Genomic DNA, 123,046 nt, shown 5'->3' with positions numbered 1-123,046 from the left:
GGGGATCAGCAGAGTGAACCCCAAACACGCTCAGGGATCCAAACTCCCTCAGCTCTGATCTCTAAACCCTCGGATTTATCCTAAACTGCAGGACCTTGGGACTTTTCCTCTGGAAATCTTTCTCCACGCACCTTTCCCCATTTCCTTTCAGCTCTAGAGCTCGACGGCTCTGCTGTGCTTTCATCCCTGAATCACCCAGAGCTTCGAATCGTCTCTGGGATGCAGGATGATCAGCTCTCGGGCGCGTTAATCCTCATTCAAACCGAGATGAAATCAGGCAGAGGGATGCCTCCTCCCGTTATGAAATCTGAAAAACAGATTGAGTTCGGAGCGGGGAGAGGGGGGTGATGGGGGAAACCACCAAACCCCGAAAAAATCGGGGTTTGGGGACTCAGCGAAAGGTTTGATTGAATGGTGGAGGTGAGGGGGAGATGAGGAGGAGAGGTTTGGGGAAGGGATTGGGGTTTGCACTCGGGGCAGGGATTGGGATTTGCATTCGGGGCAGGGATTGGGATTTGCACTCGGGGCAGGGATTGGGGTTTGCATTCGGGGCAGGGATTGGGATTTGCACTCGGGGCAGGGATTGGGATTTGCATTCGGGGCAGGGATTGGGATTTGCATTCGGGGCAGGGATTGGGATTTGCACTCGGGGCAGGGATTGGGATTTGCATTCGGGGCAGGGATTGGGATTTGCATTCGGGGCAGGGATTGGGATTTGCATGTGCCTACGTGAGGCGCGGCGATGATCCGGATGATCGCACGTGCTGGGGCAGGAGGAACACCGGGAATTTGGGGAATTTTTGGGAATACAGGGAAAGGTGAGCGGCGGGGCAGGTGGGACAGAAATCGCTGCCATCCCCATCATCCCTGACCTCACCAAGCCACCCCAACCCCGGATGGGAACAGCTTTTCCTGCCGGGCAGGTGGTTTTCTTTTGGGGTGGGGGAGCTTTTAGGACTGCGCTGTCATTTCCTCGAGCTCCATGACCCTTTTCCCCTCCCTCCCCTCCCTCCCCTCCCTTTCCCAGCGCTCCTGCGAAGATGAACTTTTCGCTCAATTGTTGTTTGGCAGGTACTTCTAATGGGCTTGGAAAAAAAAAAAACAAAAAATATTCTTCCTGTGAAGTTGCAGTTTCGTGGGGCTTGAATGAGTCCAGTCCTCCCCCTGGCTCTGCCCAGCGCCGCCGATTGGCTCCGCAGCCCGGGGGGGACCGATAAGGGCGGCTATAAAACGCTCGCTGCTCTCGGTCCCCCAGCGAGAAGGAGCCAGAGGGGCATCCGGATCCTGCCGACCATCCCCGAGCTCTCCAGGATCCTCCTCGTTATCCAGCTCCACATCTTCGCTCGAACCGGAGAGGCTCACACATCCCAAAAAAAAAAAAAAAAAAAAAAAAAAATTTCAAGCCGTTCCCCAAAAAAAAAAAAAAAAAAAAAAGCCAACCCCACACGCTTACTTAGCGGAAACTTGTCAGAGAATGCTGCTCAAGGCTGCCTTGCTGCTGCTGCTGCTGCTCAGTGCATCCGCATGCTACGAGGCGGAGCAGAATGACTCGGTGAGCCCCAGGAAAGCGCGGGTGGCAGCGCAGAACTCAGGTAACTCAGCCCCGACGCCTTCCAACTCTCTCTCCCACCTCTCTGCTGCTGATTTTTCTTCTTCTTTTTCATTTTTTTCCTTTTTTTTTTTTTTTTTTCCTTCTGAACATGACGCCCGGCAGGCGCGAATCTTCCTTGCAGGGGTTGCTGGAGCAGGAATCTCCCGGAGGAGCAGGAATCTCGATCCAGCCTCTCTCCCCTCCTCCTCACCGAGTTCCGCGGACTTTTGATCATTCGGATTTTCCTGCTCGCATGTCTCCCCCTCCCTTCCCCGAGCCGGTGTTCAACCCCTTTGCTTTTTAGGAAGTTGCACCATTGTTCTGCCGAACATCTGTCTGTTCAAAGCGGGGCCGAGGGAGCCGCGACTTTGAAGAATGCAGTAACCTAGAAACTGTCCCCAGCTCGCTTTTATTGTCACAAACCGATGGCTATCGCTCAGCCGGGACTAGGGGGGAAAAAAAAATACATTTGTGACATTTAACAAACTTGCTTTCACAATAGGAAAAAAAAAATAATCCGAGTCAGCTCTCGGATTTCTCGACTTTGCAGCTTAGTGAGGAACAATGGGGATTAAAAAATCTGCTTTTTTCTGTGCTGCGGAGATACTGAGGGCTCGAATTCGGGGCTCATTAGCCACTGCCCGATTTTAGATCGCCGAGGCTCTGCGTTCGCTCGGTTCGCTTTTGTGTTGGGTTGCCATAGGAACGTGGGGTCTCCGTCTAAAAAACAATAAAAGCTCCGAGCACCCCGAGCGAAGTTCTCATCAGAACCTGTGGAAAGCTAATTACGGGGCTGGCTGGTGCTGCGGGGAGCTTGTGAAGCTGGGCAGAGGATGAATTAGCGAATATTCCTCCCTTCAGGCACGTCAGCAAGAGAGGGGAGCGAGGAGGGGCTCACTAGGGGGGGGTTTAAAAAATATTATTTCTCCTTTTTTTCATGGGAAAAATCCCAGTTGGGAAGAATCATCTGTAGGGTACAACTCGGCTGGTGTAAGTTGTGTTTTATCCCGGTAAAAACTCCTTTTTCCCACACTTCAGGAGACCCTGGGTTTGCATTTCTTCCCCAGGAATGTCTGGAAACATGAGCTGCCAAAGTCACGAACGCGCCCTGCCCAGACACGGGAGGGGACAGATGTTGGGCTCAGCCCCGAGGTTAATCCCGGCTAATTTCGGGGCAATCATGTGGCAATTCTGCTGATTCATTGCTCGAACGCGTTGGATCTGCTCGGGAAAGCTGGGATGACATGGATAGCCTCGTGCTCAGACCGACCGCTGCCTGCAGGGTTTTCATCATCCCCCGGCAGCTCCATTACCTGAATTTCTCTGCCCAAATCTCCTTTCCCCTCCCGGATCTTCGGCAAAAATCACCCTTTTTTGGCTACAAACCATCAGGGCGGTTTTAGCACTAAACTGTTGGATGGAGTCCTTTTGAGTGCTGAGAATTGACTCTCAAGGTAAAACCTTATTCCCAGCTACTTCAGGGTTGTTAGAAAAGCTCAGACATCTCCAATGTCTGCCAAATTTCCTGCCAGCTTGTTGGCATTTTCCATCCTTTCAGCCTTGTTTGTGGATGAGGTTTGTGAGCCAAATGCTGCCAGGCTGCTCCTGGTGGAAAAAGAGCATGGAGGAGACCAGAGCTTTCCATCCTCATCTTCTCCTTCTTTAGAGCTTTCCATCCTCATCTTCTCTTTCTTTAGACCTTTCCACCCTCATCACTTCTCCTTCTTTAGAGCTTTCCACCCTCATCTTCTTTAGAGCTTTCCATCCTCATCTTCTTTAGAGGTTTCCATCCTCGTCTTCTCTTTCTTTAGAGCTTTCCATCCTCATCTTCTTCTTTAGAGCTTTCCACCCTCATCTTCTTTAGAGGTTTCCATCCTCATCACTTCTCCTTCTTTAGACCTTTCCATCCTCATCTTCTCCTTCTTTAGAGCTTTACATCCTCATCTTCTCCTTATTTAGAGATTTCCATCCTCATCTTCTCCTCCTTTAGAGATTTCCGCCCTCATCTTCTCCTTCTTTAGAGCTTTCCATCCTCATCTTCTCCTTCTTTGGGATAAAGATGTCACTGCCTGGAATTGGAATTGGGTTGGGATGGATATTTGGGTCTCCATCCCACCAAGGACTGCGAGGTGTTGCCTCTTTTAATCCCTGTGTGACCCTCGGGGGTGTTGGAGTTTCTGTTCCTTGAAATGCTGGTCATGGCTTCAGAGAATCCTGGAACTGTAGAATCCTGGAATTCTAGAATCAGAGAATTGTAGAATCATAGAATTATAGAATCTTGGAATTCTAGAATCCTGGAATTGTAGAATCCTGGAATTCTAGAATCAGAGAATTATAGAGTCATAGAATTACAGGATCCTGGAATGGTTTGGGTTGGAAGGGACCTTAAATCCCATCCCATCCCATCCCATCCCATCCCATCCCAGGTTGCTCCAACCTGCCCTTGGACACTTCCAGGGATGAGGAAACCACAACCTCTCTGGACAACAAGTTCCAGGGCCTCACTGCCCTCCAAGTGAAGAATTTCTCCCTAATATTTAACCTAAATCTCTTCTCTTTTAGCCTAAAACCATCCCCACTTTTTCTATCACTGTGTATACAAAAATTCGCTCTCCCACTTTTATATAATCCACTTTCAGGCACCAGGAGGGTCTCTTTGGAGCTTTCTCTTCTCCAGGTGAGCCCCTCCAGCTCTCCCAGCCTGGCTCCACGGCAGATTTCAGATCTTCTTCCCCCTCAGCCTCACCCTCCTGCAGCCCCTGCCGGAGGATTTGGCCTCGGGATGGGATGACATCCAATCTCTGACATTCCTTGCTCTCTCCCCGCAGCAGAGGTGGTTCGCTGCCTCAACAGCGCCCTGCAGGTGGGCTGCGGCGCCTTCGCCTGCCTGGAGAACTCCACGTGCGACACGGACGGCATGTACGACATCTGCAAGTCCTTCCTCTACAGCGCCGCCAAGTTCGACACTCAGGTACTGTGGCTAGCACAGCTCTTTCCCATGAGAATTCTCTCCTGTGTTTGATAAACAAAGATCAAGTTTGGATGTTATTAAAAACAGTGTCTCGAGATTTGGACAGTTCAGGCCTGGCCAGTCAGGCCTAGGGGGAGGTTTCTGGCTGACCAATCTGGGTGACCTCTGAAAAGTCTATATAAGCTGAAATCAAAATAATAAACGTCTCTTTTCTTGTCACACTGAGAACCCGGGTCCTTTTCTCTGCTAGCGGCTCAACAGCGACAAGGTACGGCCAGGGCAGAAAGGGAGGAGAATAAAACCCAGCCAGGGGAGAAATCCTGGCCGAGAATAAATCCAAGCTGCCTTTTCATGCCTTTTCAAGTCCTGCGGGTTCTAAAGCTCTGCTCAGTGCAGAATTTAATCTGCGATTTGGGGAGGATTAACCCTTCCCTCCCTGCAGCCTTTCCTGCTGCTCCTCCCAGCGCTGGGTTTTGGCTCCAAACTCATCCTTCAGGGCTCTCTCTCCTCTCCCCGCTCCGTGTGAGCACTTGGCACGGAGGGCTCGGCGGGGCGGAGAGCGAGGTTTCCTCTCCAGGAGGAAACAGAAATGTTCTTCTGACAAAATAAACCTCCTGGCTGTGTGAGCTGGCGTGGGGCTGGGCTGTCGGTTGGAAGTGTTTGGGTCTGGGAAACGCAGCCAGATCAGCCTCTGCATTTGGAGTAAATGGGATAATATCAGAGGGCTGTGGCTCTGCTGAAGTCCCTTTTCCTCTGTGTTTTCCTCCCAAAATTCACACAGGCCTTGCTCCCTGTTCTCCTGCTCCCGAGGAGAAATTTAAAAGCTCTTAAAGGCTCTTGAGGTTTGAAGCAAAAAGTGTTAAATCTCTGGCATTAAATGGCTCTTGAAGTTTAAAATATGTGTTAAATCGATCAGTGGGGCAGAACTGCTCCATCCCTGGCACTGCCAGGGTAGAGATTTCCATTCCTAAATATTTTGGGATTAGGAGCTCTGGGCTGTGGGCATCCCAGCTGCTGTGAGAGACAGCTCTGCCATAATTAGAATTGAAATCAGAATTAAAATTAGAATAAAAATTAGAATTAAAATTAGAATTAGAATTGAAATTAGAATAAAATTACAATTAAAAGGGCAGCCCCATTCCCTGAGAAGGAGCTGCCTGTAATTGCAGGGAGGGTAATTAAAACAAGCATGATGGAGAATCCACAACCCTGGACACTCTGGGATTGGATTCCCTGGAAACCCGGCACAGTTTAAGATGTTTCTGCTCCCGTCCGCAGGGAAAAGCGTTCGTGAAGGAAAGCCTGAAGTGCATCGCCAACGGCGTGACCTCCAAGGTGTTCCTGGCCATCCGCAGGTGCTCCACCTTCCAGAGGATGATCTCCGAGGTGCAGGAGGAGTGCTACAGCAAGCTGGACATGTGTGGCATCGCCAGGCGCAACCCCGAGGCCATCACCGAGGTGGTGCAGCTCCCCGGCCAGTTCTCCAACCGGTACGAGGGGGTTTTCCAGGTGGGATGGAGGAGATGGGAATTCCGGAGGTGGGGATGAGAGGGGCTGAGCTGATTTGGTGTGTGCAAGTCCTGGAACTGCTTGGCCCGGTGAGGTTCTCTGCCTCTTCAAAGCCCTGCTCAGTTTTAGCAGCATTCTCTTTTGGGGAAATAGATTTATTTATCTTATTGGGAAATACACTTCTTTGTCTTTTGAGGAAATGCACTTATTTCTCCTTTTGGGAAATACACTTCCTTCTCTTTTTGGGAAATACATTTAAAAGCATCTCTGGAGGAGAATGGTTAAATGAACCAGACGTCCCTCACTCCAAAGCCTGGAGTTTGTTTAGATGTTGAATTTTTTTTTGTTTGAGTGCAGTATGATGATCAAATCAGGTTGGTTAATTGGCACATGGAGCACTTCAGAGCTGCTCATAGAATAGGATCATGGAATCATGGAAGGGTTTGGATGGGAAAGGACCTTAAATCTCATCCCATATCGCATTATCCCATCCCATTATCCCATCCCATTATCCCATCCCATTATCCCATCCCATCCCACCCCTGCCACGGGCAGTGACACTCTCCTGTCCCAGGGTGCTCACAGCTCCATCCAGCCTGACCTTCATCCATCCATTTCAACCTCATTCCCTTCTCCAGAGTGCATCCATCCCTCCCTGGGGTTTCTGTGGCACCTGGAAAATGAGTCCTTGCCTTCAGAGTGACCACAAAAAACCAGGAAAAACTAAAGGAACCAGCAGACATGGTCCTGTGTGACACCACTGTGCTGTGATTCCATGTTTCCCATTTCTAGGGATGGTCTGGGGCTGCTCCTGACCCGGTTTGGGGTTGTCTCCTGTTCCTCCTGCCTGCAGGGACAGGAATGTCACAAGGCCAGCCCTGTCCCCATCCTCCAAGGACAAGGGACACGGAGGCTCCAGGGAGCTGCCGCAGTCTGCAGGGCAGTCACGCTGCAGGGACAGGGACTTCTTCCTCCAAATCCTGGAACAATCAGTGCTGAGCCTTGTGATTGGGATAAAAGGGACCTTTTGGAGCAGTTGGAGTAAATCTGCTCCAGGATTGGAGTGCAAACGGCACTGGGTGAAGCCTCAGCTCCTCTGGGGTGGCTTTTGGCTCGATCCAGGTGCTCCTCAAGCCTCCAGAGCTGTGCTAGGACAGGTGTGCAGGTGATAAATGTGTTTTATGTTCCATCAAGCAGCAAAAATTCCTTCAGAGAATCCCAGAACATCCAGAGTTGGAAGGAACCCACGAGGATCATTGAAATCCCTGTCCTATTACAGAAAAGTGTTGCAGACAGAGAAATTTTTTCTCGTATATCCAGCGAATCACACTTGAGGGAAGGCAAAATTACACTGGGGGGAAAATAAAAATGAAACTTGAGTGTCTTTCCCCCTCTTCTCCCCAGCAAATATGGAACGTTTGTGAGAGGATTGAGAGAAGAGCAGAGAGGTCTGTGATATTCCCAGTTTAAAGGGATGGATTGTGGGGTTCAGTTAGGACTGTGGGGACAGTTAGGACTGTGCAGGGGACATGGGGACACTCGGGAAGATCCTCTGAGAGGACCAAGCCCTGCCGAGGCCCAGGGAAATCCTCCCCCCAGGCCGAGCCAGAGGATATTGTGACACTCTGAGGAACAAAAGCGGCAGAAATTCCCAGCTCCGAGCCGACACCGAGAGCTCCCGGAGCATCCTGCTTTCCCAGCGCCTGGCTCTGCACAGCCAGGGAAGCAGAATGTGCCACTTGGCCCGCGGCGCCCGGGGGAAGTCGTTAAAGGTCATTGCATCTTCCTGCGATTTAATCTCGGCGCAGGAAAACCTCTGCTCACAGCCCAGCTCCTGGAGAAGAAATATCCCAGCTCCTGGAGAATCATCCCAGTGCGGCTCCAGCCTGGAATTGTGGGGCAGGATGGGATCTGGCTCTGGGCTGAGCTGGGTGAGGCTCAGATTTGCCATCACCACCTCTGATTTTGCTGCCAGCCCTGCCGAGCCAGGCTCACCCTCAGCCAAATCCCAGTCCTTCTGTCCAGCCCAAACTCTGACCTCACCTGACCTCCCCTGGCTGCTCCAAAGGCCAGAGCTGAGTTGGGAAAGGACTTGCAATGGGAACTCTCATTTCCCTCTTCCTTCCCCTCCTCCACCTGCAGGTTATTCTCCTCTCTGCTCCCATAGAAAAATGTCACCGTGACCTTAAAGTGCTTAAAATAAGTTCCCCGGCGTCCTACAGGGTAGAAATCCTGGCAAATGTGGGACTGCTCCTCTTTTTCCCGAGTTTCTCTCCCTGGGAAGATGTTCCCTGGTGCAGTGAGGTTTAGCAGACAGTAAAAGACACATTTTAACCCATTTCCACATCTCTTAGCTCCTCATTTTTCCCTCAATCCTTCCCAATCCACCGGGACTCTTCCTCAACTCGTTGGAGAGCTGATAAAGGAGGGATCTCTTTTTCTTTTGGAAACCTAAAGCAATAGAACATTTTTTTTGTGTGTGTTTTTTGGAAAACCACAAAGCCTTTAAACCAGAACTTGCTGCTAAAACATCAAAACCATCAAAACGAACTGTGCTCATTCCCTCACCTCCCAGAGCTGGGGCAGCTCCTCACTTAGGGCAATTAAATCAGAATTTTGGTGACTTTATTCCTTCCCCATGCCAGGGGCACAGCACCTCCAAGCCCTGGCTGTTTGGATGCAGTGACAACTGCAGGGGAAGACTTTAAAGGTCATTGCATCTTCCTGTAATTTAACTTTGGGGCAGGAAAACCTCTGCTCACAGCCCAGCTCCTGCAGGGCTCTGGAGAAACATCCCAGTGCAGCTCCAGCCTGGAATTGTGGGGCTGGATGGGATCTTGGCCTTGAAGACCTTTCCCAACCTTAATAACTCGGTGACAACACCACCAGCAATCAATTCCTGGATGAGTTAAAAACGTGCATTCCCCCAGTTTTGTCCCCCAGCTGGGGACACTCTGGGCTAACGGGGCGTCCCTCTGCCGCAGGTATTACAACAAGCTGGTGCGCAGCTTGCTGGAGTGCGACGAGGAGACGGTGAGCACCATCAAGGACAGCCTGATGGAGAAGATCGGCCCCAACATGGCCAGCCTCTTCCAGCTGCTGCAGAGCGACCACTGCGCCCAGGGCCACCCGCGCGCCGAGCTGCTGCGCCGCAGGATGTCGGAGCCGCAGAAGCTGACGCTGCTGCTCAGGAAGCTCCGAGGTGAGGGCTCCGCGCCAGCCCACGCCAAGCGCGGCTCCGCCTGACGGCACCCGCGGCGGCCGAGCACCACCAAAGCCGAGGGCTGTGCTCCGGGAGAGCGCTGCCCCCAAAGCCAGGGCACTGTGGGGAGCTGGAACCCCCCAGGAGCTGGGCTCGGTTCCTTAGGGCTCCTTGCGTTCCTCCGTCTTTTCTGTTCCTCTCCGACAAAACTCCTGCATTGGGTCCGTGTTTGGTGGCGCGGCCTTCCTGCTGCCTTTTTGTGGCCTTCCTGAGGCCTTCCAGCCTTCCCAAGGCCTTCCTGAGGCCTTCCCACCTTCCCAAGGCCTTCCCATCTTCCCAAGGCCTTCCTGAGGTCTTCCCACCTTCCCGAGGCCTTCCTGCCTTCCCGCCTTCCAAGGCCTTTCTAAGGCTTTCCCAAGGCCTTCCCAAGGCCTTTCTGAGGCCTTCCTGCCTTCCCGAGGCCTTCCCACCTTCCTGCAGCCTTCCTGAGGCCTTCCTGCCTTCCTGAGGCCTTCCCAAGGTCTTCCCACCTTCCCGAGGCCTTCCCAAGGCCTTTCTGAGGCCTTCCAGACTTCCTGCCACTTCCCGGCTCCGTCTCATCTCTTCCCCCCAAAAAACACCAAGTTATCCCAAAAGATCTCAGTCTTAAATAGATCCCCACAGCGGTTAGGCCTTCAGACAGCAAACTCCCCATGCCTGGAGGTCAAATTTCATCCAAAAGCGTTGTGCTGACACCAGCCAGGCCTGGAGGTTGGGCAGCGAGGGGAGGAGCTGCTCCTCTCCGGCGGGTGATGCACTAAAAACCCTTGCACATCCTAAAAAACCCCCGTGGGATTCACGTCATGAATCTGTGCTGGCTGCGGACGAACGTGAATGTCACCTTCCTCCGGTCCTTCCGTGTCACCCTTAGTCCTGATCCTCCCAGCAGAGCTCTGGGGTTTGGATTTCCCAACCTCACCGGATGGTTTTTAGTCACCACAAACCCCAAAAAGCATGAAAGGGATGTTTTCCACCCTTTCCAAGAGGTGCCAGGGTGGTGTGTTGTGTTTCCAAGCTCACATCTCTGTATTTAACTTCATTTAACTGCCTAAAGCTTTAAACAAAGCCTAACAAACAAAGTCTGTCTTAAGATTAGAGTATTAAACGCCTTGCTCTAAGTGTGGTATAAATAGTGCTAAACTCTGTCTGTGCTCGGCAGGAATTCCACCAGAGTCTGTTTCAAAGGAGCAGAATAGAACGATTTTATTGCCTGAAGTGAGTTTTGTAAGTCAGCTCTTTATCCTTTGTTTGGTTTTTCCTGGAAAAACAGTCGAGAGTTTCCCATTCAACTCTGTGGCCTTTTTAGGGAGGAAGAGGGGAAATGGTCAGGACAGGAATTGCAGGGCCAGGAAGAGCCTTTCAGAGCTAAAATTGAGGAAAAATCCCTAAAAAAGCCAAGTTCAGGCCGGGCAGTCCTGTCTGACTGTGAGATGCACTTAGACCCAAGGCAGAGCTGCTGGGAATTTGGGGAATTATCAGATGCTTTGGGAACCTCACAGGGCGAAACTGCCGTTAGGATTGCTGGGGAAAGGCAGGAAAAATCCCTCAATTCTCTCACACTCCAGCAGCAAAGCTGAGCAGAGAGGAATGAACGATCTGAGAGTTGCCTTTCCTCCATCCTCCTCCTCCTCAGCGGGATCTGGGAAGAGGAGCAGAGCTGGGAAACCCCAAAGTAGCTCTGGTGAGCCAAAAAATCCTTTTTGTGGTGTGGGATCCACCAGGCCAATCCCAAATCCATCCCCCTTGACTCTGCAGAGTGGAAAACTCTTCCCCAACTCCTTGGAGAGCTGATAAAGGAGGAATCTCTTTTTTTTTTTTTTTTTGAAACCTAAAGCAATATAACTTTATTTTATAAATTTTTTTTTGTGCTGTTTGGAAAACCACAAAGCCTTTAAACCAGAACTTGCTGCTAAAACATCGAAACCAGATGCCGTTGGCAGCGTTTCAGATGTCGCTGCCTCCGAGGAATGTAGCCCAAAAAACGCTGGCAGAAAATTGGAAGCAGCGAAAAAATGTTGCTGACATCGGTGGAGGGTTGGAATCCCTGATTTTTTTTTGGGATCCAGGGCGAGGAGGATGCAAAGTTGCTCCTTCCTAAACCAGGCAGGGATTGAGAGGTCGACACAAAAAAGTTCTGAGAGGTGAAACCCAAAATTTCCTGGAATATCCTGAGCCTCAAATGGGGTTTTTATTCAGGAATCGATCCCAGGGGGTGCAGCTGGGACTTTTCACCCCATGGCTGTTAGGAATTTTTCTGGGGTTTGTGCATCCAGGCCTGACTGCTGTTTGGGAATTTGTCACAAAAACCAAATTATTTGGGTATTGGGGTTTGGGGTTTTGGCCAAACCCCACCTGGGAGGCTCTGCTGGTGCAGAACTCCCACTTTGGGAATTCCCAAAGCTCCCAAGAGCTCTCCTGGGGAAAGATATTCCTCCCAGAAAGTGGCTTCTGCATCCTGCATTCCTCTGGAACCCCAGAGAAGGTGCCTAAGGCAGATTTGGGGTCAGGGAGGAGCCTTGGGCTCCCCAAACCCATCTTTTCTGGGGTGCCATATTTGTATTTTCCTTTCTGGTAGTAATTTAAATTTGTCTCCTGAATATGGCTGGGAAGAGGAGTGGGAAAATAATTCCCCCTGGTGGGATTTGCTGTGGAGCCACAGGGGAACATTCCCAGGTACCATAGGGATTTTTCCTGGGATTCCATAGGGATTTCTCCCTGGTTCCTTTGGGATTTCCCTGCTGGTTCCATAGGGATTTCTCCCCTGGTTCCATAGGGATTTCCCTGCTGGTTCCATAGGGATTTCTCCCCTGGTTCTATAGGGATTTCTTCCTGGTTCCATTGGGATTTTCTACCTGGTTCCACAGGGATTTCCCTGCTGGTTCCATAGGGATTTCTCCCTGGTTCCATAGGGATTTCCCTGCTGGTTCCATAGGGATTTCTCCCTGGTTCCATTGGGATTTCCCTGCTGGTTCCATAGAGATTTCCTCCCTGGTTCCATTGGGATTTTCTACCTGGTTCCACAGGGATTTCTTCCCTGGTTCCATAGGGATTTCTTTCCTGGTTCCATTGGGATTTCCCTGCTGGTTCCATAGGGATTTCTCCCTGGTTCCATAGAGATTTCCTCCCTGATTCCATAAGGATTTCCCCCCTGGTTCTATAGGGATTTTTCCCCTGGTTCCATTGGGATTTTTTTCCCTGATTCCCCAGGGATTCCCCCCTGGTTTCATGGGGAAACATTCCCTGATTCCACAGGAATTTCTCCCCCTGGTTCCTTAGGGATTTCTTCCCCGGTTCCGTAAGGATTTCTCCCCTGGTTCCACAGGGATTTCTCCCCTGGTTCCACAGGGATTTCTCCCCTGGTTCCACAGGGATTTCTCCCCTGGTTCCATAGGGATTTCCCTCCTGGTTCCACAGGAATTTCTCCCCTGGTTCCACAGGGATTTCCCTCCTGGTTCCATAGGGATTTTTTTCCCTGATTCCCCAGGGATTCCTCCCTGCTTCCATGGGGAAACATTCCCTGGTTCCACAGGGAATTCCCCCTCTGCCAACCAAGTCTCTGCCACGTCCCAAAGACCCCAATTCCCTATTTCTGAGCTGCTCTGAGGCCACTTGTGTGGAATTTGGGAACTCTCATCCCTCCTGGGCACTCCCAGCTCTCTGACCAGGACAGGGAATTTGGGAAAAGCCTTTCCCATCCCTCAGAATCCCTGGAAAAATTTAAATTGAGATCCCACGGGATGGGCAATGATCCTCCAGGTCGAGTCCAGCGATTTCACCTCGGAGTTCATCTCTGACGCTTTATAATTTTTTTTTTTTATTCTCGCAAAAAAAAAGGATTTTTTTCTCTCGGGGGTTTTTCTCTAGGAAGGTTTGCATGAGTCTCGTCGTGGTCCGTTTGCACTTTAGATGTTTTTTGTGCCATTATAAATCTGCATTATTTGTATTTATAATTTAAAGAGACCTAGGAAAGGGAGAGAGAGTTTGGGATTTTTTTTTTTTTTTTTTTAGGGGTGGTTTGAGGGTTTTTTTGGGTTTTTTTTGGGTTTTTTTTTTTTGCTGAGTACTGGAATAAACAGTGAGCATATCTGGTATATGTCCTTATTTATTGTCGAAATGACATTTGTAAAGCTCAGTGTGTTCATAAAAAAAAAAAAAAAAGGTTATTTGAAACATATCATAGCGAGGAGAAAGAGGCAAGTTATTTTCTCTGCTTATTTTTATAATTAAAGATGCCTAACGTAACGAGGCCTACGTTGGATTTTTCTTCTGCAATGAAATAAAAAGTCAAATTTCAGGAGTTTTTGGTGTCTGAGTCTTTATTGGGTCCAACTGGGGCTGTTGGTTGTGATGCCAATAAAATAAAATAAAAATAAAATAAAAATAGAATAAAAATGTTGGATTTTCCTTGGGCTGAACATCCAGCTCCTCTGGGTGTTTAATAAATCCTCTGGCAGTGATTTAGCTTTTTAATTGCATTTTATTTACCTCACTAATTAAGGCAGAACCGCTTTTTAATGAAAGCTGCTGCAGGGAAATAAAACACCTGGATTTTTGATTTCCATGCCCATTGAAATCAGTCAGGAAATCTCAGATTTCCAGGGGAACATCAGAATAAAATTTCACAATCAGCAGAGATAAAATGGGAGTTTAATTCCCACTTTGTGCTCCCAAAGTCGCTGCAAGATTTAAAAAATTATTTTCCTCATCATGTGAGATTAATTAGGAACTCGAGTGGATTAATAAAATATCTCTTCTTATAAAATCAGGGAATGGTTTGGGTTGGATTGACCTTAAAACTCATCTCATTGCACCCCTTGCATTATTAGTGCTGCAGTGTTAATTAATATTATTAATATTATTATTATTAATATATTAATATTATTAATATTATTATCATCATTATCGTTGCTGCAGCGTCATTCATATTAATTTTAATGTTAATGCTGCTGTTAATGTAAATATTGATATTAATATAAATATTGATATTGATATTAATATTATTATACTGATTGACATTATTATAATTATTGGCATTATTATAACACTATTGGAAATTCCACCTGCAGTCCCCAGCCATGAAAATATTCCCAAATATTATTATTATTATTATTATTATTCTCATCATCATCATCATTATCAAATATTATTATTATTATTATTATTCTCATTATGATTATTATTCTCATCATCATCATCATCATTATCATTGTTGCTGCAGCATCGTTAATAGTAATATTAATATTAAATTAATATTGATGTTAATGTAAATATTTATAATAATATTGTTATACTTACTGGCATTATAATAATTATTGGCATTATTCCCACTATTGGAAATTCCACCTGCAGTCCCCAGCCACGAAAATATTCCCAAATCCAACAACTTCTTAAAACCTGGGGATAAAATGCACTTTTTTGGGTCAATGCTAAACCTGGGGGGTGAAATTCCCAAAAAAAAAAAAAGGAGCAGCAGTGGGAATTGATCAAAGCAGGATGGAAAAAACTGGGAAGAAAATCATCCTGGGAAAGGAAATCTGGCCTTGATGACGAAGGAAAAGCTCCTGGAAAAAGGAAATTTTGGCTCAGTGACGAAGAAAATGATCCTGGAAAAGGAAATTTAGGCTCAGTGACGAAGAAAATGATCCTGGAAAAAGGAAATTTAGGCTTAGTGACGAAGAAAATGATCCTGGAAAAGGAAATTTCGGCTCAGTGACGAAGAAAATGATCCTGGAAAAGGAAATTTCGGCTCAGGGACAAAGAAAAGAGTCCTGGAGAAGGAAATGTGGGCTGGATGGTGACGAAAATCTTGGGAAGGATTCCAATCCTGGCTGCTCTTCCCCTGGAACCAACGGCAGGAGTGGATCTGATTTGGCTCAGAGCCAAAGGATTGAATGGATGTTCTTGTTGAGGTTTTTTTTATTTATTTCATGGCGAAACAAGAGGAAAATAATTTCAAATTTTCTTGATTCTAACCCTTCCTGCCTGCTTTGAGTAAAGGAGGGAAGAAAAAAGGGAGAGGAAGGAAATTTGGGATCAGAATTCCCTTCCTGCCTCCCAGGAATGGAGAAAAATAAAAATCAAGGGGGGAAAAACCAAAAACTTCCCCGGAAATAAAGGATATTGTCTTTGCTGCTGTGATTCAGCTGTGCTGAGTGAGAATAGGAAAGGAGTTTAAAAAAAAAATAACAGTGGAGTTGTTAAAAATAGAAATCACAGTGGGAATCACTGGCTGGTGATTCTCATCAGCAGGGGAAATCCAGGTGGGGAATCAGAGAATTCTCAGGACCTCGAGATTTGGGTGGATTTTTATGGATTTTCTGGATTTTCCAGGCATCAAGCAGTGGCTAAAAGTGAATCTGAGGGGAGAGCAGGGCTGGGAATGCCTGGAAACCATGGAATGGGTTGGGGTGGAAAACACAAAAATCCTCCAGTTGGGGCAAAAAAGGATAAAAATCCTCCAGTTGGAGTGAAAAAGGATAAAATCCTCCAGTTGGGATGGAAAAGATAAAAATCCTCCAGTTGGGGTGGAAAAGATAAAAATCCTCCAGTTGGGGCAAAAAGGACAAAAATCCTCCAGTTGGGGCAAAAAAGGACAAAAATCCTCCAGTTGGGGCAAAAAAGGACAAAAATCCTCCAGTTGGGGCAAAAAAGGATAAAAATCCTCCAGTTGGGGCAAAAAGGATAAAAATCCTCCAGTTGGGGTGAAAAGGATAAAAATCCTCCAGTTGGGGCAAAAAGGATAAAAATCCTCCAGTTGGGGCAAAAAGGATAAAAATCCTCCAGTTGGGGTGAAAAAGGACAAAAATCCTCCAGTTGGGGCAAAAAAGGGCAAAAATCCTCCAGTTGGGGCAAAAAGGATAAAATCCTCCAGTTGGGGCAAAAAAGGATAAAAATCCTCCAGTTGGGGTGGAAAGGATAAAAATCCTCCAGTTGGGGAAAAAAAAGGATAAAAATCCTCCAGTTGGGGCAAAAAAATGACAAAAATCCTCCAGTTGGGGCAAAAAGGACAAAAATCCTCCAGTTGGGGCAAAAAGGATAAAAATCCTCCAGTTGGGGCAAAAAAATGACAAAAATCCTCCAGTTGGGGCAAAAAGGACAAAAATCCTCCAGTTGGGGCAAAAAGGACAAAAATCCTCCAGTTGGGGCAAAAAAATGACAAAAATCCTCCAGTTGGGGCAAAAAGGACAAAAATCCTCCAGTTGGGGTGAAAAAGGATAAAAATCCTCCAGTTGGGGTGGAAAGGATAAAAATCCTCCAGTTGGGGCAAAAGAGGACAAAAATCCTCCAGTTAGGAAAGGATAAAAATCCTCCAGTTGGGGTAAAAAGACTAAAAATCCTCCAGCTGAGATGAAAAAGATAAAAATCCTCCAGTTGGGGCAAAAAGGATAGAAATCCTCCAGCTGGGGCAAAAAGGGCAAAAATCCTCCAGTTGGGGCAAAAAATGACAAAAATCCTGCAGTTCAACCCCTGGGAGGATCAGAGGGGAAATTCTCTGCTCAGAAACTCACAAAAAACCCACTTTTTCCCCCAAGAAATCCACCTTTCCTGAGGAGCCAAAACCGGATTTTCCGAGGTGAATTCCTCCCCGAAAAGCCGCAGCAGGTGTTGGGAAGAACTTCAGAGAGGTTTTGGTGGAATTTTGGGATGGAGAGTTTGGAGAAGCTCCGGGAAAAATCCCTGCGAGAGGCTGGGCGGTTTGGTTCCAGCTGGAAAAACCAGTAAAACCAGTTTGGGCTGGAGAGGGGGATGGATTGATTTCCACACTGAAAGGATTTTTTTTTTTTTCTCTTTGTTTTGCCTCCTTGGTTTTGATTTTTGAGTTGAACTCCAGGATAATCAGGATTTTAGGTCCAAAGGGTGATTCCTGTTTTTTGTGCTTCCCCTGTTTGCCTCTCCAGCCTTTCCTCTGGTCCAGATGGAGATTCCAACAAAACCAGTATTATTGTTATTTTCATCATTATCGTCATTATCATTTTATCATTTTTATAATTTTTTATAATTTTTATAATTTTTATAATTTTATAATTTTTATCATTTTATAATTATTATCATTATTATCATTATTATAATTCTTATCACCATTATAATTTTATCACTTTTATAATTTTTATAATTTTATAAATATTACCATTATTATCACTATTATCATTATTATCATTATCACTATTATCACTATTATCACTATTATCATTATTACAATCACTGCAGCACCTTTATCATTAATATTACATCATTACACTTCTCAACATTATTATAATTATTGGCATTATTCCCACTATTGGAAATCCCTTCGGCAACCAAGGGTTGGTTTCTCCAAATCCACTCAAAACTTCCCCAGAAAGGATTTGGGATTGCCCCAGAATGGATTTCACCCCAAACTGAGCCAGGAAACTCCTCAGGATCCTCATCCCCATCCCAGATGGGAGTTCATCCCAATTCCAGCTGGGAACAGAGCCCTCTGCTCCCCAATTCCCAAAAAATCACTCTTTGGGGTCACCAAAACCCACATTTCAGAGCAAACAGGCAAGGAAAGGCTGATTTCTGAAAATCCACTCAAAACTTCCCCAAAAAGGATTTGATTCACACCAAACTGAACCAGGAAACTCCTCAGGATCCTCATCCCAATCCCAGCTGGGAACACAGCTCTCTGCTCCCCAATTCCCAAAAAACCTTTTTCTGGCATCACCAAAACCCACATTTCAGAGCAAACAGGCAACCAAGGCTTGGTGTCTTCAAATCCACTCAAAATTTCCCCAAAATGGGTTTCACCCCAAACTGAGCCAGAAAACTCCAAGGATCCATATCCCCCATCCCAGATGAGAGTTCATCCCAATCCCAGCCGGGATACCTGTGCTCCCCAATTCCCAAAAAATCACTCTCTGGGGTCACCAAACCCAACATTTCAGAGCAAACGGGTGAGGAAAGGCTGATTTCTCAAAATCCACTCAAAACTTCCCCAAAAAGGATTTGGGATTTCCCCAAACTGGGCCAGAAAACTCCTCAAGGATCCTCATACCCATCCCAGATGAGAGTTCATCCCAATCCCAGCTGGATGCCCTGTGCTCCCCAATTCCCAAAAAATCACTCTCTGGGGTCACCAAACCCAACATTTCAGAGCAAAGGGGCGAGGAAATGCCGATTTCTCCAAACCAACCACAAAACTTCCCCAAAAAGGATTTGGGATTTCCCCAAACTGCGCCAGAAAACTCCTCAAGGATCCTCATACCCATCCTAGCCAGGAGTTCATCCCAATCCCAGCCGGGATACCTGTGCTCCCCAATTCCCAAAAAATCACTCTCTGGGGTCACCAAACCCCACATTTCAGAGCAAACAGGCAAGGAAAGGTTGGTTTCTCAAAATCCACTCAAAACTTCCCCAAAAAGGATTTGGGATTTCCCCAAACTGGGCCAGAAAACTCCTTAGGATCCTCATCCCCATCCCAGCTGGATGCCCTGTGCTCCCCAATTCCCAAAAATTCACTCTCTGGGATCACCAAACCCCACATTTCAGAGCAAACGGGCAATCAAGCAAGCAGTTCAGGCAAAAGGACCCTCTCCGGTCAGCACAGGGTGATAAATTCCATTTTTTTCCCCATTTTCCCCAGCAGCTCAGGCAAAAGGATCCTCTCCGGTCAGCACAGGATGATAAATTCCATTTTTTTCCCATTTATTTCCCAGCAGCTCAGGCACGGCTCTTGTGCCACCTGCTGACCGAAGGCTCGCTGTCCCCAGCCGCTCCCGCGGCTCCCTGATTCCCTCCTTCCCTCACCCTGCTCCTCCTGCCCCAAAAATCCTCCGTGGGATTTGCGAGAAATCCCAGAAAACCCCAAAAATGAGGAAAATCTCTGCTCCTCCTGCCCCAAAAATCCTCCGTGGGATTTGCGAGAAATCCCAGAAAACCCCAAAAATGAGGAAAATCTCTGCTCCTCCTGCCCCAAAAATCCTCCGTGGGATTTGCGAGAAATCCCAGAAAACCCAAAAAATGAGGAAAATCTCTGCTCCTCCTGCCCCAAAATCCTCCGTGGGATTTGCGAGAAATCCCAGAAAACCCCAAAAATGAGGAAAATCTCTGCTCCTCCTGCCCCAAAAATCCTCCGTGCGATTTGCGAGAAATCCCAGAAAACCCCAAAAATGAGGAAAATCTGCTCCTGGTTTTCCCTGTAGATCCCCACGGGCAGAGGAGATGAGGTGAGGATACACCTGGCAGCTTCCAGACCTGTTTTGGTGTCTTTTTGGGGGGAAAAGAGGATAAAAAGGGGAAAATGCAATGATTTATATTGTAATAAGAATGCAAATAAAATAATATGAAATAATGGGAATTATAATAATATGAAATAATGGGAATATAATAAAATATATTCCAATCCGGGTAGAATATCCGGATCTGGGATGATCACAGATTGCAGATTGGGAAAAAACATCAAATTAAATTAAATAAATCAAATACAGGCAGAAATCTCCTGCTGGCGCTGCAGTGATCCCAGTCCAGCCCAGTTCAGACCAGTAACTCCCAGTTCAGACCAGTAACACCCAGTACAGCCCAGTACAGCCCAGTTCAGCCCAATACAGCCCAGTAACGCCCAGCCCAGTTCAGCCCAATACAGCCCAGTGCAGCCCAGTTCAGACCAGTAAAGCCCAGTAACGTGCAGTTCAGCCCAGTACAGCCCAGTAACGCCCAGTAAATCCCAGTTCAGCCCAGTTCAGCCCAGTTCAGCCCAGTTCAGCCCAGTTCAGTCCAGTAACGCCCAGTAACGCCCAGTACAGCCCAGTGCAGCTCCTCCTCTGCCATCACTCCCATTTTCTCCATTTTTTGTTTCATTCCGCTGATGGAAAAGGACAGAAAGTAGCTGGGAAGAAGCAGAAAACTCTTTTAAATTTCATTTCAGCTGCACCGAAGCATCCCCAGTACATCCCAGTAACTCCCAGTAAATCCCAGTAAATCCCAGTACAACCCATCCCAGGGGAAAAAGCAGTGATGCTCCCTCCTGCTGCCTCCTCAGGAAAAGCGACAGCCAAACCCAAAAACCTCAATTTTCCCAGTTCAAATCTCCCTCTCCCAGATCTGGGGGAAGCCGAAATATTCCTTATTATTACAATTATCATTTCACCGAAATAATCCAGGTTAGAAATATCTCCTCTGCCAGCTCGGAGCACATTTTGGTTTTTGAGCAAAGAACTAAAAATCAGCAATTCCCTCTCGCAGCTCGCACTGCCCCTCTGCTCTCGAACCCAAAAAAAAAGGGATTTTCCCACAGAGGGGATTTTCCCACTTTTCCAAGCCTCACTTTTGGGATTTGGGGGAGGCAAGCTGCAGGTCCCGGCTGGCCAAGCAGAGGGCACTGCTGGCTCGTGATTCCAGCTCTGCTCATCCCAAAATCCTGGAAAAGGAAAGTTCTCCAGGCAGCAGAAATCGCTGGAGCAGCAGCTGAGAAACCCTGGCTGGAATTCACTGCCATGATTCAAACAGCGCCCAAAAATCCGGGATAACGGGCTGGAAAATGGGGATAACGGGCTGGAAAATGGGGATAACAGGCTTAAAAAAGGGGATAAAGGGTTGGAAAATGAGGATAAAGGGTTGGAAAATGGGGATAACAGGTTAAATAATGGGGATAAAGGGTTAAAAATGGGGATAACGGGTTGGAAAATGGGGATAACAGGTTAGAAAATTGGGATAAAAGGTTGGAAAATGGGGTTAAAAAATGGGGATAATGGGATAAAAAATGGGGATAACAGGTTAAAAAATGGGGATAACTGGTTAAGAAATGGGGATAAAAGGCTAAAAAATGGGAATCATGGGTTAAAAAATGGGGATAACTGGTTGGAAAATGGGTATAAAAGGTTGGAAAATGGGGATAGCAGGTTAAATAATGGGGATAACAGGTTTAAAAATGGGGATAACAGGTTGGAAAATGAGGATAACGGGTTAAAAAAATGGGGATAACTGGTTAAGAAATGGGGATAAAAGGCTAAAAAATGGGAATCATGGGTTAAAAAATGGGGATAACAGGTTGGAAAATGAGGATAACGGGTTAAAAAAATGGGGATAACTGGTTAAGAAATGGGGATAAAAGGCTAAAAAATGGGAATCATGGGTTAAAAAATGGGGATAACAGGTTGGAAAATTGGGATAACCGGTTAAATAATGGGGATAACGGGTTAAAAATGGGGATAACAGGTTGGAAAATGGGGATAACAGGTTGGAAAATGGGGATAACAGGTTAGAAAATTGGGATAAAAGGTTGGAAAATGGGGATAATGGGTTAAAAATGGGGATAATGGGATAAAAAATGGGGATAAAAGGTTAAAAATGGGGATAAAAGGCTAAAAAATGGGAATCACGGGTTAAAAAATGGGGATAACAGGTTGGAAAATGAGGATAATGTGTTAAAAATGGGGATAGCAGGTTAAAAATGGGGATAACGGGTTAAAAATGGGGATAACGGGTTAAAAATGGGGATAGCAGGTTAAAAATGGGGATAACGGGTTAAAAATGGGGATAAAACCCAATGAAATGGAGCAGCACTGGGGAAGTGCTGGTTTGGCCCAAAATGGAGAAATTTGGGGGGGAAAAGGAGATTAAATGGAGCACAGGAGATGAAAACCTGAGAGGTTTGGGTCCTTCCCCCCTGCTGACACCCAGGGATGTGGCTCCACCCCATTCTCCATTAAAAAACATGAAAATTCCGTATTTTTATCCCACGGATTGCGAAACAAACCCCATTTTCCTGCTTTTCCCCCTCCTGATGTTCATTAGAAATCCCTGGGGAGGAAATCTTCCCTCCTCCCTCTGCAGCTCCTGCTCTGCCATCGCCCCCATTTCCCACTTTTTGTTTCATTCCGCTGATGGAAAAGCACAGAAAATCGCTGGGAAGGAGCAGAGGATGCAGAAAACTCTTTGAAATTCCATTTCAGCTGCACCGAACATCCCCCAACCCCTCCGAGGTGTTTTTACAAAGTTCTGCAACCGCTGGGTTTCCACCTCCCTCGTCACTGCCTGAATTCCCATCCCATTCCTGCTGCTGTGTTCCCGTTATTAATAGAGTACATAGCATCATATTCCCATTATTATTATTATTATTATTATTATTATTATTATTATTATTATTGTATTCCCATTATTGTTATTATATATCATCATATTCCCATTATTATTATTATTATTATTATTATTATTATTGTATTCCCATCATTATTATTATATATCATCATATTCCCATTATTATTATTATTATTATTGTATTCCCATTATTATTATTATATATCACCATATTCCCATTATTATTATTATTATTGTATTCCCATTATTGTTATTATATATCATCATATTCCCATTATTATTATTATTATTATTATTGTATTCCCATTATTATTATTATATATCACCATATTCCCATTATTATTATTATTGCATTCACATTATTATTATAATATATATATTTCCATTGTTATTATTACATATTATTGTATTCCCATTATTGTTATTATATATCATCATATTCCCATTATTATTATTATTATTGTATTCCCATTATTATTATTATATATATATTTCCATTGTTATTATTACATATTATTGTATTCCCATTATTATTATAAAAGATATCATCATATTCCTATTATTATTGTAATTTATGTTATCGTATTCCATTATTATTATAATATATGTTTTCTTATTTTCATTATTATTATAATATATGTTATTGTATTCCCATTATTATTATAATATATATTATCTTATTCCCATTATTATTATAATATATGTTATTTTATTCCCATTATTATTATTATATGTCTTATAATCTTTCCATTATTATAATATATATTATCGCATTTCCGTTATTATTATAATATATATTATTGTATTCCCTTTATTATTATAATATATGTTATTGTATTTCCATTATGATTATAATATATTATTGTATTGCCATTATTATTATAATATATATTTTCGTATTTCCATTATTACTATATGTTATTGTTTTCCCATAATTATTATAATATATATTATCAACTTTCCATTACTATTACATTACATATTATTGTATTCCCATTATTATTATAATATACATTATCTTATTCCCATTATTATTATAATATATATTTTCGTATTTCCATTGTTATTATATGTTATTGTAGTCCCATAATTATTATAATATATATTATCATCATCTTTCCATTATTATCATTTTATATGTTATTGTATTCCCATTATTTTTATAATATGTATTACCATATTTCCATTATTGTAATTTTATACGTTATTGCATTCCCATTATTATAATAAATATAATATTTCCATTGTTATTATATTATTCTATTCCCATTATTATTATCATGAATATCATATTCCCATTATTATTATAATAAATATAATATTTCCATTGTTATTATATTTTTGTATTCCCATTATTATTACAATGCATATCATCATATTCCCATTATTATTGTAATACATATTATCATATCCCCATTATTTGATATTATCATAATCGCATTATTATTTCAATACATATCATTATATTCCCATTATTTCATATTATTATATTCGCAATATTATCACAATATACATCATTATATCCCCATTATTTGATATTATCATATTCGCATTATTATTTCAATATATATCATTATATTCCCATTATTTCATATTATTATACTCGCATTATTATCACAATACATATCATTCTATTCCCAGTATTTTATATTATTATATTCGCACTATTATCACAATATATATCATTCTAGTCCCATTGTTTTATATTATTATATTCGCATTATTATCACAATACATATCATTATATTCCCAGTATTTTATATTATCATATTCGGATTATTATTACAATATACATCATTCTATTCCCATTATTTTATATTATTATACTCGCATTATTATCACAATACATATCATTCTATTCCCATTATTTTATATTATTATATTCGCACTATTATCACAATATACATCATTCTATTCCCAGTATTTTATATTATCATATTCGCATTATTATTACAATATACATCATTATATTCCCATTATTTTCTATTATTATATCCCCATTATTATTACAATATACATCACTCTATTCCCATTATTTTATATTATTATATCCCCATTATTATCACAATACATATCATTATATTCCCAGTATTTTATATTATCATATTCGCATTATTATCACAATATATATCATTATATTCCCATTATTTCATATTATTATATTCCCATTATTATCACAATACATATCATTATATTCCCATTATTTTATATCATTACATTCCCATTACTATTACAATATATATAATTATATTCCCAATATTTTATATTAATATATCCCATTATCACAATACATATCATTATATTCCCATTATTTTATATCATTACATTCCCATTATTATTACAATATACATAATTATATTCCCACTATTTCATATTATTTTATTCGCATTACTATTACAATATACACCATTCTATTCCCATTTTTCCCTCACTCCTGACCACTTCAACCCGCACACCCTGCAGCACTGACCCCCCAGGTTTGCCCCACCATTTTCCCAGCGGGAGGAATCAAATTTCCAGCATTTCGGATGTTCCTCCGACATCTCCGCGATCTCCAGCCGTAACTCCCGAAACCGGATCCTGCGGAGCTGCGATTCTCCGCGCTGCCATGGCAATCCTCCCGCCGGCACCGGAGGAGTTTCCTAATTGTTTTTAACCTGGTTAAAAACAGGAATAATGGCTCTGGGGAGATTAACGGGATTAGCTCCGGGAGTGAGTGATTGATTGATGGAGGTTTGGGATGGATCCTGCCCGGGAATTCCCCGGGAGAGCTCCGTGCCCAGCTGGGCTTGCCCGGAGCTTTGGGGAGGGTTTGGTAATGCTCCGAGCTCTTGGGAAGGGGCTGGATCCCCTGGAAAAGCTCCTGGATCCCCCCGGAAAAGCCCTTGGATCCCTCTGGAAAAGCGACTGAACCCCCCCTGGATCCCCCGTGGAAAAGCCCCTGGGAAAGCCCCTGGATCCCCCTGGAACAGCCCCTGGATCCCCTTGGATCCCCCTGGGAAAGCCCCTGAATCCTCCCTGGAAAAACCCCCGGATCCCCTCTGCAAAAGCATCTGAATCCTCCCTGGAAAAGCCCCTGAATCCCCCCTGGAAAAAACCCTGGGAAAGCCCCTCGATCCCCCTGTAAAAGCCCCTGGATCTCCTCTGGAAAAGCTCCCTGGATCCCCCTGGAAAAGCTCCCTGGATCCCCCTGGAAAAACCCATGGATCTCACCTGGAAAAGTCCCTGAATCCCCCTTGGAAAAACCCCTGGATCCCCCTGAAAAAACCCCTGGAATAAACCCTGAGTCCCCACTGGAAAAGCCCCTGGATCCCCCTGGAAAAGCCCCTAAAATTCTCCGGCAAGGCTCAGCAGCAGATTTTGATAGCAGGGAAGATTTAGGATTCTCATCCAAACCCCTCGATGTTCCTGCCAGCCGGGGCTGGATGGGATCAGTGGGATCTGGATGGGATCAGTGGGATCTGGATGGGACCTGTGGGATCTGGATGGGACCTGTGGGATCTGGATGGGATCAGTGGGATCTGGATGGGATCTGTGGGATCTGGATGGGACCTGTGGGATCTGGATGGGATCAGTGGGATCAGTGGGATCTGGATGGGATCAGTGGGATCTGGATGGGATCTGTGGGATCTGGATGGGATCTGTGGGATCACACGGACAGCGATGGGGACAGCCCCGCCACCCCAAAGCCATCCCATCCTGGGAAAATCCATTTCCCATCACTCATCCCACGCCGTTCCTCCTCTCTGTCCCTTAATCCCGGAGTCATTAGGGGCGGCTAAAGCCACTTCCCCCAATTCCTCCCTGCCAGTCTGATCGCAGCCAAGCATTTCCCCTCGGCGCCAGCGGCGACACGAGGTGTACAGTTACCGCCCAGCCCCGAGTCACCCGGCCAGAGGTGCCCTGAACCCCGGAAAGGGCTGGGGGGCAATGGGATGTGAGCCTGGATTTGGGGTTTCGAGTGGGGGAACTGCGGGAAGGCTTGGCACGGGTGGGAGGATCACCCAGAGGAGCCTGGGCTGGGTGGAGGGTTGGGAATTTTGGGGTGTGGCAGCAAGCGCGATAACCCGAAAATTTATTCCCGAAAAACGGGAATAAAGGGCAAAAAAAGGCACAAAAAAAGGCACAAAAAAGAGCACAGTGGAGGAGGAATAAAACCCCTGAGCAGGGTCTGGGTTTCCCCCGCAGAAGGGATTCAGGGGATGCTGAGCTCTGTTCTCCACCCCACAGCCAAACCTTCCCACGGTGGGATAAGGTCAGTGATTCCCACGGTGTGTCCAGTCACAATTCCCACTTTCCACTGGAGAACAGGAATCATGGAACCACAGATTCCCTTCAATCAGGGCTGTCCCGGGCTGTGACAACACCCGGAGCGTGACAACCCCATGGAGCAGAGGGGCTGGAGTGACAACATCCGGAGCTAACCCCATGGAGCAGAGCGGCTGGAATGACAACACCCGGAGCTAACCCCACGAAACAGAGCGGCTGGAATGACAACACCCGGAGCTAACCCCATGGAGCAGAGGGGCTGGAGTGACAACACCCGGAGCTAACCCCACGGAGCAGAGCGGCTGGAAGGACAACACCCGGAGCTAACCCCACGGAGCAGAGCGGCTGGAGTGACAACACCCGGAGCTAACCCCATGGAGCAGCGGGGTTGGAATGACAACACCCGGAGCGTGACAACCCCACGGAGCAGCGGGGCTGGAATGACAACACCCGGAGCTAACCCCATGGCTGGAATGCCCGCGGGTGTTCCCCAGCAATCAGGACAGCCCCGCGCGGAGCTCCGAGCCCTTTTCTCCCCCAGCCACTGTATTTATTTTCCCTCCCCTGACTTCCTCGCCTGCTCGGGGGCAGTTTATTTGTTCAGCCTCCCCTCCCGGGCCGCTCCGGCTGTCCCGGTGGGAAGCAGAGCTCCGGCTCTGCCCAGGCGCGCTGGAGCTCCGCTCTGTCAGGGCTGTCAGCAAACACCAGCCCCTCAGGCCGGCCAGGAATTTTAATTGCCATCGCCGCTCGCCGCGCTCAGATAAGGCTCAGCATCACCCCCCAGCCCGAGGGGCTCCCCGGGACCCCCAGGCTGCCCCCAGGATGCTCCCCAAATTCATGCAGGGGTGCTCTGCCTCCTTTCCTGGCTCTGCCCGCTCAGCGCCCGCCTGCCCGGGCAGCACTGGGCCAAACTGGGAGGAACTGGAGCCCCGAGCTGTCCCCACGTCGCGCTGGCTCTCCGGCGTCCCCTCCCCTCCCGCAGGAGCTTGGTGGTCCGCACTCCTTATCAGCGCTTATCTGGCCGAGCCGCTGGCTAATGTGACCTTAATGGAGCTCCAACCGACTCAAAGATTTGTTTTATTGCGGCTTTCCCAAAGCCCCGCGCCCCCTCCTTCCCTCCCCGAGCCCCCTTGTTTTGGAAACACGCAGGGAAGGCGCCGCTCCTTCCTCCCAGCCCAGGGGCAGCGCATGGGGAGGCAGGGAGAGCCCTCCCGGGGACTGTCCCTGCTTGTCCTGCTGTCCCCGGGGGTCCTCGGTGGCCCTGGGAGGCTCGGTGGCGGCGGACGATGCTGCCCACGCCCTTCTCGGTGAAGGACATCCTCAAGCTGCAGCGGCCGGAGGTTCCCGGGGAGCCCCGAGCAGCCCGCAGCGCCCGCGGGGAGGACGAGCCGCGTAAGGGTCCGCGGGGCCGTGCGGAGGGGAGGCCGAGGGGAGAGGGGAGAGCCTGCGGAGGGGAGCGGGGAGAGCCCGCGGAGGGGAGCGGGGAGAGCCTGCGGAGGGGAGCGGGGAGAGCCCGCGGAGGGGAGCGGGGAGAGCCTGCGGAGGGGAGCGGGGAGAGCTCGCCGAGCAGCTTCGGTTCCCTGGAGGAGAAATCCCAGGGCAGCGCTGCATCCTCGCACCCGGTGGTCCCCGCGGCAGGGCAAGGACAGTTTCCTCCTTTCCCCCTTTTTCCTCCTTTTTCCTCCTTTTCCCTCCTTTTTCCTCCTTCTTTTCCCCCTTTTTCCTCCTTTTTCCTCCTTTTCCCTCCTTTTTCCTCCTTCTTTTCCCCCTTTTTCCTCCTTTCCCCCTTTTCCTCTTTTCCCCCCTTTTTCCTCCTTTCCCCCCCTATTTCCGCCTTTTTCCCCATTTTTCCTCCTTTTCCTCCATTTTCCCCCTTTTTTCCTCCTTTCCTCCTCCTTTTTCCTCCTTTTTCCCCATTTTTCCCCCTGAGATTTGGTATTTCTATAGTCATTTGGGATATTTTTCGGCCATCCCAGTATTTCCCCTCTCCGCCGAGCATCCCCGCAGCTCGGGGAAACGGGCCGGTCAGGGCTGTGGGTACAGCTTGGGGTGGACATGGGATATCCCAAAGTCACCCATCGCCACCGTTTCCCATGTCACAACCCCGCGGCGAGTCCCCTAAACTGTCCCCGCTGGGGACACCGAGGCACGGCTGGCCCGGGGGAGGCGCGGGGATGCTCCGGAGAGCTCCCCGAGGGGGGATCGGAGCCTTCCCCGCTTCTCCCCGCAGCTAAAATCCCAAAAAAGTTTCCTTCGCTCGTGTTTCCCCTAACGCAGAGCGGGGAAACGGGGAAACCAGTAAGAGCAGAGCGCTGGGAGCACTGGGAGCACTGGGAGCACTGGGAGCACTGGGGGCGCTGGGAGCACTGGGAGCACTGGGAGCACTGGGATGAGGAGAGAGAGAGGGACAGGGGAGGATTCTGTTCCGTTCCCTCCTGCACCCAGAGCTCTCCATTCCCCCCTGCAACCCCTCGATTCCCGAATTCTCGAATTCCCGAATTCCCGAATAATTCCCTGCCCTGCCTGCCGGGATATCCGAGAGCATCCCAACCTGATCCCGGCGGCTCTTCTGCCACCCCAAAATCCCAGCAAACTCCAAATCTCCCAAACTATCGACTCCTTTGCAGCTCCTCGCAGATTTAACATTTTTTTCCTCCATTCCCAGCCCTTTTGGGGTTTTTGATTAGCCGGAATTCGGAGAAATGTGGGATTCACTTTTCCTGGAGCAGGAGGTGGATCGTGCTCGAGCTGTTACTCCATCCCTGCGGAGCGGGAGGGTGGGAAGGCGATTTGGGGTTTGGAATTCTCCAACCTGCTGTGCGCTCCCTTTGGGGCAACCCCAAAACATCAGAGGGGTCAGTATGAGGGGGGAAAGAAAGGGGGTTTTGTCCAGAATTCAGCCGAAACATATATATATAACAGCCAAAAAAATAATAACGAATATATTTTTTTAAAAGAAAAAGAAAAAAATAGAATTTGCTTGAATTCTCAATAAATATCACAGGAAAAATTCATATTAGATTTAATATCACAGGAAAATTCCCATTAAATTTATCACCTCGCAGCCTTGACTTTATCAACCGCAAGCCCTTCTCCCTTTTATTCCCGAGGGCTACCATTCCCAATTTGTCCTCTCGTCTGGAAACACCTCCTGATCTGGAAAAAAATTTTATTTTTCTCCTCCCTGCAGGAAAATCATTTCTCTTTGAGGCCGAGGAGCAGCAGCGGGAGCAGCAGAGGGATCAGCAGTGGGATCAGCAGAAGGAGCAGCAGCGGGAGCGGCAGAGGGTTCAGCAGAGGGATCAGCAGCAGAGGGATCAGCAGAGGGAGCAGCAGCGGGAGCAGCCCCGCCATCCCCCGGAGCAGCAGCGGGATCAGCCCCGCCAACCCGCGGAGCAGCAGAAGGAGCAGCATCGGGATCAGCCCCGCCATCCCCCGGAGCAGCCCCGCCATCCCCCGGCGCAGCGGCAGCGGGATCAGCAGCGGGATCAGCAGCGGGATCAGTCCCGCCATCCCCCGGAGCATCCCTGCCATCCCCCGGAGCATCCCTGCCATCCCCCGGATCATCCCCGCCATCCCCCGGATCAGCCCCGCCATCCCCCGGAGCAGCGGCAGCGGGATCAGCAGCGGGATCAGCCCCGCCATCCCCTGGAGCAGCAGAAGGAGCAGCAGAGGGATCAGCAGAGGGATCAGCGGAGGGATCAGCCCCGCCATCCCCCGGATCAGCCCCGCCACCCCCCGGCGCAGCGGCAGCGGCGCAAAGCTCGCGTCCTGTTCTCGCAGGCTCAGGTGCTGGAGCTGGAGCGGCGATTCCAGCGGCAGAAATACCTGTCGGGCCCGGAGCGAGAACACCTGGCGGAGCTGCTGCAGCTCAGCCCCACGCAGGTGAAGATCTGGTTCCAGAACAGGAGGTACAAGAGCAAGAGGCAGCGGCAGGACCGGAGCTTGCAGCTGGCCGTGCCCGCGCTGTCGCTGTCGCTGTCGCTGTCGCCGCGCAGGGTGGCAGTGCCGGTGCTGGTGAGGGATGGCAAACCCTGCCTGGGGAGCTCCAGGCTCGATCCTTATGGCATGGCTTGTTCCTGCGGCTCTTTCGGGGCGGGGTTCGGCGGGGGACACCCCGGGATGTCCCCAAGTGCCACTTGCGGGGGTGGGCAGGGTCGCTGCCCGGCTGTGCCCGCGGGGATCAGCGCGGGGAGCTGGAGGTGAGAGGGGAGGAGGCGCCGGGAAAGCTCCCAGAGCACGGGAGATTTGTCCCTGATGGGGACAGGAGGTGAGTCCTTTCTGCCAGCCCGGACTGTGGGACAATTCCAGCACATCCATCCTGCGGTCACATCTCCCTTGGAAACACCGCAGCACCCAACAACTATCAATTATTTATTATTAAACACAATAATTTGGAGTCTGGTGCTTCCCACCCCCGAGGGGTTTGCTCCTCCTGATGCCACCGGGACGTTGGGAATTCTGGTTTTCTTCCTGAGGATAACTGGAAAACAGGGTCTGTGACCTCCCTGGGCTTTTGGATGGACAGCATTTAATGCTTTGAGTTCTGATCATTTTTTAAATGTATTTCTGATTTGTATTTCTTACTATCTCCCAGCACAGATATTAATTTCTGCCTTTATGATTAATATTATTATTGCTATTATTATTATTATTTGCAAATAAAAAGGAAATGGATGAAGTTGTGTTTTCACTCTGTTATTTCTCACTTTGTATTTTGAATTTTCCCATCTGCAATTTCCCCCACAGTATCTGAACTGAGCCAAAGAAACATAAAAATCAAATCAAATCTTAATAATCCAGGCCAAAATCACCTCACGGCTCAAATCTGGGAATTCCCAAGGTTTAACCTCTCCGAGATTTAACTCCGGGTCGCTCCCCCCTCTTCCCATCCATTTCCGACAGTTCCTTATCCTGCAGCCTTTGGGAAAAAAAAACCTTGAGGGAAGCAATTAAGCTTTTATCTCCCACCCCACTCAGCCATGTCGCCCCAGCGTTCCCTCACTTCCCAAAATGGGACATCAGTGACATCTGGATCAGAGCAGAAATCCCTGCCGGGCACAGAGGTCGCTGCTCATCCTGCGGCTCTGGAGGCTTTGGGATCGCTGCTCCCTCCCCTTCTGCTCCATCCATCCATCCATCATCCATCCATAAATCCATCCATCCAGCCATCCATCCATCATCCATCCATAAATCCATCCATCCATCCCTCCATCCATCCATCCATCCCTCCATCCATCCATCCATCCATCCATCCATAAATCCATCCACCCATCCTCCATCCATCCATCCATCCATCCATCCATCATCCATCCATAAATCCATCCATCCATCCTCCATCCATCATCCATCCATCCATCTATCCATCCATCCATCCATCCATCAATCCATCCATCCATCCATCCATCCTCCATCCATCATCCCTCCATCCATCCATCCATAATCCATCATCCATCCATCCATCCTCCATCCATCCATCCATCATCCATCCATCCATAATCCATCATCCATCCATCCATCCCTCCATCCATCCATCCATCCATCCATCCATCATCCATCCATCCATCCATCCATCCATCCTCCATCCATCATCCATCCATCCATCCCTCCATCCATCCCTTCCTCCATCTATCCCTCCATCCATCCATCCTCCATCCATCCATCCATAAATCCATCCATAAATCCATCCATCCATCATCCATCATCCATCCATCCCTCCTCCATCCATCATCCCTCCATCCATCCATCCATCCTCCATCCATCCATCCATCCATCATCCATCATCCATCCTCCATCCATCCATCCATCCATCCATCCTCCATCCCTCCATCCATCCATCATCCATCCATCCTCCATCCCTCCATCCATCCCTCCATCCTCCATCCATCATCCATCCCTCCATCCATCCATCCATCCATCCATCCATCCATCCATCCCTCCATCCCTCCATCCCTCCGTTCTCACTCAGCATGTCCCCTGGGTCTCAGGGCTTTGTCCCCACCCTGGGGACTCAGCAGGGTCCCTGTCGCGGCGCTGGGAGTTGCTGCTGGGATCGCAGGGAGCGGAATTCAGAGCCTGGAATTCCGAGCGCCGCGAAGAGTTCAGCTCCAAAACGAGGCAAATCCCTGGAAATTCCCCCAAATGAATGCAGAAATGAAGGAGGGAGATTGTTTCCCTCTCGGCTCAGGGGAAAAACCTGGAAATGGGAATTGTGAGAGCTGCAGGAGCTCGGGACAAAACCCTCAGGGATAGGTGGGATTTTGGGGATTGTTGGGATTGTCGGGATTGTCCTGGGCAGGATTTGGACTCGATGATCCATGTGGATCCAACTCAGGATATTCCCAAATTCCCTCATAACTCTTCCCAAATTCCCTTTTCCCGGCTAGAACAAGGCTGAGCCACTGAAACTCCTGAAGTTTTCCAAGCTTTGGGATGATTCCCGAGGCAGAGGGTTAAAGAAGGAAAAAAAGGCTGGAAATGGGAATTTTGGGAACTGCAGGATCTCTGGACAAAATCCTCAGGGACAGAGTGGGATTGTTGGGACTGTCCTGGGCAGAGCTGGGATTTGGACTCGATGATCCATGTGGGTTCATTCCAACCCAGGATATTCCCAAATTCCCTCATAACTCTTCCCAAATTCCCTTTTCTCTGAAGCTCCTGAGGTTTTCCAAGCATTCCTTGAGTGAAAGTGGATAATTCCCAAGGGAGAGAGTTAAAGAAGGAAAAAAAGGCTGGAAATGGGAATTGTGAGAGCTGCAGGAGCTCGGGACAAAACCCTCTGGGATAGGTGGGATTTTGGGGATTGTTGGGATTGTCGGGATTGTCCTGGGCAGGATTTGGACTCGATGATCCATGTGGGTTCATTCCTACTCAGGATATTCCCAAATTCCCTCATAACTCTTCCCAAATACCCTTTTCCCGACCAGAACAAGGCTGAGCCATTGGAACTCCTGAGGTTTTGGGATAATTCCAGAGGCAGAGGGTTAAAAAAGGAAAAAAATCCGGAAAAAGGCGAGTTTGGGGCGAGTTTGCCCAACCCGCTCCGTGTTTGGCTGTAACCAAACACCCGCCGAGAAAAATCAACAAACTCCTCCGGGGATTCGAGGGAAAGCTTTTGTTTCCCTTTTTCAAGGGGAAAGGAAAAAAAGAATAAAAAAAGAAAGCCTGGGATTTGCGGCTGAAGGAAAGGGGCTGGGATTGGGAATTCCCAATTCTTTTGGGAATTAAAGAGGGGATTGGCGCTGATATTCCAGCAGGGAAAGGAGTTTGGAGTCACCAGGAGGTCACTGATACATTGATATATTTATTTAGAGATATATTTCAATATAAATTCCCGAGGATTCTGCTCATCCTCATCGCCAGAGCCAAATCTGTTCCCCTGGGATCTCCCCAAAGGTGGTTTTGCCTTTTGATGGGACATTAAATGCGATTTTTTAATTAGTGTTCCCCATTTCTGGGGGTTCCGAGGCTGTTTGGAGTTGTTTTCCAAACACAAACTCTGGAATAAAACCCACAAATCACGGAGATCCTCAGGGAAAGGATCTGTTAAATCATCTCCACTCCTGGTTTTTTCTTGGAATTGGGAAAATTTTGCTGCTTTTGGGTGCCTTGGCTTTGCTGTTAAAGGTGTTCAGAGTTCTTAAATGAATTGAGGAATTAATCTGAGGTTTGGGTTCAAACTTCCAGCCTTTTCCCTGCAAGGATTTCCCTCTGGAGTTTCTCTCCCTGTCTTTATATCATCCCCGATCACCCCTGGAGCAGCTTTGCCAAGCTGACAAAAACATCTTTGACATTCCCCCTTTTCCCAACACTCTCAAAGGGCATCAAAGAGGAGGAGTTTGAGGAAAACCCTTAAAATAAATTGAAATCCACCACCCAACCCTTTTATTTCTTCGCTTTTCCCCCTGAAAATCAGCTTTTTCCCCACAGAAATCATTCCCACGACGGGGAGGCAGCAGAGCTGAGGTTGGGGTGATGATGCAGAACATCCTGCAAGGATGCTGCTCCCCAAAAACCCCACTCTGGGCGCATTTGGACCCCAAAATTTGTGTATTTGTCTTCATCGTGAGAGCTCGGGGGGTGGATTTGTGAGCACGGGAGGAGCTGAGGGGTGGCTGTGACCCCACACATCTATGGGGAAGGGTGGCTGTGACCCCACAGATCAATGGGGAAGGGTGGCTGTGACCCCACAAACCCACGGGTAGAGCGACTGTGACCCCACAAATCGATGTGTAGAGCGGCTATGACCCCACAAAACCACAGGGAACGGGACTGTGACCCCACAAATCAATGGGGAACGTGGCTGTGACCCCACAAATCGATGGGTAGAGTGGCTATGACCCCACAAACCCAGGGGGAACGGAACTGTAACCCCACAAACCCACGGGAAAAGTGGCTGTGACCCCACAAACCCACGGGAAGGTGACTGTGACCCCACAAACCCACAGCAAAGGCACTGTGACCCCACAAACCCACAGGAAGGTGGCTGTGACCCCCCAAAAGGAGAGGCGTCCCGAGCAGGAGGCAGCAGGCAGCAGCCCGACCCGCCGCAGGGCGTTCACTGCCGCTGCTCTCCAATCAGCCCCGGGAGGTTTGGCTGCCGTCGCCATAAATAAATATAACCATCCCCGCGGGGCCGGGCGGGCTGGGCAGCAGCCAGGAGGAGCTCCGGGAAGGGCAGAGCTCTGCAGAGCCCCCCAGAGCCCCCCAACATGAGCGCAGAGCCCCCCAGCATGAGCGCAGAGCCCCCCAACATGAGCGCAGAGCCCCCCAGCATGAGCGCAGAGCCCCCCAGCATGAGCGCAGAGCCCCCCAGCATGAGCGCAGCCCCCCGGAACGCCCCGCAGCCCCGCGCCGGCTGCTCCCGGCCCCGCGCGTCCTTCCTCATCCAGGACATCCTGAGAGATGGGGCAGAGCCGGCCGGCGACACCGGCGACACCGGGGACACCGGGAGAGAGGAGCAGAGCCGGGAGGGGACAGGCGACAGCCCGGCACGGGGACAGGGACAGCCCCAGCCGGGTCACCGTGGCGCGGCGGTGACACGAGCGGAGGGGACAGCGCGGGAGGGGGACACAGGTAATGGGGGAGCGCTGGGCGGGGAGGGGAGAGGGGATGGCTGGGGTGGGTGGGGAATGGGTCGGGAATGGATCAGGGAACGGATCACAGAATGGATCAGGAATTGATTGGGAATTGATCAGGGAATGGATCAGGAATGGATCAGGAATGCCTGTGCTTGGATCAGGGAATGGATCAGGAATTGATTTGGAATGGATCAGGGATGGGTCAGGAATGTCTGTGCTTGGATCAGGATATGGATCTGGAATTGATTGGGAATTGATCAGAGAATGGATCAGGAATGGATCGGGAATGTCTGGTTTTGGATCAGGAAATGGATCAGGAATTGATTGGGAATGGATCAGGAATGGATCAGGAATGTCTATGCTTGGATCACAGACGGGATCAGGAATGTCTGAGCGTGGGTCAGGGAATGGATAAGGAATTGATTGGGAATTGATCGGGAAAGTCTGTGCTTGAGTCAGGGAATGGATCAGGAATGGATCAGGAATATCTGCTTTCGGATCAGGGAATGGATCAGGAATGTCTGCACATGGATCAGGAATGTCTGATTTTGGATCAGGGAATGGATCAGGAATGATCCCTATCCCTCTCCCTGTCCCTATCCTGTCCCCTGTCCCTATCCCTGTCCCTGTCCCTATCCCTATCCCTATCCCTCTCCCTTCCTCGACTCTCCGTTCCTATGGAATTCAGGAGGATACAAATCCAAAGCTGAGATTTAGGAAGGCAAAACTCCCTCACTCGACTTTCACACCATTACATTAAAACATTCCCAAGAAAATACTAATTTTTTCCTCTCTGCTAGAATGAAAATCAAGTGACTTTAGCCATTTCCAAGCGGGATTTCTTTCCCAAATGGCGATTTTTTTTTCCAAGCGGGATTTTTTACCAAATAGGGAATTTTTTTTCCAGTGGGATTTTTTTCCAAATGAGGATTTTTCCCAGCGGGATTTTTTCCAAACGGCGATTTACCCTCAATTTTTCCCTCCCCAGACACCCCGGCGGAGCCTTTCCTGCCCGACTGCTCCCACCCCATCCACCCCACCACCCCTCGCCCTCCCCGGCAGGGCAAACGCTCCCGAGCCGCCTTTTCGCACAGCCAGGTGATCGAACTGGAGCGCAAATTCAGCCACCAGAAATACCTGTCGGCGCCCGAAAGAGCTCACCTGGCGCGGCACCTGCAGCTCACCGAGACCCAGGTGAAGATCTGGTTCCAGAACAGGAGGTACAAGACCAAGAGGAAACAGCTCGGCGCCGGGATGAGCCGCTTGGACTCGAGCGGGAGAGGCAGGGAAGCGGCGGAATTCCCGGGAATGGCGCTGCTGGCGCTGCGGGCAGCCTGGCCTTACCTGCCCTGCGTCTGCTGTGCCAGCGGCTGGAGCCCCTCCTGGTAGAAACTGGGGGTTTTTAGGTGGAAAATGTCATTTTTGCCGTGAATTCAGGTGGGGAGGGGTTTGTAGTAGTGGCAGTGTAAAAAGAGCCCGAAATGCTAATAGCAGTGCTCTGGGAAATTCTCACTTTCATCCCTGGAATGTCCAAATCCAGGCTGGATTGGGGTTTGGAGCTCAGGGCATCTGGCACTCCTGACTGGCTGGAGCCCCTCCTGGTAGAAACTGCTTTTTTGGAGGTGGAAAACTTCTTTTTTGCCTTAAATTCTGGTGGGGAAGGGTTTGTAGTAGTGGCAGTGTAAAATTCTCTCATTGCTATCACTGAAATAACCACAGAAAAAGCCCAAAAATTTAATAGCACTTAAGTCAGTGTGTTTGATCACTTTGGGAATTCCCAGAGGATCTGTGGCTCTCCCATCCCTGGAAAGTCCAAATCCAGGTGGGACAGGGTTTGGAGGTGAAGGCATCCCACCTTACCTGCCCTGCCTCTGCTATGTCAAAGGCTGGAGTCCCTCCTGGTAGAAACTGCTTTTTTGGAGGTGGAAAATGTCTTTTTTTGCCTTAAATTCAGGTGGGGAAGGGTTTGTAGTAGTGGCAGTGTAAAATTCTCTCGTTGCTGACACTAAAATAAGCAAATGAAAGCCCAAAATGTTAATAGCAGTGCTTTGGGAATTCTCACTTTCATCCCTGGAATGTCCAAATCCAGGCTGGATTGGGGTTTGGAGCTCAGGGCATTTGGCACTCCTCGCTGTCTGGAGCCCTTCCTGGTAGAAACTGCTTTTTTGTAGGTGGAAAACTTCTTTTTTGCCTTAAATTCAGGTGGGGAGGGGCTTTAATAGTGGCAGTGAACACCCCCAAAACAAAACCCAAACAAACAAAAACCCCACACAAAAAACAAAAAACCCAAAAAAACACCAACCAAACCACAACCACCCCCCCACCCCCAAAACAAACCCAAACAAAACAAAATTCTCTCGTTGCTATCACTAAAATCACCAAAACAAGTCCCAAAATGTTAATAGCAGTGCTCTGGGGATTTCCATTTTCATCCTTGGAATGTTCAAATCCAGGCTGGATGAGGTTTGGAGCTCAGGGAACCTCGCCCTACCTGCTCTGCCTCTGATATGTCAAACGCTGGAGTCCCTCCTGGTAAAAACTGCTTTTTTGGAGGTGGAAAATGTCTTTCTTGCCTTAAATTCAAGTGGGGAGGAGATTGTAGCAGTGGCAGCTCGAAGTTCTCTCATCGCTAACACTGAAATAACCCAAAAAAGGGACAAAATGTTAATAGCAGTGCTTTGGGAATTCCCACTTTCATCCCTGGAATGTCCAAATCCAGGCTGGATGAGGTTTGGAGCTCAGAGCACTCTTGTCTGGCTGCAGCCCTTCCTGGTAAAAACTGCTTTTTTAGGTGAAAAATATCTTTTTCCCCCTTAAATTCAGGTGGGCAGGGATTGCCAGCAGTGGCAGCTCAAAGCTCTCTCCTCACTAACACTGAAATAACCACAGAAAAATCCCAAAAATTCAATAGCACTTCATTCAGTGTGTTTGATCGCTTTGGGAATTCCCAGAAGATCCCTGGAATGTCCAAATCCGGGTTGGATTGGACTCAGAGCCGAGGGGAACTGGCACTGCTGAGTTTTTGGAGCCCCTCCTGGTAAAAACTGCTTTTTCCCCCCCGAATTTGGGGTATTTTATGCTCTTCCTAGAGCCCATCAGGGGGGAGACACCTGCAGCACAAACACCCAAATAACCCAGAAAAAAATCCCTAAAAATATCAATAACCCTCAATTCCGTGTTTTCTCCCAATTCTCGGGAATCCCCCGAGTTCTCCCATCCCTGGAAATGCCCAAATCCAGTTTTTTTTTCCCCGCAGGGAGCAGCAGGAGCCAGCCCAGCCTGGGGACAATGGGCAATGACAGACGAGCTTTGCATATCCGGGTGTTGCATTTCCACCTTTCAAAAAAAACCAACAGCTCGCAGGGTTTGGCTCTGCAGGTGGAATTTGGGGGTTTTATCCACCTCGAAGGGCTTTCCCGGCCGAAATCATCCCAGAATTCCCAATTCCCATTGTTGGGATATCAGGATAATCCCAAAAATGTCATTTTTTAGGGGAAAAAAACTCCCATTTGCACTTGCAGAAGAGCAATATTTATTTTCTTTTTTAGCTAATCACACTTAAAGCTCGAGGTGTCGCCAATTCCAGGGGAAGATGTGGGAATAAAGGAGATTTCCAAGGGAGGAAATGCATTTTTTTCAGCTGGAGAAACTCTGCCGGAGCAGATTGGATCTCCTGGAATTAAAATCCACGGGAATTCCTTCCCTGGGAGATTCCAGAATTATCCCCTCTGGCTCTGCTCTTCAAATTAAAAATAAAAATGGAGGGAATTAGCAGGGAGGGAATTCAATCCAAAAAATTAAATAATGGTAATAAACCACCCGGATTTCCCCCTTTTCCACAGGATTTTTTGGGATCTCTTTCACCTCCCCAAATCCTGACAACTCCCAGGCAGAGAGAGAGCAAAATCCAAAATTCCAGAGGCAAAATTCCAGGGGAAGGGAGGGCAGGGAGAGGAGAACACTCCAACCGAGAGCCTTTGCAGCAATTATTAATTTTTTCTCTTTTTATCAGAACTCCTCTCCACTTGAAGGCCAAATTTCAGAATTGTCTCAAAGTAACTTTTGCTATCTGCAGCTGACATTTCCCTCCTTTTATTCCTTTTATTATTATTTTTATTCTTTCATTCCCCATCCCGAATTCCAGGATACTCCCATCCCCATCCGCTGCTGCAAAATGTTTCCAACCCAACTCCTTATCCACTTTGGGACAACAAAATCCTCTTTATTCACCTCCAAGTCGATTCCCAGCTGGGAGTGAACTCCCTGCAGGAGCTGCTGCCCAAATCCCACGGAATTCCCAGCTGGAATTGGGGCAGAAATGGGAAATTTGCACTGAAAACGATGGGAAAGAGTTCAGCTCGTCCTGCTTTGCACAGGGAGGGATGTGGCACTGGGAAAGGCTGGGAAAATGGGAATTAAATCCGAATTTAAAGTGAGATCTGACCTGGAAATTAAATCTGAACTAAAAATTCAATCTGAGTTGGAAAATGAGAGCTAAGCTGGAAATTGAACTGGGAATTAAATCTAAACTGGGAATTAAATCTGAACTGGAAGTTAAATGTAAATTTAAAATGAGATCTAACGTGGAAATTAAATCTGAACTAAAAATTCAATCTGAGTTGGAAAATGAGAGCTAAACTGGAAATTAAACTGGGAATTAAATCTGAACTGGAAATTAAATGTAAATTTAAAATGTGATCTAACCTGGAAATTAGATCTAACTTGGAAGTTAGACCTGAAGTGAAAAAAATAGATATAATCTGGAAATGAAATTTGAATTTAAAATGAGATCTAACCTAGAAATTAAATCTAAATTAAAAATTAAATCTGGATTGAAAATGAGAACTGAACTGAAATTGAATCTGAACTAAAACTTAGATCTAAATTAAAAATGAGCTCTGAACTGAAAAGGAGATCTACCCTAGAGATTAGATCTAAACTGGAAATTAAACCTAAATTCAAAATGAGAACTAAACTAAAAATTCGATCTAAACTGAATTTCTCGGATGCTTCTTTGGGAAAATATTGCTGATTTTTATTTTTTCCCTGCTGGGCTTTTCCAACCCCAAATCTCCTCCCTGTGCTCCAAATCCCTCCAGCTCCCCCGACTGGGCAGAGTTGTGTTTCTCTCCCTATTTTTTGGTTGATTTAATCCTCTGGAATTCCTGTCTGTGATCCTCTGGAATAAAGGCTGCAGGAGCTTTGCCAAGAACGAGCTGATTCCGTGGGGTTTTGTCCCGGATTTGGGGGTTTTATCCCAGATTTGGGGGTTTTGTCCCGAATTTGGGGGTTTTATCCCGGATTTGGGGTTTTTGTCATCCCTCTTCCTGCTGGGAGTGATCCCGAGTGACCAACTGGGTGAAAATCGAGGGAAAAGGGGTGAAAATCAAGGAAAATGAATGAGAATCAAGGAAAAGGGACACAGTTCTGGGAAAGGGATTTTTTTCCTGGGAAAGGGATCCTGGGAAAGGGATCCTGTCCTTGGAAAGGGATTTTGTTCTGGGAAAGGGATAAGTCCTGGGAAAGGGATCGTGGGAAAGAGATCCTGGGAAAGGGATTTTGTCCTGGGAAAGGGACACTGTCTTGGGAAAGGGACACAGACCCGGGAAAGGGATTTTTTTTTTTCCTGGGAAAGAGATCCTGGGAAAGGAATCCTGTCCTTGGAAATGGACTTTGTTCTGGGAAAGGGATACAGACCTGGGAAAGGAATCCTGGGAAAGGGGTAAGTCCTGGGAAAAGGACACAGTGCTGGGAAAGGGATCTTGTCCTCAGAAAAGGATCCAGGGAAAGGGATCTTGTTCTGGGAAAAGGACACAGTGCTGGGAAAGGGATCCTGGGAAAGGGACACAGTCCTGGGAAAGGGATGCAGATCTGGTGAAGGAATACAGTTCTGGGAAAAGAATTTTGTCCTGGGAAAGGGATCCTGGGAAAGGGATCATGTCTTGGGAAAGGGACACAGTTCTGGGAAAAGAATCCTGGGAAAAGGACACAGTTCTGGGACAGGGATTCTGTCCTGGGAAAGGGATTCTGGGAAAGGGATTCTGTCCTGGGAAAGGGATACAGACCTGGTGAAGGAATGCAGTTTTGGGAAAGGAATTGTGTCCTGGGAAAGGGACAGAGTCCTGGGAAAGAGATCCTGGGAAAGGGACACAGCCCAGGGAAAGGAGCACTGTTCTGGGAAAAGGATCCTGGGAAAGGGATTTTTGTCTGGGAAAGGGATCCTGTCCTCGGAAAGGGATTTTGTTCTGGGAAAGGGATACAGACCTGGGAAAGGGACACAGTTCTGGGAAAGAGATCTTGTCCTGGGAAAGAGATCCTGGGAAAGGAATTCGGTCCAGGGAAAGGGACACTGTTCTGGGAAAGGGATAAATCCTGGGAAAGGGATACAGACCTGGGAAAGAGATCCTGGAAAAGGGATAAATCCTGCGAAAGAGATCCTGGGAAAGGGATTTTGTCCTGGGAAAGGGACACAGTTCTGGGAAAGGGATTTTGTCCTGGGGAAGAGATCCTGGGAAAGGGACACGGACCTGGGAAAGAGATCGTGGGAAAATTATTCTGATCTGGGAAAGGGACACAGTTCTGGGAAAAGAATTTTGTCCTGGGAAAGAGATCCTGGGAAAGGGACACAGCCCAGGGAAAGGGATCATGTCTTGGGAAAAGGACACAATCCTGGGAAAAGAATTCTGGGAAAAGGACGTAGTTCTGGGAAAGGGATTCTGTCCTGGGAAAGAGATCCTGGGAAAGGGATCTCTCCTGGTAAAGGGACACAGTTCAGGGAAAGGGACACTGTCCTGGGAAAAGGATCTTGTCTTGGGAAAGTGACACTGTCCCGGGACAGGGACACAGTTCTGGGAAAAGGCACACTGTCCCGGGCAGGCTCCCTGTCCCGCAGAGCCGCAGGTGACAAAATCCCGGATCCGAAATCGCTGGAAAATCCTCCCGCGGTACTTTTCCACCTTCCATCCCGGAGAGCCGCGGGGGACCAGAGGGATTAGGGAAATAAATCCCTGAGCAAACAGAACCCGGGAATTCAGCAGGGCTGGCTGCCGGCACCGCCTGGATCCATAAATCCTCGGGAAAACCTTCCAGAAACTCCAGATGTGCCCCGGGAATGCCGCCAGATGTTGTCCCGCGGCAGGGAGAACATCTGGAATGGGAATCCTCCACCGGATTCCAAGCTGGAGCATCGCTGGGATGAGCGGTGGGAAGCAGGGAGTTTTTTTCCCAGTTTTTTTCCGGGAGTTTTTCCCCAAAATTTGGGGTTTTCAGGCGGAAATCTGCGCGGTGCCACAGGCGGCAGCAACATTGGGCAAAAATCCTGGGAAAAACCCCAAATTCCATAAAAAACTGGGAATGGAGATAATCCAGAATTTGGCAAAAATCCTGGGAAAAACCCCAAATTCCATAAAAAACTGGGAATGGAGATCACCTGCAAGTTGTCATTGGCTGATCCTCGAGAATTCCCAAAATTCAATTAAAAAAAAAAACAAACCACCAGAGGGTCTCTGAGAATTCCCAGAGAATTCCCAAAAATAGGATATTTTGGGGGAAAGGAGCACCAAATCCAGGAGGATTTTGGGATTTTCCCATCCCAATTCCAGGGGGAGTTGGTCAAGTTCAACCCAAAATCCAGGAGAAAAAATTCCAGGAATTAACCCAAAGCTACAGCAAATCCCAAAGCACAGGGAGAGTGGAAATATTGGGGATTTTCACAGGAATTACTGGGGAAAAGAGGATTTTAGGGGCAAAATCTAACACAAAAAAAAAAAACCAAAACCAACACACCAAACAAAAAAAAGGGCCAAAATCTTGGGAATTTTTCACACGAATTTACTGAGAAAAGGAGAATTTTGGGGCCAAAATCCTGGGAATTTTTCACAGGAATTATTAAGAAAATTAGAATTTTAGGGCCAAAATCCTGGGAATTTTTCACAGGAATTTCCTGAGAAAATGAGGATTTTTTGGGCCAAAATCCTGGGAATTTTTCACAGGAATTATTGAGAAAACGAGGAATTTTGGGCCAAAATCCTGGGAATTTTTCACAGGAATTTAGTGAGAAAATGAGGAATTTTGGGGCCAAAATCCTGGGAATTTTTCACATGAATTCACTGGGAAAAGGAGGATTTTTGGGCCAAAATTCTGGGATTTTTTCACAGGAATTATTGAGAAAAGGAGGATTTTTGGGCCAAAATCCTGGGAATTTTTCACAGGAATTTACTGAGAAAAAGAGAATTTTAGGTCCAAAATCCTGGGAAGTTTTCACATGAATTTACTGGGAAAAGGAGGATTTTTGGGCCAAAATCCTGGGAAGTTTTCACACGAATTATTGAGAAAATGAGAAACCAAAACAACACAAAACAAACAAGAACTTTTGGGCCAAAATCCTGGAATTTTTCACAGGAATTATTGAGAAAATGAGGAATTTTGGCCAAAACACACAAAAACAAAAAAACCAAAACAACCCAAAACAAAAAAAACCAAAACCAACACACCAACCAAAAAAACCAAAACCAACACAAAACAAAAAAAAACCAAAACCAACACACAAAACAAAAAAAACCAAAACCAACACACAAACAAAAAAAAAAGCCAAAATCCTGGGAATTTTTCACAGGAGTTCCCTCACCCTGAAACTCCTTATAAAAAATCACCCAGAACTCCAAAAATCTCAATTTTTCACATCATTTCCCCACCCCGCTTTTCCCCATTCCCACCAAATTATTTAGGAAAAAATCCATTATTTCCTCTCCTCCCTCCCAGATTTTCTCCGGAATTTTTTCCCTCTCGCCTCACCCTCCTCACCTCGATTTCAGCTGCTGAAAGGAGGAATTATTTCTCTATTTATCTCTATTTATTTATCCATTGATTTCGCCGGGAATATCAATCCACACCTTGCTCCTGCCAGCTGCTGGAAAGCTCAATTTAAAACAAATAAAATAATAATAAAATGTGAATAAATAAAAAAGGCGATGGATGGATGGAGTTGGGGATTTGCAGCTCTGAGGAGGTTTTTTTTTTTGGAGGATTTCGCTTCCTGCAGCAGAGAAAAAATGGATTTTTGCTGGGAAAACCTCAGAGCTGGGAAAAAAAATCCAAGAGGAAATCGTGGGTTTTCTCTTTCTACCTCAAAATGGGATTATTAAATTTTTTCTCTACCAAAAGTGGGATTATTGAAGTTTTTGTCTACCCAAAAATGGCATTATTGAGGTTTTTCTCTACCCAAAAGTGGGATTATTGAAGTTTTTGTCTACCCAAAAATGGCATTATTGAGGTTTTTCTCTACCCAAAAATTGGTATTATTGAGGTTTTTTTATATCCAAAAATTAGGATTTTTGAGTTTTTCTCTACCCAAAAATTGAGATTATTGAGATTTTTCTCTACCCAAAAATTGGTATTACTAAGGTTTTTCTCTACACAAAAATGGGATTATTGAGGTTTTTTATACACAAAATTTTGGATTATTGAGATTTTTATCTACCCAAAAATGGGGATTATTGAGGTTTTTTTAATACCCAGAAATTAGGATTTTTTACTTTTTCTCTACCCAAAAATGCGATTATTGAGGTTTCTCTCTATCCAAAAATTGGGATTATTGAGGTTTTTTATACCCAAAAATTTGGATTCTTGAGGTTTTTCTCTACCTTAAAATTGGTATTATTGAGATTTTTCTCTACCCAAAAATTGAGATTATTGAAGTTTCTATCTACCCAAAAATTGGTATTACTGAGGGTTTTTTATACTCAAAAATTAGGATTTTTGAGTTTTCCTCCACCCAAAAATTGAGATTATTGAGATTTTTCTCTACCCAAAAATTAGGATTATTGGGTTTCTCTCTACCCAAAAATGGGATTATTGAGATTTTTCTCTACCCAAAACTGGAATTATTGACGTTGCCAAGTCGGAAATCCAGCAGGAAGTGACTAAAAGTGGGGATAACCCTCAGGTGGGTCTGACCTGCAGAATTCCAGGATTAAATAACAATATTTACCCCAAAATCCACAATATTTCAGTCCAAAAATCCACCCAGGGCTTGGCTTCGCTCCAGAGCTCTTCACACCGGGCGGAAAACACTTTCAAAAGAATTCAATCCCCCGGAAAAAAAATCCAAATAAACCAAAATAAACCCAAATAAACCAAAATAAATCAAATATTTTCCCTCCCTTTGCGGGCAGCAGAAGGCGGAGGGAGGGGAAGGAGTGGCCGGAAGGACTTTCTCTCCTCGGGAGCTCCAAAATCAACAGGAAAAGGGGGAGAAGGAGAAAGGGAAATGTTTGTTTTTGGCTTCATTAGCTCTGAAAGGAGAGGAGGTGTTGGGAGAGAAAATGGGATTGTTGTGGCTGCGGAGAGCAAACAGGGAGATCCTGGATGGAGCGAGGGGAAGAGGGTGGAGCAGCTTGGGATAGGGAAAATTGTCCCAAAAAAATGTCCCGAAATTGTCCGGAAATTGTCCTGAATTTGTCCTCAAAATGCCCCGAAGATGTCCCAAAAATGTCCCGAAAATGTACCGAAAATATCCCAAAAATGTCCTCAAAAATGTCCCGAAAATGTCCTGAAATTGTCCCGAAATTGTCCCGAAAATGTCGGGAATTTGTCACCTTAAATGCCCCTAAAATGTCCTCGAAAGTGTCCCCGAAAATGTCCCGAAATTGTCCTGAAAATTTCCCCCAAAATGTCCCGAAAATGTCTTGAAAATGCCCCGAAAATGTCCCCGAAAATGTCCCCAAAATGTCCCGAAAATATCTTGAAAATCCCCCTAAAATATCCTCGAAATTGTCCCCGAAAATGTCCCACAAAATGTCCCAAAAATGCCCCTAAAATGCCCCTAAAGTGTCTCCAAAATGTCCCAAAAATATTCCCGAAAATGCCCCTAAAATGTCCCAAAAATGTCCTTAAAATGTCCCTAAAATGTCCCCGAACATGTCCCCGAAAATGTCTTGAAAATGCCCCTAAAATGCCCCCAAAACAATCCTCATCCGCGGGTTTGGGAATTCGCTGCCAGCACAGCTCTGATCCCAAAATTCCGTGGATTTGGGAATTCGCTGCCAGCAGAGCTCTGATCCCAAAATTCCACAGATTTGGGAATTCGCTGCCAGCAGAGCTCTGATCCCAAAATTCCGCAGATTTGGGAATTCGCTGCCAGCAGAGCTCTGATCCCAAAATTCGGTGGATTTGGGAATTCGCTGCCAGCACAGCTCTGATCCCAAACTCTCCAGCGGCTCCTAGAGGATCCCGAGGTGGAGCTGCTGGGCTGGAAAACTCCAGCGGGAATTCCTTCTTCCCAGGAAGATTTTCCTCCTCCCAGTAGGAATTTTCCTCCTCCCAGTAGGAATTTTCTCCTCCCAGTAGGAATTTTCTCCTCCCAGAAAGATTTTTCCCTCTCCCAGCAAGGTTTTCCTTCTCCCAGGAGGATTTTCCAGGGAGGAATTTCTTCTTCCCAGGAGGATTTTTTCCTCCTCCCAGTAGGAATTTTCCTCTTTCCCGTAGATTTTTTCACCCCCCAGAAAGAATTTTCTCCTCCCAAAAGGGTTTTCTTCCTCCCAGATTTTTCCCTCTCCTAGGATGAATTCCCTCTTCCCTTGAAAGGTTTTCCTCCTCCCAGTAGGAATTTTCTCCTCCCAGTAGGAATTTTCCTCCTCCCAGTAGGAATTTTCTCCTCCCAGTAGGAATTTTCTCCTCCCAGAAAGATTTTTCCCTCTCCCAGCAAGGTTTTCCTCCTCCCAGTAGGAATTTCTTTCCAGGGAGGAATTTCTTCTTCCCAGGAAGATTTTTCCTCCTCCCAGTAGGAATTTTCCTCTTTCCAGTAGATTTTTTCACCCCCCAGAAAGAATTTTCTCCTCCCAAAAGGGTTTTCTTCCTCCCAGATTTTTCCCTCTCCTAGGATGAATTCCCTCTTCCCTTGAAAGGTTTTCCTCCTCCCAGTAGGAATTTTCTCCTCCCCGTAGGAATTTTCCTCCTCCCAGTAGGAATTTTCTCCTCCCAGTAGGAATTTTCCTCCTCCCAGTAGGAATTTTCTCCTCCCAGAAAGATTTTTCCCTCTCCCAGCAAGGTTTTCCTCCTCCCAGGAGGATTTTCCAGGGAGGAATTTCTTCTTCCCAGGAGGATTTTTTCCTCCTCCCAGTAGGAATTTTCTTCCTTCCAAAAAGATTTTCCTCCCTCCTGGGAAGGTTTTCTTCCTCCTCCCAAAAGGATTTTCCTCCTCCCAGAAAGATTTTTTCCCTCTCCCAGCAGAGTTTCCTCCTCCTAGTAGGAATTTTCCTCTTCCCAAGAAGAATTTCCCTCCTCCCAGGATGATTTTCCCCCTCCCAGGAGGTTTCTTCTCCTCCCAGACAGATTTTTCCTCTTCCCAAGAGGATTTTCCTCCACCCAGAAGAGTTTTCTTCCTCCTAGGAAGGTTTTCCTTCTCCCAAGGGGATCTTCCTCCTCCCAGTAGGAATTTTCTCCTCCCAGTAGACTTTTCCTCCTCCCAGGAAGATTTTTTCCCCTCCCAGAATTATTTTCCTCCTCCCAGTAAGATTTTTCCCCTCCCAGTAGGATTTTCCTCCTCCCAGAAGGAATTTTTCTCCTCCCAGAATTATTTTCGTCCTCCCAGAAAGATTTTTTCCCCCACCCAGTCAGATTTTCCTCCTCCCAGAAAGACTTCTTCCCCCTCCCAAGAGGATTTTCCTCCTCCCAGTAGAATTTTCCTCCTCCCAGGAAGATTTTCCTCCTCCCAGAATTATTTTCCTCCTCCCAGAAAGATTTTTTTCCCCCATCCCAAGAGCATTTTCCTCCTCCCAGAAGCAATTTCCTCCTCCCAGTCAGAATTTTCCTCTTCCCAGAAAGATTTTTCTCCTCCTAAGAGGGTTTTCCTCCTCCTAGAAAGACTTTCCTCCTCCTAAGATGGATTTTCTCCTCCCAGAATTATCTTCCTCCTTCCAGTAAGAGTTTTTTCCCCCTCCCAGTAGGATTTTCCTCCTCCTAGTAGGATTTTCCTCCTCCCAGTAGGATTTTCCCTCCCAAAAATGTTTCCCTCCTCCCCTGGGATGAGGCAAATCCCTCAGGGCTGCTCTGAGAGGCTCAGACAACCCCAAAAAGCACAATTCCCTCGGGGAGGAGCAGCACCTCCCTCCTTCCCCAGCAAAAACACAACCAGCAGCCCAAAAAGGACCAAAAAAAGAAAAATAAAATCAGGATATTTTTATTTCCTCCAGCTCCAGTGACACAACTGTAGCAGCATTTCCCACCTGAATCCTGCATTGGTCAACAGGGGAAAAAAACCCACTTTTTTCCATTTTTTTTTTCCTTTTTTAAAAATAAATTTCTTTTTTTTATTATTTTTATGAAAACGCTGCTAATGCTAACGACATTAATTGGTCTCTTTGGGATCACAGCAACCCCAAAATTCCATCTCCACGGGAATATTCCGAGCAGTTCCAGCTGTGGGATTCCCAAATCACCAGGAAAAACCCCAAACTCCAATCCCACCCAACCCAGCTGGTTGGTTTTTCCCCACTTTAAGGCACAGGGAGCCTTTGGCTCAGTGATTAATTCGGTTTAAGACACAAAAAAAGGCATCAAAAAGCTCATTTCCCACCAAAACAGAGGGATTGTTCCCACAAGGCACTCAGGAAACCCCTGGGAGGGGATTTGGGATTTTCCTCCTCCAAAAAAAAACAGAATTCAAGGGTGAAATCTGCTTTAAAAAATAAATCCATCTGGGTGGTGGGAAAGCTCCAGAGCCAAATTGCAGCCCCAGAATTCCCAAATCACATCCTGGAGGGGATGGAACTTGAATTTGCTCATCCCAAAAATCCCTCCTGAGCCTCCAAGGAGTGGATTTTGGGTTGGAGGAGCAATTCCCAGGAGGAAATTGGACCCTGGGATGGGAATTTTCTCATCCAGGCTCCCAAAAATCCCTCCTGAGCTTCCCTGGGAGCAGCAAAAGGATGGATTTTGGATTGGAATTGTCATTCCCAGGAGGAAATTGGACCCTGGGATGGGAATTTTCACATCCAAAAATCCCTCCTGAGCCTCCAAGGAGTGGATTTTGGGTTGGAGGAGCAATTCCTGGGAGGAAATTGGACCCTGGAACTTGAATTTCCCCATCCAGGCTCCCAAAAATCCCTCCTGAGCCTCCAAGGAGTGGCTAAAGGATGGATTTTGGATCGGAATTGTCATTCCCAGGAGGAAATTGGACTCTGAAACTTGAATTTTCTCATCCAGGCTCCCAAAAATCGCTCTAGGGAATTTCTAGGTGAAAAAGGATTTCCCCAGGAGTGGCTAAAGGATGGATTTTGGGTTGGAATTGTCATTCCCAGGAGGAAATTGGACCCTGGGACTTGAATTTTCACATCCAGGCTCCCAAAAATCCCTCCTGAGCTTCCCTGGGAGCAGCAAAAGGATGGATTTTGGTTTGGAACAGATTCCCAGGAGGAAATTGGACCCTGAGATGGGAATTTTCACATCCAAAAATCCCTCTGGATCTCCTCCAAGGAGTGGATTTTGGGTTGGAGGAGCAATTCCCAGCAGGAAATTGGACTCTGAAACTTGAATTTTCTCATCCAGGCTCCCAAAAATCCCTGCTGAGTCTCCAAGGAGTGGCTAAAGGATGGATTTTGGGGTGGAACAGAGATTCCCGGGAGGAAATTGGACCCTGGGATGGGAATTTTCACATCCAGGCTCCCAAAAATCCCTCTGGATCTCCCCAGGGAGTGGATTTTGGGTTGGAATAGCCATTCCAGGGGAATTCCAACCTTCCCACTCAGCATCCCCAGCAGGAAAACCAAACCCAGCCAATGAGGAGCTTCTCCAGGATGATTTTCCCCACTCCAGGATGATTTTTTTCCCACTCCAGGATGATTTTTTTCCCACTCCAGGATGATTTTTTTCCCACTCCAGGATGATTTTTTTCCCACTCCAGGATGATTTTTTTCCCACTCCAGGATGGATTTTTCCCATTCCAGGATAATTTTTCCCACTCCAGGATGATTTTTTTCCCACTCCAGGATGATTTTCCCCACTCCAGGATGATTTTCCCCACTCCAGGATGATTTTTTCTCCCTCCTCTGCAGGGATGAGCAGCAACTTCCAGGCTGGGAGTTTCCTTTGGATCCACAGTGGGATTTTTCCAGAGGATTTTTTGCTGATTTGGAGCTGCCAGGACCTGACCAAAATGTAAACAGAAACTCCAGGCACCCCAATTCCATCCAATCCCAGGAATGGGAATAATGAGGAAAAAATGGGAATAAACCCTGGGAGGATGAAGGCTGAGCAGCTCTCAAATCCCACAGAAAATGTACCTTCAGCAAGTTTGCGAAACAATATCAGTTAAAAATCTGCATTTTCAAGAGTTTACAAAATAGGATTCATTTTTCCCCCTGCAAGTCAGCAGGAATTTGGGGATTTTCCCCATTCCTTGGGGTTTCCAAGTACCTTTGAGGAGAATCAATTCTAGGGAATTCAAGCCAATCTGGCTATAAAAAAAATCAAAGATTTTTTGGGTTTTCCTGAGCCAGGAGGGAAGAATTGAGCCCTTTGGAAGCAGCTTTGCACCCAGAAAAAGCATTTAAAAACCCACACGAAATGCCTACATAGAAAAATAAAGGATAAACATTATCCAGCTATTTTATATTTACATAAAAATTCAGTTCTGTGCCAGGATATTTTGTTTCTTTGCTGTAAAAATAAAAAATAAAAAATAAAAACAAACAAACAAAAAAAAAAGGGTTTAGGTTGGATAAACCTAAACCTTCCATAAGGAGTAAACTGCACCTTCCATCTTAATTCCCAGAAAAAAAATTGCAGTTTGCATTTTTCACTGCTGCAAAATAAAGTTATTAAATATATCTATATATATATATTAATATAAAAGTCTGTATAAATTCTCTTTTTTTTTTTTTGAAAGAAGGGAAGCACTCAGTGAGCTGAGAATCCCTGGGAGGGGAGATGGGGAATCCACCAGATTGGCATTATTATTTTTTGGGGGGAAATTCAGGGTGAAAAAGGGTTTTCCACCAGAATTCCAGGGAAATTTGGGATGAAAAAGGGTTTTCCACCAGAATTCCAGGGAAATTTGGGATGAAAAAGGGTTTTCCACCAGAATTCCGGGGAAATTTGGGATGAAAAAGGGTTTTCCAGCAGAATTCCAGCAAGGAGAGGGGAAATTCAAGGTGAAAAAGGGTTCTCCACTGGAATTCTGGCACGTTGAGGGACATTTCTGGGTAAAAAAAGGTTTTCCACAGGAATTCCAGCAGGGGGAGCAGAAATTAGGGATGAAAAAGGGTTTTCCACAGGAATTCCAGAATGGAAAGTGGAAATTCAAGGTGAAAAAGGGTTCTCCAGCTGAATTTCAGCATGGAGAGCAGAAATTTGGGATGAAAAAGGGTTTTCCACCGGAATTCCAGCAGGGAGAAGGGAAATTCTGGGTGAAAAAGGGTTTTCCACAGGAATTCCAGCACTGAGAGGGGAACTTTGAAGTTAAAAATGGTTCTCCACAGGAATTCCAGCATGGAGAGGGGAATTTCTGGTTGAAAAAGGATTTTCCACAGGAATTCCAGCAGAACAAAAAGGTTATGAGGGGAACTTTGAGGTTAAAGAGTGTTCTCCACAGGAATTCCAGCACTGAGAGGGGAATTTCTAAGTGAAAAAGTGTTCTCCACAGGAATTCCAGCAGAATAAAAAGGTTATGAGGGGAACTTTGAGGTGATAAAGGGTTCTCCACAGGAATTCCATCATGTTGAGGGGAATTTTCTAGATGATAAAGGGTTCTCTACCGGAATTCCAGCACTGAGAGGGGAATTTCTAGGTGAAAAAGAGCTCTCCACAGGAATTTCAGCAGGCAGAGGGGAAGTTCTAGGTGATAAATGGTTCTCTACCAGAACTCCAGCAGAGAGAGGGGAACTTTGAGGTTAAAAAGGGTTCTCCACTGGAATTCCAGCAGAATAAAAAGGTTATGAGGGGAACTTTGACGTGATAAAGGGTTCTCCACAGGAATTCCAGCAGGGAGAGGGGAGCTCTGAGGTTAAAAAGGGTTCTCCACAGGAATTCCAACACAGAGAGGCAGCGCCAATCCACCTGGGAGGAACCACCCAGAAGGCACAGATGCACATGGAGCTTCCCCCTCCATCCACCAGCAGCCCCAGAACTCCCCAATCCCATGGAGCTCCTCAATCTCGTGGAGCTTCCCAATCCTCCAGAACTCCCCAATCCCATGGAACTCCCCAATCCCATGGAACTCCCCAATCCCCCTCAGCTCCTCAATCCCATGGGACTCCCCAACCCCCCAGAGCTCCCCAATCCCCCAGACCTCCCCAATCACGACAACGCTCTCCTCTCCGCCGCGCGCTTGCCCAGCCAATACTTGAAGAACTCATAGACGGACCAGGCGATGGCCGTGGAGGGCATCTGGTAGATCACCCGCGCCTGCACCCCTTTAAAAAACCCCGCCAGCCCTCCCAGCTGGTACACCGTGCCAAAAGCGTTGGCCATGCCCGACAGGTGGCCCCTGACGCCCGCCGAGCTCAGCGCCGTGCTCTCCTGCGTGTTCAGCAGCGTCTTGCACACGTCCAGCGGCGTGGTGGCCGCGGCGGCCACGGCTCCGGCCACGGCTCCGGCCAGCACGTGGCTCAGCGGGCTGTAGTCGCGGCGGGGGTTGAGGTGCTCCTGCAGCAGCTCGTAGGTGATGAAGTGCAGCGCTTGGAAGGGGATGTTCATGCTGAGCTGGGTGGTGTAGCTGCGGTAGAAGGCGCCGAGCCCCTCGGCGTGCCACACGGAGCGGATGCAGCTCAGCACCGAGCCGTAGGGAGAGTTGAACATCTGCAGGCGCTGCTTGACCACTGCGGGTGGGAGAGGGGAGAGGTGGGGGGTTGGGGACAGAGGGACATCTGAGCCCAGCCACAACCTCCTCTTCACCATTGTGGGGTGGGAGAAGGGTGAGGTGGGGGGTTTGGGGAAAGAGTGACCCCTGAGCCCAGCCACAACCTCCCCTTCATCACTGTGGGGACAGCCAGGGGACAGCTGAGGGGTTTGGGGACAGAGGGAGCCCTGAGCCCAGCCTCCCCTTCCCCGTCACCACTGTGGGGTGGGAGAGGGGTGAGGTGGGGGGTTGGGGATAGAGGGACACCTGAGCCCAGCCACAACCTTCTCTTCACCACTGTGGGGACAGGGACATAGCTGGGCTGTGGGGTTTGGGGACAGAGGGAGCCCTGAGCCCACCCTCCCCTTCCCCTTCACCACAGCAGGGACAGGGACATGGCTGAGCTAGAGGTCTGGCCTGGCTGGCACAGGCCCCACAGTGTTCCCCAGGCCTAGCCCTGGCCTCCCCTTCACCACTGTGGGGACAGTCAGGGGACAGGGACATGGCTGAGCTGAGGGGTTTGGGGACAGAGGGACCCCCAGGCCCAGCCCCAGCCTTCCCCTCTCCATCACCACTGCAGGGGACAGGGACATTGCTGAGCTATAGGTCTGGCCTGGCTAGAACAGGCCCCAGAGTGACCCCTGGGCCAAACTGACCCCCGGGCCCAGCCCCAGCCTCCCTGTCCCCACCACTGCTTGGGGACAGGGACATTGCTGAGCTATGGGTCTGGCCTGGCTGGCACAGGCCCCAGAGTGACTCCTGAGTCCCCAGAGTGACCTCTGAGCCCCCAGAGTGACCCCTGAGTCCCCACAGTGACCCCCAGGCCCAGGCAGAGCCCCAGCCTCACCTTCAGCAGGGTTCATGACAGCATCGTGCAGCAGAGTCGCCACACTGCCAGCGATGCCTGTGGGACAAGAGCAGCTGGAGGGGACAGAGCACAGCTGGGGGGACAGCTTGCTGCTCCATCCAGGGGGGTCCCATTGCCACCAGGATCCCACCCAGGATCCCATTCCTATCCCATTCCCACCCAGAATCCCATTCCCACCTAGGAATCCCATTCCCACCCAGAATCCTATCCAGGATCCCATCCCTGCTCCATCCATGGGGATCCCATTCCCATCCAGAATCCCATTCCCACCCAGGATCTCACCCAGTTTCCCATCCAGGATCCCATTCCCACCCAGGAATCCCATTCCCACCCAGGATCCCATTCCCACCCAGGATCCCATTCCCACCCAGTTTCCCACCCAGGAATCCCATTCCCACCCAGGAATCTCATTCCCACCCAGGAATCTCATTCCCACCCAGGATCCCATCCCTGCTCCATCCATGGGGATCCTATTCCCATCCCATTCCCATCCAGGAATCCCATACCCACCCAGAATCCCACCCAGGATCCCATCCAGGATCCCATCCCTGCTCCATCCATGGGGATCCCATTCCCACCCAGTTTCCCCCCCCTGCTCCAGGGAACACCCAGCCACCCCAGCCAAGATTCCCAGGGCAGGAAATCCACCCTGAAAATGGATTTCCATCCTGAAAAATCCATCCTGAAAACCCACCCTGCAAGCCCCCAGCATCCACTCCCAGCCACCCCATTCCCCGATTTCCACCCTCCCAGAATTTTCCCCTCTCCTAACAATCACCTTTGCCCTTCCCAACCCCAACTCCCATATTTCTTTCCACCCCAGGCACCATGAGCAATGTTTACCATCCCTTCAGCACAGCCATAATTAAGGATATTTTTCCCTCCCTTTACTCAGCCTGCTTTCCAACCCTCCTCGCCCAGATCCAGCCAGCCAGGAGCCATCCTGCCCTGGGCTCTGCCATGAACCTCTCCAGCCACACCTTCCCCTTTGATCTCGCTGCCCACCTCCAATTCCCTCCTGCCCAAACGACTTTTGGGTCATTTCTCATTAAACCCCAGCTCCAGTTCTCCTGCTGGCCCCACAGGCTTGTAGCTACTTGAAAGGGAAAGCAGGAATGTGATCCCAGAGAAAGGAGCAGAGAGGAGGAGGGATTTGATTCCCTGAATTGAGTTTGGTGACTCCATGGTGGATCAAAATCTTGGAATTTCCTGCCCAAACCCTATGGTGAAGGCCTGGCTGCTCAATTCTGGGGTTTCTACTGCTATAAAGTAGAATATTCCTGCTATTTCTAGGCTTAAAAGTAAAATATTCCCCTTTGATCTCGCTGCCCACCTCCATTCCCTCCTGCCCAAACGACTTTTGGGTCATTTCTCATTAAACCCCAGCTCCAGTTCTCCTGCTGGCCCCACAGGCTTGTAGCTACTTGAAAGGGAAAGCAGGAATGTGATCCCAGAGAAAGGAGCAGCCAGGAGAAGGGATTTGATTCCCTTTATTGAGTTTGGTGATCCCATGGTGGATCAAAGTCTTGGAATTTCCTGCCCAAACCCTATGGTGAAGCCCTGGCTGATCAATTCTGGGGTTTCTACTGCTATAAAGTAGAATATTTCTATTTTTCTATTTCTATTTCTGCTATTTCTAGGCTTAAAAGCAAAATATTCCTGCTAAAAATTAATCACACAGAGGATGGAGTGCACTCCGTGCTCCCAGGGATAAAGTTAAATATTCCTGCTATTTCTAGGCTTAAAATCAAAATATTCCTGCTAAAAAGTGAACAGACAGAGGGCACTCCATGGTCCCAGGGACACCTGGAATAACCCAAATTTCAAATCTCCAAAGTGATGCTTTCTATGTCAAATCACACTTTTGGGTGAGACCTTCAAAGGATTGCTTAATCCTTGGAGAAATCAAACTGGGATTTGATCATCCTGAAGGGTTTTTAGGGATTTCAGGATAATATAGGTGAATCCTTTCCAGGATTTCACAATAATATTTTTTTAAGGATTTCACAACACCTTTTGCCCATTAAACTGTGCTGAAATTATTTGATATTAAACAAGAATTTAAACTGCACCTGAACACCTTTTGCCCATGAAACTATGCTGAAATCATTTGCTATTAAGTAAGAATTATTTAATAGCAAATGAAATTAAATTATTTGATATTAAACAAGAATTTAGCCTGGGAGGGATGCCAGGCTGAGTGAGAAGCAAGCAAGCAAGGGACAAAGGGTTATTTTTTCAGCCAAAAATACCAAAAAAACCCAAAAAAAACCCCAAAAAATACCCCAAAAATACCATTGGCCAAGTGGCTGTTTCCTCTCTGCTGGAACACCTAACCGAGTGAGAAGCAATCAATGGACAGGAGGTACTTTTTTTTTAGCCCAAAAAACCCCAAAAAACCCCCCAAAAAGACCCCAAAAACCCCAAAAATACCATTGGCCAAGTGGCTGTTCCCTCCCTGCTGGAAAAGCTCTCTGAGTGAGAAGCAATCAATGGACAAGAGTAATTTTTTCAGCCCAAAAAAACCCAAAAAAAACCCCCAAAAAAACCCAAAAAAACCCCAAAAATACCATTAGCCAAGTGGCTGTTCCCTCCCTGCTGGAACATCTCACTGAGTGAGAAACAATCAATGGACAAGAGTAATTTTTTCAGCCCAAAAAAACCCAAAAAAAACCCCCAAAAAAACCCAAAAAAACCCCAAAAATACCATTAGCCAAGTGGCTGTTCCCTCCCTGCTGGAACACCTTGCTGAGTGAAGAACAATCAATGGACAAGAGCAATTTTTCCATCCCAAAACCCCCAAAAATACCATCAGCCAAGTGGCTGTTCCCTCCCTGCTGGAAAACTCTCTGAGTGAGAAACAATCAACAAACAGGAGTTACTTTTTCAGCCCAAAAAAAACCCCAAAAAACCCCCCAAAAAAAACCCCAAAAAAACCCAAAAATACCATTAGCCAAGTGGCTGTTCCCTCCCTGCTGGAACACCTCACTGAGTGAGAAGCAATCAATGGACAGGAGTTACTTTTCCATCCCAAACCCCCAAAAAACCCCAAAAATACCATTAGCCAAGTGGCTGTTCCCTCCCTGCTGGAACACCTCACTGAGTGAGAAGAAATCAATGGACAGGAGTTACTTTTTCAGCCCAAACCCCCAAAAATACCATTAGCCAAGTGGCTGTTCCCTCCCTGCTGGAACACCTCACTGAGTGAGAAGCAATCAATGGACAGGAGTTACTTTTTCAGCCCAAACCCCCAAAAATACCATTAGCCAAGTATGCTAATGTATGTTCCCTCCCTGCTGGAACACCTCACTGAGAGAGAAGCAATCAATGGACAAGAGTGATTTTTTCAGCCCAAAACCCCCAAAAATACCATTGGCCAGGTGGCTGTTCCCTCCCTGCTGGAACACCTCACTGAGTAAGAAACAATCAATGGACAGGAGTTATTTTTTCAGCCCAAAAAAACCCCCAAAAAACCCCCAAAACCCCCAAAACACCCCCCAAAAAACCCAAAAAACCCCAAAAATACCATTGGCCAGGTGGCTGTTCCCTCCCTGCTGGAACACCTCGCTCAGAGACTCCTTGATGCTCTCGTAGCAGGCGAAGTAGAGCGCGTGGGCAGGGCCAGCGCCCAGCACGGTGACATTGATGCCCCGCAGGGGTCTGCCCAGCCCCTCGCTCAGCACCATCCTGCCCAGGGCTTCGTTTTGCAGCCCAAAATATTATTTCAGCCCCAAAAAAAACCCCAAAAAAACCCAAAAATACCATTAGCCAAGTGGCTGTTCCCTCCCTGCTGGAACACCTTGCTGAATGAGAAACAATCAATGGACTGGAGTCATTTTTCCATCCCAAACCCCCAAAAATACCATTGGCCAAGTGGCTGTTCCCTCTCTGCTGGAACACCTCACTGAATGAGAAACAATCAACGGACAGGAGTTACTTTTTCAACCCAAAAAAAACCCCAAAAAACCCAAAAAAAACCCCCAAAAAACCCAAAAATACCATCAGCCAAGTGGCTGCTCCCTCTAGCTGGAAAACCTCACTGAGTGATAAACAACCAATAGACAGGAGTTACTTTTTCAACCCAAAAAAACCCCCAAAAAACCCCCAAAAAAACCATTCGCCAAGTGGCTGTTCCCTCCTTGCTGGAACACCTTGCTGAGTGAGAAACAATCAATGGACTGGAGTTACTTTTCCATCCCAAAACCCCCAAAAAAACCCAAAAATACCATTGGCCAAGTGGCTGTTCCCTCCCTGCTGGAACACCTAACTGAATGAGAAACAATCAATGGACAGGAGTAATTTTTTTAGCCCAAAACCCCCAAAATACCATTAGCCAGGTGGCTGTTCCCTCCCTGCTGGAAAACCTCGCTGGGTGAGAAGCAATCAATGGACTGGAGTTATTTTTCCATCCCAAAACCCCCAAAAATATCATTAGCCAAGTGGCTGTTCCCTCCCTGCTGGAAAAGCTCTCTGAGTGAGAAACAATCAACGGACAGGAATTACTTTTCCATCCCAAAACAACCCAAAAAACCCCCCAAAAAACCCCCAAAAATACCATTAGCCAGGTGGCTGTTCCCTCCCTGCTGGAACACGTCGCTCAGAGACTCCTTGATGCTCTCGTAGCAGGCGAAGTAGAGCGCGTGGGCAGGGCCAGCACCCAGCACGGTGACATTGATGCCCCGCAGGGGTCTGCCCAGCCCCTCGCTCAGCACCATCCTGTGCAGGGCTTCGTTTTGCAGCCCAAAATATTTTTTCAGCCCAAAAAAAACCCCAAAAAAACCCAAAAAAACCGCCAAAAATACCATTAGCCAAGTGGCTGTTCTCTCCCTGCTGGAAAACCTCGCTGGGTGAGAAGCAATCAATGGACAGGAGTTACTTTTCCATCCCAAAACCCAAAAAAACCCCAAAAATAGCATCAGCCAAGTGGTTGTTCCCTCCCTGCTGGAAAACCTCGCTGAGTGAGAAACAATCAACAGGCAGGAATTACTTTTTCAACCCAAAAAAACCCAAAAAAAACCCCCCAAAACCCCCAAAAATACCATTAGCCAAGTGGCTGTTCCCTCTAGCTGGAAAAGCTCACTGAGTGAGAAACAACCAATAGACAGGAGTTACTTTTTCAACCCAAAAAAAACCCCAAAAAACCCCCCAAAACCCCCAAAACCCCTGAAAAACCCCCAAAATACCATTGGCCAGGTGGCTGTTCCCTCCCTGCTGGAACACCTCGCTCAGAGACTCCTTGATGCTCTCGTAGCAGGCGAAGTAGAGCGCGTGGGCAGGGCCAGCGCCCAGCACGGTGACATTGATGCCCCGCAGGGGTCTGCCCAGCCCCTCGCTCAGCACCATCCTCCGCAGAGCATCGAACACAGTCCTGTACCGAGCCCGGGGGTCGGGCTGCAGGCTCTGCATCCGCGTCTGCAACACAGCACAGGGGGAGAGGCGGGGTTAGCGGCAAAATGCCAGAATTTGGAATTGCTGGGTTGTTGAGGGGTTGGTTGGGTACGTGGGGTGGATTTTTTCAGCCTCATTCAGCCCCTAGAGTGGCTTTTTTCGGCCCAGTTTAGCCCCTGGTGTGGCTTTTTTCAGCCCCTGGTGTTCTTTTTTCAGCCCCTGGTGCTCTTTTTTCAGCCCCTGGTGCTCTTTTTTCAGCCCCTGGTGCTCTTTTTTCAGCCCCTGGTGCTCTTTTTTCAGCCCCTGGTGCTCTTTTTTCAGCCCCTGGTGCTCTTTTTTCAGCCCCTGGTGCTCTTTTTTCAGCCCCGTTTAACCCCTGGTTCTCTTTTTTCAGCCCAGTTCAGCCCCTGGTGTTGTTTTCCTTAGTCTAGTTCAGCCCCTGAACTTGTTCAGCCCCTGGTGTTCTTTTTTTCAGTCTATCTTAGCCCCTGGTTCTCTTTTTTCAGCCTCATTCAGCCCCTAGAGTGGCTTTTTTCTGCCCAGTTTAGTCCCTGGTGTTCTTTTTTTCAATCCAGTTCAGCCCCTGGTGGTTTTTTTTCAGCCTCTGGTGTTCTTTTTCTCAGCCCAGTTTAACCCCTGGTGTTCTTTTTCCAGTCTAGTTCAGCCCCTGGTGTTCTTTTTCCAGACTAGTTCAGCCCCTGGTATTCTTTTTTCAGCCAAATTCAGCCCCTGGTTTGCTTTTTCCAGCCCAGTTCAACCCCTGGTGTTCTTTTTTCAGTCCAGTTCAGCGCCTGTTGTGGCTTTTTTTAGTCTAGTTTAAACCCTGGTGGTGTTTTTTTCAGTCTAGTTTAACCCCTGGTGTTCTCTTTTCAGCCTCATTCAGCCCCTGGTGTTCTTTTTTCAGTCTAGTTCAACCCCTGATGAGGCTTTTTTCAGTCTAGTTCAGCCCCTGGTGGTTTTTTTTCAGTCCAGTTTAGCCCCTGGTTTGCTTTTTTCAGTCTAGTTTAGCCCCTGGTTTGCTTTTTTCAGTCTAGTTTAACCCCTGGTGTTCTTTTTCAAGTCTAGTTCAGCCCCTGGTGGTTTTTTTTCAGTCCAGTTCAGCCCCTGGTTTGCTTTTTTCAGTCTAGTTTAACCCCTGGTGTTCTTTTTCAAGTCTAGTTCAGCCCCTGGTGGTCTTTTTTCAGTCCAGTTCAGCCCCTGGTTTGCTTTTTTCAGTCTAGTTTAACCCCTGGTGTTCTTTTTCAAGTCTAGTTCAGCCCCTGGTGGTCTTTTTTCAGCCTCATTCAGCCCCTGGTGTGGTTTTTTTCAGTCTAGTTTAACCCTTGGTGTGGCTTTTTTCAGCCTACTTCAGCCCCTGGTTCTCTTTTTTCAGCCTAGTTTAACCCCTGGTGTACTTTTTCAGTCCAGTTTAACCCATGCTGTTCTTTTTTCAGCCAAATTCAGCCCCTGGTGTTCTTTTTCCAGCCCAGTCCAGCCCCTGGTGTTGTTTTTTCAGCCTCATTCAGCCCCTGAGTGTGGCTTTTTTCAGCCCAGTTTAACCCTTGGTGTTCTTTTTTCAGTCTAGTTTAACCCCTGGTTCTCTTTATTCAGCCCAGTTCAGCCCTGATGTTCTTTTTTCAGCCCAGTTCAGCCCCTGGTGTGGCTTTTTTCAGCCCAGTTTAACCCCTGGTGGTGTTTTTTCAGCCTCATTCAGCCCCTGGTGCTCTTTTTTCAGTCTAGTTCAACCCCTGATGTGGCTATTTTCAGTCTAGTTCAGCCCCTGGTGTTCTTTTTTCCAGCCTAGTTTAACCCCTGGTGTGGATTTTTTCTGCCCAGTTCGGCCCCTAGTGTTCTTTTTTCAGCCAAATTCAGCCCCTGGTGTGGCTTTTTTCAGCCTGGAAATTAAGATTATTTGTGGATGTTCTTCCACAATCAACAATTCCCACTCAAATGAAAAATATTTATGGATATTCTTCCTTAATCCCCAATTCCCACTACAATGAAGAATATTTGTGGATATTTTAATCCACAATTCTCACTCAAATGAAGATTATTTGTGGATATTCTTCCACAATCCACAATTCCCACTCTAAGGTTTTAGGTTTGTGTTCCAGAGGATTTGCTGATGGAAAAATATCTACAACTTCCCCCAGAGCTCCAAGAGCCTAAGGAATGACCAAAAATGGGATAAATAGCCCAAGGAATAACCAAAACCTGGATAAACAGCCTAAGGAATAATCAAAACCTGGATAAAGAGCCCAAAGAATTGCCAAAAATGGGATAAACCGCCCAAGGAATACCAAAAACAGGATAAACACGCCAAGGAATAACCAAAAACAGGATGAACAGCCTAAGGAATGACCAAAAACAGGACAAGCAGCCCAAGAAATGACCAAAACTGGGATAAACAGCCCAAGGAATAACAAAAGACAGGACTAACAACCCAAAGAATAACCAAAACCTGGATAAACAGCCCAAAGAATGACCAAAAACAGGACAAACAGCCCAAGGAATAACCAAAGCAGGATAAAGAGCCTAAGGAATAACCAGAAACAGGACTAACAGCCCAAAGAATAACCAAAACCAGGATAAACAGCCTAAGGAATAACCAAAAACAGGACAAGCAGCCCAAGGAATATCAGAAACAGGACTAACAGCCCAAGGAATTACCAAAACCAGGATAAACAGTCTAAGGAATAACAAAAAACAGGACAAGCAGCCCAAGGAATATCAGAAACAGGACTAACAGCCCAAGAAATAACCAAAACCTGGATGAACAGCCCAAGGAATGACCAAAAACAGGGTAAACAGCCCCAGGAATGACCAAAAACAGGATGAACAGCCCAAGGAATCACCAAAACCAGGATAAACAGCCCAAGGAATTGCCAAAAATGGGATAAACAGCCCAAGGAATACCAAAAACAGGACTAACAGCCTAAGGAATAACCAAAACCTGGATAAACAGGCCAAGGAATCGCCAAAAACAGGATAAAGAGCCCAAGGAATAACCAAAACCAGCCCAAGGAATAACCAAAGCAGGATAAACAGTCTAAGGAATAACCAAAAACAGGACTAACAGCCCAAAGAATTACCAAAACCAGGATAAGCAGCCTAAGGAATGACCAAAAATGGGATAAAGAGCCCAAAGAATGACCAAAGCAGGACTAACAGCCCAAAGAATTACCAAAAACAGGACTAACAGCCTAAGGAATAACCAAAAACAGGACAAGCAGCCCAAGGAATGACCAAAGCCTGGATTCATCAGGACAAGGAGCCCAAGGAGCAGATAAAATCAGTGTTCAGCAGCCCCAGGAGGAGCCAAAAGGAGGATTCAGCAGAACTGAAAGCATGAGGAATAACCAAACCCAGGGGAAACAGCACAAAGCATAACCAAAACCAGGAAAAACAGCCCAAGGAATAACAAAAATCAGGATTGAGCAGAACTAGAAGCAATAGGAATTGCCAAAATTGGGATCCAACAGGACAAACTACCCAATTAATAACAAAAATCAGGACTGAACAGGTCTGAGAACACGAGTAATAACCAAAATTAGGATTGAGCAGCACCAACAGCCCCAGGAATAATCAAAACTGGGATTCAACAGGACAAAGTGCCCCAAGGAATAATAAAAATCAAGACTGAACAGGACTAGAAGCACAAGGAATAATCAAAATTGGGATTCAACAGGACAAACTGCCCAAGGAATAGCAAAAATCAGGACTGAGCAGGTCTGAGATGACAAGGAACAACAAAAATCAGGATTAAGCAGAACTAGAAGCACAAGGAATTGCCAAAATTGGGATTCAACAGGACAAAGTGCCCCAAGGAGTGACAAAAACCAGGACTGAACAGGTCTGATGAACACAAGGAATAACAAAAATCAGGACTGAGCAGCACCAACAGCCCAAGGAATAACAAAAATCAGGATTGAACAGAACTAGAAGCAATAGGAATAACCAAAATTAGGATTCAACAGGACAAACTGCCCCAAGGAATAACCAAAACCAGGATTGAACAGGTCTGAGAAGACAAGTAACAAAAATCAGGATTGAGCAGCACCAACAGCCCCAAGGAATAATAAAAATCAGGACTGAGCAGCATCAATAGCCCAAGGAATCACCAAAGCCAGGACTGAACAGGTCTGAGAACACAAGGAATAACAAAAATCAGGATTGAAGAGCACAGGTAGCCTAAGCAATAACCAAAATTGGGATTCAACAGGACAAACTGCCCCAAGGAATAACAAAAACCAGGATTGAAGAGCACAGGTAGCCTAAGGAATAACCAAAGCCAGGACTGAACAGGTCTGAGAACACAAGTAATAACAAAAATCAGGACTGAGCAGCACCACCAGCCCAAGGAATAACAAAAATCAGGATTGAACTGAACTAGAAGCAATAGGAATAACCAAAATTAGGATTCAACAGGACAAACTGCCCCAAGGAATAACAAAAACCAGGACTGAACAGGTCTGAGAAGACAAGAAGTAACAAAAATCAGGATTGAGCAGCACCAACAGCCCAAGGAATAACCAAAGCCAGGATTGAGCAGAACTAGAAGCACAAGGAATAATCAAAACTGGGATCCAACAGGACAGACTGTCCAAGTAATAACAAAAATCAGGACTGAGCAGGTCTGAGAAGACAAGGAATTACAAAAATCAGGGTTGAGCAGCACAAACACCCCAAGGAATAACCAAAATCAGGGTTGAGCAGCACCAACACCCCAAGCAATAACAAAAATCAGGACTGAGCAGCAAAAACAGCCTAAGGAATAACCAAAATTGGGATTCAACAGGACAAACTGCCCCAAGGAATAACAAAAATCAGGACTGAGCAGCACCAACACCCCAAGGAATAACCAAAATCAGGATTGAACAAGCCTGAGAACACAAATAATAACCAAAATCAGGGTTGAGCAGCACCAACACCCTAAGGAATAACCAAAATCAGGACTGAGCAGCACCACCAGCCCAAGGAATAACCAAAACCAGGATTGAACAAGCCTGAGAACACAAATAATAACCAAAATCAGGGTTGAGCAGCACAAACAGCCCCAGGAATAAGCAAAATCAGGACTGAGCAGCACCAACAGCCCAAGGAATCACCAAAGCCAGGACTGAACAGGTCTGAGAACACAAGGAATAACCAAAATCAGGATTGAACAAGTCTGAGAACACAAATAACCAAAACCAGGACTGAGCAGCACCACCAGCCCAAGGCATCACCACAGCCAGGCTCTCCCGTGCTCCCAGAGCAGGGATCAGCTCTGTGTGAAGCCCCTGAGTTTCCCAGGCACTCAGAGCTGATTGTCCCCAGGCTGGGCAGTGTCCCCAGCTCCTCTCACCTATCTGAGGCCAACCAGCAGCTCCTGCAGCCTCAGCCCTGATCGGCAGCCAGGAGCTGCCTCTGCTCCTCCCTGAGCTAATCCCATTGCATAAGGCAGAGTGCAGCAATGCCACGAGGGCTCTGCTGGTCCTGAGTGCAGCCTGGGCAGGAAAAAAACCCATCAGCACAGTGCCAGGGTCAGCTCTGGGCAGTTCCCTGAGCTTTGGGAAGAGTTCTGTCCTTCTGCATGCAGTTTGGGAAGAGTTCTGTCCTTCTGGATGCAGTTTGGGAAGAGTTCTGTCCTTCTGGCTCCAGTTTGGGAAGAATTCTGTCCTCCTGGATGCAATTTGGGAAGAGTTCTGTCCTTCTGGATGAGTTTGGGAAGGAAACCAACCCTCCTGGGTGATTCCAGAGGTGTTTTCTAGCAAAAAATAGTTTTCCTAGCAGGAGTCAGGTGTCTGTTTTGCATATCCTGGCAGTGGTTTGACACCCTGCAAACACCCTCAGAGCTCATTTTATCTTTGTTTGGGGTTGTTTTATTTATTTTCTCCGAACACAACCTGCTTTTCCCGGGTTGGTGTGACAGAGCCAGCCTGGCAGAGGCTCCCAAAGGGAACCCAATCTGCTTTTAGCAGGAAATAAGGAATATTTCTGCAGGATCCAGGCAGGTCCTGCCAGCTGGTCGAGGCACAAGCCAGGCTCAAGCCCTGAACCCCAGTTTTTGGGGTTCAACCCTAAATGAGAAGCAAAGAACCCACGGGAGCAGAGCCAAGGGTCAGCCCAGCAGGTTTGCCATGATTTCCATGATTTCCCAGCTTCCCAACATTCTCCCTCAGCTGGAACTGCAGAGAAACTGCAGAGAAACTCAGGAGAAACTGCTGAGAATCTCCAGCAAACCATTCCCCAAGAGAATTTCCATTTTCACCATTTCGACCAACATTTTCAGTTTCTCTTCGGCAGGAAACGACCTGCTGGCACCCAAACATTCCCCCCGAGCTGCTCCCACCCAGCTGCTCCTCCTGCCCACCCAGAACACCCAGCAGCTCCTCCTGCCCACCCAGAGCACCCAGCAGCTCCTCCTGCCCACCCAGAACACCCAGCAGCTCCTCCTGGACACCCAGCTGCTCCTCCTGCCCACCCAGAGCACCCAGCAGCTCCTCCTGCCCACCCAGCCAGCCAGGAAGTGCCCAGGAGGAAGGAGCTGTGCTCCTTTTCTGCAGCAATGCCACTCCTCTTGCTGCTGGAGAGACAAACCTCCTCCTACCAGCCCAGCTGCTATTGGATTACACCCTCTGCAAACAAAACAGAGCTCTTTCCGGATCAAAAAATCTCTTTTTTGGGGTCAGTTGTCACTTTTTCCCCCAGCAGCCAGGTAGGACAGCAGTGAGCTGGAGGAGAATCCATGGATTTCCCTCTGCCCAGCACATGGATTGACCTTTTCCAGGCTTTTCCAGAGGGTTTTTCCAGCTCCCCAGCCCTTCCAGGCTGAGTGGATTATCCCAGCCCGAGGTAACCCTGGGAATTCGGCAGGCAGGGAGCTTTTCCCCCGCAGCACCTCCCGCTCCGGGAAGCTGAGCACCACTTTCGTTTTCTCGCTCTGCTTTCCCCACCGAGGAAATGCCCTGCTGAGCAACGCCAGCGCTCCGGAATGCCAACACCCAGAATTCTGCTGCTCCAGCCCTGACTGGGCACCAAACTGTCCCCAAACCCTCGGGGACACCCCACATCTAGGAGGAAAACCTAACCATTCCCAGGGATAGAGCCACAGGGAAAACAGGGCAAAAAAATCAGGAATATTCCCTTTAAAACATGGAAATATTTCCTTTTTCCTGCAGCCTCTCAAAGTCAAAGCATTTCCTCTTCTGTCCCTCCTTCAAGGAGCTCAGAAACAGAGGGATTGCAACACCCCGTGAGTCACCCACAGCAGCACCACCGAGCCAGTCTGGCTTTTCCCAGCATCCCTTCTTATTTTTTTAAGGTCCCACAGCAGCAAACTGGCAAGGCAGAGGGAGGAAATATCCTTCAGGATGATTCCCACCACTCTGGAAATCTTCCCTGGGTGTGTTTGAGCATCATCAGCTCCCAAAGCCACCCTTTCCAAACCCCCTGAGCCCAGCAAAGCCACCACGGGGTGACACTCAGTCACGGCCGTGTCACCCAAAAACCACCCCAGCCCAGCAGCTTCTTCCCCCTGAGCTGGAATTCCATCACTGCAGGAGGGAATAAATGGATCATGATCCATCTCCAGGCCAGGGAGCAGCGCTGGGATGTCACCTTTGCACCAGGGCTGTGCAGAGCTCCCCAGAGCTCCAGATCCAGAGGGGATTTTGGGGTGACACCTTGGGGACATGCCCAGTGCACCCCGGGAACCTCGGATGACACTAAGTCACGGCCATGTCACCCAAAAAACTACCCCATCCCAGCAGCTTCTCCCTCCTGAGCTGGAATTCCATCTCTCCAGGAGGGAATAAATGGATCCTGACCCATTTCAAGGCCAGCAGGGCACTGGTGGCATCTCCCAGTCCTGGGATGTCACCTTTGCACCAGGGTCGTGTAAAGCTCCCCAGAGCTCCAGATCCAGAGGGGATTTTGGGGTGACACCTTGGGGACATGCCCAGAGCACCCCGGGAACCTCGGATGACACTAAGTCACGGCCATGTCACCCAAAAAACTACCCCATCCCAGCAGCTTCTCCCTCCTGGGCTGGAATTCCATCTCTCCAGGAGGGAATAAATGGATCCTGACCCATTTCAAGGCCAGCAGGGCACTGGTGGCATCTCCCAGCCCTGGGATGTCACCTTTGCACCAGGGCTGTGCAGAGCTCCCCAGAGCTCCAGATCCAGAGGGGATTTTGGGGTGACACCTTGGGGACATGCCCAGAGCACCCCGGGAACCTCGTGCATCCCAACATTCCAGCCTTTCCATCCTGGAGTGGACACACCACCCCATCCCAGCAGCTTCTCCCTCCTGAGCTGGAATTCCATGGTTCCAGGAGGGAATAAATAGATCCTGACTCATCTCCCAGCGCAGGGAGAGCGCTGGGATGTCACCTTTGCAGCAGGGCTGTGCAGAGCTCCCCAGAGCTGCAGGACAGCTCCAGATCCAGAGGAGATTTTGGGGTGACACCTTGGGGACATGCCCAGTGCAACCCCAGCCCCAGGAACCTCGTGCATCCCAACATTCCAGCCTTTCCATCCCAACACTCCTGACGCATTCCCACATTTCTCACAGCCTTCCCACACTCCCCCCTCTCCCCACACCCCGATTTCTCACACGCTTTCCTCCTTTGCTCCCCAACAACTCTTACACATCCCTTACACCCCAAAGCCCCGTGAACCTGCAGCACTCCTTGCACCCCAGCTGCTGACACACTTATCACTTTGCACCCCAACAGCACTTCACACACCCTTCCCACCTCCCCCTGCTTGCACCCTAAACCTCTTACAGATCCCTTTAACTGTCCCTTCCTTGTACCCTAAACCTCTTACACATCCCTTTAACTGTCCCTTCCTTGTACCCTAAAAACCCCTAACACACCCCTTACACGCTGTCCCCTCCTTGCACACTAAAACCTTTTACACACCCCTTTAACTGTCCCTTCCTTGTACCTTAAACCTCTTACACATCTCTTTTACTCTGTCCCTTCCCTGCACCCTAAAACCCCTAACACACCCCTTTAACTGTCCCTTCCTTGCACCCTAAACCTCTTACACATCCCTTAAAATCTCTCCCTTCCCTGCACCCTAAACCTCTTGCACACCCCTTACACTCTGTCCGTTCCTTACACACTAAAACCCCTAACACACCCCTTTAACTATCCCTTCCCTGCACACTAAACCCCTAACACATCCCTTACACTCTGTCCCTTCCTTGCACCCTAAACCTCTTGCACACCCCTTAAAATCTCTCCCTTCCCTGCACCCTAAAACTTCTTGCACACTTCTTACACTCTCTCCCTTCCTTACACCCTAAAAACCCCTTGCACACCCCTTTAACTCTCTCACTTCCCTGCACCCTAAAACCTCTTGCACATCCCTTTAACTGTCCCTTCCCTGCACCCTAAAACCTCTTGCACACCCCTTACACACTGCTTACACTCTGTCCCCTCCTTGCACCCTAAAAAATCCTTCAAACCCCCAATAATCTCTCTCCCCTTCGCACCCCCAGCACTCCAACAACCCTTCGGACACCTTCCCTCTCTCCCCGCTCCTCGCATCCCCACCAGCCCCTGGCACCCCAACACTTCTGCACCCCAAACCCCTTTGAACCTCCCACTCCCTGCACCCCAACACACCCCCTGCCCACCCCAACACACTGCCTACACCCCAACACACCCCCTGCACCCCACCAACTCCCCGCACCCCAACACTCCCCCTGCCCACCCCAACACACCCCCTGCACCCCAAACCCCCTAAACCTCCCACTGCCTGCACCCCAACACTCCCCACACCCCAACACACTCCCTGCACCCCAACACTCCCCCTGCCCACCCCAACACTCTCCCCGCACCCCAACACTCCCCCTGCCCACCCCAGCACCCCACTCGTGCCGTGGCGCTCCCCGCAGCATCCCCGCTGTCCCCCCGCTCCCCCCGGGCACACCTCCCCCGCCGCTCGCCGCCGCCGGCGCGCACCTTGACCGAGTCCACGGGGTACATGACCGTGTGCTCCATGATCCCCGCCACGGCCCCGGCCACCATGTGCGTGCCGAGCGCCGCGCCGCTGGGCAGGCTCTCGTACTCGTCACCCTCCATCAGCCCGGCCCCGGCGGCGGCGGCGGGGGGCCCGGGGCCCGGCGGGGCGGCGGCGCTGCCCGCCATGGCACAGCTCAGCTCCATCCGCCGCCACCGGGGGGACACCGGCGCGGGGACACCGTGGGGACACGGGCGCGGGGAGAGGGGCGCTGGGACCGCGCGGCGCCCCGGCCGCACTTTAAAGGCGCATGCCACGCCCACTCTGACCCCGCCGCCAATCAGCGCGGCGCGCTCTCATGGGCCTCACGGCGCGGGGGATGATTGACAGGAATTTTAATTAATAACAGACGAGCCGCCGCGCGATGCTTGGCTGTGATTGGCTGTGGAGGCGGAGGGGCGGGGCGTAGCCGTGAGGGGCGGGGCGTAGCCGTGAGGGGAGGCGCTGCTCCCGGAGCGCCGCTGAGGCGATCGCGGCCGCGGGGCTGGGCGTGTCGCTTTGGCTGGGAATGTCACTTGGGGCTGGAAATGTCACTCGGAGCGACAAGAGCAGTGTCACAGCCAGCCTGGGCAGCGAGCGAGGCTCTGCCGGAAGGGAGGAAGGTGTGCTGACCCCGTGGCGTGTGCCGCCGAGGGGAAGGAACTGCCGGAGGGGCTTTTAGTCCCTGGATTGATCCCTGGATGGTGACACGGCTGGGACAGCCGGGGTGTCACCTCTGGGTGTGTCCTGTGCAAGCTCACAGCCAGCCCACCTGCAGGGACAGGGACCCTCCTGGGACAAGCGGGGAGGGAGGTGAATATTGGAGATTCCGTGAGCAAAGGGCTGTTTTTCCCTGTAAGGTCCCCACATTGTCCCCATAGCAGCCCCAAATTGTCCCCAGAGCAGCCCCAAATTGTCCCCAAAACAGCCCCAAGTTGTCCCCAAAACACGAGCAGGACCAGCTCAGCTCCTGTGCCCAAAAGCAGGGTTCATTTGGGGTTCATTTGGGGTTCATTTGGGGTTCATTTGGGGTTTATTTGGGGTTTATTTGAGGTTTTCTGTGGGCTTGGAGGTGTCTCTGCACAAAGCTCTGTCCCCTCCTGTCACCTCTGCAGGGTGACACAGCCACTCCTTTCCTGGGCTCTGCCTCACCATGGGGGGAAAAAAATCATGGGAAAAAAAAAATCATCCAAGCTTGGGAAAGCTTCATGCCCTTCCCTGCAAAAGCTTTTTGGGAAGAGAGGATCCACAGCATCCACATCCCTGGCTGCAGATCGCTCTTTCCATCTCCCTGCTCCCCAAAAACCCTTCTCTTCCCTCAAATTTTATATTATTTCCTTGTTCCGCCCCAAAACCAACCCGAAGCAGGTGAATTTGGTGCTCTCCAGGAGAATGAGGCGAAGTTTTTGCAGCCCAGGGAACACTCCAGGCTTTAATTCCCTCCCTCTCCAAAGGATTATTTGGAATTCGACCTTGCAGGGAAAGGAAGGAGGTGTTGCACGAACTCCAATCAAGGTTAACCATTCCCCGTGATAATGCTGGGCAATTTATTGCTGCAGGGGCCTTGGGAAGGAGGAAAACCACCCTCGGAGCCTGAAAAAAGATCAGGAAAATAAAAGTTGAGGTGAGCAAATCCAGGTCGTGCTGTTCTTTCTTCTCCCTCTTTGCCATCTTTGTGCTGGGAAGTCTCTGTTCCCCGTGGGGAAAATAACAATACAGGGCAGCGTCACGCATGGGGATCACTCCTGATTGATTTTTGGGGAGCTGGCAGTGCTTCCTGCTCCTGGAAAAACGCTGTTCCAGGAGGTGGGAGAGCTGCAGGTGACATCCCAGCCATCCCACCGTCCCCAGAGCAGCAAACCCCAACCTGAGAGTATAAAATTTAACCCAGGAATTGCTTCAATCTCCCCTTTCTTCCCCCCCATCTTGCCCTCTGGAAGAAGCCACGGCATTCTCACACCTTTATTTCCTTGGGGAGAGATCAAATGTGTGCTGCTGACAGGGTTTGTTGGCTGTGTTTTCCCAATTAAATGGCATTTTTGGAGCTGGAGAGCCACACCCCTGTGATTCCAGCGGAGAATTCTGATCTCCAGCCACAAACCAGGAACAGGAATTTCCCTTTCTGGGATCCAAGGAGATCAAACTGGCAGAGACACATTGCCCAGGATTGCTCCACAGGGTTTATCGAGGTTTTCTTCTCCCCAAGCAAGAACCAAGGGCACTTTAATCTCCTCCCCGTGCCTCTGGCAGGGCAGGGAAGGGAGGGGGAATTACAGTGTCACCTTAACGAGCCCTTTTCCCTGCAGCCTCAGCTCCTGCTCCCTGATAATGACCTGGACCAGGCTGGAATTCTCCTTCCAGGTAGGGCCAGGTTATATTTTAACCCTGCAGCAGTGCCATGAGGAATCCTTCCTGCTCAGGTGCCAAAGCAGAGGCTCAGCCTGAGGGGTTTTCCCCATATTCCTGGAGATGGGATGGGATTATCCGTGATTTGTGAGGGAAATGGGACAGAGAGGTTGTGGTTTGTGCTGCTGAGTGGGAAAAGCAGCAGCCTTGTGTCTCTTGGATGGTTTCCTGGCAAAGAGGAGTCATCCCTGGATAAAGGGAGCTCAGCTTGCCTTGGAAAGCTTCCTTGAAAAGATTCTTTGGAAAGCTTCCTTGAAAAGATTTCCTTGGAAAGATTCCTTGGAAAGCTTCCATGAAAAGATTCCTTGGAAAGCTTCCTTGAAAAGATTCCCTTGGAAAGATTCCCTTGGAAAGATTCCTTGGAAAGATTCCTTGGAAAGATTCCCTTGGAAAGATTCCTTGGAAAGCTTCCTTGAAAAGATTCCCTTGGAAAGATTCCCTTGGAAAGATTCCCTTGGAAAGATTTCCTTGAAAAGATTCCTTGGAAAGCTTCCTTGAAAAGATTCCCTTGGAAAGCTTCCTTGAAAAGATTCCCTTGAAAAGATTCCCTTGAAAAGATTTCCTTGGAAAGCTTCCCTCAAAAAGATTCCTTGAAAAGATTCTCTAGGAAAGATTCCCTTGGAAAGATTCCCTCGAAAAGATTCCTTGCAAAGCTTCCCTGGCTCTTCCCTTCCCCACCACTGCTCCCTGCATCCCACCCTGGATCTCCAGGGCATCCCTCGGGTGATCCCTGATCCCCAAATTCCATCGGAGCAGGGAAACAGGGAAGGGCAAAGCTCCTTGTGCTGCTGACAACACCTCTGGGCTGCAACAGCCTCGGCCTGCGAGTGTCCAGGGCCAGGCTGGAGTGACCTGGGACAGGGAAGGTGTCCCTGCCATGGCTGAGGTGGCACTGGATGGGATTTCCTCCCAACCCAAACCATTCCCTGGTTGTGTTTTCCCATCCCTCTGCAGCCCTGAACGTTGGGAGTCTGCTGGGCAGGAGGGACAGGACCCTGGGAATGGCTTCAGAGGGACAGGACCCAGGGAATGGCTTCAGAGGGACAGGACCCGGGGAATTGGAGGGACAGGACCCAGGGAATGGCTTCAGAGGGACAGAGAGCAGGATTTGATGGGATTTTGGGCAGCAATGAGGGTGGGGAGGACTGGGATGGAATTCCCAGAGGAGCTGTGCCTCCCTGGAACTGCCCAAGGAGCACCTTGGGATGGTGGGAAGTGTCAGGACAGCACCTGGCTGAGCCTCAAGGTCCTCCCAACCCAAACCATCCCCAACTTTCAGCTCTCTCCCCCAACAAGTCCCTGCAGCATGTTCACCCACATTCCCTCCGTGCCAGCAGCCAAACAAGGGATGAATCACAGCCACCCAGCCTGGTCCAGCAGCACCCAGCTCTGAGCCAGGAATTCCAGCAGAAAGCAGGAATGGCCAGGCAGTGAAACACTCCAGCAGGAGGGTCCCTGCCTGGGCAGCACCTCCCTGCCCTCCCCAGCTGATAAGAGCAACCTGGAGCTCCTTATCAAACCCCTCAGTGGGCAGGAGGTGCCAAACCCAGGGGCTGCAGCACTCCTGATAAAGCAGGAGTGTCCAGCTGCGAGCTGAGCACCCACTTTGGGCTTTATCTCCACCACCCAGTGCCATCTATTTCTATTTTTTTCCCCTTTTCAAATCTACAAGTGGTCCAACAGCTGAGCAGCAGCTGGGTTTGGGAGGTTTTATCCTCCCCACCACCAGCACAGAGTGCCCTGGGAGCTGCCAAAGCCACCGAGCTGCAAATTAAAAGTTGGTTCATTTTTAATTGGCACGTTCAGCATCAGATAATTGTGTTTTTCTGCCCTGTCGGGGCGGTGAGGGGTTGGGGTGGAATTCCCAGAGGAGCTGTGGCTGTCCCTGGATCCCTGGAATTGTCCCAGGGCAGGTTGGAGCAGCCTGGGACAGTGGGAGGTGTCCCTGCCATGGAGGATTTTAATGTCCTCCCATCCCAAACCATCCCAGGATTTTTATGTGGAAAGGAAAAGCCACCAGTTGATGGCATTTTATAAATGCTTTAGAAGAGGGATCAGAGCAAATGGAATTGGTTAATTTGTTTTTAATCTTATTTGCTGGAATTTTTTGTCCACACTGCCCTTTTTCCTCACAAGTTTGTGTGCCACATCCTTGTAGGAATGACAGTTTTCTTGTGGGAAGCAATCCCCCATCCCACAGGACCAACCAGCCCCTTCCCAGCACATTCCAACCCCTTAAAAACACTCAATCCCCCAAAATCCAAGTTAAACAGCAAGGCTGGACTTCAATCCCAGCCCCATCCTGAGATCCAAGGTCCCCTCAGCCTTAGGAGATCCCTGGAAAACGATCCAATTTGGATTTTCCTGCCTCTCTCCATCCCAGGAATGGAGAGCCATGGGGAAACTGAGCTGCTTGCAAACCTGCTGTGTTCAATTTCCTTTTTATCTTTCTATTTGCAAACTCCAGGAGTAGAAACAAGCAGCCTTGTGTTGGTTTTGGGATGGACTGACCCGATTTGGGGAGCACCAGGCCCTGGTGGGAAGGTGCTGCTGTTGGGATTGGGGTTGGAAAAGCAGGAAAACAGGAATTCCTGCTCTGCTATGAGCTCCACACTGGGATTAATGTGGGTTTTTTGGCCCCAAAAAGTGGTGGAGCCAATCAGAATGAAATAATTAGACCGAAACCGTGCAGGCAGAGCAGGATCATCCCCAGCTTTAACCACATTCCCTGAACTTTCCCCTTTTCCCTGAGTCACCACGGGGTTGGTTTCACTGCTGGCTTTTTGTGTAACATCACCACGGGCTGAGGTGAAGCCAGGGAGAGCCACCAGAGAGAAAATCAGACAGAACTGAGCCCTAATAAACCTCCAGGGGGTTAATCCAACCCCAAAACACCTCAAAATGGGAAAAAGCAGCTCTGCAGCTCCTCCAGAACCAGGCAGGGATCTCCATCCCCCCTGACTTCCCCAAAATCCGAGGGAAACTCCTGGAATTCGCTGGATTTTCTCTCCAAACTCACACAACCTGACCTCATTCCCCCTCCCCGGGAGGCACGGCGAGAGGCAGTGCCTCCTGTGGGGAACTAAAGCTGCTTTGGGATTATTTCCTGCTCCTGAGTTGTTGGGTTTTTTCTTTCCCCAGCTCACCTTTCCGGTTTGAAGCCCTGGGGGAACTGGGGAGGTGAACTGGAGGTGCTGCCAGCAGGGACTGGTGGCACTGGGATGGGGCTGAGGAGCCCACAGGGGTTGGCTTGGAGCTCCTTTTGTCCTCCTGGATTTAATTCCAGCACTCGGCAAAATTAGAGCTGGAAAGGAGGGGGAAAACTGGGATTCAGGGAATGGGAATTTGGGGATGATAGAGAAGGATTTGGGGAGATCTCAGAGCCTTTCCAGGGTCTAAAGGAGCTCCAGGAGAGCTGGAGAGGGACTGGGGACAAGGGATGGGGACACAGGGAATGGAGACACACTGCCACAGGGCAGGGATGGATGGGATTTGGGAATTAGGAATTCCCAGAGGAGCTGTGGCTGCTCCTGGATCCCTGGGAGTGTCCCAGCCAGGTTGGGATGACCTGGGACAGTGGGAGATGTCAGGATTGGAACTGGATGAGCTTTAAGGTCCTTCCAGCCCAAACCATCCCAGAATTCCATAATCCTGCTCTGCCACTCATCCCTTGCATGCTCTCGGTCAAATCGGTTAATTCTGCTGGCTTTCACCACTGCTTCTGGGTAAATAAATGGCATTTAAAAGGGGATTAAAAGACGGCGAGGAGAAAAGGCTGCAACGGGAAATTCTTTTATTCCGCCAAAACCAGCGCAGCTTTGGGAGCTCGGGACACTTCAGCTCTGAAATGGGCACGGGAGCCTTTTAGCAAACAAACCCAGAATTTTTCAGGGAGGAAAATCCAGCCGGGAGGCAAATCCCACCGGGAGGAAAATCCAGCCGGGAGGAAAATCCCACCGGGAGGAAAATCCCACCGGGAGGCACATCCCACCGGGAGGCAAATCCCACCGGGAGGAAAATCCAGCCGGGAGGAAGATCCCACCGGGAGGAAGACACTTCCAGCCTCCTCCCCACGCTCCCCACGCTCCCCACCGCTCGCTCTCTCCCCGCCATCAGCAGCTCCAGCCCCGGCTGCTGCTATCGGCTCCTCCCGGTGCCCCCCGATATGCCGGGGCGCGGTGTGGGGCGTGGGGCAGCCCAGATAGAGACCCCAAACCCCGCCGCGCCCCGCGGGGCACAGCGCAGGGCTTTCTGCTCGGAAAAACCCAAATGCCGAGCGCCGCTGCGGCTCTTTCTCCCAGTCGCTCCATCGCGGTGTTCCCGGCTTGTCCCGAATTGCTGCTGCAATTGGGGCGCAGAGGGATTTGGGGGTTGGGAAAACCCTTCCTGCTGTGCTCGGAGCATCCCCGGGATTCCAGCCGGAGCACAGCCGGGATGGTGCAGTGCCGCTGGATGAAATTATTCCCAACAATCCATATTCTCTCTGTCCCTTCTTTTTTCTTTTCCTTCCCATTCTTTCCCTTATTCCTTTCATTTTGTCGTTCCCCTTTCCCTTGTTCCTTTCCTCTTATCTTTCCTCTTTCTTTATTCCTTTCCCTTATTCCTTTCCTTTAAACTTTCCCTTTTCCTTATTCCTTTCCCTTATTCCTTTTCTTTTATATTTCCTTTTTTCTTTCCCCTTTCCTTATTCACTTCCCCATTCCTTTTTCATTTCCCCTTTCCTTTCTCCTTTCCTTTATTCCTTCCTTTATTCCTTTCTCCTTTCCCTTATTCCTTTCCCTTATTCCCTTCCTTTTTCCTTTCTCCTTTCTTTCCCCTTTCCTTTCCCTTTTCCTTTCCCTTTTCCTTTCCTTTCCCCTTTCCTTTCCTTTCTCCTTTCTTTCCCCTTTCCTTTTTCTTTCTCCTTTCTTTCCCCTTTCCTTTTTCTTTCTCTTTTCCTTTCCTTTCCTTTCCTTTCCTTTCCTTTCCTTTCCTTTCCTTTCCTTTCCTTTCCTTTCCTTTCCTTTCCTTTCCTTTCCTTTCCTTTCCTTTCCTTTCCTTTCCTTTCCTTTCCTTTCCTTTCCTTTCCTTCCCTTTCCTCTTTTCCCTCTCCTCTCCCGGGATAATTTCCCACCCCAATCTCTCCCATTCCCATTCCCACCGCAGCCGCAGTTTCCCCCACAATCCCTGACTTTATTCCCATTATTTCCCCCTCAGCCTTGCAGGAGGAACTTTTCCCTTCCCGCTCCGCAGAGCGATCTCGGGGCAGGCAGTGCTGCCGCTCGGCGGTGAAACTCAGCAGGTTTCCCTTTCCCTGGGTAGTTTTTTCCTTAAAAAAAAATTTAAAAATTTAAAAAAATTAAAAACTAAAAAATTAAAAAAATTAAAAAAGAAAAAAATTAAAAATTTTAAAATTTAAGAACATTTAAAAATTAAAAAATTTAAAAATTTAAAGACATTTAAAAATTTTAAAATTAAAAATTAAAAATTTAAAAATTTAAAAACGTTTAAAAGTAAAAAAATGTAAAAATTTAAAAATTTAAAAATTAAAAATTTAAAAATTTAAAAATTTAAAAATTAAAAAATTAAAAAAATTAAAATTAAAAAATTAAAAATTAAAATTGAAAATTTAAAAATTTAAAATTTGAAAATTAAAATTTAAAAATTTAAACCAGATTAATATATTTATTCTTTCTATAATAAACATTTATAGATTCCTTACAGGTGCTACAACACCTCTGTATATTTATAATATATATTTCTGTATATTTATAATATATAATATATATGCTGCACATTTATAATAATACATTTCAAAGTATTGATAGCTATAAATTGAATATATTCCAAAGCGTTACGACATCCATAGCTATAAATTTATTCCAAAATATTGACACACTTATAGCTATAAATTGAATATATTCCAAAATGTTGACACATAACTATAAATTCTGTATATATTCAAAAATATTGACACATAGCTGTAAACGGAATATATTCCAAATTATCGCTATAAATTCAATATATAGCTATAAATTAGCTATAAATTCAATATATATTCCAAAATATTGACGCATTTCTAGACCTGAGCTGAACAAATCACAAACTATTGACATGTTTAGAGCTCCCTGTTGGATATTTTCCAAAATATCGACACACTTACAGGTGTACATTTTATGTATTTCAAAATATTGACATTAAATTTTTAGCTACGGATTTTATATATTCCTAGAAATTGGCATATCTGTATTTATATTTATATTTATATTTATATTTATATTTATATTTATGTTTTTTATTTTTATAGATATTTATGTTTATATTTATATATTTATATTTATGTTTTTATTTTTATATATATTTATGTTTATATTCATACTTATATTTATGTTTTTATATTTATATTTATATTTATATTTATATTTATGTTTTATTTTATATATATTTATGTTTATATTCATACTTATATTTATATTTATATTTCTACATTTATATTTATATTTTATTTATTTATTTTTATTCTTATTTGTATATTTATATTTATTTTTATTTTTATTCTTATTTGTATATTTATATTTATATTTATATTTATTTTCATTTATTTGTATATTTATATTTATATTTATATTTATTTTTATTTTTATTTTCATTTTATTTGTATATTTATATTTATTTTTATTTTTATTTTTATTTTATTTGTATATTTATATTTATATTTATTTTTATTTTTATTTTATTTGTATATTTATATTTATCCATTTGTATTTCTAGCCCTGAATTCCCATTTCTGCCGTTTCTATAGCGATTTTTGGCAGTTTTTACCTGCAGCTCACCTGGCCCCGCCTGGCCACGCCCACTTTTATAACCACGCCCACTTTCCCATGACCACGCCCACTTTTATAACCACGCCCACTTTCTATGACCACGCCCCTGGGGTATCCCCGCTGCGTCATGACGTCAGCGCGTGGCGCGTCACGTCCGGCGGCGCACCCGGAAGTGGCGGCGGGCCGGTTGCCATGGGGCAGCTGGGGAGGTGAAGTGAGGGAGAGAGAGAGAGAGAGAGAGAGAGAGAGAATGTCGGGATGGGAACGGGAATTGGGGAATGGGGACGGGAACGGGGAACGGGAATGGGGCTGTGCCAGGAGGCGCGGGGTTCGGGGACCCGCGGGGACTCAGCCGGGCCCGGCGGGTGGCGATGGCCGCGCGGCCTGCAGCAGCTCGCTGTGCTCAGCTCCCTTCCCGTCCCTCTGCCCGTCCCCATCGTGTCCCTGTCCCTGTCCCTGCCCCGCGCGGTGTGTCACCTGCTCGGTGCTTTCGTGGCACCGCGGGCGGGATTGCCCTCGGGGCGGGGCGGGGCGGGCAGGAGGGACACAGTGACACCTCGGGGTGACATTCCTTTATTCCTTCATTCCTTCATTCCTTTCGGAATGTCGCTGCGGCTTTGTTGTGCCACCAGGCGGCACCTCGTGGGGACAGGCTGGGCAGGGACAGCAGAGTGCAGGGACACGGAATCCCGGGATAATCTGGGTGGGAAGGACCTCCAATCCCCTCCGGTGCCACCCCTGCCATGGCAGTGTCACCTCCCACTGTCCCCAAGCCTGTCCAGCCTGGCCTTGGACACTGCAGGGATCCAGAGACAGCACACTTCTCCGGGAATTCCATCCCAACCCCTCCCCACTTCCACAGAGAAATTCTCACAAGGAAAAATTTCATTTTTCCCATTTTCCCAGGCAAAAATTCCCTCCATAACCCAACCTAATTCCCATTTTCCAGCTGAACCCACTTTGTATTTCCATATTTCCCAGCCTGGAGCCAACCCAGCCAGGATTCCACCCTGGGATCTCCCAGCTCTGCTGAGCAAAGCTCTGCTTTCCCCCAGGAGCAGAGCAGGGATGGCTCGGGGAAGGTTGGATGTCCCTTGTCCCTGCGAGGTCACCGGCTGAGCCTCCAGCAGAGCTGCTGCTGCTGCTCGTGTGCCTGAGAGCCCAAATGGGCAGGTGAGGAGCCTAAAATGGGCAGGGGAGGATCCTAAAATTGGGGGGTGAGGATCCTAAATGGGCAGGGGAGGATCCCAAATTGGGGAGATGAGGATCCCAAATTGGGCAGTAAGGATCCCAAAATGGGGAAATGAGGATCCCAAATTGGGCAGGTGAGGATCCTAAAATTGGGGAGATGAGGATCCCAGAATGGGAGATGAGGATCCCAAATTGGGGAAATGAGGATCCCAAATTGGGGGGTGAGGATCCTAAAACTGGGGAGATAAGGATCCCAAATTGGGCAGGTGAGGATCCCAAATTGGGGAAATGAGGATCCCAACTTGGGTGGGTGAGGATCCCAAATTGGGAGATGAGGATCCCAAATTGGGGGAGATGAGGATCCCAAATTGGGCAGGTGAGGATCCCAAACTGGGGAGATGAGGATCCTAAAATGGGGAGATAGGGATCCCAAATGGGCAGGTGAGGATCCCAAAGGAGCTGCAGGATTTTGGGGGATTTTTCCATGTTTTTTTGGGATCTCCAGAAGGTTTTTCTTGGGCTCTCCAAGGGATTTTGGGGTTTTTTTCCATGGTTTCTTTAGGCTCCCCACGAGATTTTGAAGCCCCCAAGGACAGGACACCTCTGGCAATTCCCTCCCAGCAATTCCTCCTGCAGTTGTCACCCCCATCCATCCCTCCCTGACGATCCCCTCTGCATTCCAGGCTCAGCATCTCGTGCCTGCTGCCAGCCTGGTGGCACTTCAGCCTGTCCCCGCTGGGCTGCTCGCGCCTCCTGCACGGCTCCCCGCGGCAGCTGCTGCTGCTGGGCGCTCTGGCTGCCCTCGGGGCGCTGCTGCTCTGCTCCCTGCTGCTGCTCCGCGGGAAACACGGCCGCGACAGGAGCTGGCACAGGTCAGGGGACACGGGGACATGGGGCAGAGGGGCAGAGGGGCACAGGGACATGGGGACAGAGGGACACAGGGACAGAGGGGCAGAGGGACACAGGGACACGGGGACATGGGGCAGAGGGATGGAGAGACACAGGGACACAGGGACAGGAGCTGGCTCAGGTCAGCGGGACACGGGGACAGAGGGGCAGAGGGACACAGGGATGGAAGGGCAGAGGGACAGGGGCAGAGGGACAGGGGGACACAGGGACAGAGAGGCCGAGGGGCGGAGGGACAGAGGGACACAGGGGCAAAGGGGTGGAGGGACACAGGGACAGAGGGACATGGGGACACAGGGACGGAGGGACACAGGGGCGGAGGGGCAGAGTGACACAGGGACAGAGGGGCAGAGGAGCACGGGGGCAGAGGGACAGGGAGACAGAGGGACACAGGGACAGAGGGACACAGGGGCACAGGGACAGAGGGACACAGGGGCACAGGGACAGAGGGACAGAGGAGCACAGGGGCAGAGGGACAGAGGGACACGGGGACAGAGGGACACGGGGACCCAGAGGGGCAGAGGGACCCAGGGGCAGGAGTTCCGTGGGGATGGGGAGGGAGTGGTGGGGAAGGGTTGGTGGGGAAGAGGGAAGTGGAGGTTTGGGGGGAAGGCTTCCATGGGAAAGAGGGAAATGGAGCTCTGGGGGGGAAAGGATTCTGTGGGGAAGAGGGAAATGGAGGTTTGGGGGAAGGAATTCTGTGGAAAAAAGAGGGAAATGGAGGTCTGTGGGGAAAGAATTCTGTGGGGAAGAGGGAAATGGAGCTTTGCAGGAAAAGATTTATATAGAATAGAGGGAGATGGAGGTTTGTGGGGAAAGAATTCCATGGAAAAGAGGGAAATGGAGCTTTGGGGGAAAGAATTCTGTGGGAAAGAGGGAAATGGAGCTCGAGGGGGAAAGAGTTTTGTGGAAAAGAAAAAAATGGAGCTTTGGGGGGGGAAACGGGGAGACAATTCTGTGGAAAAGATGGAAATGGAGCTTTGAGGGGAAAGAATTCCATGGAAAAGAGGGAAATGGAGCTTTGAGGGGAAAGAATTCCATGGAAAAGAATGAAATTTCCTAGAAATTCCATGGAAAAGAATTCGCAGAGGTGGCTGCCCCATCCCTGGAAGTGTCCAAGGCCAGGCTGGAGCCACCTGGGATGGTGGGAGGAGTCCCTGAGGATGGGATTGGATAGGATTTAAGATCCCTTCCCATCCACCTCATCCCAAAATCCTCTACAACCCATCATTCCCCCGGTGGAAAACACCCAACTTCCAGTCTGATTTCACCCAAAACCCATCCTTCCACCCCCAAATTCCCTGCAGCAATCCCCATTTTCCCCCCAGATACCTGGCCAGGGTGACAGACACAGAAGCCACAGACACCAAGAACCCCAACCTGAACTATGGCATCGTGGTGGATTGTGGCAGCAGTGGCTCCAGGATCTTTGTGTACTGCTGGCCGAGGCACAACGGGAACCCCCACGACCTGCTGGACATCAGGCAGATGAGGGACAGCAGCAGGAAACCCGTGGTGATGAAAATCAAACCAGGTACTGGGGAAATAATGGAATTTCTCCGTGATTTCCACTCTTGTTTGTGTTTCCTGCACTGCAGAGTGGCTGGATAAAGGATTTTTCCTTCTTGTGACCATGGAGTGAATGATAGCAGGATTGGTTTCTTTGGGATTGGTTTGCAGGGAGTTTTGGGGAGGTTAAAATCTGAAACAGGGCAGGAGGGAGAGGATTTTCTGTGGATAAAAACCTCCTGGATATTAAACAGATGAGGGAGAGCAGCAGGAAACCCGTGGTGATGAAAATCAAACCAGGTACTGGGAAAATAATGGGATTTCTCTGTGATTTCCACTCCTGACTCTGCTTTCTGCACTGCAGGGTAGATGGATAAAGGGTATTTCCAGCTGCAGGTTTTTTGGGATTGGTTTGCAGGGAGTTTTGGGGAGATTAAAATCTGAAATAGGGCAGGAAGGAGAGATTTTTCCATGGATAAAAACCTGCTGGATATTAAACAGGTGAGGGACAGCAGCATGAAACCCGTGGTGATGAAAATCAAACCAGGTACTGGGAAAATAATGGGATTTCTCTATGATTTCCTCTCCTGACTCTTCTTTCTGCACTCCAGAGTGGCTGGATAGAGGATTTTTCCTTCTTAGAATAGCTGCAGGTTTTTTGGGATTGGTTTGCAGGGAATTTTGGGAAGATTAAAATCTGAAACAGGGCAGGAGGGAGAGGATTTTCCATGGATAAAAACCTCCTGGATATTAAACAGGTGAGGGACAGCAGCAGGAAACCCGTGGTGATGAAAATCAAACCAGGTACTGGGGAAACAGTGGGATTTCTCTGTGGTTTCCACTCTTGTTTGTGTTTCCTGCACTGCAGAGTGGCTGGATAGAGGATTTTTCCAGCTTGGAATAGCTGCAGGTTTTTTGGGATTTGTTTGCAGGGAGTTTTGGGGAGATTAAAATCTGAAATAGGGCAGGAAGGAGAGATTTTTCCACGGGTAAAAACCTCCTGGATATTAAACAGATGAGAGACAGCAGCAGGAAACCCGTGGTGATGAAAATCAAACCAGGTACTGGGAAGAATAATGGAATTTCTCCATGATTTCCTCTCCTGACTCTTCTTTCTGCACTCCAGAGTGGCTGGATAAAGGATATTTCTAGCTGCAGGTTTTTTGGGATTGGTTTGCAGGGAGTTTTGGGGAGGTTAAGTCTGAAATAGGGCAGGAGGGAGAGGATTTTCTGTGGATAAAATCATCCTGGACATCAAGCAGATGAGGGAGAGCAGCAGGAAACCCGTGGTGATGAAAATCAAACCAGGTACTGGGGAAATCATGGGATTTCTCTGTGGTTTCCACTCTTGTTTGTGTTTCCTGCACTGCAGAGTGGCTGAATAAAGGATTTTTTCCAGTTTGGAATAGCTGCAGGTTTCTTTGGGATTGGTTTGCAGGGAGTTTTGGGGAGGTTAAGTCTGAAACAGGGCAGGAGGGAGAGGATTTTCCATGGGTAAAAACCTGCTGGATATTAAACAGATGAGGGACAGCAGCAGGAAACCCGTGGTGATGAAAATCAAACCAGGTACTGGGAAGAATCATTTCCATGTAGGAATTTCTCTATGATTTCCTCTCTAACTGTGCTTCTTGCTCTCCACAGTGTCTGGATAAAGGATATTTCCAGCTGCAGGTTTTTTGGGATTGGTTTGCAGGTGGTTTTGGGGAGGTTAAGTCTGAAATAAGGCAGGAGGGAGAGGATTTTGTGTGGATAAAAACCTCCTGGACATCAAACAGATGAGTTATCTAAAGGAAGAACAGCATCAAATCCTTGTGTTTGAGTTTTAGTGCTCTGTTATAATAATGAATATACTGATTTTTTCAATCCCACGGAATGACCTCTCCCTAATCACAGTTTTCAGTTAACATTAACAGTAATTTTTTAATTCGCAGTGATTTTTTAATTAGCAGTAATTTTAAAACTAACACTCATTTCAATGACAATGTTTAATTTTCAATCCCAGGGATCTCAGAGTTTACCAGCTCTCCCGACAAGCTCAGCGATTACATTTCTAACACTCATTTCAATTCCCATTTTTAATTGTTAATAATTTTCAATCCCAGGGATTTCTGAGTTCGCCAGCTCTCCTGACAAGGTCAGCAAGTACATCTCTAACAATCACTTCAATTCCAATTTTTAATTTTGAATTTTGAATTGTTAATTTTCAATCCCAGGGATCTCAGAGTTCACCAGTTCTCCCAACAAGCTCAGCGATTACATCTCTAACAATCATTTCAATTCTAATTTTTAATTTTTAATTGTTAATTTTAATTCCTGTTTCCCAGGGATCTCAGAGTTCGCCAGCTCTCCCGACGAGGTCAGCGATTACATCACTAACACTCATTTCAATTCCAATTTTTAATTTTAAATTTTAATTCTTGTTTCCCCAGGGATCTGTTTGCCAGCTCTCCCGACAAGCTCAGCGATTACATCTCTAACACTCATTTCAATTCCAATTTTTAATTTTTAATTTGTAATTGTTAATTTTCAATCCCAGGAATCTCAGAGTTTGCCAGCTCTCCCGACAAGCTCAGTGATTACATCTCTAACAATCATTTCAATTCCAATTTTTAATTTTTAATTCCTGATTCCCAGGGATCTCAGGGTTTGCCAGCTCTCCCGACAAGGTCAGCGATTACATCACTAACACTCATTTCAATGACAATTTTTAATTTTTAATATTTAATTTTCAATCCCAGGCATCTCAGAGTTCGCCAGCTCTCCCGACAAGGTCAGTGATTACATCTCTAATCATCATTTCAATTTTTTAATTGTTAATTTTTAATTGTTAATTTTCAATCCCAGGGATCTCAGAGTTCGCCAGCTCTCCCGACAAGCTCAGTGATTTCATCTCTAACACTCATTTCAATTCCAATTTTTAACTTTTAACTTTTAATTTTTAATTTTTAATTGTTAATTTTCAATCCCAGGGATCTCAGAGTTTGCCAGCTCTCCCGACAAGGTCAGCGATTACATCTCTAGCAATCATTTCAATTTTTAATTGTTAATTTTTAATAATTTTCCATCCCAGGGATCTCCGAGTTCGCCAGCTCTCCCGACAAGGTCAGTGATTACATCTCCCCCCTGCTCACCTTCGCTGCCCAGCACGTCCCTCGCTCCAAGCACAAGGAAACTCCTCTCTACATCCTCTGCACGGCAGGCATGAGGATCCTGCCTGAAAGGTGAGCTCCTTCCCTTTCTTTGGGATTTCCAGCAGCAATCCTGGTGGGTTTAACCCTTTTCCTGTGGGATTTCCCAGCCAGCAGAAAGCCATCCTGGAGGATCTGCTCACTGACATCCCAGTGCACTTCGATTTCCTCTTCTCGGATTCCCATGCCGAGGTGATCTCGGGGAAGCAGGAAGGTAGGTGGAGCTTGGGAAAGGAATATTTAGGATTTCCAGGGGATGCTTTGGGGTGGTTTTGTTGTTTTTGCCTTTAATCCCAGAGTGTGGGTTGGGTTAGGAGCTGCTGTGAGCTCCTGATTGGCTAAATACTTGCTAATTAGCCCTGGAAATTGATATTTAATTCATTGAATTTCAATTTCAAATTCAATTCAATTTCATGGAATAGAGTCCATTTCCTCTGGCTTTGAGGAGGGAGGGGGAAGATATCTGGGAAATATTTAGGATTTCCAGGGATGCTTTGGGGTGGTTTTGTTGTTTTTGCCTTTAATCCCAGAGTGTGGGTTAGGAGCTGCTGTGAGCTCCTGATTGGCTAAATACTTGCTAATTAGCTCTGGAAATTGAAATTCATGGAATTGAATCCATTTCCTCTGGCTTTGGGGAGGAAGAAATCTGGGAAATATTTAGGATTTCCAAGGGATGCTTTGGGGTGGTTTTGTTGTTTTTTCCAGTCCTGCTTTGCCTTTAATCCCATTTTCCAATCCTACTTTGCTCAAGAACCTTTAATCCCAAAGTGTGGGTTGGGTTAGGAGCTGCTGTGAGCTCCTGATTGGCTAAATATTTGCTAATTAGCCTGGAAATTAAAATTCAATTCATTGAATTTCAAATTAAATTATTTCAATTTCAAATTCAATTTAATTTCATGGAATTTAATCCATTTCCTCTGGCTTTGGGGAGGGAGGAATCTGGGAAATATTTGGGATTTCCAGGGGATGCTTTCGGGTGGTTTTGTTGGTTTTTTTCAATTCTTTAGTCCCATTTTCCAATCCTACTTTGCTTGAGAATCTTTAATCCCAAAGTGTGGGTTGGGTTAGGAGCTGCTGTGAGCTCCTGATTGGCTAAATATTTGCTAATTAGCCTGGAAATTAAAATTCAATTCATTGAATTAGCCCTGGAAATTGAAATTCAATTTATTGAATTCATTCAATTTCAAATTCAATTTCAAATTCCAATTATTCAATTCAATTTCATGGAATTGATTCCATTTCCTCTGGCTTTGGGGAGGATAAATCCCACCATTCCTGATGGAAGGAGTTTTGCAGGGTGAGATGATTCCTAAAGCAGAGAGATTTGGCTGTGATCACTAAAATCCCTTTAAAAGTTCATTTCCTTCATTTATTTCCTGAATTTTTTTACACATCAAACTGCCTTTAATTCCTTCAGTTAGGAGGAGTTGATGGTCAGGAATTTCTGATTTCTCAGGAATTCTTGATTTCTCAGGAATGTTTAACTCCTAAATTTATTAATAAAATAATTTATAGATATAATAATTTATTATATTAAAATTAATATGATAATTTATTAATTAAATTTATTTATGAAATAAAACCCAGCGATAATCAATTTTAACTCACTTAGAAAAAATAAATTAAAATGTTGAAATTTGCTTTTAAATTCAGAGATTTGATTTTAAGTTCAGTGATTCCTGAAATACCCAGATGTGTTTTTTCCCCCCTGCAGGAGTCTATGCATGGATTGGGATCAACTTTGTCCTGGGCAGATTTGAACACACGGATGATGGTGAGGAATGGGGAATTGGGGCTTCAGCTGGGCAATTCTCACACATTCCCTGATTCCCAGCCATTTTTCCCTCTTTCCTGGGGATTTTTTCCCTTTTTTCCCCAGAGGACAAAGCCACGGTGGAGGTGCACATCCCAGGAAGTGAGCCCAGGGATCACATTTTCCCTCCCTGCCTGTATCCCAGCGATTCCTCCCCATTTCCCATTGATTCCTCCCCATTTCCCAGCAATTCCTCCCCATTTCCCAATATTTTTTCCCCATTTCCCACTATTTTTCCCCTGTTTTCCCAGAGGCTGAGGCCGTGGTGGAGGTGCACATCCCAGGAATGAGCCCAGGGATCCCATTGTCCCTCCCTGGTTGTTTCCCATTGATTTCTCCCTATTTCCCATTGATTTCTCCCTATTTCCCAATGATTTTTCCCCATTTCCCAGTGATTTCTCCCTGTATCCCAGTGATTTCCCTCTGTTTCCCACTGATTTTTTGGTGTTTCCTATTGATTTTTTTCCCCATTTCCTCCTGATTTCTCCCCATTTCCCAATGATTTTTCCCTACATCCCACTATTTTCCCCATGTTTTCCCAGAGGCCGAGGCCATGGTGGAGGTGCACATCCCAGGGAACGAGCCCAGGGATCCCATTGTCCCTCCCTGCCTGTTTCCCATTGATCTCTCCCTGTATCCCATTGATTCCTCCCCATTTCCCAGCGATTCTTCCCCATTTCCCAGCGATTCCTCCCCATTTCCCAATATTTTTTCCCCATTCCCAGTAATTTTTCCCATGTTTCCCCAGAGGCTGAGGCCGTGGTGGAGGTGCACATCCCCGGGAACGAGCCCAGGGATCCCATTTTCCCTCCCTGCCTGTATCCCATTGATTTCTCCCCATTTCCCAATGATTTTTCCCCATTTCCCATTATTTTTCCCATGTTTCCCCAGAGAACAAGGTCATGGTAGAAGAGCACATCCCAGGGAACGAGCCCAGGGATCCCATTTTCCCTCCCTGCCTATATCCCCATGATTTCTCCCCCTTTCCCAGTGATTTCTCCCCATTTCCCAGTGATTTCTCCCCCTTTCCCAGTATTTTTTCCCTGTCTCCTGATGATTTCTCCCCATTTCCCAATGAATTTTCCCCATTCCCAGTAATTTTTCCCATGTTTCCCCAGAGGCTGAGGCCGTGGTGGAGGTGCACATCCCCGGGAACAAGCCCAGGGGTCACATTTTCCCTCCCTGCCTGTATCCCAGTGATTTCTCCCCATTTCCCATTGATTTCTCCCCATTTCCCAATATTTTTTCCCTGTTTCCCACTATTTTTCCCTGTTTCCCCAGAGGCCGAGGCCGTGGTGGAGGTGCACATCCCCGGCAACGAGCCCAGGGATCCCATTTTCCGCAAGAGGACGGTGGGCATTCTGGACATGGGTGGAGTTTCCACCCAGATCGCCTACGAAGTCCCCAAAAGTGTAAGCTTTGCCTCCCCACAGCAGGTCATTATCCGTGCAATTCCCTCTTCCCCTCCTGGGGAATTGTTTTTAATGAGTTTTCCTTTCTTTTCCCCTCCGTTTGGAATCCTCCATCCCATCCCATTCCCCAAGAGAGAGACGATGGCAGCGCGAGCTCTGCACCAGCTAAGGCTTCCTTTGTGTTTTCTTCATCTCCATCCCTCCTAATCTGTCATTTGTTTTTAGTTTTTATTGTCTGTGTGTGTGTTTGGAGAAGTTTGAAACCCCTTAAATGTCCAAAATCTGCTTTAAAACCCCAAAATCCGTGGTGGTTCCTAGATAAAAAATCCCATTAAAATGACTTTTTCCCTTTAATTTTTGGGAGAAACAGAATTATAAATGTCATCAAATTGCTCTGTCCCAAAGTCTTAAATGGAACAGAAATTGCTCCAATTCCACTGAGTTCTGGAGCAATTCCTGGATTTTTCAAGCTGAGCTTCCCATGAAATTAATTGGGAATTCTCTAAAGGGAAAACAGGATCAAATCCCCGTGTTTGGCTCTTAGTTTTCTGTTATAATAATGGATATATTGATTTTTTTAAATCCCATGGAATGGTGTTTTCCTAATCACAGGTTTTAATTAACAGAAGGTGTGAGGAATAATTTGGGTTATTAAAAATCAGATCCAGTCAAATACCAGCTGAGAATAGGGATGAAAATTCTGGCTGTGGGGTGGTTTTATTGGAACATAAATGGGTATAAAATTGGGATTTTGCTCGTGGAAGCTTTCCTGGGAATCAGGATTGGGAGGAGGGAAGGGCTGGGAATCTGAAATTCCAAGATTTTGCTCTTTCTACAAAGTGTTTTTTTAAAAAATGCAGTGGGAGATGATCATTCCCAAGGAAAACTCCTCCGTTTTTCTCTCCCCGTGAAATAATCCTAGTTTTTTCTAAACAAATAACATGGGGGAAGAGAAAAACTCCTGATATATGGATTTAAAGAGCTGTAAATCATTGGAAAATCCTGCCTAGGGCAGTGTGAATTCCCCTGGGAATATCCAAAAAAACCATGGATGTGGATTGATGATCTCACAGATTTCTTTAAACCATTCTGTGGATCAACCCACGAGCACAGGGCCAATTCAAACCCATCCAACACATCCCAAAAAATCCCTTTTTGGGATCTTCCTCACCCCTTTTCCCCCCTGCTTTCCCTGCAGGAGGAAGTGGCCAAGAACCTGCTGGCAGAGTTCAACCTGGGCTGTGATGCTCACCAGACTGAGCACATCTACAGGGTCTACGTGGCAACATTCCTGGGCTTTGGTGGGAATGCAGCTCGGCAGAGGTACCAGGAGAGCCTCTTCTCCAGCATCCTGCTCAGGAACAGGTAGCTGATGAATCCCTGGAAGTGGTCAGGGAGAGGGGAAGGTGGGAGGGGAAAGGTTGGGATGATCCTGGGTGGTGTGGGGAGAGGTTGAGGTGGTTTTTGGGGAAAGGGATGGGAAAGTCTGCAGGGGAATGAGGAGGATTTGTCCTCGGGACAGGGAGTTGTGGGTTCAGCTGGAAAATGGGAATTAGGTTGGGTTGGGAATTTTTCCCTGTGAAAATGGGGAGAATTTCTCTGTCAGGGAGGTGAGAGGCTGGGATGGAATTCCCAGAGCAGCTGTGGCTGCCCCTGGATCCCTGGAAGTGTCCAAGGCCAGGCTGGAGCACCCTGGGGTGGTGGGAGATATCCCTGGAGTGACCCCTGGATATTTTAATGTCCTTCCCACCCAAACCAGTGATTAACAAATGAATAATAACTACAACAAAAATTACAGCAATAAAATTTCCTATCATCAGTCTGAATTTCCCCCCATTCTCTGAGCAATCCTGAGGTTCTCCAGGTGAGGCTGCTCCTGCTGGAGCTCAGGGATATCCCTGAGCTGCTGGATATCCCTGAGTTTTTGGATATCCTGAGCAGTTGGACATTCCTGAGCTGCTGAACATTCCTGAGCTGTAGGATATCACTGAGCTCTTGGATATCCATGAGCAGTTGGATATCCCTCAGTTTTTGGATATCCCTGAGCTGTTGGATATCCTGATCTGTTGGATATCCCTGAGTTATTGGATATCCCTGAGTTGTTGAATATTTCCAAGCAGTTGGATATCCCTGATCTGTTGGACATTCCCAAACTGCTGCATATTCCCAAACTGTTGGGATATCCTTGAGCTCTTGGATATCCCATAACTGTTGAATACTCCCAAGCTGTTCCACATTCCCAAGCAGTTGGGATATCCCTGATCTGTTGGACATTCCCAAGCTCTTGGGATATCCCAATCTGTTGCACATTCCCAAACTGTTCCACATTCCCAAGCTGTTGGGATATCCCTGATCTGTTGGATGTTCCCAAACTGTTTCACATTCCTAAGCAGTTGGATATCCCTGAGCTGCTGGATATCCCTGATCTGTTGGGCATTCCCAAGCTCCTGCATGTTCCCAAGCTGTTGGGATATCCCTGATCTCTTCCACACTCCCAAGCAGTTCCACATTCCCAAGCTGTTGGGATATCCCTGAGCTGCTGGATATCCCTGAGCTCTTGGATATCCCATAGCAGTTGCACATTCCCAAGCTGTTGGATATTCCTGATCTGGTGGACATTCCCAAGCTGTTCCACATTCCCAAGCAGTTGGGATATCCCCAATCTGTTGGACATTCCCAAGCTGTTGGATATTCCTGATCTGGTGGACATTCCCAAGCTGTTCCACATTCCCAAGCAGTTGGGATATCCCCAATCTGTTGGACATTCCCAAGCAGTTGGATATCCCTGATCCCTTGGATATCCCATAGCAGTTGCACATTCCCAAGCAGTTGGGATATCCCCGATCCGTTGCACATTCCCAAGCAGTTGGATATCCCCAATCTCTTCCCCATTCCCAATCTCTTCCCCATTCCCACCCCTCTCTCCCCTGTCCCCAGAGCCCTGGGCACTCAGACCGGCCTGAGCCGGGACTCTCCCCTGGCTGACCCCTGCCTGCCGCGGGACGCGCAGGACGAGCTGCAGCAGGACGGGCTGACGCTGCACCTGCGCGGCTCGGGGGACTTCCAGCAGTGCAGGGAGCTGCTGCAGCCCCTGCTGAACAAAACCAACGAGACGCAGACCTCGCTGAACGGCGTCTTCCAGCCGCCCCTGCGCTTCCCCAGCAGCGAGTTCTACGGCTTCTCCGAGTTCTACTACTGCACCGAGGATGTGCTGCGCATGGGCGGCGAGTACAATGCCGCCAGGTTCCTCAGAGCTGCTAAGGTAAGGGAAAAGAGAGATTCCTTAATTTGAAATGAGGAGTTACAGTGCTGCCAGGTTCCTCAGAGCTGCTAAGGTAAGGGAAAAGAGACATTTCTTAATTTGAAACGAGGAGTTACAGTGCTGCCAGGTTCCTCAGAGCTGCTAAGGTAAGGGAAAAGAGACATTTCTTAATTTGAAACGGGGAATTACAACGCCGCCAGGTTCCTCAGAGCTGCTAAGGTAAGGGAAAAGAGAGATTTCTTAATTTGAAACGAGGAATTGCAATGCTGCCAGGTTCCTCAGAGCTGCTAAGGTAGGGAAAAAGAAATTTCCCTAATTTCAAACAATGAGTTACAATGCTGCCAGGTTCCTCAGAGCTGCTAAGGTAAGGGAAAAGAGAGATTCCTTAATTTGAAACGAGGAGTTTCAATGCTGCCAGGTTCCTCAGAGCTGCTAAGGTAAAAATAAAGAGAAATTTCTTAATTTGAAACAAGGAATTTCAATGCTGCCAGGTTCCTCAGAGCTGCTAAGGTAAGGAAAAAGAGAGATTCCTTAATTTGAAATGAGGAATTACAATGCTGCCAGGTTCCTCAGAGCTGCTAAGGTAAAAATAAAGAGAAATTCCTTAATTTGAAACGAGGAGTTACAGTGCTGAGAAGTTCCTCAAAGCTGCTAAGGTAAAAATAAAGAGAAATTTCTTAATTTGAAACAAGGAGTTACAATGATGCCAAGTTCCTCAGAGCTGCTAAGGTAACGGAAGAAGAGAAATTTCTTAATTTGAAATGAGGAATTGCAATGCTGAAAAGTTCCCTAAAGCTGCTAAGGTAAAAATAAAGAAATTTCCCTAATTTCAAGCAAGGAATTACGATGCTGCCAAGTTCCTCAAAGCTGCTAAGGTAAGGAAAAAGAGAGATTTCTTAATTTGAAACGAGGAGTTACAGTGCTGAGAAGTTCCTTAAAGCTGCAAAGGTAACGAAAAAAGATCAATTTCCTAATTTCAAACAAGGAATTGCAATGCTGCCAAATTCACTAAAGCTGCAAAGGTAAAAAAAAAAGAGAAAAATGTTCCTAGTTTCAAACATTATTTTTTGTTATTTTTTGCCTTTTGCCAAAATTCCAAGCGTGGATCAAAATATCACCAGGAAATTTGGGATCTGCCTTTTTTCCAGTGCAAGCAGCTGTTATGTTTTGCCTTTTTCCAAAATTCCAAGTGTGGATCAAAATATCACCAGGAAATTTGGGATCTGCCTTTTTTCCATTGCAACCAGTTGTTATTTTTTGCCCTTTTTCCAAATTTCCAAGCATGGATCAAAATATCACCACCAAATTTGGGATCTGCCTTATTTCCAGTGCAAGCAGCTTTTATTTTTTTGCCTTTTCCCAAATTTCCAAGCATGGATCAAAACATCACCACGAATTTTGGGATCTGCCTTTTTTCCAGCCCAACCAGCTTTTATTTTTTGCCTTTTCCCAAAATCCCAAGCACGAATCCAAACATCACCCCCAACTTCAGGCTCTGCCTTCTCCCCACCTGCTATTTTTTTGCCTTCTCCCATTTCTGACCACTTTCTCTGTAAGCATTCTCCTCCTCCAGGCAGAAACCAAACTGCAATAATCCCTTTTTCCCCGTTTTCCTTTTGTTTTCCCCTGGTTTTTGCAGGATTACTGTGCCACGCGGTGGGCGGTGCTGCGGGAGCGCTTTGACCGCGGGCTGTACGCCTCCCACGCCGACCTGCACCGGCTCAAGTGAGAGTTTGTTGGGCAGCAAAGTCCTGCTGAGCTCCTGCCAGGGCTGGGCTGGTGTTTGGGGTTGTTGGGAGAGGGAAAATTGGGAAAAGTGCGGGGGTGGGCTGGGGGGGAGGAAAGGCTGGGCTGGGGTTGTGATGTGCTCTCTGAGTGATCCCATTGTCCCTGAGTGATCCCATTATCCCTGAGTGATCCCATTGTCCCTGAGTGATCCCATTGTCCCTGAGTGATCCCATTGTCCCTGAGTGATCCCGTTATCCATGACTGACCCCATTGTCCCTGAGTGATCCCATTATCCCTGAGTGATCCCGTTATCCCTGAGTGACCCCATTGTCCCTGAGTGATCCCATTATCCCTGAGTGATCCCGTTATCCATGACTGACCCCATTGTCCCTGAGTGATCCCATTATCCCTGAGTGATCCCACTGTTCCTGAGTGATCCCACTGTTCCTGAGTGATCCCCTTGTCCCTGACTGATCCCCTTAACCCTGTTTGATTCCACTCTCCCTGACCCCATTATCCCTGACTGATCCTATTCTCCCTGACTGACCCCATTATCCCTGAGTGATCCCACTGTTCCTAACTGATCCCACTGTTCCTGACCCCATTATCCATGACTGATCCCACTGTTCCTGACTGATCCCACTGTTCCTGATCCCATTTTTCTTGGCTGATCGCACTCTCCCTGATCCCACTGTTCATGAGTGATCCCACTGTCCCTGACCCCTTTATCCTTGACTGATCCTACTGTTCCTGGGTGATCCCACTGTCCCTGACTGATCCCATTGTTCCTAACTGATCCCACTGTTCCTGACCCCGTTATCTCTGGCTGATCCCACTCTCCCTGACTGATCCCACTCTCCCTGACTGATCCCATTCTTCCTGACTGATCCCACTACTCCTGACCAATCCCACTGTTCCTGAGTGATCCCATTGTCCCTGACTGATCCCGTTATCCCTGTTTGATTCCACTCTCCCTGACCCCATTATCTCTGGCTGATCCCACTCTCCCTGATCCCATTATTCCTGACCAATCCCACTATCCCTGACTGATCCCACTGTGCCTGACTGATCCCACTCTCCCTGACCCCATTATCCGTGACTGACCCCATTATCTCTGGCTGATCCCACTCTCCCCGATCTCGTTATCCCTGACTGATCCCACTGTTCCTGAGTGATCCCATTATTCCTGGCTGATCCTACTCTCCCTTACTGATCCCATTCTCCCTGAATGATCCCAGTGTTCCTGACCGATGCCATTATCCCTGACCGATCCCACTGTCCCTGACCCCATTATCCCTGACTGACCCCGTTATCTCTGGCTGATTCCACTGTCCCTGATCCCATTATCCTTGACCAATCCCACTGTTCCTGAGTGATCCCATTATTCCTGGCTGATCCCACTCTCCCTGACCCCATTATCCCTGACTGATGCTGCTGTCCCTGACCACATTATCTCTGGCTGACCCCACTGTCCCGGACTGATCCCACTGTTCCTGAGTGATCCCATTGTCCCTGACTGATCCCATTATCCCTGGCTGATTCCACTCTCCCTGACCCCATTATCCCTGGCTGATCCTACTCTCTCTGACCCCATTATCCCTGATCCCACTGTTCCTGACCAATCCCACTCTCCCTGGCCCCACTCTCCCTGACTGACCCCACTCTCCCTGACCCCATTATCCCTGTCTGATCCTACTCTCCCTGACCCCATTATCTCTGGCTGACCCCACTCTCCCTGACCGATCCCACTCTCCCTGACAATCCCTCTCTCCCTGATCCCATTCTCCCTGACCAATCCCACAGTCCCTGGCTGACCCCACTCTCCCTGACCCCATTATCTCTGGCTGACCCCACTCTCCTTGACCAATCCCACTCTCCCTGACAATCCCTCTCTCCCTGATCCCATTATCCTTGACCAATCCCACTCTCCCTGACAATCCCTCTCTCCCTGATCCCATTATCCTTGACCAATCCCACTCTCCCTGGCCCCACTCTCCCTGGCTGATCCCATTCTCCCTGATCCCATTATCCCTGACAATCCCACTCTCCCTGATCCCATTATCCTTGACCAATCCCTCTCTCCCTGGCTGACCCCACTCTCCCTGATCCCATTATCCCTGACAATCCCTCTCTCCCTGACCCCATTCTCCCTGGCTGACCCCTCTCTCCCTGACCCTCTCTCCCCAGGTACCAATGTTTCAAGTCCGCCTGGATGTTTGAGGTTTTCCACCGCGGCTTCTCCTTCCCCGAGAGCTACAGCAGCCTCAAGACAGCGCTGCAGGTCTATGACAAGGAGGTGCAGTGGACCCTGGGAGCAATCCTCTACAGGACCCGCTTCCTGCCCCTCAGGTACCCCAAAAAACCCAGAAAAACGGGTTTTTTAGGGTTTAAAACCTCCCTTGATTTCCTTCATGCACCTTTTAGGAAAAGGGTGGGAGGGAGGAGGATTGGCACTGAGATCTTCCCATGGAATGGGAGACTTGCCCAGAGAAAGGGAGAAAAAACTTCCCCTAGAATGAGGGAGTTTTGTTCTAGGAAAAAAAATTGATGGCAGTTTTTCCCCTCCAACAATTCTGGGAGGGAATTTCGGGAAGGGAAATTGGGGAACTGCTCCCTCAACTTGCAGTTTTTGGGGTTAAAATCCTCTCCCACAGTTTTGGGAAGGAGAATTTCAGGAAGGGAAATTGGGGAATTGCTCCCTCAACTTGCAGTTTTTAGGGTTAGAGGTTTAAAATCCTCTCCCACAATTTTGGGAGGGAATTTTGGGAAGGGAAACTGGGGAATTGCTCCCTCAGCTTGTGGTTTTTAGGGTTAGGATTTGAGTTTTAAAAAATACAAACTCTGATTCCCATCCTGAGCCAAACCAGAAATCTCCCATGGAATTGGAGACTTCCCTAGAAAAAGGGAGAAAAAACTTCCTCTAGAATGAGGGAATTTTGTTCTAGGCAAAAAAATTGAAGGTGATTTTTCCCCTCCAACAATTTTGGGCAGGAGAATTTTGGACAGGGAAATTGGGGAACTACCCCCTCAACTTGCAGTTTTTGGGGTTAAAATCCTCTCCCACAGTTTTGGGAAGGAGAATTTCAGGAAGGGAAATTGGGGAATTGCTCCCTCAACTTGCAGTTTTTAGGGTTAGAGGTTTAAAATCCTCTCCCACAATTTTGGGAGGGAATTTTGGGCAGGGAAACTGGGGAATTGCTCCTTCAACTTGCAATTTTTAGAGTTAGGATTTGAGTTTTAGAAAAAACAAGTTCTGATTCCCATCCTGAGCCAAACCAGAAATCTCCCTAGGAATGGGAGACTTGCCTAGGAAAAAGGAGAAAAAACTTCCTCTAGAATGAGGGAATTTTGTTCTAGGCAAAAAAATTGAAGGTGATTTTTCCCCTTCAACAATTCTGGGAGGGAATTTTGGGCAGGGAAATTGGGGAATTGCTCCCTCAACTTGCAGTTTTTAGGGTTAGGGGTTTAAAATCCTCTCCCACAATTTTGGGAAGGGGAATTTCAGGCAGGAAAATTCAGGAACTGCTCCCTCAACTTGCAGTCTTTAGGGTTAGGATTCAAATTTTAAAAAACGAGATTTAACAAAACCCAGGCTCTAATTCCCACCCTACACCAAACCACCCCCAAAACCCCCAAAAAAACCCAAAATCCCCCAAAAAACCCCCCAAAAAACCCCTAAAATCCCCCAAAAACCCCAAAATCCCCAAAACCCAAAAACCCCAAAACCCCAAAACCCCCAAAATCCCCACCCCAAAATCCCCAAAACCCCCAAAAACCCCCAAAACCCCCCAAAAACCCCTAAAATCCCCAAAACCCCTAAAATCCCCAAAAAAACCCCAAAATCCCCAAAACCCCAAAACCCCCAAAAAACCCCTAAAATCCCCAAAACCCCAAAAACCCCTAAAATCCCCAAAACCCCCAAAATCCCCAAAAAACCCCCTAAAATCCCCAAAAACCCCCAAAACCCCCAAAACCCCCAAAACTCCAAAACCCAAAACCCCCCAAAACCCCAAAAAACCCCCAAAACCTCCCTCTCCTCTCCCCCAGGGACATCCAGCAGGACAATTTCCGCGGCATCCACTCTCGCTGGAGGAGTTTCTCCTTCGTCTACAACCACTACCTGTTCCTGGCTTGCTTCCTGGTGGTTCTGCTCTCCATCCTGCTCTACCTGCTGCGCCTGCGCCGCATCCACCGCCGCCGCTGCCACTGCTCCTCCTCCCCTGCGCTCTGGGGGGAGCAGGGATTGCCTCCCCAAAAAATCCCAGCCCCTCTCTGAGCTTTTGGGATGGGGAACAGTCTGGATTTGGGACAGGGAGAGTGGAAAGAAAAAGCCATTTTTTGCCTCAGGGTTTCTTTGGTTTGATTTTTTTTGATTTTTTTTTCCGTCCCCTTCGAAGGTGTTGGAGGAGGAGAATTTTGGGTTTGGGAAATCCAGGAGGATGGAGGGAAAAAGAAATGAGAGGGGAAAAAAATGCCCAAAAGATGACTTTGCTGGGAATTTGGCACTTTGTGTGTGTTGGAGGTGAAGAGGAAGAGTGTGAATTCCAGCTTTGGGAAATCCTGGGAGGATGGAAGGAAAAAAAAAGACTTTGCTGGGAATTTTGCACTTTGTGGAGGTGAAGAGGAAGAGTGTGAATTCCAGCTTTGGGAAATCCTGGGAGGATGGAGGAAAAAAAATGCCCAAAAAAAGACTTTGCTGGGAATTTTGTGCTTTGTGGAGGTGAAGAGTGTGAATTCCAGCTTTGGGAAATGCTGGGAGAATGGAGGAAAAAAGAAATGACTTTGCCAGGAGGGAAAAAATGCCAAAAAAAATGACTTTGCTGGGAATTTTGCACTTTGTGGAGGTGAAGAGGAGGAGTGTGAATTCCAACTTTGGGAAATCCTGGGAGAATGGAAGGAAAAAAAATGACTTTGCTGGGAATTTTGCACTTTGTGAAGAGGTGAAAAGTGTGAATTCCAGCTTTGGGAAATCCTGGGAGGATGGAGGAAAAAAAATGCCCAAAAAAAGACTTTGCTGGCAATTTTGCACTTTGTGGAGGTGAAGAGTGTGAATTCCAGCTTTGGGAAATCCTGGGAGAATGGAGGAAAAAAAAATGACTTTGCCAGGAGGGAAAAAATGCCCAAAAAATAACTTTGCTGGGAATTTTGCTCTTTGTGGAGGTGAAGAGGAAGAGTGTGAATTCCAACTTTGGGAAATCCTGGGAGAATGGAGGAAAAAAAATGCCCAAAAAAAGACTTTGCTGGGAATTTTGCACTTTGTGAAGAGGTGAAAAGTGTGAATTCCAGTTTTGGGAAATCCTGGGAGGATGGAGGAAAAAAATGCCCAAAAAATGACTTTGCTGGGAATTTTGCACTTCGTGAAGAGGAGGAGGAGTGTGAATTCCAGCTTTGGGAAATCCTGGAGGATGGAGGAAAAAAGAAATGACTTTGCCAGGAGGGAAAAAATGCCCAAAAAATGACTTTGCTGGGAATTTTGCACTTTGTGAAGAGGTGAAAAGTGTGAATTCCAATTTTGGGAAATCCTGGGAGGATGGAGGGAAAAAGAAATGACTTTGCTGGGAATTTTGCACTTTGTGAAGAGGTGAAAAGTGTGAATTCCAACTTTGGGAAATGCTGGGATGAGGAAGAACTGTTGATTCTCCATCCAATTCCAGCATTGCTCTCCAAGCACAGAAACCTCCAAAAACCAGGAAAACTTCACCCGAATTTTAGGACAATTTCTGGGATTTTTTCCCCTCTGGAATCACTGAGATGGAGAAAGAAAATCCTTTCCATCCAAAGCTGAGCTTCCACCAAAAGCTGCTTCCATCACTTCTCTTCCCTCCTTCCAGCTCCTCCTTTTCCTGGGAATCTTCACCTTCCCAGTGCTTTTCAATCCCAAATTTCTGGTCCAAAAATCACCGAGAGACCTTTGAGGAGAGCTGGGGAAGGAGGGAGGATGTGCACAGGGTCTTGCTGAGTCCTCTGATAATTTATGTTTTATTTAAAGCTGTTGGTTTTACTTGAAAGTGACATTTGTCTGTGATTAAAAGTGGGATTTGTATGAAACCTCTGGGGTGTGGATATTTTATTAATATTATATATTATATTATATTATATTATATTATATTATAATAATCTGTTCTATTCCTATTCTATTTTCTATTTTATTCTAATCTATTTTATTCTATTTTATTTTCTATTTCTATTCTATTCTACTCTATTCTATTTTCTATTTCTATTCTATTCTAATCTACTCTATTCTATTTTATTCTATTCTATTTTCTATTTTATTCTAATCTATTTCATTCTATTTTCTATTCTATTCCTGCTCTATTCTACTCTATTCTACTCTATTCTATTCTATTCTATTTTCTATTTTTATTCTATTTTATTTTTTATTTCTATTCTATTTTATTTTCTATTTCCATTCTATTTTATTTTCTATTTCCATTCTATTTTATTTTCTATTTCTATTTTATTCTATTTTCTATTTCTATTCTATTTTATTTTCTATTTCCATTCTATTTTATTTTCTATTTCTATTCTATTTTATTTTCTATTTCTATTCTATTTTATTTTCTATTTCTATTTTATTTTCTATTTCTATTCTATTTTCTATTTCTATTTTATTCTATTTTCTATTTCTATTCCATTCTATTTTCTATTCTATTTTCTATTTCTATTCTATTCTATTCTATTTATTCTATTCCATTCCATTCTATTCTACTCTATTCTATTTTATTCTATTTTATTCTATTTTATTCTATTTTATTGTATTTTATTCTATATTATTCCATCATTTCTCCAACTGCCAAAACTTCCACTCCTCTAAGAGTTGGGAATATGCTGGAAAAATGGGATATTTTCATTACTGGAGAACAGCACACATTGATCCCTTTTTAATCCCAATTAATCCAAAAATCAGGATATTTTAAATTATTTTATTGCCTGGTTTTGATGTATTTTCACCTTTGGACAGAGAATTTCTGCTGGAGCTGCTGAACTCCTCCTAAATTTGGGAACTAAATCACCCAGTGAGTGTTGGAGTCGAAATTCCCTGGATTTTGGGTGGAATTTTGGAGCAGAATCTTCACCCAGCCTGGATTTCCCAGCCAAGAGGCAACCCCAAATCCCTGGATTTAATGAGCTTTGGGTGCTAAAATTGTCCCACAGGAATTGTTGGGAAATTCAGCTTTTTGCTCCTGTGAATTCCTTTGGAATTCCCAAAAAATTGGAATTCTGGTTGGTTATTTTTAAAAAATTTCTCCATATTTTTCCTCTTTTGAATTCCCAAAATTGGAATTCTGGTTGCTTTTTTTTTTTTTTTAATTTCTCCATATTTTTCCTCTTTTGAATTCCCAAAAATTTGGAATTCTGGTTGGTTATTTTTTTTTTAATTTCTCCATATTTTTCCTCTTTTGAATTCCCAAAATTGGAATTCTGGTTGGTTATTTTTTTTTAATTTCTCCGTATTTTTCCTCCTGTGAATTCCTTTTGAATTCCCAAAAATTTGGAATTCTGGTTGGTTATTTTTAAAAAATTTCTCCATATTTTCCCTCTTTTGAATTCCCAAGAATTGGAATTCTGGTTGGTTATTTTTTTTTTAAATTTCTCCATCTTTTTCCTCCTGTGAATTCCTTTGGAATTCCCAAAAAATTGGAAATCTGGTTGGTTATTTTTTAAAAATTTCTCCATCTTTTTCCTCCTGTGAATTCCTTTTGAATTCCCAAAATTTGGAATTCTGGTTGGTTATTTTTTAAAAATTTCTCCATATTTTTCCTCTTTTGAATTCCTTTGGAATTCCCAAAATTTGGAATTCTGGTTGGTTATATTTTTTTAAATTTCTCCATATTTTTCTCCTGTGAATTCTTTTGAATTCCCAAAATTGGAATTCTGGGTTTAGTTTTTTTTTTTAATTTCTCCGCATTTTCCTCTTTTGAATTCTTTTTGAATTCCCAAAAAATTGGAATTCTGGTTGGTTTGTTTTTTAATTTCTCCATATTTTTCCTCCTGTGAATTCCTTTTGAATTCCCAAAAATTGGAATTCTTTTTTTTTTTTTTTTTTTAAATTTCTCCATCTTTTTCCTCCTGTGAATTCCTTTGGAATTCCCAAAAATTTGGAATTCTGGTTTGTTTTTTTTTAAATTTCTCCATATTTTTCCTCTTTGGAATTCCCAAAATTGGAATTCTGGTTGGTTATTTTTTTAAAATTTCTCCATCTTTTTCCTCCTGTGAATCCCTTTTGAATTCCCAAAAATTGGAATTCTTTTTTTTTTTTTTTTTAAATTTCTCCATCTTTTTCCTCCTGTGAATTCTTTTTGAATTCCCAAAAATTGGTTATTTTTTTTTTAATTTTGCCTTCTTTTTCCTCCTGTGAATTCCTTTGGAATTCCCAAAATTTGGAATTCCGGTTGGTTATTTTTTTTTTTTTAATTTCTCCATCTTTTTCCTCCCAGTTTTTCCAACCCCAAGGATCTGCAGGATCCACCTGGCCAGAGGAGGAAGAAAATGGTGATTTTTTTTTTTTTTTTTTTTTTTCCTGAGGTGAAAATTCATCCCAAATTATTCCTGCAGATCCTTTTTTCAGCTCTGCATGGAGGAGAAAATCCCAAGGAATCCTTTGGATCTCTTTGGGAATGGGGAGCTCTTTGGGAATATGGATTTTTTTGGGAATATTGATCTCTTTGAGAATATTGATTTATTTGGGAATATTGATCTCTTTGGGAATATTTTTTTTAATGTGGATCTCTTTGGGAACATTAATTTTTTTGGGGAATGTGGATCTCTTTGAGAATATTGATTTTTTTGGGAATATTGTTCTCTGGGAATGTGGATCTCTTTGGGAATGGTAATTTTTTTAGGAATTTGGATCTCTTTGGGAATGTGAATCTCTTTGGGAATATTTATCTCTTTGGGAATGTGGATCTCTTTGGAAATATTTTATTTTCTGGGAATATTGATCTCTGGGAATGTGGATCTCTTTGGGGACATTAATTTTTTTTGGAATATTGATCTCTTTGGGAATATTGATTTTTTTTTTTGGGGAACATTGATTTTTTTTTTTTTGGAATGTGGATCTCTTTGGGAACATTAATTTTTTTTTTATATGGATCTCTTTGGGGACATTAATTTTTTTGGGAATATTGATCTCTTTGGGAATGTTAATTTTTTGGGGAATATTGATCTCTTTGGGAATATTACTTTGGGAATGTGGAACTCTTTAGGGACATTAATTTTTTGGGAATTTAGATCTCTTTGGGAATGTGGATCTCTTTGGGGACATTAGTTTTTTTGGGAATATTGAATTTTTTGGGAACATTGATTTTTTTTGGAATATGGATCTCTTTGAGAATATTAATTTTTTTGGGAATGTGGATCTCTTTGGGAATATTAACTTTTTGGAAATACTGATCTCTTTGGGAATGTTGATCTCTTTGGGGACATTAATTTTTTTGGGAACATTGATTTTTTTGGGAATATGGATCTCTTTGGGAATATTGATTTTTTGGGGGGGAATGTGAATCTGTTTGGGAATATGGATCTCTTTGGGAATGTTAATTTTTTTAGGAATATTGATCTCTTAGGGAACATTAATTTTTTTGGGAATGTGGATCTCTGGGAATGTGGATCTGTTTGGGAATACTGATCTCTTTGGGAATGTGGATCTCTTAGGGAACATTAATTTTTTGGGAATGTGGATCTCTTTGGGAATATTCTATTTTTTTTTTGTGTTCCCTGCCCTCCCAAAGTTTATTTTCCTTCTCCTGCTCCTTTTTCCAGAACCTTTAGGGACAGAGAAGAGCAGGACAGAGGATCAATCCCAAAATTTGCATGCAGAAAACTCCCTAAAAATGTCCCCAACTGGCAGAATTGAGGAAGGAAATGCACAGGGAATGACAGAGAGGTGACACTGCGGGCAGCAGCCTCGGGAACAAAAGGCTTTGGGGACAAGGGGACACTGGCTGGCAGCGCCGCGGTGCCGTTTGGGGCGGGGACACCTCGTCCTGGTGGGGACATTGTTGTCCCCGAGGTCCCATTGTTGTCCCCGAGGTCCCATTGTTGTCCCCGAGGTCCCATTGTTGTCCCCAAGGTCCCATTGTTGTCCCCAAGGTCCCATTGTTGCTACCAAATAACGCATGAAGCTCCTGGAGAGCGGCAAGGAGGCTGGGGGGACTCGTGGTGTCCTTGTCCCCTCCCTGGGTCTTTGTCCCCTGTCCTTGTCCCCTGCCTGGGTCTTTGTCCCCTGTCCCTGTCCCCTCCCTGAGTCTCTGTCCCCTGTACTTGTCCCCTCCCTGCATCCCTGTCCCTCTGTCCCTTGTCCCTTGTCCCCTTTCCCTGTCCCCTTTCCCTGTCCCTCTGTCCCTGTCCCTTGTCCCTTGTCCCTTTTCCCTTTTCCCTTTTCCCTTTTCCCTGTCCCTCTGTCCCTTGTCCCTTGTCCCTGTCCCCTTTCCCTGTCCCTTGTCCCTTGTCCCTGTCCCTCTGTCCCTTGTCCCTGTCCCTTGTCCCTTGTCCCTTGTCCCTTGTCCCTGTCCCTTTTCCTTGTCCCTTGTCCCTTGTCCCTTGTCCCTTGTCCCTTGTCCCTGTCCCTTTTCCTTGTCCCTTGTCCCTTGTCCCTGTCCCTTTTCCCTGTCCCTTTTCCCTGTCCCTGTCCCTTTTCCCTTGTCCCTTGTCCCTTGTCCCTTGTCCCTTGTCCCTGTCCCTTGTCCCTGTCCCTTGTCCCTGTCCCTTTTCCCTTGTCCCTTGTCCCTTGTCCCTTGTCCCCTTTCCCTGTCCCTTGTCCCTGTCCCTGTCCCTGTCCCTTGTCCCTGTCCCTGCTCGCCACAGGGAATCAGCAAACCCAGAGATTCCCTAAAAGCTGAGGAGGGATTTGGGATTCCCTGGCAGTGAAAAACTCCAGGGTGATGTTCCTGATCATCCTCCCCCTTGTCCCTTTTCCCTGGATGAGCTTTTCCCAAAATCCATCCCGAGGGAGAGGAGAATTCCCTGCAGTTCCTAATCATCCTCTCCCTTTTCCCTTTTTTCCCCTTTTCCCCCCTTTTCTCCCTTTTCCCTGGATGAGGTTTTCCCAAAATCCATCCGGAGAGAGAGGAGAATTCCCTACAATACCTAATCATCCTCCCACTTTTCCCACCTGATCCTGATCCGTTCCTCACCTTCCCCCTTTTCCTTGGATTTCCCATAATCCATCCCGAAGGAGTGGAGAATTCCCTGAAGTTCCTGACCATCCTTTCCCTTTTCCCTTTTTTTCCTTTTCTTTCCCCTTTTTTCCCCCTTTTCCCCCCTTTTTTTTCTCCTTTTTTCCCCTTTTTTTCCCCTTTTTTTCCCCCCTTTTTCCCTTTTCCCTGGATGGGGTTTTCCCAAAATCCATCCCGAGTGAGAGGAGGATTCCCTACAGTTCCTAATCATCCTCTCCCTTTTCCCTTTTCCCTTTTCCCCCTTTTTTTTTCCTTTTCCCTGGATGAGGTTTTCCCAAAATCCATCCCGAGAGAGTGGAGGATTCCCTGCAGTTCCTGACCATCCTTTCCCTTTTCCCCTTTTTCCCTTTTTTCCCTTTTTTCCCCTTTTTCCCCTTTTTTCCCTCTCCCCCCCCCTTTTCCCCATTTTTTGTTCCCCTTTCTTCCCCCTTTTTCCCCCTTTTTTCCCCCTTTTTCCCTTTTCCCCCCCTTTTCTTCTCCTTTTTCCCCTTTTTTTCCCCTTTTTCCCCTTTTTCCCCTTTTCCCCCTTTTCCCCCTTTCTTCTTTTTTCCCCTTTTCTTTCCCTTTTCCCCCTTTTCCCCTTTTCTCCCTCTTTTCCCCCTTTTCCCAAACTCCACCCCGCTGGAGAGCAGCATTCCCTGCTTTCCCTGCTCCCATCCCTGCACAGCTCCCTTTGAAAAAGTTTTGCCACCTAGTGGGAAAGGCTGAAAATCCTCAGGACTTTTATCCCATGGGAAAAATGCAAACCTCACCCTCATTCCCAGATTTTCTGTGGGATCAGAACTGCCAAACTGGAAATTTCTCCCTTTTCTGAAATTCACTCTCCTCGTGGGTTTTTTTCAAGGAAAATAAATCCATTTTTTCCATCAGGAATCCATCTGGGAAAGGATGTGGCTCAGCCTGTGGTGCTTCCTGATTTTTGTCAGGATATTCCTGGGGGGAATTCACCTTTCCAAGCCCTGATTCCTTCCTGAGGAATCCCAGATTGGGAATATTGGGAATTGCCTTGTTTGGGGTTTTCCTTCTTCTGGGAAATCCAGGAATCCCAGATTTGGAACATTGGGAATTGCCTTGTTTGGGGTTTTTCTGGGAAATCCAGAAATTTCCTTGTTCTGGGAAATCCAGGAATTCCAGATTGGGAGTTGCCTTGTTTGGGGTTTTTCCTTGTTCTAGGAAATCCAGGAATCCCAAATTTGGGAACATTGGGAATTGCTTTGTTTTGGGATTTTCCTTGTTCTAGGAAATCCAGGAATTCCAGATTGGGAATTGCCTGTTTTGGGGTTTTCCTTGTCCTTGGAAATACAGGAATTCCACATTTGGGACATTGGGAATTGCCTTGTTTTGGGTTTTTCCTTGTTCTGGGAAATCCAGGAATTCCAGATTGGGAACATTGGGAATTGCCTTGTTTGGGGGTTTTTCCTTATTCCAGGAAATCCAGGAATTCCAGATTGGGAATTGCCTGTTTTGGGGTTTTTCCTTGTTCTAGGAAATCCAGGAATCCCAAATTTGGGAACATTGGGAATTGCTTTGTTTTGGGATTTTCCTTGTTCTAGGAAATCCAGGAATTCCAGATTGGGAATTGCCTTGTTTGGGATTTTCCTTGTTCTGGGAAATCCAGGAATTCCAGATTGGGAACATTGGGAATTGCCTTGTTTTGGGGTTTTTCTTTGTTCTGGGAAATCCAGGAATTCCAGATTAGGAACATTGGGAATTGCCTTGTTTTGGGATTTTCCTTATTCCAGGAAATCCAAGAATTCGAGATTTGGAACATTGGGAATTGCCTTGTTTTGGGGTTTTTACTTGTTCTGGGAAATCCAGGAATTCCAGATTGGGAATTGCCTGTTTTGGGGTTTTCCTTGTCCTAGGAAATCCAGGAATTCCAGATTGGGAACATTGGGAATTGCCTTGTTTTGGGATTTTCCTTGTTCTAAAAAATCCAGAAATCCCAGATTTGGAACATTGGGAATTGCCTTGTTTGGGGTTTTTCCCTGTTCTGGGAAATCCAGGAATTCCAGATTGGGAATTGCCTGTTTTGGGGTTTTCCTTGTCCTTGGAAATACAGGAATTCTACATTTGGGACATTGGGAATTGCCTGGTTTTGGGGTTTTTCCTTATTCCAGGAAATCCAGGAATTCCAGATTGGGAATTGCCTTGTTTGGGTTTTTCCTTGTTGTAGGAAATCCAGGAATTCGAGATTTGGAACATTGGGAATTGCCTTGTTTGGGGTTTTCCTTGTTCTAGGAAATCCAGAAATTCCAGATTGGGAATTGCCTTTTTTGGGGTTTTCCCTTGTTCTAGGAAATCCAGGAATTCCAGATTTGGAACATTGGGAATTGGCTTGTTTGGGGATTTTTCCTTGTTCTAGGAAATCCAGGAATTCCCATTCCATGGCACATTCCAGTCCTTTTCCTGCAAGGTTGAGGAGGGAAATCAAAAATTGGATTTTTCTGGGAATGAGCTGCTCTGGGATGGGAAGGAAAAACCATCCTGGAATTCCTGTTTCTGCCAGGGAAATGTTCTGCTGGGAGGATTTCCTTGAAATTTGGGATTTTTTTGGGTTTTTTTTTTTTGGTTATGAGATTTCCCATAGGTTTGGTTACCCAGCTGGAATTTTGGGATTTTATCCCTGCCCTGGAATTTTGGGATTTTTTCCCTGCCCTGGCAGGGATGAAATTAGATTATTTTAAGGCTTTTCCAACCCAAATCATTCCCTGATTTTTAAACTGGAGAAATTCCCACAGGGATTAAAACACACCAAAAATTCCTTTTGGGGTGGAATTATGGATTTATCCCTCCAGAATCATTGGGATTCCATCCAGGATTTGCCTCTTTAATTCCCACTGGGTGCAAAAACATCCACATGTCCCCAAAATTCCTACAGAACCCCCAGATCCATGAGTTTTTTTGGGATTTCCAGGATCAGGGAGCAGTTTTTAGGGCTCTGGGAGGATTTGCTCCCGGAATTGGGAATTGGAGAGGTCGAGTCGCCCCAGGGAATCTCCGAGGTGCAAACAGGAGGATTTTGGGAGGCAAATCCCAAAGAACTGCAAATTAGGGACATTACAGCAGCCAACGGCCCGTGCCGAATTTTTGGGAGCAGGGAGCGTGACTGGGGCTGGGCAGAGCCCAGGAATGGAAAAGGACCTGGAATGGGGTTGGGAGAGAGGGAAGGGATGGATTAGGCTGGAAATGGGGTTTGGATTGGGTTGGGTTGGGAATTTGGGGGAAAATCCAAGGGGATGTTGAAAATCGGAGTGTGACTGGGGCTGGGCAGAGCCCAGGAATGTTCTGTCCTGAGGGCAGGAAAATCATGGAAGAAGGGAAGGGATGGAATGGGATTGGGAGAGAGGGAAGGGATGGATTCACCTGGAACTGGGGTTTGGATTGGGGTTGGAGTGGGATTTTGGGGGAAAAATCTATGTGTAAAATCAGTGGATGCTGAAAATCGGAGCGTGACTGGGGCTGGAAAGAGCCCAGGAATGGCCTGAGGGCAGGAAAAGGACCTGGAATGGGGTTGGGAGAGAGGGAAGGGATGGATTGTGCTGGAAATGGGGTTTGGATTGGGATTGGGTTGGGATTTTGGGGGGAAAATCCATGGGGATGTTGAAAATTGGAGTGTGACTTGGGCTGGGCAGAGCCCAGGAATGTTCTGTCCCGAGGGCAGGAAAATCATGGAAGAAAGGATGGGAACTGGAATGGGGCTGGGAGAGAGGGAAGGGATGGATTCACCTGGAAATGGGGCTTGGATTGGGATTGGAGTGGGATTGGGTTGGGATTGGGCTGGGAATTTGGGGGAAAATCCATGGGGATGCTGAAAATTGGAGTGTGACTGGGGCTGGGCAGAACCCAGGAGTGTCCTGAGGCAGGAAAAGTCATGGAAGAAGGGATGGAATGGAGTTGGGAGAGAGGGAAGGGATGGATTGGGCTGGAAATGGGGTTTGGAGTGGGATTGGGTTGGGAATTTGGGGGGAAAATCCATGTGTAAAATCAACAGATGCTGAAAATTGGAGTGTGACTGGGGCTGGGCAGAGCCCAGGAATGTTCTGTCCTGAGGGCAGGAAAATCATGGAAGAAAGGATGGGAACTGGAATGGGGTTGGTAGAGAGGGAATGGGATGGATTGGGCTGGAAATGGGGTTTAGATTGGGATTTTGGGGGGAAAATCCTTGTGTCAAATCAGTGGATGCTGAAAATCGGAGCGTGACTGGGGCTGGGCAGAGCCCAGGAGTGTCCTGAGGCAGGAAAATCCACCTGGAGGACCTGGAATGGGGTTGGGAGAGAGGGAAGGGGATGGATTGGGCTGGAAATGGAGTTTGGATTGGGATTGGATTGGGATTTTGGGGTGAAAATCCTTGTGTAAAATCAGTGGATGCTGAAAATCGGAGTGTGACTGGGGCTGGGCAGAGCCCAGGAGTGTCCCGAGGGCAGGAAAAGGACCTGGAATGGGGCTGGGAGGGAGGGAAGGGATGGGTTGGGCTGGAAATGGGGTTTGGATTGGGGTTGAGTTGGGATTGGAGTGGGATTGGATTGGGAATTTGGGGGAAAATCCATGGGGATGCTGAAAATTAGAGCGTGACTGGGATTGGGCAGAACCCAGGAGATTCCTGAGGGCAGAAAAAATCTTGGAACAAGGGATGGGAACTGGAATGGGGTTGGGAGAGAGGGAAGGGATGGAGTCACCTGGAAATGGGGTTTGGATTGGGAATTTGGTGGAAAACCCATGTGTAAAATCAACAGATGCTGGAAATCGGAGCATGACTGGGACTGGGCAGAACCCAGGAGTGTCCCAAGGGCAGGAAAAGTCATGGAAGAAGGGATGGGAACTGGAATGGGGTTGGGAGAGAGGGAAGGGATGGATTGGGCTGGAAATGGGGTTTGGATTGGGATTGGGTTGGGATTTTGGGGGAAAAATCCATGTGTCAAATCAGTGGATGCTGAAAATCAGAGCATGACTGGGGCTGGGCAGAGCCCAGGAATGTTTTGAGACAGGAAAATCCTCCTGGAGGACCTGGAATGGGGTTGGGAGAGAGGGAATGGGATGGATTCACCTGGAAATGGGGTTTGGAGTGGGATTTTGGGGAAAATCCATGTGCAAAATCAGTGCACGCTGAAAACTGAGCTCTGCTAAGGAACAGGCTGAGAAAACTGGCAAATTCCCTGTTTCCAACATCCAGCTGGAGTCAGAATTCCCCAGATTTGGGGTGGATTTGGGATGGAATTTTCCCCCCGCGGGATTCCCAGAGCTTTTCCAATCCCTTTTTTTCCTGGTTTTCCCCATTCCCGGGATGAAGGGGGCAGCAGATTCCCTAAATCCAGCGGCAGGATTCCTTCATCCCTGCCGCTTCCATCGGCTGGGATTTGTCACGGTTTGTCCTCAGCCGACCCGGGCTGGGAGACAATGACACGTTCCTTCCTCCTGTGCCTCATTCCAGCCGGGAATTTATCCTGGAGCTTCTCCCGGGATAGCTTTGGTCTCCCTGGAGCTTCTCCCGGGATAGCTTTGTCCCTCTAGAGCTTCTCCCGGGATAGCTTTGTCCTTCTGGAGCTTCTCCCAGGATATTTTTGGTCCCCCTGGAGCTTCTCCCGGGATATTTTGTCCCTCTAGAGCTTCTCCCGGGATGTCTTTGGTCTCCCTGGAGCTTCTCCTGGGATATCTTTGTCCCTTCTGGATCTTCTCCCGGGATATTTTGTCCCCCTGGAGCTTCTCCCGGGATAGCTTTGTCCCCCTGGAGCTTCTCCCGGGATAGCTTTGTCCCCCTGGAGCTTCTCCCGGGATAGCTTTGTCCTTTAGAGCTTCTCCCGGGATAGCTTTGTCCCCCTAGAGCTTCTCCCGGGATATCTTTGTTCCCTGGAGCTTCTCTCGGGATAGCTTTGTCCCTTCTGGAGTTTCTCCCGGGATATCTTTGTCCCTCTAGAGCTTCTCCCGGGATATCTTTGTCCCTCTAGAGCTTCTCCCGGGATATCTTTGTCCCTCTAGAGCTTCTCCCGGGATATCTTTGTCCCCTGGAGCTTCTCCCGGGATATCTTTGTCCCTCTAGAGCTTCTCTCGGGATATTTTTGGTCTCCCTGGAGCTTCTCCCGGGATATTTTGTCCCTCTAGAACTTCTCCCGGGTTGTCTTTGTTCCCCTGGAGCTTCTCCCGGGATAGCTTTGTCCCCCTGCAGCTTCTCCCGGGATGTTTTTGGTCCCCCTGGAGCTTCTCCCGGGATATTTTGTCCCCTGCTGTCCCTGAGCTGGCAGGTGGCTCTGCTGAGGGTCAGGATGGTGATTGAATTCCCAGGGTTTGGCTTCTTCCCGGAGAATTCCTGGAATTGGGAAAAATCCCATCCATGGAAAGGGAAAATTCTGATTATCCCAGATTATCCCAGATTTTCCCAGATTATCCCAGATTTTCCCAGATTATCCCAGATTTTCCTTGGGACACTTCCAGGGATCTCAGAGGCTCCTCTGGGAATTCCATCCCAGCTCCTCACCACCCTCCCGGCCAGGAATTCCATCCCAAAATCCTTCCCAAAATCCCATTTATTCCCTTTAATCCCTTCCCAATGAAAGGTGGATTCCAGAATGGGAGGAATTGGAATTGGGATTTCCAGGAATTCTGCCTGGAATTGGAATAAATTCAGCTTTTCCTGGGGTTGGGTTGGGAGGATGGAGTTTGGCCCTGAAGCTGGAATGACCTGGGGAGGAAAAATTTGGGAAAAGCTGGGAGGAATGTTGGATGGGAATGGGTGGAGTTGGGCATTGAGGCCTGGAATTTGTAATCCTAATTAAACAGAATTTTTAATCCTAATTAACCGGATTTTTTAATCCTAATTAACCGGATTTTTTAGTCCTAATTGACCAGATTTTTTAATCCTAATTAAACAGAATTTTTAATCCTAATTGACCAGAATTTTCAATCCTAATTAACCAGAATTTTCAATCCTAATTAAACGGATTTTTAATCCTAATTAATCCAGAATTCAACTGGAATTGGTGAGCAGGAGAATCCCAGAGGAAAATCCATAGGAAGGAGAAACTGCTAGGGAAAGACTTGCTGGAAAATCCAATAGGAATGCACTGGATAAATGGGAATATTCCTTTTGATAAATGGGAATATTCCTCCTGAGAAATGGGAATATTCCTCCTGAATAAATGGGAATATTCCTTTTGATAAATGGGAATATTCCTTCTGAGAAATGGGAATATTCCTTTTGATAATTGGGAATATTCCTTTTAATAAATGGGAATATTCCTTTTGATAATTGGGAATATTCCTTCTGATAAATGGGAATATTCCTTCTGATATAAATGGGAATATTCCTTCTGATAAATGGGAATATTCCTTCTGATATAAATGGGAATATTCCTTCTGATAAACGGGAATATTCCTTTTGATAATTGGGAATATTCCTTCTGAATAAATGGGAATATTCCTCCTGAATAAATGGGAATATTCCTCCTGAGAAATGGGAATATTCCTTCTGATATAAATGGGAATATTCCTTTTGAATAAATGGGAATATTCCTTCCAAAATTCCCTTTGGGAATTCTTCCTGCACCCATCAACTTCTCCCAGATTTCTTTGAAAAACTCTTTATTTGCAATTTCTCTGACTGTAGATTTGAACTCCCAGAGCCAAAGCTGCAGAGGAACCGCCAGGGAATATTTTGGAAAATATTTGGGAAATGCTGACAACTTCCCAAAGTTGCTGCTGCCTCCCCAAAACTGGGTCAGGAGACACAATTTTGGGTTCCTTTCAGAAATTTAAAACCTCCTCGATTTCCTGTTGTTTTCCCCACTTAAAGCCAAGAATAAAGAGAATTTTTGGGATGAAAATTCCAAGCCTGGATGGACAGGATGGCCTTAAAATCCTAAATCCTCTGCTTGGGGAGAAGATAAAAATTCCCTGTGGTGTCAGGATGAGGTGGGATTGATCCAGTTCGGGTTTTTTTGGGAATTCTTCCACCCAGGGTTTGTCATTTTTCCCTGAGGAATTATTTTTACCCCCTGGGACTCCCCTGAGTGTGGAATAACTGTGGAATAAAACTCCTCTGAGTGTGGAATAAAGAGAATTTTTGGGATGAATTCCAAGCCTGGATGGACAAGATGAATAAAATTAAAATCCTAAATCCTCTGCCTGGGGAGATGATAAAAATCCCCAGTGGTGTCAGGATGAGGTGGGATTGATCCAATTCAGGGATTTTTTGGGAATTCTTCCATCCAGGGTTTGTTATTTTTCCCTGAGGAATTATTTTTATCCCTGAGTGTGGAATAACTGCAGGATGAATTGAATTCCTTGTTTTTGGAACAGCTGGAGGCTGCAGGGTGGGTGAATCCAGAGGTGGGAATTCCAGGATTTTTTTCCAGAAAAACCTCTGGAATTGCAGGCATTCCGGTGGGAACTCCAGGATTTTCTGCCAGAAAAACCTCTGGAATTGCAGGAATTCCAGTGAGAATTCCAGGATTTTCTGCCAGAAAACCCCTGGAATTGCAGGAATCCAGAGGTGAGAATTCCAGGATTTTCTGCCAGGAAACCCCTGGAATTGCAGGAATTCCAGTGGGAATTCCAGGATTTTGTGCCAGGAAACCCCTGGAATTGCAGGAATTCCGGTGGGAATTCCAGGAATTTTTTCCAGAAAACCCTGGAATTGCAGGAATTCTTCCCTGGGAATCCTTCAATAAACTGCTCTTCCACCCCTGGGAGTCACAACACCTCCCAGCAGTTCTCCTCCACGAGCTAAAAAACCTTAAAATTCAGAAAACATCCCCAAACCTCCATTTTTTGGGAATTTCTCCTTTTTGGGGGAATATCTCCTTTTTTGGGGAATTTCTCTTTTTTAATTTCTCCTTTTTTTGGGGAATTTCTCCTTTTTTGGGGGGAATTTCTCCTTTTTTTTAAATTTCTCCCTTTTTTAATTTCTCCCTTTTGGGGGAATTTCTCCTTTTTTAAAATTTCTCCTTTTTTTAAATTTCTCCGGTTTTGGGGGGAATTTCTCCTTTTTTTTTTTTTTAATTCCTCATTTTTTTTTAATTTCTCCTTTTTTTTTAATTTCTCCAGTTTTGGGGAATTTCTCCTTTTTTTTTTATTTCTCCTTTTTTTAATTTCTCCTTTTTTTTGGGAATTTCTCCTTTTTTGGGGGGAATTTCTCCTTTTTGGGTGGAAATTTCACCTTTTTTCGGTGGAAATTTCTCCTTTTTTGGGGGGGAATTTCTCCTTTTTTTGGGGAATTTCTCCTTTTTTGGGGGGAATTTCTCCTTTTTTTAAAATTTCTCCTTTTTTAAAATTTCTCCAGTTTTGGGGAATTTCTCCTTTTTTTTTATTTCTCCTTTTTTTAATTTCTCCTTTTTTTTGGGAATTTCTCCTTTTTTGGGTAGAAATTTCTCCTTTTTTTGGGGGAATTTCTCCTTATTTGGGGGAAATTTCCCCTTTTTTGGGTGGAAATCTCTCCTTTTTTTAGGGAATTTCTCCTTTTTCTGAGAATTTCTCCTTTTCCCCCGATTTTTCCCCTCCTGGCGGCCCGGGAGGAGCGCTGATCTCACGGGGAGGGGTTTGCTCCTCTAAAAATCCCTCAAATCGCGCAGGAAGCTGCAGCTCTCCAGCACTTCTCTCCGCCTGCAGGAGGATTTTTTATTTTGCATTTCTCATTTTTCCCTTCCCTGCAGGCAGAGCTGCATGAAGCACGACGGGCTTGAGCTTCCCAGCCGCCGATAACTGAGGTAAATTCGGATTTTTTGGGGGTTTTATCGCTGCAAAAACCGGCTGGTTGGGCGATTAGGACATTTTGAACTCCTCGTTTCGGGTGGAAAGTTTCATTTCCCTTCTCCTCCCTGAACTTCTTTCTCTCTGTTTTCACTTCTCTCCCATCGTGATAAAAACCAGACTGGGAAATAGCAAAAAAATACTGATTTTTCCTAATTTCTGTCCCCCGAGGGGGGATTTGGGATGGCAGAGATTTTTTTTAAAGCTTTTTTTTTTAAAGTTCTCCTGGCCGAGTTGAGGATTTTTCTCCTTTTTCCTCTCAGCCATTCCCGGCTGGAAGAAAAGCAAAAACTTGTTGCAAACTTCCAGCAAGTCCAGGCTGTGCTCGAGCCGAAATATTATTAAAATATCCTGAATTTCGGGGCGAATTTTGGGGCAGAAAACCAGAGTGAACCGAGTTCTCCTCTGGGGATAATTCCCATTTTATTTAGGGGAAAAACTCGAGTTCTCCTCTGGAGATAATTCTCATTTTATTTAGGGAAAAACTCGAGTTTTTCCTATTATATTTAGAGGAAAAACTCCAGTTCTCTCGGGATAATTCCCATTTTATTTAGGGGAAAAACTCGAGTTTTTCCTATTATATTTGGGGAAAAACTTGACTTCTCCTCTCGGGATAATTCTCATTTTTTTTTAGGGAAAAACTCGAGTTCTCCTCTGGGGATAATTCCCATTTTATTTAGGGAAAAACTCGAGTTCTCCTCTCCGGATAATTCCCATTTTATTTAGGGAAAAACTCGAGTTTTTCCTATTATATTTAGGGAAAAACTTGACTTCTCCTCTCGGGATAATTCCCATTTTATTTAGGGGAAAAACTCGAGTTCTCCTCTCGGGATAATTCCCATTTTATTGAGGGAAAAACTCGAGTTTTTCCTATTTTATTTAGAGATAAACTTGACTTCTCCTCTGGGGATAATTCCCATTTTATTGAGGGAAAAACTCGAGTTCTCCTCTGGGGATAATTCCCATTTTATTTAGGGAAAAACTCGAGTTTTTCCTATTTTATTTAGAGAAAAACTTGACTTCTCCTCTCGGGATAATTCCCATTTTATTTAGGAAAAAACTCGAGTTCTCCTCTGGGGATAATTCCCATTTTATTTAGGGAAAAACTCGAGTTTTTCCTATTATATTTGGGGAAAAAACTCGAGTTCTCCTCTCCGGATAATTCCCATTTTATTTAGGGAAAAACTCGAGTTTTTCCTATTTTATTTAGAGAAAAACTTGACTTCTCCTCTCGGGATAATTCCCATTTTTTTTTAGGGAAAACCTCCAAGGCAGATGTTTGGCTGGAAGTGCAAAACATGTCATTAATTAAGGATTTTTTTTTCTGCTTTCACCGCTTGGCATTCGCAGCCTCTCTGAGTCCAAAAGCAGCTTTTCCAAGGTGTTTTATCCTGCTGGATTTTTTGGGATCATTCCGGGATGTCCACCTGGAAAACTGCCCTGGAGAAACGTGGGATGTTCACAAATTATTCCTATTTCTTTCCCCATGAGGTTTTGGTGGGAATTAAACAGATTCTGCCCAGTGGAGATGAAAAAAAAATCCCAAATCTGAGATAATTTAGACTTTTAGAGAGGAAAATCCAGGTTTGGATAGCTGGGAAAAGAATTGATCATCTCATCAAGGTGATAAATTTTAATTTATCAGTGTAAATATCAGCAGTGCTTTGAGTTTTTTCCCGAATTCAGGCTGAAAATGGAATAAATCCTGAATAAATTCGGGATTTTGGGCTCCTCCTCGCCAGGTCTGAGCCACCCAGGGTGGAGGAATTTCCTCGGCTGGGAGGTAGGGAGCTGCTAAAAAAAAATAAAAACCACATTAAATGAAATAAAAGAGTGAATTGCTTGGAATAGCCAAAAATATTGGGGAGAAAACACACCTTGGAGGGAATTTCCGTGGAGGATGTTGGGAATCATCCCCAAAAAATGGGGTTTTTAATGGGAATTTTGATATTTAATTTGGGTGGTGTTGAGGCTCAGAATGCTCCTGGTGCAGAGAGGAGAATTTTAGAGGGAAAAAACTAAAATCCCCCAAAAAAATGGGGTTTTTAATGGGAATTTTCATATTTAAATATTTAATATTTAAATTTTAAATAATTAAATATAAAAATGTTTAATATTTAAATATTTATTTGTTGAGGCTCAGAATCCTCCGGGTGCAGAGAGGAGAATTTTAGGGGAAAAAACTAAAATCCCCCCAAAAAAATGGGGTTTTAATGGGAATTTAAATATTTAAATATTTAATATTTAAATTTTAATAATTAAATATTAAAATGTTTAATATTTAAATATTTATTTGTTGGGGCTCAGAATCCTCCTGGTGCAAAGAGGAGAATTTTAGGGGAAAAAACTCCTAAAAAAAAAACTCCAGGGAAGTTTTAACATCTTGGAAAAACCCTCAGGATTGAGGAATTCTGCTGATTTGGACAATTTGGACAATGGCTCTGCCTCTGCAGGGTGATTTCATGGAAAATCCATGGTTTTTCCTGGAAATTCTCTCCTTTCCCAGGCTGAGACCCCAAAATGCTTTCCTAGCAAAGAGCTCTGTGGGGTTTTTTTATCCATAATTTGACCCAAAATCTTTGGGATAATCCCCACTGGGATAATTCCCATTGAGATAATTCCCATTTCCAGGCCCAGGATAATTCCCAGTTTAATTTTCAGAGCCATTTTTGGACACTTTCTGCCCCATATTTTCCATTTTTTCCCCATTTATTCCCCATAATTCCCACTGGGATAATTCCTATTGGGATAATTCCCATTTCCAGGCCCAGTTTCATTCCCAGGTGCTTTTCAGAGCCATTTTTGGACACTTTCTATCCCATATTTTCCATTTTTTCCTCACAAAAACATCATCAGAGGAAGTTCTCTCCTTTCCTAGGCTGAGACCCCAAAATGCTTTCCCAGCAAAGAGCTCTGTGGGGTTTTTTTATCCATAATTTGACCCAAAATCTTTGGGATAATTCCCACTGGGATAATTCCCATTGGGATAATTCCCATTTCCAGGCCCCAGTTTCATTCCCAGCTGCTTTTCAAAGCCATTTTTGGACACTTTCTATCCCATATTTTCCATTTTTTCCCCATTTATTCCCCATAAAAGTACAACTGGGATAATTCCCATTGGGATAATTCCCATTTCCAGGCCCAGTTTCATTCCCAGTTTAATTTTCAGAGCCATTTTTGGACACTTTCTATCCCATATTTTCCATTTTTTCCCCACAAAAACATCATCAGAGGAAGTTCTCTCCTTTCCTAGGCTGAGACCCCAAAATGCTTTCCCAGCAAAGAGCTCTGTGGGGTTTTTTTATCCATAATTTGACCCAAAATCTTTGGGATAATTCCCACTGGGATAATTCCCATTGGGATAATTCCCATTTCCAGACCCAGTTTCATTCCCAGCTGCTTTTCAGAGCCATTTTTGGACACTTTGTATCCCATATTTTCCATTTTTTCCCCATTTATTCCCCATAAATCCCACTGGGATAATCCCCATTGAGATAATTCCCATTTCCAGGCCCAGTTTCATTCCCAGTTTAATTTTCAGAGCCATTTTTGGACACTTTCTATCCCATATTTTCCATTTTTTCCTCACAAAAACATCATCAGAGGAAATTCTCTCCTTTCTCAGGCTGAGACCCCAAAATGCTTTCCCAGCAAAGAGCTCTGTGGGGTTTTTATCCATAATTTGACCCAAAATCTTTGGGATAAATCCCTCTGGGATAATTCCTATTGGGATAATTCCCATTTCCAGGCCCAGTTTCATTCCCAGCTGCTTTTCAGAGCCATTTTTGGACACTTTCTGCCCCATATTTTCCATTTTTTCCCCATTTATTCCCCATAAATCCCACTGGGATAATTCCCACTGGGATAATTCCCATTTCCAGGCCCAGTTTCATTCCCAGTTTTATTTTCAGAGCCATTTTTGGACACTTTCTATCCCATACTTTCTATTTTTTCCCCATTTATTCCCCATAATTCCCACTGGGATAATTCCCATTGAGATAATTCCCATTTCCAGGCCCAGTTTCATTCCCAGTTTAATTTTCAGAGCCATTTTTGGACACTTTCTATCCCATATTTTCCATTTTTTCCTCACAAAAACATCATCAGAGGAAATTCTCTCCTTTCCCAGGCTGAGACCCCAAAATGCTTTCCCAGCAAAGAGCTCTGTGGTGGTTTTTTTATCCAAAATTTGACCCAAAATCTTTGGGATAATTCCCACTGGGATAATTCCCATTGAGATAATTCCCATTTCCAGGCCCAGGATAATTCCCAGTTGCTTTTCAAAGCCATTTTTGGACACTTTCTGCCCCATACTTTCCATTTTTTCCCCATTTTTTCCCCATTTATTCCCCATAAATCCCACTGGGACAATTTCCACTGGGATAATTCCCATTTCCAGGCCCAGGTTAATTCCCAGGTGATTTTCAGAGCCATTTTTGGACACTTTCTATCCCATATTTTCCATTTTTTCCCCATTTATTCCCCATAAATCCCACTGGGATAATTCCCATTGAGATAATTCCCATTTCCAGGCCCAGTTTCATTCCCAGTTTAATTTTCAGAACCATTTTTGGACACTTTCTATCCCATATTTTCCATTTTTTCCCCACAAAATCCCCATCAGAGGAGGAAAAGTACAGCTGGGAATCCACAGTGGATCTGCTGGGAGTTTGTTATTCCAAGGGAGATTTCCCAGGAAAAACACCAGCCTGGGTTGGAGTCCCTCTGGCCCCAGGGGGGATTAGGGAGTTTTAATTAAGGCAGAGTTAATTAAGGCAGAGTTGATTAAGGCAGAGGGTGAGGGATGAGCTCCTCCTGCTTGGAGGTGTGCAGATCTACCTGGAAAGCTGCAAATTACTTGGGAAATTTGGGAAATTATTGGGGAAATTTGGGGAATTATTTGGGAAATTACTGGGAAATTATTTGGGAAATTATTGGGGAAATTTGGGAAATTATTTGGGAAATTACTGGGAAATTATTTGGGAAATTATTTGGGAAATTATTTGGGAAATTTGGGAAATTAATTATTTGGGAAATAATTATTTGGGAAATGATTTGGGAAATGATTTGGGAAATTATTTGGGAAATTATTTGGGAAATTACTGGGAAATTATTTGGGAAATTATTGGGGAAATTACTGGGGAAATTTGGGAAATTAATTATTTGGGAAATGATTTGGGAAATTATTTGGGAAATTTGGGAAATTACTGGGGAAATTGTTTGGGAAATTATTGGGGAAGTTTGGGAAATTGGGAAATTTGGGAAACTATTTGGGAAATTTGGGAAATGGTTTGGGAAATGGTTTGGGAAATTTGGGGAATTATTTGGGAAATTTGGGAAATTTCCAACCCAGGCTGAGCTCTGCTCCTTCAGCCACACCAAATCACTCTCTGGGATTAAATTTTTTCCCCTTTCAGGTGGATTTTTGTAGTTTGATTTAACCAAATGTCACTGTAGATAAAATAACAAGACCAGGGAGAGGTTAGAATTTAGTCATGGAGAAAAATCCTGCTTTAGGAATTTGGGAGGAATTGAGCAGGAAAAACTCTTTATCATCTCTGTGAGGAGATCTTTATCTCCCCAGGGATATATTTATGAGGATAAATCGATGTTTGTGAGGATAAAACTCTCAAATTTGCAAAGACAAAGCGATTTTTCCAGGGAAAAATTCCCAAATCCATGGCTGGAAGTTTTCCTGAAGCTGAACAACTCCCAAATCCAGCCTGTGGCTTCTTCCCAGATCTCCAATTCCCATTTTATCCCAGTTTTTGGTGCATCCTGGAATCTCTCCTGGGATAAGAGGGAATCAGGAATCCATGGAATTCAGCTCTGGAAATTCTGATATTTAACCCAACTTTCAATATAAAATATAGATATAGAAAATAAAATATAATACAAGATTGAACCCAACTCTTAATACAATATATATAATAGAATATGATATTTAACCCAAATTTCAATATAAAATATAGATATAGATATAGAAAATAAAATATAATACAAGATTGAACCCAACTCTTAATACAATATATATAATAGAATATGATATTTAACCCAAATTTCAATATAAAATATAGATATAGATATAGATATAGAAAATAAAATATAATACAAGATTGAACCCAACTCTTAATACAATATATAATATAATAATTAACCCAACTCTTAATACTATATATATATATAAATAATATAATATAATATAGTATAATATATAATATTTAACCCTTAATACAATATATATTAGTATAATATAATATAATACCATATTTAACCCAACTCATACAATATATGTATTAATAAAATATTTAACCCAACTCTTAATACAATATATATATTAATATAATATGATAAAATACAATATTTAACCCAACTCTTAATACAATATATGTATTAATATAATAAAATATTTAACCCAACCCTTAATACAATATATCTATTAATATAATATGATATAATACCATATTTAACCCAACTCTTCCTTCCCTTCCAGCACACCCCCAGCTCCTCTCCTCTCTCAGGCTGCTCCGATCTCCATCACAGGCAATGGGAAAATCCCAAATTTTTCCCTCCAACCACTTCATCCTCCTCCTGCTGCTGCTGCTGTGCTGGCTGGCCTGTGCCCAGGATGACCACTGGCCCTACCTGCCTGGCTACCCCGAGCCACCCCCCCAGGTGTTCCAGCCGCCCCCCAGAGCCCCAGATGTGCCCAAAATCCAGCTGCGGCTGGCGGGGCAGAAGAGGAAGCACAACGAGGGCAGGGTGGAGGTGTTTTATGGCGGAGAGTGGGGCACAGTGTGCGACGATGACTTCTCCATCCACGCCGCGAACGTCGTGTGCCGCGAGCTGGGGTACACGGAGGCTGTGTCCTGGCTGCCCGGGTCCAAGTACGGGAAAGGGGAAGGTAAGGGGGTTCTCCAGATCCCAAAAATCCATAAATTTAATGTAATTGGTGGTGTTGGGGTGAGCTGGGATACCTGGAGGCTGTGTCCTGGCTGCCCGGGTCCAAGTATGGGAAAGGGGAAGGTAAGGGGGGCTTGGGGACTTTTCCAGACCCAAATAATCCCTAATTTTAATCTAATTCATGGTGTTGGGGTGTTGCTTTCTCGGGATTTGGGATATGTGGAGGCTGTGTCCTGGCTGCCCGGGTCCAAAGTATGGGAAAGGGGAAGGTAAAGGGGTTCTCCAGAGCCCAAAAATCCATCATTTCCGTCTAATTCATGGTGTTGGGGTGTTGCTTTCTTGGGAGTTGGGATATGTGGATGCTGTGTCCTGGCTGCCCAGCTCCAAGTAAGGGAAAGGGGAAGGTAAGGGCATTGTCCAGATCCCAAAAATCCCTAATTTCAGTTTAATTCATGGTGTTGGGGTGTTGCTTTCTCGGGAGCTGGGATATGTGGAGTCCTGGCTGCCTGGATCAAAATATGGGAAAGGGGAAGGTAAGGGGATTGTCCACATCCCAAAAATCCCTAATTCTAATCTAATTCATGGTGTTGGGGTGTTGCTTTCTCGGGAGTTGGGATACCTGAAGGCTGTGTCCTGGCTGCCCAGCTCCAAGTATGGGAAAGGGGAAGGTAAGGGGATTTTCCAGCTCCCAAAAATCCCTAATTTCAGTTTAATTCATGGTGTTGGGGCGAGCTGGGGTACCTGGAGGTTGTGTCCTGGCTGCCAGGGCCCAAGTATGGGAAAGGGGAAGGTAAGGGCTTCTCCTCCTGGACTCTCAGTTGTGTTTTTCTTGCCATGGCAGGGAAGATCTGGCTGGACAACGTGCACTGCACGGGCAAGGAGAGCAGCCTGGCTGCCTGCAGCTCCAACGGCTGGGGAGTGAGCGACTGCAAGCACAGCGAGGATGTGGGAGTTGTGTGCAGCGAGAAGAGAATCCCTGGGTTCAGATTTGATAATTCCCTCATCAATCAGATCGAGGTAAATGGGGAAAATTGTGTTCTGGAGGCTTGTGGGGCAGGGAGGGTTGGGAATGCTATAACTGAGAAATTTCACAATTCCCTGTATGATTAAATTGAGGTAAATGGGGAAAATGATGTTCTGGAGCTTTCTAGGGTGGGGAAGGTTGGGAATGTTGTACATTATAAATTTCATGATTTCCTGATTGATCAAATTGAGGTAAATGGG

The 123,046-nt window shown here is 46.5% G+C and overlaps 5 protein-coding genes, 7 long non-coding RNA genes and 1 pseudogene across 15 annotated transcripts in view; 9 read left to right on the top strand and 4 right to left on the bottom strand.

Moving 5' to 3' along the window:
- The first annotated feature begins 1,242 nt into the window (after positions 1-1,242).
- STC1 (stanniocalcin 1) lies at positions 1,243-11,145 on the top strand. 3 transcript variants are annotated; one of them, XM_085080594.1, is made up of 4 exons: positions 1,243-1,592; positions 4,423-4,562; positions 5,841-6,052; positions 6,925-7,899. In XM_085080594.1, the coding sequence occupies exons 1-4, from the start codon at positions 1,475-1,477 to the stop codon at positions 7,238-7,240; spliced, it is 786 nt and encodes a 261-aa protein (XP_084936720.1). In that variant the 5' UTR covers positions 1,243-1,474; the 3' UTR covers positions 7,241-7,899. The 3 variants fall into 3 exon arrangements, with proteins under 3 accessions (XP_084936720.1, XP_084936719.1, XP_084936721.1); XM_085080593.1 differs by having other exon boundaries at positions 1,244-1,592; positions 4,420-4,562; positions 6,925-7,896; XM_085080595.1 differs by lacking the exon at positions 6,925-7,899 and adding an exon at positions 9,056-11,145 and having other exon boundaries at positions 1,246-1,592; positions 4,420-4,562.
- A 16,778-nt stretch (positions 11,146-27,923) lies between these two features.
- On the top strand, positions 27,924-30,843 carry NKX2-6 (NK2 homeobox 6). Its single transcript, XM_085080478.1, has 2 exons — positions 27,924-28,029; positions 29,828-30,843. The coding sequence occupies exons 1-2, from the start codon at positions 27,924-27,926 to the stop codon at positions 30,841-30,843; spliced, it is 1,122 nt and encodes a 373-aa protein (XP_084936604.1).
- A 4,601-nt stretch (positions 30,844-35,444) lies between these two features.
- LOC146428027 (homeobox protein Nkx-3.1-like) lies at positions 35,445-39,374 on the top strand. The gene is made up of 3 exons (XM_085080581.1): positions 35,445-35,712; positions 36,706-37,102; positions 38,974-39,374. The coding sequence occupies exons 1-3, from the start codon at positions 35,454-35,456 to the stop codon at positions 39,014-39,016; spliced, it is 699 nt and encodes a 232-aa protein (XP_084936707.1). The 5' UTR covers positions 35,445-35,453; the 3' UTR covers positions 39,017-39,374.
- A 9,499-nt stretch (positions 39,375-48,873) lies between these two features.
- Positions 48,874-50,375, bottom strand: LOC146428026 (uncharacterized). The gene is made up of 2 exons (XR_014856198.1): positions 49,781-50,375; positions 48,874-49,687 (listed from the first exon to the last, which is right to left on the bottom strand). It is a non-coding gene; the product is annotated as an uncharacterized LOC146428026 (long non-coding RNA).
- On the top strand, positions 49,709-50,751 carry LOC146428025 (uncharacterized). The gene is made up of 2 exons (XR_014856200.1): positions 49,709-49,806; positions 50,375-50,751. It is a non-coding gene; the product is annotated as an uncharacterized LOC146428025 (long non-coding RNA).
- Positions 50,752-51,799: 1,048 nt separating this feature from the next.
- On the top strand, positions 51,800-52,102 carry LOC146428024 (uncharacterized). The gene is made up of 2 exons (XR_014856201.1): positions 51,800-51,875; positions 51,927-52,102. It is a non-coding gene; the product is annotated as an uncharacterized LOC146428024 (long non-coding RNA).
- Positions 52,103-52,335: 233 nt separating this feature from the next.
- On the top strand, positions 52,336-52,697 carry LOC146428023 (uncharacterized). Its single transcript, XR_014856199.1, has 2 exons — positions 52,336-52,407; positions 52,574-52,697. It is a non-coding gene; the product is annotated as an uncharacterized LOC146428023 (long non-coding RNA).
- A 302-nt stretch (positions 52,698-52,999) lies between these two features.
- Positions 53,000-70,008, bottom strand: LOC146428021 (mitoferrin-1-like). The gene is made up of 4 exons (XM_085080496.1): positions 69,747-70,008; positions 59,602-59,830; positions 54,398-54,454; positions 53,000-53,530 (listed from the first exon to the last, which is right to left on the bottom strand). Exons 1-4 carry the CDS (start codon positions 69,948-69,950, stop codon positions 53,010-53,012), a joined length of 1,011 nt encoding a protein of 336 aa, XP_084936622.1. The 5' UTR covers positions 69,951-70,008; the 3' UTR covers positions 53,000-53,009.
- On the bottom strand, positions 67,761-69,060 carry LOC146428022 (uncharacterized). The gene is made up of 3 exons (XR_014856209.1): positions 69,043-69,060; positions 68,767-68,996; positions 67,761-68,721 (listed from the first exon to the last, which is right to left on the bottom strand). It is a non-coding gene; the product is annotated as an uncharacterized LOC146428022 (long non-coding RNA).
- A 296-nt stretch (positions 70,009-70,304) lies between the features above and the next one.
- LOC146428020 (uncharacterized) lies at positions 70,305-72,308 on the top strand. The gene is made up of 3 exons (XR_014856231.1): positions 70,305-70,406; positions 71,343-71,407; positions 72,090-72,308. It is a non-coding gene; the product is annotated as an uncharacterized LOC146428020 (long non-coding RNA).
- Positions 72,309-80,295: 7,987 nt separating this feature from the next.
- On the top strand, positions 80,296-98,347 carry ENTPD4 (ectonucleoside triphosphate diphosphohydrolase 4). Its single transcript, XM_085080476.1, has 13 exons — positions 80,296-80,317; positions 80,428-80,449; positions 80,867-81,055; positions 82,418-82,623; positions 85,669-85,819; positions 85,897-86,000; positions 87,501-87,560; positions 88,881-89,011; positions 90,210-90,376; positions 91,949-92,273; positions 93,913-93,998; positions 96,189-96,350; positions 98,049-98,347. The coding sequence occupies exons 1-13, from the start codon at positions 80,296-80,298 to the stop codon at positions 98,275-98,277; spliced, it is 1,854 nt and encodes a 617-aa protein (XP_084936602.1). The 3' UTR covers positions 98,278-98,347.
- On the bottom strand, positions 82,831-83,538 carry LOC146428019 (uncharacterized). Its single transcript, XR_014856197.1, has 2 exons — positions 83,462-83,538; positions 82,831-82,944 (listed from the first exon to the last, which is right to left on the bottom strand). It is a non-coding gene; the product is annotated as an uncharacterized LOC146428019 (long non-coding RNA).
- Positions 98,348-114,796: 16,449 nt separating the features above from the next.
- LOC146428017 (lysyl oxidase homolog 2 pseudogene) overlaps positions 114,797-123,046 on the top strand; it is a 9,093-nt pseudogene continuing 843 nt past the window's right edge. Inside the window, exons 1-3 of the transcript XR_014856196.1 lie at positions 114,797-114,876; positions 121,413-121,823; positions 122,664-122,839. The product of XR_014856196.1 is annotated as a lysyl oxidase homolog 2 pseudogene (transcript). The remainder of the gene's footprint in view (positions 114,877-121,412; positions 121,824-122,663; positions 122,840-123,046) is intronic.

Source organism: Lichenostomus cassidix, chromosome 22 (genome assembly GCF_008360975.1).
Source record: "Lichenostomus cassidix isolate B80296 chromosome 22, HeHo_3.0, whole genome shotgun sequence".
NCBI classification, from domain to species: domain Eukaryota; kingdom Metazoa; phylum Chordata; class Aves; order Passeriformes; family Meliphagidae; genus Lichenostomus; species Lichenostomus cassidix.
Note: the sequence above shows the minus strand (reverse complement) of the source record. Positions and strands in the feature narration are given on the sequence as shown.

Bases quoted from the DNA above. Each gene is read 5' to 3' on its own strand.
- STC1 (XM_085080593.1), top strand. From the start codon at position 1,475: ATGCTGCTCAAGGCTGCCTTGCTGCTGCTGCTGCTGCTCAGTGCATCC. The intron at 1,593-4,419 runs GTAACTCAGCCC...CTCTCCCCGCAG, and splicing joins GGTGGCAGCGCAGAACTCAG to CAGAGGTGGTTCGCTGCCTC. The intron at 6,053-6,924 runs GTACGAGGGGGT...TCCTGCCTGCAG, and splicing joins CCCGGCCAGTTCTCCAACCG to GGACAGGAATGTCACAAGGC.
- NKX2-6 (XM_085080478.1), top strand. From the start codon at position 27,924: ATGCTGCCCACGCCCTTCTCGGTGAAGGACATCCTCAAGCTGCAGCGG. The intron at 28,030-29,827 runs GTAAGGGTCCGC...TCCTCCCTGCAG, and splicing joins CCGCGGGGAGGACGAGCCGC to GAAAATCATTTCTCTTTGAG.
- LOC146428027 (XM_085080581.1), top strand. From the start codon at position 35,454: ATGAGCGCAGCCCCCCGGAACGCCCCGCAGCCCCGCGCCGGCTGCTCC. The intron at 35,713-36,705 runs GTAATGGGGGAG...TTCCCTCCCCAG, and splicing joins AGCGCGGGAGGGGGACACAG to ACACCCCGGCGGAGCCTTTC. The intron at 37,103-38,973 runs GTAGAAACTGGG...TTTTCCCCGCAG, and splicing joins AGCGGCTGGAGCCCCTCCTG to GGAGCAGCAGGAGCCAGCCC.
- LOC146428021 (XM_085080496.1), bottom strand. From the start codon at position 69,950: ATGGAGCTGAGCTGTGCCATGGCGGGCAGCGCCGCCGCCCCGCCGGGC. The intron at 59,831-69,746 runs GTGCGCGCCGGC...GCTGTGTTGCAG, and splicing joins ACCCCGTGGACTCGGTCAAG to ACGCGGATGCAGAGCCTGCA. The intron at 54,455-59,601 runs GTATTTTGGGGG...CTTGTCCCACAG, and splicing joins GAACAGCCACCTGGCCAATG to GCATCGCTGGCAGTGTGGCG.
- ENTPD4 (XM_085080476.1), top strand. From the start codon at position 80,296: ATGAGGATCCCAAATTGGGCAG. The intron at 81,056-82,417 runs GTCAGGGGACAC...TTTTCCCCCCAG, and splicing joins CGCGACAGGAGCTGGCACAG to ATACCTGGCCAGGGTGACAG. The intron at 86,001-87,500 runs GTAGGTGGAGCT...TCCCCCCTGCAG, and splicing joins GATCTCGGGGAAGCAGGAAG to GAGTCTATGCATGGATTGGG.